Source organism: Panicum hallii, chromosome 1 (assembly GCF_002211085.1).
Source record: "Panicum hallii strain FIL2 chromosome 1, PHallii_v3.1, whole genome shotgun sequence".
In the NCBI taxonomy this organism is placed as follows: Eukaryota; Viridiplantae; Streptophyta; class Magnoliopsida; order Poales; family Poaceae; genus Panicum; species Panicum hallii.
The window spans coordinates 54,028,902-54,150,797 of NC_038042.1; the positions used below are offsets into that span (position 1 = coordinate 54,028,902).

Consider the following 121,896-nt stretch of genomic DNA (forward strand, 5'->3'; position numbering starts at 1 on the left):
ATAAGATGAACGAGGAGGACGCAATAGGGAGATGTTACCAGAGTAGAGCATCATGTGGCTGAAGGCGCCTGAATCCACAACCCACTCAGTAGTGGCTTGCGGGTTCAGAGACACCGTACTGAAGGAGGAGCCCCATGGTGTCCACGGAAGCTGCGTAGGGGCAGGGTGTTGGTGTTGCTGGAGAGGCGCTTGAGGCTGGTACTGCTGCGGTTGAAGCTGCTGCTGCTGCAGGGCACCATAGGACGCCATGGATGGACCAGGGAGCCCGAGCTGCTGAGGCCCAGTGACGCCGTAGGGAGCCATGGCCATGATCAGGGCCTGCTGCTGCGCAGCAGCCGGCTGCTGCATGGCCTGCTGTGGCAGCCCGAAGTAGGCCGTCTGCTGCTGAGATGGTCCGCGAGAACCCTGCTTCGGCGGCGGCCCCGTCCACATGGTGATCTTGCCGGTTCATAGGTTGAACAGGGACGGCCAGGGGGCGCCGGTGTTGCTGGTGCCTGGGTTGCCGCCCTTCCTGCCCTTGCGACGGCGCCGGCGATCAGAGCCAGAGGACCAGGTGCTGGGAGCCGCGGTGGAGGACGCAACACTCGTGGAAGGAGCAGGGCTCTTGGGTGCCGTAGCAACTAGGGCAGTTGAAGGCGCCGGCGAAGACTTGCTGGAGGTGAGCTCTTCAAGAAGCAGGTCGTTCCGGACCTGTTGGAAGGTCGGGAACGGACGGGCGCGCTTGAAGTGAACCTGCAGGTGGGCGAATTTCTCGTTCAAGCCCTGGAGGACATTGAGAACGAGGGTGCGGTCGTGAACGACCTCACCGAGATCTCTAAGAATGTCGGCCATCCCCTTCATCTTGCGGCAGTAGTCGTTCACGGAGAGATCGCCTTGAACGAAGATGCGGAACTCGGCGTCGAGGTGAAGAGCTCGCGTCTCGCGGTTGCCGAGGAACCGATCCTCGATGGCGAGCCACGTGGCGCGCGCCGTGTCGTTGTGTTCGCGCATGCCGTCCATGAGGTCACCGGTGACCGTGCCGAAGATCCAAGACAGCACGACGACGTCCATGCAGCGCCAGGAGGGATGTCCAAGGTACTTCGCGTCGGAGAGGATGTGGCTGGTGAGGGTGTAGCGCTCCAGCGTGAGGAGAACGAGATTGCGCCAGCGATTGTAGTTGGTGGAGAGGGATCCAGAACAATGGGCACGACGGCCTTGATGTTCTGGATGGCCGCGGCCTGGGTGAGGAGGTGGGCGATGGATGCAGCCTCGAAGGCGATGTCGCCGTCGTCGGGGTCGCCGTCCTCCTTGGCAGCAGGGTCGACGGCCTTGTGCTCCAGGTCAGCAGCACGGGCGCGCTCGTGGTCCAGGGCTTCGACGGCGGTGCAAACACGCGCCTGGGCATCGGTAGCAGCCTTGGCCGCGGCGTCGGCGGCGCTTAGGAGGGCATCGCGCTTGGCCTACTCGGCCTGTTCAGCGGCAAGACGATCCTCCTCGCGCTGCTTCGCCGTCCTGGGCGACTCGGGCACCATGGATGACGAGGGCAAGTGGGTGGCGGCGGCGGTAGTAGATGAGATGTGGAAGCGATTAGGTCACGGATCGAGAGTCTCGTGATACCATGATAGCGTAAATAATCACGCGTAAATAGATAGATATATTGATGAACACCAATTACATATATATATATAGACCAGCAGCCAGGGTAATCCTCCTCTAACTTATAGAAACAGAATCAGAGGAGATTACGGGCTGGGCCCACACGTGATCACGCTAGCATCTAGCTATCCATATTTACTAACAATTTGTTTCTAGTCATTCAGTAAACTGAATATTGTTATGTTTTGTACTATGCTATACCAATTGTTACCCTGAAATACTGTTTGTTTTGTTGTAGAAAAATGAATTTTAGTAAACTGAATTTGTGTTGTTTTGAGCATAGTTTTGTCACTTTCCTGAAGGAAAGGACTCTATTCTTACACTGTTGTTTCTTCGTACATGTAGAACATTTGAAGGTTTAGAAAAATGAATTCGAGGGTGGATGATCTAGTTAGGAGGAGGGCGGAAGATGAGGATGAGATTATGCTCTTTGTATTACCTGCAGTGTACCTTTTAAGTAGTAAAATGAAAAGGCTGAAGCTTTTGACGTGTTCAAGGATGCACAAAACAGGTAGATCTTCATGACTGCGGAACCTATTACACGCTTAATATGGCTGAGGAAGGAAATGATATGCTTACTAACATATATTGGTTCAGTCCTTGTGATTAGTAATGACATTTGCTCCTGATGTAACCAGTTTGTTCCTCTTTGCAGCGGAAAGGGAGATGTTAATTCTGTATTGAAGGGTGGTTCTACTTTGGCTTGAGGTGATTGATGTTTCTGAACTTATGAGAAACAAAAATAAATACCTTGTTACAAATGAGCAAACAGCTTCACAGATGCACTACCTTGTGCAGACCTCTGCTCTGTCTGTATGAGCAGAGGTATGCACATGGCTTAGTAATTATTAGTAAGCCTAATTATGATGTCATCACCCATTTCTAGGAAACCACACTTGTAGTACATATCTATAAGTCCATTACTAGCTGAGCAAACTGATGGTTCATATGCAGTAGTAGCAAGCATGCCCTGTTTGTTCTCATCTGTTCTTATCATAGCAAAGTAACAGGATAACCTGCAATTGCATTTAACATGTCTCTTGTCACAATCTTAGAAACTTTGGTTGTCAGAATTTTTGTTGATTATGTAGACTTACTTGCAGGTCAATGTACTAGTCGTCTTGCCATGGTCTCAACATGCGCTAGCTGTATACTTTCATGAATGCATGTCCTGTTTGTTCAAGGCAATCTTGGCTTATTGACATTCATATGCAGAAATTTATATTCAGGTTCCTTTCCTTTTGGCTGATATATATAAGTGTTGCAGCTGTTGGATGCCCCTTTTCCACTATCCACTAATATTTGATCATATGAATATATTAGATGTAAGCTTGTCCCTAATGAGAAATTGTTTAAATGTGCAATCTTTCTCTGACCAAACTCCTAATTGACGCTTACGTATCCTTGCAACTTTGGTCTGAACAGGAAAGTCCAAGGAGGAAGCGGTGACTGATTACATCACCAAGGTGAAGCAGATGCAGATGTATGGATCAATAAATAATAACCATTGTAATCTGTCAGATGGCTCATAGTTCATCTATACATGTAATTGTTCCCATCTCATCAATGTATGGATCGTTTGCTTGCTGTTAATGGCAAAGGGTCATAGTGTTTGCATGCTGTTGACTCTGGCACCGTACAAACGAACTGCCCACTGTTCTTTGCAGTTTCTATTTGTTTGTGATGTTTTCTCGATTGAAAGCTGGTCATGGTCGCTGGATAGGAGCTCAGATTGATATTTAAACAATATCAGATGTTCATTGTTGGTAGTCACACATCTGTTCTTGTTTATCTTTTTTTTTCTTTCTATCAGTCATATTCTTATTGTGTTTTGGAACCTGTGAATCCCTTGCAACTGACAACTTCATTACTGAACAAGAAGTGGAGTCCGGGATTAGGAGGGAATTATACCCTACAGGGATTGGGTGACACGGGAGGAATCCTCCCTAGATTGGTTCCCCTCTAGATCGATGGTTTGAGAGTGCTTTTGGTTGAGCTGTGGCTTTTAAAAAAGTAGCTGTATGCTGTAGTGCTGAAAGCTGCCGTAAGGTGCGGGCCGTGAGAAAGTTGAAAGACGTTTGGTTAGGCTGTTGTCACTTTTAAAAAAAAGTGTTAAGGGAACCCACGTGTCATCCACGGCTCTCCCCACTCAACTCTCTCCCTCTCACTGACGAGCGGACCTCGCTCGTCAGCCCATTCTTCTTCCTCTCACTGGGCAAGGCGCGAAGGAGCGGCGGCGGCCGGGGGCTCGCCCGCCTGGGTGCTGCGGCCGGACTCGCGGCGACAGAAGAGGAGGCGGCGGTGGAGCCTAAGGCGGCGGATCTCGCGGCGGAGGAGCCCGCGGTGGATCGAGGAGCTCGTGGCGGTGGAGGAGCTCACGGTGACGAAGCCCATGGTGGCGGATCTCGCGGCGGAGGAGCTCGTGGCGGCGGATCGAGGAGCTGACGGCGGAGGAGCTCGCTCGCGGCAGCGCCATCACGCCGGCGTGCTCGAGCTCGCTCACGGCAGGGCTCGCGGAGCGGCGGGGTCGCGGGCCCGTGGCGGTGGTGGCGGGGCAGTGGCGCACCGGCGGGGTCACGAGGCAACGGAGCTCGCGGACGGGAAAGGAGGAAGGGAAAGGAAAAACAAACCGGCACTAACATAATGAGTGGCGGTGGATAATTTTTTCGAACTCCCCGCAGCCACAGCCAGGAAAAGCACCTCCAGACCTATTTTTAATTTTAAACTGAGGAAAAATTACTTTTAAACATTAATTCCAACCACAACCAAAACTTTTGGCTGTCTTTTGGCTTTCTTCGAATGCCAGAGCCGGTTGGAAGCCCAACGCTAGATACATGCCAACCATTCGAGCCGCAGCCGATTGGAAGCCCAACGCTGGATACATGCCAACCGAGTTCGAGCCACAGCCACTTCGAGCTAAAAGAAAAAAGGACGCCGCTTCACGTGAGCGGAGTAAGACCCGTCACGCCACAAAAGGCGTGTGGGCACGTTCACGCCCGCGGCGATCCACCTCGGTCGCATGGGCCATGTGACCACCAGCCCGGCGCATACATACTTTATCCGGAAATCGGAAGAACTCCCGTCCCCTTTCCCCTCCGAACTCGGCAACTGGCACCCGCTTGCCATTCCTCTCCCTCCCTTGTTCTTGCCGTCGGATCACACGCGGCAACGCTCGGCGGCAGGCACCCGAGGTCCACTGAATGTACAAAAGCCTTGGAGCCAAGGAATGTACTGGCGACCGGCGCCGCTGGACGCCCGCGCCGCGCCACCGATCGGCGCGAGCACAGCCACACCGCTGTGGTTTGGCCGGTAACTCAACGTGTGGCGTGCAAGCCTGGCGATCTGGAACTTTCGGAGGATGCTCTAGCCGGACGCCGGAACGGCAGCGCGCGACAATTTTTGCTTGGTCGCCGTCCGCTTCACGGCGATCTCCCCAAGGGCGCTTCCCTTTCATGCGCGACGCGTGACAGGAGTGGCCCGAATTGTTCGATCGCTCATGCAGCTCGTACCGCGAGCACAGAAAACCTTACTGGAACTTTTTTTGGGTGATTTCTCTTGAATTGTTTTACTGGTTGGGAATCGAAAAGTAGTCACGGGCAGTCACAAGTTTTTTCTCTGCATTCTGAATATTTGTGCCTCTCCATTTCTGCTGCTGCGGAAGAGCTGTACGTGTCCGGGTGCAATACGTGTGTGCCCACGACCACCAACGGAACGGAGCCACGCGCGTCGCTGCGGTGGGCCAGGGGGCGGCGCGCGCAGGGACACGGAGCCACGTGTGCTGCTGCGTGCATGTACGCAGGCCGGCGCGTATCCGACGCGAACAGCGTCGAGGTCGGAACGCGCCAAGCCAGGCCAGGCCGTGAGGCCGGTGACGCTTTCGGCAGCAGCACAAAGCGCAAGGGGACAAAGGGCGCGCGGCCGCGGTGGGCCGTGCCGAATTGTCGGTCCGATCTGGTATCTCGCCCGCTCGTGCCGGTGCTGGGATCGGCGCTGGCCGGTGCGTTCTTGGCGTCTGAATTTTTTTTTCTGTCTTCAAAACTCGTGCGCCACCGGCAGCAGGGCTGCCCTGCCACCACCGATTCTGAACGGTTTTTCTGCCTGCAGTTCGGACAGTTGTAACAACGTGACAGATTATTTTACCTGCAAAAGAAAACCTGGCAGATTATTTACCGCTGATTCGAATGTGCCTTTTGAATTATAAGCCCCTGCGTCTGTAACGGGTTTGATGGTTAATGGAACCTGCTTTCGGTGTAGAAAAAACTGCAGTCCCTGAGAAGAAAGCAGTAGGAAGGGGGAGGAGAGAAGCAGTTTCCTGGATTTGTTTACCTTTTCCAATGTCTTGACCCCGGGGGAAACCTAATTCGGCGACAGGAAACGGAAAAAACAAACAGAAGAAAACCGGGCCCACCTCTGCCCTTACCTCCTCTCCTCGTCTCCACCACTTTCCCTCTGCGCCCCGGCCCCCACGAAATCTGGAGACCTGGACGCCATTGCTCGCCTTTTTCCGTCGAGCGCAAGGAAACCCGCGCGCACCAGGGGAGGGATTGCCGTGACCAATTCGAAAGGTATCTCCTCGCCGCGCCGCTTCGCCGGCGGCGGGACGGGCCTTCTCCTCGTTCTGCTTTTTTGCAGGGGGGTTCCATTCCGTCCGGGCCGTGAACCTCTCTGATCTGGATTCCTCTTGCAGCGCTGCGGGCGCGGGCGGAATCGGGCCGCGGCGGTGGGGAGATGTCCGCCGGATTCGTCGGGGTCGTCGTGTCCGACCCCTCGCTGCAGGGGCAGTTCACGCAGGTCGAGCTCCGATCGCTCAAGGCCAAGGTGATGTCCGAATCTCTGCGCCCTCCCCTCTGCTGCGCTGGAAACCGCAGTTGTTTCGCGCGTGGTTCGTCAGTTCCGTTCCGGTTGGTTATTTTGTTTTGCCGGTGTCGCAGTTCGTGTCTCTGAAGAGGGATTCCGGCCATGTCACCACGAAGAATCTGCCGGGGCTGATGAAGAAGCTGAGGGGGCTCAATGAGGTGGTCTCCGAGGAGGAGATCGCCGCCTTCCTGTCGGATTCCTACCCCGACAGCGATCAGGAGATTGAGTTCGAGTCCTTCCTCCGGGTACGTGCATCTCGGCGTTTCTCTGAGCTATTGAATTGGAATGTGGACAGCATGACAGGAATCGTCCGCTATTCTCAATTTATTCTAATGGGACTGTGGAATCTGGCTCTATCTCCGCAGGAGTATCTGAATCTGCAGGCGAGGGTGAGTGCCAAGGAAGGTGGTGGCGGTGCTGGTGGCGGGGGCGGCAAGACGTCGTTCCTCAAGTCCACCATCACTACGCTGCTGCACAATCTGAATCAGGCAGAGAAATCGTCGTACGTGGCGCACATCAACACTTATCTCCGCGACGACCCATTTCTGAAGAAGTACTTGCCAATCGACCCGGCTGGAAACCAGTTGTTTGATCTCATCAGGGACGGTGTTCTGCTCTGGTGAGATGGCTCTCTTGTTTTTGGCTTGTAGCAGAGTGCATTCCTTTAACTTGTTAAACAAAAAATTATCCAAAGCTAGACCTTTCTGATGGTTGTTCATTTATGGCTCATTTTCTCAGCAAATTGATCAATGTAGCTGTACCTGGGACCATCGATGAGAGAGCAATAAATAAGAAAAGAGTTCTTAATCCATGGCAGAGAAATGAAAATCATACACTCTGCCTCAATTCTGCCAAGGCCATTGGATGCACTGTTGTCAACATTGGTACACAGGATTTGGTGGAGGGAAGGGTATGTTATCTGTTCCCTCCTTGAATGCTGCAGTTTAATTTATTTTAAAAAGTTAGGTGACGATGTTCACGGAACTATCTGTCCTCCAATTCCTCAATGTGTTGTACCGTGCTTGTTAACTTGGGTACCAAACTTGCAACGTTTACCACTTTGTACCAATCTCTATATTCTTTATATCACCTATTAGCACGTGCTCCCTACATTTTCTTGCCTTTTGCTGATTGCTGCTGTGCTCTTTTCCTATCTGCTTCTCTAGATGCTACAGACATTCAGTCACCTTCTTGCATGGGCTCAATATTACTCTCAGTTCATGTTTTTTATCCAAGCTATTGGAAACGCCATGGCTTACACAAACTTATATTGTTTTGCATGCAGCCTCATTTAGTTCTTGGATTGATATCACAAATCATAAAGGTAAGCATTGAATCAAGCTTTGCATTTTGGGCAATTCAACAGACAGACTATCGTCAGATGTCTGGTTCATTGAATAAAGATTTGTTTGTATTTATCATCAGATTCAACTTTTGGCTGATCTGAACCTCAAGAAGACACCGCAGCTGGTGGAATTGTTTGATGACAGCAAGGTAAATAAATGCAGGCATGTTTTACTTGTTTATTTTTATTTCGGGATGTTTTCTTGAAACAAATTTCATTTTAACCCTTACTGTGCAGGATATAGATGAGGTTTTGAGCTTGTCACCAGAAAAAATGCTACTTCGGTGGATGAACCATCATCTGAAAAAAGCTGGCTACAAGAAAACCGTTAACAATTTCTCTTCAGATGTGAAGGTGCATATGATTAACAAAAATGCCGCCAAAATATCAGTCACTGTTTATTTGTTGATACATGCCACTTGATTATATTGTCACTGCATTTGAGTTATATTGACAAACTAAGGTTATGCGACAGTTGTTAAAGACTACTTTATTCTGTTATACCCTTAGCTGGATGTGGTTACCACCTTAAGCAATATAGGAGTTAGGAACAGTGTGTCAGAATGTGCTCGATCCATCAAAATAGGTTTATTTTTTTTCATGCTCATGTGCTTACTTTTTTCAACCACCATGGTCACACAAGTTAGTTCTGTACAGGATGGTGAAGCCTATGCTTACCTTCTGAAAGCTCTTGCTCCAGAGCATTCCCCTGAAACTACATTGGATACCAAGGATCCGGAGGAGAGGGCAAAACTGGTACTTGAACAAGCTGAGAAGTTGGACTGTAAAAGATACCTGACCCCAAAGGATATCACTGAGGGATCTGCCAATTTAAATCTTGCATTTGTTGCGCAAATATTCCAACATAGGTAAATATGACTAACTTTGGTTTCATAAAACATTCAATATGTGACTTATCTCACCAAAACATTCAACAGATAAACCACTAAGGATTCGGCATTGCCATCTGATCCTCACTTGGATGCTATTGTCCTATGCCGCGCAGGAATGGTCTAACCAGTGACATCAAACAAGTTACGCTCACACAGACAGCAACACGTGATGATGTTCTATTGTCTAGAGAAGAAAGAGCCTTTCGGATGTGGATCAACAGCCTTGGGGTTGAATCATATGTGAACAATGTATTTGAAGATGTTCGCAATGGGTAATAAGATATTTGGTATATTTTTTTTCTCTAAATGAGCTGGTTATTAATGTCCATCCTGATGCAGATGGGTACTTCTTGAAGTACTTGACAAGGTTTCTCCTGGATCTGTCAATTGGAAGCTGGCAACAAAACCTCCAATTAAATTGCCATTTAGAAAACTGGAGAATTGCAATCAAGTTATAAACATTGGGAAGCAGTTAAAGTTTTCTTTAGTAAATCTAGCTGGGAATGATATTGTTCAGGGAAACAAGAAATTGATTGTTGGTGAGTTTGTCCGCGTCTAATTTTTCTAGTGGAACTAATGGAACACACTCTTAATATTCGTTTGTAGCATCATGTAACTTAGGTTTTGGGTGTTGTCTTTCAGCACTTTTGTGGCAATTGATGAGATTCAATATCCTTCAGCTGTTAAACAAACTGAGATTCCACTCCCAAGGGTCCCAAGGAAAAGAAATTACTGATGCTGATATTCTAAATTGGGCCAACAACAAAGTGAAAGCATCAGGAAGAACTTCTCGAATGGAAAGTTTCAAGGTGCTTAAATGTCCATCGATTGAAGTCCTATTTTCTTGTCAGAAAACTCTGGATGCTTAGTTTCCTATTTTTCTCTTCAGGACAAGAGCTTATCAAATGGATTGTTCTTCCTTGAGCTTCTTAGCGCAGTACAGCCAAGGGTTGTGAACTGGAAAGTTGTTACAAAGGGGGAAGCTGGTCTGTTCTCAGCCCATATGCATTCAGTTGACCATTGGACTAATCTTTTGCGTTCTTCACAACTGACGTCAAAACTGAATCATAACTAATCTACAATTTGTTTTTCGATTTGTCAGATGAGGACAAGAAGCTGAATGCTACCTACATCATTAGTGTTGCAAGGAAGCTTGGATGCTCTGTGTTTCTGTTGCCAGAGGACATCATAGAGGTAAACCGCTATTGCTAGTAAATATGAAACTTCCAGTAGTGTTGCCACCAAATATAAATTAAATGCCTAGAAAGCACCACTATTTACTGAAATGTTATGGTATCTGCATCGTGTGCAGTTTTATCTCTCTTCTTAAAACAATGATGCTGATTCTCACTTGCGAATTGTTACTTAGTCATGCCATTACTTTATCATTCTTACGTTCTTGCTGGTTCAACAGGTGAATCAGAAGATGATCCTTGCACTTACTGCTAGCATTATGTATTGGAGCCTACAGAGACAACCTCAGTCACTATCTGAAACGCCAGAACAATCAGACCCATCTAGCATGGCTTCAGATGCAGCCTCTGATGTTGGCTCAGAGGATGGTGCTTCAACAATCGCACCATCCGAGTCTGAAGAGGTGAACTCGCTGTCTGATAGCATATCCAATTTGACAATGGATGATGCTACTTCAAACGCCCCATCTACCGAAAATGGAAACGTCGTGGCAGACTCCTGATGATTATGCATCTGCACTTCTTTTTCCACATAGTGCTGTTTTTTTATACAGGGAATAGTGCTTTCGTGGTTCCCAAAGTCGTCGCTACCAGAAGTGAATTTTTTTACTACTTCTGCTTCCTGTGTATGGTAGCTTGATAGATACAACAAATGCTGATAGATATAGATGCCGTTGGTTCATTGAATTCGCTTCATATATGATACTATAGGGGCGGGGGTTGGGGGGTGGGGGGGTGGGGGGGGGATGGGTATTTTTTTGTGGTGTTGGTATAGACCCATGCAAATCTTAAGTGCTCTTCTGCATCTGGGCGGCCAATTCGTTCATCTGTTCCATGGACTAGTCATTATGTACTACTTGGTGGCCATCATCTCTTGTAATGTCTTGCTATTCTGAACCATACCTGTACATAACATACTTTAAAAAGGTTTTGTCTTTGCCCAGGAGCTTTTGTAAATACTGTTCTTTTTTCATTCTTTGCATGCGATTTGCGCAGTTCAATCTGAGAATTCGATTTGGTTAGACTGTTTGCCTTGTGGGCATTTTTGAAATACAATTCAATACCCGTTTTAATATCATATCCTACGCAGGAGCCAAAATGACTAACTGCATCGATCACGCTTCTTTCACCTGTGATGACGGTTTCCTCATGCGAGCAGCACCAAGTCTTAGTTTTGTGCTCTTCCGCCGGTGAAACACGATAAAGATGACTTCAGTTGTTTTTTTAAAAAAAAAAAGAAAGAAAGAAAGGAAGATGACTTCAGTTGTTAGGCACTAGGCAGTGATCGAATCTTACATCACGTGCTTGCTAATTCTAGATAACTGATAAGTAACTAAGTAAGTACTTACAGGGTTAAGCCTGCCCTTGAACAGGCAGGCTTAGAGACTGCTCCCTGCCATCGCTCAGTACATAGCTCTCTGCTCCCCCTACTGCTACTCAAATTGCACCATTCCCTCTCTCCCCCTCCCTTCCTCAACCGCTCAACCCTCTCCTCTCTCACGGCCCGGGCACCATGCAAGCCAAGCCGGAAGCCATGGCTCCCCCCGTCGTCTCCGCCGCTGCCAGCTCCGCCGCCTATCCATCAACGCCGAATGGCGGAGGGGAGTAGCCGGCCATGGCAACCCGGCGGTGGTCAAGGAGTTCAGCCGGGCCTACACGTATCGGCGTGGCGGCATACAAGGGCAGGCCAGGCATTCGATTCCCTTCGTGCGTTACTCCTAGCTGTAGCTAGCAATTGATCATTCTCTTGCTCTCGATTTTGCTTAGCTTTTGCTTCCGAAACTACATTGTATTATTGCTGCAGAGGGCTGTGAATAATCTCGCAGTTTTTTTCTGATGAGGGTGTTGCCTCGGTTCATCTCTGTATCGTTTCCTTGCTCTGAATCGGAATGGCTGTCTCGTTCTGAGCTGTGACGATTTTTCTTCTCGATGTGTGTTAGCTCTTGCTTCTGCCTTGCAATTGACGTCCAAACACACGTACATTAGATTATTGCCTCTGAGCACATCACCGCCAAACCATGTCAAAATCGGCAATGGAGCTGCCGTACTTCGTTCACATTCGAGACATTGCCTCTGTGTACATCACCGCCAAACCAGTGTCGAAAAACTTCACCTGAGCACCCGACTTGCTTTGGCAAGCGACATTGCAGCAGCCCGCAACCTTCCGTCGCTCGGGATGGCTTCCTCACATTCGCACGGGTACGAGACAAGTGTGGCGTCCCCCTCGCGCCTCTCGCCCGTTCACTGGTCACTGCCCGCCACGCCTGGGGAGCACTGGAACGGCTGGCGCCGGGGCAGCATCACAGCACTTGCCGGCCGCGTCCCACCAAAAACTCCTCGCGGCGCGCACGGCCGCACATGCAGCCGTCGCGGTCTGGCTCCCCCACAAGTCGCGGTCGGCCCGCTGGCGCCGCGCGTGCAGGCAGCGCAGGACCGGCCGGCCTGTCCGCTCCCACACGGCGCCGGCAGCCAGCCTCGGCCTGCGCTGCGAGCGTGTAGCCCGCCGGCCCGCCGGGCCAGCACCTGGTTTTCGGGCGCGGCGCTGGCAACATTTGGCAAGTTCCGCCTCAAGTCATCGCGCGCTGCTGGAGCTCGTCGCTAGATGCCAACGCGAGATGGACGTCCTCGGCTTGGCCGCTTGGGTTAAACAAACACAGGTGCTTGACGAGACGCCTCGAGGCCTCGAGGGGTGGTATCCGATGGCCCTGTCGGATCGGCGCTTCGGCCGTTTCGTGGAGTCGTCGTCGTCTGGCGGTCTGGGTCCGCGCGGTCGTGTCCGCGCGTGCGTGCGTGGTGGAGTGTGCCGTGCGCCCTCTGTTCGGGATCTCGCCAGCAGGGCCCCCAAGATGACGCGTCTCGCGTCGCGCCCGAGACGGCGAGACCGAGAGAGAGGGGAATGGGAAATTTGGCGGTGCCATGGCCTTGGGTATGTGAACGTGTGATGCGAATATGTGATGCGACCGGGCGGTGCAGCCGTGCAGGGTTGACCTTGCTGTCTTCGAGCGGCAGCCGCTGCCGCTGTTGCTCAGGGACAGGCTCAGGCGCTGTTGCCGCTGCTGGAGCTGTGAGGTAGTGTGGTCTCGAGATGGGATCGGACGGCCCGCAATGGTCGGATCTAGAGGCCTTTGTTCTCTTTCAAAATCACAAGGTGCCTGATGTTGTTTTTCTTTACCCAACGGTCGAGGCCAACTTGATGGAGAGGTAGTAGCAGTTCCAGCGGGCCAGCCCTCTAGAAGGAGAACAGGCTGCAATGCCGCGACGACCCATGAGAGGCCCGGTAGATGCTTATGGCCCGGGAAGGCAAAATGCAGAATCTTCGAAATCTATGATCAGCCAGAGAAGGGGGAGCGCTGGCGCCGCCGAAAGAATTTTTTTTAAAAAAGGGATAAAAAAAAAATTCGAAAAAGGGGTGGCCGTTGGGAAAATTTAGGGAAATGGGTGCCTCCCGCCCGCTGAACGGGCGGGACGCGTGGGGCCCGGGACATCCCGCCCACCCAGCGGGCGGGATGTCACCCGAGGGCCTCTTCGCAAATACTTTCTTCGCGAAGAGGTCCCTGGGAGGGCATCCCGCCCAACCAAAGGGCGGGATGCATCCCGCCCTTTGGTCGGGCGGGATGTCCCCCCACCGGCTATTTAAGCCCCAACCTGCCCCAAAAATGCCATTTTATCCAGCAAAAATCAAAAAAAAGAGAAAGAGAGGAGAGGAAGTGAGAAGAGGAAGCGGCGAAGCCCTGTCCACACGTCGATTTTGAGGTATATTCTCATTCTAGCCATATAAGTACTTGAAAATAACTATAATTTAGGAAATATTTGATAGAGTAGTTATATTTTGAATAGTTTTAGTATTTTCATTTGTTTTTAGTATAATTTATAATCTGAATAGTTTAGAATCTGTAAAATATAATCTGAGAGTCGCTGAAATTTAGGATCGTCGTTCGTTGTGTATTAATATGTAGTATAACTAGTTTATTAATGATTGACAGATATGTCTTCCGAGAAGGGTATTTTCAGTATATATTACGGAGAAGGAAATGTGATTTATGGGCCGAATGGGGTAGATTTAAGTGAATTCAACTGTGCGGTCAGAGGAATTACCAGACCGCACGAGAGGACATTTAAACGTTGTTTGCTCATATGTAATATTTGCTGCGTTGAGATTCTATCAGACCTAGATACGTATTTGTAATATTTGCCGCATTGACTGAAGACACAATATTTGGATTCATGTATTTGTAATATTTGTAATGTTTATTATCATATTATTTTATTTTAAATGGCTTCATGTATTGTACTATCGTAATATTTAGATTCTACGTTGCAAACGTTATCGTTTAACTATCTTCGTACGAGTTTTAGATACCGTAATCTTCCTTGGAAAATTGAATTAAAATTTTATGTGCATACATAAGAGTATGGCGAATGAATCTTATATTTGAAAAAATTCTGAATTTCAAATAGTTTCTGAAACAAATAATCTAAGAAAAAATATAACAAAAATGGACCAGGAGCATAAGATTATAGGTTTTAGAACTTTATAGGTTTTAGAACTTTGACTATATATTAGATATTAAATAATATCACATTAGAGAATAACAATAGATTTTAATTATAAAAGGGTTATAATTAGGTTTAGTTAACATTTCAAATTTGAAAAATTCAAGACAAAAGAAGTTAAATTTACATCAAATTTGAGTTTAAAACTTTGCACAAAGGTACCTAGAGTTTATAGAATAGTCATACCAAACTTCATAAACAACAAACCATGAAATCCTAAAGTTAAGCATAAACTTTTCTTAATCTTAGTTTTAAAATAGGGGTAAAAGTATTTTGTTTCAAACTAAACTCCATTAACAAAAGTTATAGAGTTTGAAATCTAGTTTCTAACAAAACTAGTTTTGCTATTTTTGGATTTTTCTGTGAATTGTTACGAATTTTGGAAGCCAGAAAACACACACACATGAAATAACAATGCACCAGGAGGCATCCCGCCCAGTGGCCGGGCGGGAGGCATGCTTCAGGGACCTCTTCGCGAATAAAAAAAGTTTTCTTATTCGCGAAGAGGTCCCTGGAAATTTTTTTTGAGCATCCCGCCCTATGGTTGGGCGGGAGGCTCCTTTCCGCCCTCCCAGCGGGCGGGAGGCACCCATTTTCCTAAATTTATCCAACTGACACCCCTTTTTCGAATTTTATTTTTTTTTATCCCCTTTTTAAAAAAACTCCCCGCCGAAAGGGGCGTTTTCCAGAGTTGGCCCATCTTACCAGTAGACAGAGTCAGTAGTGGACCGTACCTCAAAAAAGAAAAAAAAAGTACTAGTCGACTGCATCATCTACCTTGTACAGCTATTAGCTTATTATTGCAAATGTTCAATGCATGCCAGTCCGTTTCCTAGCTGTTGGCAAGCGTTGCTGATCATGGTTTTACAGGCGCCTCCTATTCGTAGTTTTAAACTAACTCTGCTCGTAACCCGTCTCGACCACCCCTTCCAACCTGAATCGGCAGAGCTGGGCGCCGCCGTTTTATTTCATTTTATTTATTTTTATATAAAAAGGGACTAGCTCAGCTCCTGACCAGCCGGAGAGAAATGCCAGCCTCACCAGTCGCCACGGCTCTCCGCGCGTCACCCGCTGGCGTAACAGCGCTTACGGCATCAGGGCATGCCTGCACGGCTCGCTCGCGCGCCGTGCGTAGCGTAGTGAAAAGGTTTGGCTTATTTTAACTTTGCTTGGATAAGTCGAGGGACAGATCGACTGGGTTGGGATGGAGAGAGCCCCAACAACCGCTTCCGTTAAAAAAAAATAACACACCGTGCCGCACGTGCTCGTGTGAAATTTTTGCCGATCGGAAAGGCGAGAGAGCTGTTGGCTCTGCTGGCTCTGGCTCCCCGCCCCGCCGCCGCGTCATCTCTGCTGGCGTCGCGCCGCTTAGGGCATCGAGCGCGCCCGGGCACGCTGGAGACGGCGGCGTCCCTCGCCGCCGCGCGGCGGCGCGGGACATCACGATCGCGTAAACGAGGAGAAGGGGAACGCGCGCACTGCCTCTCGCGCCGCGCGGCGACCACTTATCTATCTTGCACGGCGCATGTCCAGCACCGTTCACGGCGCCTCCAGGGGTCCTGCTGTCCTGGTCGACAGCACGGCGGCGCGCGGGCGCGGCTGGTGAGAGGTGCTACTCGCGCCCGGCCTGTGTCGACGTCGTCGAAATACAACACGCAGGAGTCGACGTCGACGCTGCCAAGGCGCGCCAAACCTTGGCCGCCCGGAGGTTCCCGTCGCATGTCATGTGAGCGCCTGCAATGAGAGAAACATGTGGATCCTAGCACGCTGCATGAGGAACACACCGTACGCATCTCGCGTCCACACAGGCCACATCTAGCTAGCATGTTTTTGCTAGACACACATACGTTCAGAAGGGGATGGTATAACAGGGCACAGCTTACTCATAATCTTGAAGAAATCGTCAAAAGGTGTAGCACGAAAGAAGTAGATCTAGCCATTTTCCCTCTTCCCTGCCGCCGCTGTCTATGTGCATATATGGTTCTCATTTTTTCTTGTGGCCGGTGAACTCAATCAGCGTACGAAAAACCATTGGCAAACATGTCCACTTCCATCTCTAGCAACAAGGAAACCGCCCGATTTGGACACCCATGCCCCGTCACGCTCACGCTAACACAACGCCAAGCCCATCGCCGTGATGCCCTCGCCCATCCAGCAGCCATCCGTCGCCCACTTGCCGCCTCGCCAGGCCTTGCTCCCACGCTCACCACAGGAGCCAAATCAACTTACCTCTCATGCTCATCGCCAGACACCAGTGATTATTCCCAGCCAAGTCTCAAGCGCAAATCATGAGATAATCTTGTGGCTATAAGTTCAACCTGAAAATTTCAGCTGATGGGAAAGTTGAGCAATTCACTTGTCATTTAAACGATCCCTCAAGTATCTAAAATATATAGGAGCCAGTTGCAATCGTTTTATTTGAGTGTGTGTCCATTAGAGTTCGAACAAGAGATTTCTTACACTGATACTACGGACAATTCATTTATACTTCAACAATTCAACAATCATGTTTCGCTCTCCTCTTAAGATTAGTCTCTGACAAACTTCTTGTATTTCCGTTGATCTTTAATGGAAATGGGGGATGCCCTCGGGTCGAAAGTAATGATCATGTTTCGCGGTGTATCACAAGAAAGGGCCCAGCTGGATAAGGAAATCACCACGAGAGCTCCACCGGATTTGAGGAGCACCAAAGGCGTACGCTAGAGCTACGTGAGTTTGGACTCACTAGCCTTTCAGCTGCTACATACGGGCCTACTGCCTGGCGCTTGACCGTGCTGGATGGCCCTATAAGTCGAGAAGCTAAGCTCTACTGACTACTCGTGTTCTGCAACTACAACGTGCCAGCGCGAAACTACAAACCCAAGTGACAAAGAAAGGCCTGGGATTGTCCAGCACCTCGCCGACAGTGCAGCCATGAAGGTAGAGCGCGACCTCCACATGAGCCGTGGCGACGGCCAGACCAGCTACGCTTCCAACTCCAGGCTTCAGGTCCGTGCTTCCCCATCAGCATCTGTACCTGCAGGATGACTGCATGCATGTTAAGAAAATTGTTCTTCTTCAGGAGAAGTCGATACTGAAGACGAGGCCCGTGCTCCACGAGGCCGTGGCGGCCGCGCGCGCGTCGGCGTCGCTCTCCTCCGCCGGCGCGATAGTCGTCGCGGACCTCGGCTGCTCGTCGGGGCCCAACACGCTCCTCGTCGTCTCCGAGGTGCTCGACGCGGTCGCCGCCGGCCGCCGGGAGGCGGAGCTGCTGGTGACGGGCGGCCAGCAACCGCCGCCGCCGGTGCAGCACGTGCAGTTCTTCCTGAACGACCTCCCCGGGAACGACTTCAACCTCGTCTTCCAGTCCCTGGAGCTGTTCAAGAAGCTGGCCGCAAGGGACAAGGGGGACTCCCTGCCGCCGTACTACGTCGCCGGGCTGCCGGGATCCTTCTACACCAGGCTCTTCCCCGACCGCTCCGTCCACCTCTTCCACTCCTCCTACTGCCTCATGTGGCGATCCAAGGCACGCACAGATTTAACCAATCAACAAGTGGTGAAGTGTGCATGCAATTTTCTTATGTTAGGTTAGGTTAAACGACTTTGCCACCGTCTGAGCAGTTCTGATCGATACAGGTACCTGAGGAGCTCGCGAGAGGCACGGTTCTGAACGAGGGCAACATTTACATCTGGGAGGCCACGCCGCCGTCGGTGGTGAAGCTGTACCGGAAGCAGTTCCAGGAGGACTTCTCGCTGTTCCTCAAGCTGCGTCACAAGGAGCTCGCGTCGAACGGCCAGATGGTGCTGGCGTTCCTGGGCAGGAAGAACCAAGACGTGCTCCGTGGCGAGGTCAGCTACATGTGGGGGCTACTTGCGCAGGCTCTTCAGTCCCTAGTCAAAGAGGTTTGTCGTTCGTGCAACATCAACTGAAGATGATCTAAATGTCTATCGCTCAGCTTCAGTCCATAATTCATGAACTGATGAACCCTATCTAATTTCCAAAAAGGGTTAGAGACCTGATGAACCTGGAATCCTGGACATGATCTGCTTGCTTCTTGATGCATGGCAGCGCCGTGTGGAGAAGGAGAAGCTGGACTCCTTCAACCTGCCGTTCTACGCGCCTTCGGTGGACGAGGTGCGGGACGTGATCAGGCAGAGCGAGGCGTTCGACATCAACCACATCCACCTCTTCGAGTCCAACTGGGATCCCCATGACGACCTGGACGACAGCGACCTCGTGCTCGACAGCGCCCAGAGCGGCGTCAACGTCGCCCAGTCCATCAGGGCTGTGATCGAGCCCCTGGTCGCGCACCATTTCGGCGAGCACATACTCGACGATCTCTTCGAGATTTATGCGCGGAACGTCGCGGCGCACCTCCGGAAAGTGAAGACCAAGTACCCGGTCATCGTCCTGTCCTTGGCGGCGAGGCGCGCGCCGAAGTACCAAGCGAATGGCGATTGCTATTCGCTTTTCGCACACGGCCAGTTTATGTAGAATATCTGAATAGATATGGTGTCAAGCTACTTATACAAAAGTGCAGCTATGGGGTGTGTGTGTGTGTGTGTGTGTGTGTGTGTGTGTGTGTAAAACAATTGCGAGTAACATCCCCAACATCTATCCCTTGTACTATAGCTTTGAGGTCCAACGAATTATGGTAATAAAAAACAAGATCAGAACCTAAGCTAGAAGTCAATAGAAGAAATAATTGAAGTAGTTCAGGGACTGCTAGTGGCAGAGAATAGTTCCTCCACTGCTTCCTTTGGATCTAGCTGGTTCAATTTTACCAAAATGTCGATCTATCCGGTTAAATATGTACCGTAATCTTAAGTGGAATTGAAGCAAATATTTTTCGAATGATTTGGTTCTACGCTTGTACATCTAGGTAATCCTTGTATAGTAATCTTAAGTTTATATTGAAAAGTTCCAAATATTTATGATACCAAATAAGCATCATTAAATTTATCAAGAAATATGTTTTTATAGCATACATATTTGGTATCATAAATTATATTCTTCTCTATAGTTTGGTTCAACTTGGGGCAAAAATAAAATTGCACAATATACCATCATCAGCGCCGTCTTGTGCCCTCAAGGTCCAAATAAACTATAAAACCAAGGAATCCTTCAGCAAAAACAAATGCACAACAGACAATCTTCAGCAACAACGAGGCTATGATAAGTAGCCCAAAGGCTGACGGGAAATCATCAGTCATCGAGTACTATAATCAAAGGACATCAGGCATTCAGGCTCATCGGCTGCCTGCACCTGACGCACTCAAAGTCTGAAACCAAGACGTCTACTGAAACTGCTCCTACTATCACTGGCTCCGCCCCGGGCTCAATCCTCGCTTGCGCACAAAAGCGAATATAATGATTCTGCAACCCCAAATGTCGCCAATGTTTCAGACTTCCTACTTTCTTCAGCCACGGCGTGACAGAATGAAACCATTCCGATCAGATCAGATTAGCATCAGCTTCAAATCTCACACGCCATGAAATTGAATCCCATGAACTTAGCAGTGCTCCTGCCCAGTTCAAACAAAACAAAACAAAACATGAACTTATATATAGAACCTGCGTATCTGTTGCCTCCCTTCGGCTGAGCTTGCACTGCAGATCACATGGAGCACGAGGCCGCTTGGTGTCTCAGCTAGGAATCCGTCACCGTGCACCATTAGCTTTGCCTGTGGAGCGTGAAACCAGGGCCCACACCATCGCTCGCCGGAGATCGAACCGCGTGCGATTGCTTCGCCCTTGCCGACGCCACACCGGAGAAGCGCGGACTCCAGCACCTGGCCCTCTCATGGGCTGGAGCATCAAATCTGAGGTAGCGGGGAATGGGGATTATCCTTGCTGGATTTCAGTTCCGGAGCATCTCCACCCCCGCGTCCGCGGCAGCTGGGTCTCGCCGGAACTCCGCCGCCGCGATTTACCCCTTTTCAATTTACACCTGGTTTGAATCCGGTTATTTGCATTTTAATAATCGCGATCCTTTTTTATGCTTTACCCCCCTGGATATTTTCATTTTACCCCCTGTTTTGGATCGCGATTAGTAATCGCGATCCGATGTTTTACACTTTAACCCCTATAACTTTACAGATTACCCCTCCCGATGCTCGCTCGTTCTCCTCATCCTCCCGCCGCCCGCCCGTTCGCCGCCGGGCGTCGACGGCGCCTCGGGCGCGCCACGAGCAGCTGCCGTTTCCCGATGAAGGAAGTAACACCCTCCTCTAGATGTGCGGACGTCTCGGCCAGTTCTCCTCGTCGTTTCCTACACCGGTGCCAGGGGCTCTCCTCGAGCATATGTTGGGTGCTGGATGGGAAGCGGTGTTGCCGTCGTTGTTGAAGGAGGTCCAACCTGGACAGCTAGGCTTCCTCCTTCCTGCCTACACCCGTGTAATCAGCCGCTCATCTGTGGTTTGCAGTACTTCGCTGCAAGTTTTTTTTCTTTTCTTTTCCCCTCAAAAAAGATTTTGGGTTGTTAGCCACAAGAGTTTTAGTGCCGAGCTTATAGGTGCCAACAATTGGAGAACGAGATCACCTGAACAACACGAACTTAGGGTGATTTTCTGCGATCCATTGATAACTGAAAAGATCTATATACAACTAGAGCTCCTTTATTCTGCTAGCTATGATTTTCAAGTTCTTATATATCTGAATACCTTGTACAACAGCCACTAGGCCCCTTATAGTTCAAGGTATTGGCGAGTAAAAAAATTAAGCAAAAGAGTAAATTTTGTGCATCGAAAAATAACAGAGAGAACAGCAAAGTTTTGGTGCTATGTAAATGAAGAGCTTGAAGACAACCTTGGATGGTCATCATGTGCCTCTTGATGATTGATTTTTAACGGATGAAACTGAATGTTGGTCACGATGCAGTCCTGACAGCAGGCTTACCCATCTCACAAAATTCCAGCTTGTTCTGCTTCCTTAGCTCATCGTTTGCAAGGATCTAAAAAGAACACGATTCTGTCACATTACATGAGATTCAAGCTTGTATGAAATGCACAGCGACACAACAGAACTGTAATCTTTTGTTCGTGGTCTCAATGCGGCGGCCAGACGGGCTAGCGTCAGAAATGTAGTGTTCTCATCAGGTGCAACTATCGTCTGCTTACAGGAAACAAAGATTGCTCACTGGACCTCATAGTTAGTTGCTAATACCCTCGGGCAACATTTTGCGCACAACTTCACGGCCTTACCAGCTAATGATACGAGGGGAGGCATTCTTATTGCTGTCTCAGAAAAATGCTTCGCTCTACAAAACTACCACGCTACGGAATACATGTCGTCAACAGACATCGTCATGAGGGCGGATAACACCACCTGGACTATCACTAGTGTCTATGGGCCACAAGACGATAGGGAGAAATGCTCTTTCCTAAATGAGTTACGGGATTTAAAGTCAAGAGGGAGGGATGATTAGTTAGTGGTGGGGGATTTTAATCTCATCTACCAGGCTGAGGACAAAAGCAATAATCGACTGAACAGGCGCATGGTGACCCGGTTCAAACAAACTTTAGATGAGACCCAATTAATAGAGCTGGATTTGCGTGGTAGGAAGTTTACCTGGAGCAATGAGCAAGATGACCCCACGTTCACTCGAATGGACCGCATTTTTGGTTCACCGGAATGGCACCGTTTATTTCCTAACACCGACCTGCAAGCCTTGGCAACACTAGGCTCGGACCACTCTCCACTCTTGCTTACTGGGGACGTTGCCAGACAAAACTACTCGGATTTTCGTTTTGAGTCATTTTGGGTGAATATGACGGGCTTCATAGAGGTCATCCAGGATGTTTGGGCACAACCAGTCAATACACAGGATGCCATTCTGCGCATGCATGTAAAACTAATCAGAACAGCGAAGGCTCTCAAGACTTGGCGAAGGCAAAACCTGGGTAACTTGCCTTTGAGATTGGCGATCGCGCAGCAGCTGCTACTTCTCCTTGACACGGCTCAAGAACAACGGTTGCTTACACCGGATGAGCTCGAGTTCCGTCGATACCTCAAGGCAAAATCAGTCGGCCTCGCCGCCATTCAGCGTTCACGCGCACGGCAACACTCAAGGCTGACCTGGATCCGCAAAGGGGATGCATGCACCAGACTCTTCATGCTGCATGCAAGTAATAGAAGAAAGAAATTGCTTATCCCGTCTCTAGACACCGTGAGAGGGATAGTAGTCTGTCATCAAAGAAAGGAGGAACTGGTATTCGACCACTTTGTTAACTTGATGGGTAGAACTCAGGAGCGTACCAGGAGCCTAAATTGGACAAACCTGGGATACCAACCCCATGATCCGAGCGAACTAGAAGAACTGTTTGATGAAGTTGAGATCAAGAAGATTATAATGCAGCTGCCGGCTGAGAAATCACCAGGTCCGGATGGATTCATTGGACTTTTCTAAAAAAATGTTGGCCCATCATCAGTAAAGACCTAATAGAAGCACTACAGGCGTTCCACTCACTCAAAACCAGACGGCTTGATCTAATAAACGAAGCCAACATTGTCCTTCTTCCAAAAATGAATGGAGCCACTAGTATCAGCGACTTTCGGCCAATCAGCCTGATTAACAGCCTAGCTAAGATCATTAGAAAATTCTTGCGGAAAGACTAGCTCCAAGACTCCATGAACTGGTTTCTGGCTGTCAAAATGCGTTCATCAAAAAGAGATGCATACACGATAACTTTGTCTATGTTCAAAATGTGATCCAAGCACTACACAAAGCTAAACGTCCTTCTCTGTTCATCAAATTGGATATCTTAAAGGCCTTCAACTCAGTTAGTTGGGTTTTCCTCTTAAAGACGATGCAGGCTCTTGGTTTTGGCCAACGATGGCGTGACTGGATTGCCACCTTGCTGGCCACTTCCACTTCTAGAATTTTGCTTAATGGAGTGCCAAGGAGAAAATTCAAGCATGCCCGTGGATTATGCCAGGGCAACCCATTGTCGCCGATGTTATTCATCCTCGCAATTGACCCACTACACAAATTGATTGAGGTGGCGGCAAGTAGAGGGTTGCTGCATAAGTCCTTCCAAAATTAGCTAAACTACATTGTTCCCTGTACGCGGACAATATGGCCGTATTTGCCAATCCAGACCGTAGAGAGTTAAATAACATCAGCTAAGTGCTCACAATCTTTAAGAATTGCTTGGGGCTCAAAGTAAATTTGAACAAAACTGAGATCTCCCCAATTAGATGTAGCGAGGAGATTGTTTCGGAGGCACTGTTGGATTTTCCTGGAAAAGTGTGTAAATTTCCTGGCAAATATTTGGGCCTTCCCCTACACACGCGGAAGCTTCAGAGAGTGAATGTTCAACCCCTGCTCGATAAAATTGGTGGGCGTCCTCCAGGTTGGAAAGGAAAGATGCTAACCATGGCTGGCCGAGACACACTCGTCAAGTGCGTGCTAATGTCACAGCCAATTTATCACTTGACGGTCTTTCCGGCACAAAAATAGCTCATCAAGCAAATTGACAGGATGCAAAGAAGTTTTCTTTGGAAAGGAGAAGAACCAGAAAAAGTGAGTGGTGGTCACTATCTTATAATCTGACCGATAGTCCGTACACCAAAAGACCTTGGAGGACTTGGAGTACTCGACCTAGAGCGTCTAGCAAGAGCCTTGCATTTTTGTTGGTACTGGTACAAATGGAAAAATGATGGCAGATCGTGGGCAAGTTTGGACATCCTCTGTGACAACATGCACAGGGATCTTTTTAACGCCTCAGCGATTGTCACGATTGGAAGAGGAGACAAGACAAGGTTTTGGCACTCGAGTTGGATCAATGGGGCAGCCCCGAAAAACATAACCCCAAGCCTTTTCTTGAAGGCTAAAAGGAAGAATGTGACCGTGTTTAAAACGCAACGGAGCAACACATGGATTTCACATGTTTGCGCCCTCCAGACCAGCGATGGCATACATGTAACTCTCTGGGAGAAAATTAGGTTGTTGTCACGAGATGGAGCTGAGGATGAGATCACTTGGAGATGGACAATGGAAGGAGAATATACCACAAGCAGCGCTTACCGCATTCAATTTAAGGGCCATTTCAAAAAATTATCAATCTCCCCAATTTGGAGGGCAAAAGCTGAACCAAAATGCAAAATTTTTGCCTGGATCCTCCTCCACAGGAAGATACTCACTACAGATAATTTAGAGATAAGAGGATGGCCACATGACCTATTGTGCAAATTGTGCAACTCTGCACATGAAACACCTACTCATCTTGCAATTACCCTTATAGTTGTGCAGTTTGGACACAGGTGGTCATATGGTTTGGTTTTCAACAAATGCTGCCCAACAACTCCGCAAGCACAATTTATCGATGGTGGAAAAGGTGCTGAAAAGATTTTAGTAAGGAAAAAACCCCACCTTTGATGGTCTAATGATGTATTTTTGGTGGAATATCTGGAAGGAGCGAAATCGACAAATTTTTCAACAAGAGTCCAAGAAAGTTGTAGACCTGGCTTACCTAATCAAAAAAGATATCCGTCGTTTTCAAGCGGCCACCAATCTGAGAAGGAGCTTGGGATCATTGCCCTAATTTGTTGTGGCTTTATAGCATAGTTATTGCTGGAGCTTCTTTTTTTCTTGATGATTTTCCTCCGCACCCGTTTTTCTTGTTCACTGGTAGTCGTCTTAAAGTTTGAAATAACTTCAGTCGTGTGGGGGTTTTAGAGTTGTTTGTTTTTCCTCAAACTTCAAGATTACGCCAAATCTCTCGCCGTTCCTTTAAAAAAATGAAATGCACGGCGAGCAGCTGACAGCGCATGCAAAATAGTAAGTACTACTATGATTTATCTATACTATAAAACCAAACTACCAAAGAATCCTTCAGCAAAAACAAATGCATAACGTACAATCTTCAGCAGCAACGAGGCTACGATAAGTAGCCCAAAGACCGACGGGAAATCATCAGTCATCGAGTTCCATCATCAGAACATAGGGTCCATCGGCCGCTTGCACCTGACGCACTAAAAAAGTCTTAGACCATGACGTCTACTGAAACTGCTCCTACTATCACTGGTCTAGTTCCACCCGGGTTCAATCCTCACTTGCGCAGAGAAGCGAACAAAATGATTCTGCAACCCGTAATGTCGCCATGTAAAGCTGTGATAAATCTCCATGTGCCTGCTCCGAAAAACCGATTGCTACGATCATTGTGGCTGTCGATACATACAGACAGGGGTACCTCCTATTAGTGTGTCCAGCCCGATGGGTGTAAGGTTATCCGTGATCTCGCTCTTGCCCTTTGGGTGACGGGACGTACGGTCCGGACCCGACAGCTGGGATCATAGTCTCCGGACCTCCCCCCGAGCACATATAGGTCTGACGCCCCCACGTGCCTGCGAGGACAAGGTACTCGGGGATGGCCTCCACAGGTCCGGACCCCCCAGGGGGTCCGGTGCCGCCACGTGCCGCCACGGAGGCAATTGCAGGGCCGGCCCTGCCACGTGCCCGTGGCAGAAGGTCCTCCGCGGGACGCCAGCCCACCAACCGCATTAAATGCGGGTGGGTGGGCTGTGCGTGCCCAAGTCAAAGCATGGTCTGCCCAACTGACACACGGTAAGCCCGCTTGTTACCAAAGCGGTGCGTCACTGTGCTCTACGCATGGGCAGACGGCGTGTAGTCACATCACGGCGCTGCGCGCGTGAATAATGATGGCCTGCTGCGGGTGAACTGAGGCGTGCGCTCCAACAGTGCGCGCAGAGGCGACGACGCGGCAGGGTCAGCGCTGCTTCTTCATCTGTCAGAGGATCCTGACCCAACAGTGGCAGCGCGGCTTCCACTGTTGGGTAACACTGATAGCAGACATTGTACCGGCAAGGCGGCACACGGTCATATCTTGGCTGTAGATACGCACATCAACTTCCCGATCGTGAGGACTACAAAGAGGAGCTGGAGACGAAGATCTCCATATTTCTCGTAGAATAGGCTCCTGTTGGCCGGGCCCACCTGTCGGGGCCCGTGCAGTGTAAGCACTCCCCTTGGTCTATAAAAGGGAGAGTGTACTCATTAGGGACACATCTCAATCTCAAGCTCGAGTTCCATCCAGGCTTCCACAATCAATACAACACCTAAATGGTAGGGTATTACGCTCCGGCGGGCCGAACCACTCTAAAATCTTTGTGTCTTCCCTGCATTCATCCGCCCATCGATCAAGCGCTCCTAGGTCTCTCCCAAACTCTTCCTTAACTAGGATTAGGCAGGTGCATTCCGCCACCCGGCTGGAGATTTCCTCCGACATTTGGCGCGCCAGGTAGGGGACTTAGGTTTGGTTTGCGCTTGGTCGAAACTCAAGACTGCAATGTCGCAGGAAAATGGGCATCACGACCTACTCTTGGGCGAGGAAGTGGCGTCATCCATGCCACACGCCACGCGCCGTCCCCCATCCAGGGTGGCAGCGCGTGCTGCTCTGCAGCGTCCTGTGGAGCGGGTCTCCGTGGCCCAATCGGTGCCTACACCTAATGGGCCGCTCACGGTGGCTAGGGAGCTGCTCCGCAACCCGCCAGCGCGCGGCGGCCTCGCCCGACGCGCAGAGGCAATGGCGTGACGGCGTTGATCGCCTCCTCATCCTGGCACAAGTTACCCCAGGCTCAGCGGGGGGATCTACGTCCAGGCTGCGTCGCCGACAGGGCGGCGCATCCGGCTCTGTGCATTCCCCAACGGTGAGGAGTGCATGAACCAAAGAGCTCCGGATCGAGAACTTAGTCCTACGACGAATCCTGAACCAAGAAGGGCTCCACAAGCTCTCCCCTAGCTGGGAGGGCCCCTTCAAGGTGTCGAAGGTGTGCCGACCCGGATCTGTTCGCATAAGCTACGGAGGAGAGCGTGCAACTACCCAATCCATGGAATATCGAACACCTCTGTAAGTTTTATCCTTAAGGGTTTAGCCGAGAATAAATTTTTTCCTTTATAATATGGTAGCACCTCCGTGCGGTCCAGGGCAGTGGAGGTCCGCCCTCGTAAACCCAACCCCTAGCGTACATCGCACAATCTATCGGAAGCAATTTATTAAGGAAAAATCTATTCTGAGCCCGCCTTTGAGGTCTATGCAATTCAGTTTCTTTTCTTGTCTACTGCTTACCCTAACCCCCACGTGGTCCTTTATCCCTGTGCCGTGCTTGAGGCTCGAAAAGAGTTGCTGGGCTGTGTCTCCACCCAGGACCTCTCGTTCACAGGAAGGAAGGGGCCGGTCTTCTGGGACCGGCTTCGGGGAAGCGTACTTGTCCTCAGCGAGGTCCAGAGTTGTGTAGCCACTTAACCTAGTTCCGTACCCTAAGCCTGCACACTCTACCTCTCTAGGATAAGTATCACGGCTTTGGGGAAGCGTACTTGTCCTCAGCGAGGTCCAGAGTTGTGTAGCCGCTTAGCCTGGTTCCGTACCCTAAGCCTGCACACTCTACCTCTCTAGGATAAGTACCGTAGTACTTAGAACCGCGGACCCGGAAGTCCAGACCCCTTCGATCCAAGAGCCTGGGTCCTGGCGCTTTGATTCACTAAGCCCGGTCTTACATCTCAAAGGACTCTTGCCGGCAAGGTCCGGGACCCCGTGAGAACGATCGCTAAGCGTCGATCCTAAATCATGTGCGGGTCTCAATCTTGCGACTACCTACCAGGGGGCCAAGGGACCTCGGTAGTCAGAAAGCACACGACAGAAGGAGAACAAGCAAATGGAAAAACAGCTAAGTTTTTTACAGAAACAGCCAAGTTTTTATTGCTTGTCATCCACAGAATACTACATTACTTATCATGTATACAAAAACAATTTGTATTGCATATCTTTGTATTACATATTGTATACAAAACTTTATATAACTTATAATATGTGCTACTGCTCCTAGTCCTCCGGCGGTTCGGAGGGGCCTTTTTTCCTTCTATAGGTCCGGCTCCACGATAGCGCTCGAAGCGGGCGGCCACGGTCTCCGCGGCCTCTTGTACTCCCTCCCGGGCGGCGGCCTCCGCTTCTGGTGCGGGACCCTCCGGGACTGGAGTTAAGGGGATGGCGGGGTCGTGGCTCCGGAAGCAGGACAGGACTTGGTCTACTACCATCCGAGCAAGCTGTCCACCGGGCGCAACACAAGGATATGGCCCCACCTGCGGGTTCGTTCCTCACCCGAGGTGGGTCCGGGGGTCTCTGTCGGTACATACAGACAGGGGTACCTCCTACTAGGGTGTCCAGCCCGATGGGCGCAATGTTATCCGTGACCTCGCCTTTGCCCTTCGGGTGACGGGACATATGGCCCGGACCCGACAGCTGGGATCGTGGTCTCCGGACCTCCCCCCCGGGCACATATAGGTCCGACGCCCCCACGTGCCCATGAGGACAAGGTACTCGGGGATGGCCTCCACAGGCCCGGACCCCCCAGGGGGTCCGGCGCCGCCACGTGTGGGAGCTAGACCCCCTATGGGCTTGTCTCTCCAACTGGCCTTGGGGGCCCAGACCCCCCAATTTCCTTCGGGAAGGGGTCCGGCGCCGCCACGTTCTGCCACGGAGGCAATTGCAGGGCCGGCCCTGCCACGTGCCAGTGGCAGAAGGCCCTCTGCGGGACGCTAGCCCACCAACGGCATTAAATGCGGGTGGGTGGGCTGTGCGTGCCCAAGTCAAAGCATGGTCTGCCCAACTGATATACGGTAAGCCCGCTTGTTACCAAGGCGGCGCGTTACTGTGCTCTGCGCACGGGTAGACGACGTGTAGTCACAGCACGGCGCCGCGCGCGTGAGTAATGATAGCCTGCTGCGGGTGAGCTGAGGCGTGCGATCCAACAGTGCGCGCAGAGGCGACGGCGCGGCAGGATCAGCGCTGCTTCTTCATCTGTCAGAGGGTCCTAACTCAACAGTGGCAGCGCGGCTTCCACTGTTGGGTAATACTGACAGCAGACACTGTGCCGGCAAGGCGGCACACGGTCATATCTTGGCTGTAGATACGCACATCAACTTCCCGATCATGAGGACTACAAAAGAGGAGCTGGAGACGAAGATCTCCATATCTCTCGTAGAACAGGCTCCTATTGGCCGGGCCCACCTATCGGGGCCTGCGCAGTGTAAGCACTCCCCCTGATCTATAAAAGGGAGAGTGTATTCATTAGGGACACATCTCAATCTCAAGCTCGAGTTCCATCCAGACTTCCACAATCAATACAACATCCAAGTGGACGTAAGGTATTACGCTCAGACGGCCCGACCCACTCTAAAATCTTTGTGTCTTCCCTGCATTCATCCGCCCATCGATCAAGCGCTCTTAGGTCTCCTCCAAACTCTTCCTTAACTAGAATTAGGTGGGTGCATTCCGCCACCCGGCTGGAGATTTCCTCGGACAGTAGCCATCATGCCTTACTGACACTGAACCTCTTGGGCTCCAACCTTCAAAGCTTGGATCAACTAAGCAACTGACAATTGCATCAACTTTCGATCCACATCTCACCAAGTTATGGAGAAAGAAAGAAGATATCTCAACAAGCCTGGCATCTTTCGTATAAATAAGATGCAACGCACCTCCACCAGATGTTGAGATCGATCAGGGCGGCGAGGACGATGCCATGCCGCGCGGCACTTCACACACTTTTCTTGGCCGGCCGGTAGGTTGGACCATGGAATACAAAACCACTCGATAATCACGATTATCGGTGAAATTTATCGTTACCGATGCTAGCTGAAAACGTAAACCGACTGGAATTTCGCTGGATTTCAATGAAAAATTCAAAAATTTAAAAATGTTCATAAAAAATAGAAAACTTATTTTTATAAAAAACTAGACCTTCTCTTGATTCCAGAATATTATCACATGTTGAAAGCAACAATTGTTTGCTTAGGGAAAAAATATTTTTATCTAACTACCCGTTACCATCCACTAACCTGTTAACCCGTTAACTCTTCCACCACGCTGTGGCCTCACGAGGAAGGAGTGATCGTAGTATGTCGCCTATTAGATTTACCGGGGAGACAGATTTCACCCATGCCACACAAGATCAAGATCATGGTCAACCCATGTCACAACGGAGGACGACAAGCAACCGACGTCTATATGATCCTCGGGAAGGTGATAGCTCCAGCTCAGTGAGTTCAACCTTCAGCTATCCACGTCCACCCTTCTACCTATATCCATACCCACAACCATATTCACACCCACCACCATATCCAAGCCACTTCATTCAATTACCAGTACATCTTGGCATGAGCACTAATGGTTAGATTGGTGAATTACAGGTATGTATGTATATATATTACAATTTCATCATTACATCATTATGTATTCCCCTCTTATTTGAGTTCATTTTAATATTTAGGAATATTATTATGGATATCACACGTACCAGTAAGAAGAGACCGAAGAATGATTAAAGTGATATGCCGAATGCCTTCATGTATGGACTATGTGCTTGCTAGTTTGTATGTGGCTTTTATAGACTATGTACTCGTTTCTATACACTATGAGGTTTGTATGAACTATGTACTCTTTTATTTCTGTAAAGTATGAAGTTTGTATGGACTATGCACTCGTTTATTTATATGAACTATGCACTTCGTGGTTTGTATACACGTACAAATTCATGTGCTTTATGCAATTTATAGGCAAAATATGTAAACATGTTTATTTCTTAGGCAATTCTAATATAATATAATACATAACCTAAACAATTAAATGCTATCAAACCTTTATTTTTCTCCACTGCCAAAACATATTTTCAGTAGGCGAAGTGATAAATCGTTCAGTTTGTATCGATTATCGACGATAAATTGTTATTTTTTATTTTTTTGAATTTAGGTCTCTTTGCCGATCAGTTTTAGCGATTTTTTACCAATTTTTAACCGATTATCGTTACCGGAGCTCGCTGGTAACGGTGTCGCCGGTAACCTTGGGTTGGACTAGTTTTTTGGCTCCGCGCGCCGGGGCGAGTCCGGGTGCGGCGTGCGCGGTTGATTCCGCCGAGGGGTGGCGCGCGCTTTTGATCACGTTTCCGGATAGTTCCGGTGGCCCCCCTTTCTCGGTGGGTCGAGCTGTTGATTCTGTCGGCGCTACGGCTCCTAGTTTGGGCTGTGCTGGTTTGATTCGGCTATGCACACAGCACACTCGCCAGTTGCCTTCCACTGCCCGGGTGCCCACTCACTAGTGCAAAGCACTACTTCGTGCTTGGGGAAGACACGCCTCAAATTGCAACGAATTTAGCGTTAAGAGGACTCCGAATCTCTACACTGAACATCAAAGACTCTGGGCAATTATCTTTCAGGTGGTATGTGTAGCTGTTGCTGAAATTTTCTGCTGTTTCTGAAGCTTTGTTCTCTATAAGCCGTGGATGTACAATGAAACTATCAGCAACATTTTGGTCATTGCTTTAGCTCTGTCATATTTTTCGGAAAACTCTGTTCCAGCCATGCACGGATGCACCATTCAAATGCTTGTTCCGTAGCCAGAAGTGGTGTACGCAGAGCAGCGATGAGCGTTTACAGCAGCCACCGAAAGTGGAAAATGCAGGTGCGGAAAGCACATCCTGACCTCAGGAGGCAAAGGAACAGGCGGCGCCGTGGACCACGACTGCGTCACTGTGCACTAGACTATTCCAGATATCGGCCAATGCAAACTGCACAAGCTGCAGAGAGAACTCTCTTTGCTCGCCTGATCCAAAGCTGCGCTCACTCCCAGGTCCCAGGTCCCCATGGGATCCTACCACTACGCCTCCACCTCGCAATTCGTCTTCGCCGCCGTCGATTCCAACCCCAAGCCGGCCCACAAGCCCAAGGCCACCGTGCAAATCCCCATCGCGTCCCCTTCGGAGGAGGGGCCGCCGCCTGACGCGGCGGCGGCGGCCGCCAAGATCCAGGCGGCCTTCCGCGGGCACCAGGTCCGGCGGCACGTCGCGGGCGTGCGCGCGGCCGACGCCGAGGCGACGCGGCTGGAGCGGCTGCTCCGGCGGCAGGAGACCGTGGACGCCGTCCGCGGCGACGAGCGCGAGCGGGCCCGGTTCTCGGAGGCGCTCATGGCCGCGCTGCTGCGCCTCGACGCCGTGCCGGGGCGCTACCCGGCCGTGCGGGACGCGCGGCGCGCCGTGAGCCGCCGCGTCGTCGGCCTGCAGGAGGTGTTCGACGCCGTGGTCGCGGCGCCCGAGGCGCAGACGTGCGGGGTGCCGGCGAGCTTGGAGCAGGTCCTCGAAGGGATCTGGGGCGCCGGAGAGCCGCCGGTGGCGGTGGCGGCGGAGGAGGAAGTGAGGAGGAGCGGGACAAGCTGGGGGAGGTTTCTCGGGGGAGTGTAGCGAGCAGGATTGCTACTCGGTACAAGGAGGTGCCAAGCGTGATACGTACTCATTTGTACATGTATTTTGTGGACGTATAGTATATGCTGCAGTGATCTCCGAACGTGAAAGGAATACATACAACTGTGACCTGGTGATGGTGTGACAGTATATGGCTAAAACTCCAATTTCGGATATCTTCAAGGCTATATCTTCAATGCCAAATGCCATCCCATCCCGAGTTAATTTCGTATCATTTTAATGTAATTGAAAGTGTCATACAGTCGTAGAAGGATATCGATTTTAGCAGAGTAAACTTAGGCTAATTACAATGGGGGTTTCATGTCCATGTTTCCAAGAATGCCACGTCAACTTTGTAGAAGGATGAAACAGCATCTCTCAATAGAGAGTTTCGTCTCACTATTTCATATGCCAACATACTACTTAAATGCTGCAAATAAATAACCAATAGGATTTACTCAATTGTGTGAAGATGAAACAAAACACTCTCAATGGAGGTTTCACACGGTTTCCAAGTTCTTGGAAATGGGTTGACATAGTTTCATCCTCATGAAACTCCATGAAACTCTTACTTCTTAAATGATGTGCCATGTCATTCAAATTGCTGATGTGGCAGGCTAATTAATGCCATAAAACACCCTATGAAACTCTCATTGTGAATAGCCTTATGAACTGGAGTTGGTTTTAATGTAATTTCCTTAATTGATGATTGGACGAGGATAAATGGTATTAAAGCAGGTACGGCACAGACCATGATGATGTACGCAAGCTGGATAATTCCGACAAAGCCCAGGCTGTATCTTTTAGCAGCCCAGCCTGCTTCCGTCATCCACCTGCCCGGCCCAATCTCTTCTGCCTCACGCAGGCCGAGGTCCATCCTGGGACCTCTTGTCCCGTCCGCCACATCCCCGCCGTCCATCCACCCACCAACCCAACCCCGACTCCCACCGCTCATAAATCGGCGAGAGGAAAAAAGAAAAAAGAAAAAGAAGAGATCTCCCCGTGCTCTGCTGCGTTCTACTCCCACCTGCGACTAATCCCCCTCTCCCCTTCGTCTCGTCTCCCCCCGCCCTCCGCTTCGCGCATCTCACCGCCATCCTTTACCTTCCCGCGTCTAATTGAGCGCCAAAGCGGGGGGACATTTGAATTCCCCGCAGCTTCCGCTTCCTGCGCGGCCTCGTACCGTCCGGAGGCGCCGCCGGCCGGGCCCGGCCCTATCCCCTCCCCCCTAGGGTTTCGCGTCCACCTCGGGGATGGGGGACGCCCCCACCGCCGCGGCGGCGGCGCCAGCAGCGTCGCTCGCGGGGAAGCGGCGGCGCGGTGATGACGTCGCAGGCCTGAGGCGGGTGGCGGAGATCGTGATGGTGCTGGCCGCGGCCGGGGAGATGCGGGGCGGGAGGGAGCCCACGGCGGCGGAGCGGGCGCTCGCGGCCGAGGCGCGGGAGAGGCTGGCTGCCGCCGTTGCCGAGGGGTCAGTGCGGCCCAAGGATCTGTTCCCGGGGGAGGCGGTGCGCGCGGTCGTCGAGGATCTCGGGCTCAACCGCGCCAAGGACCCCGCCGCCATGGGGTTCCGCCCGCCGAAGGCATCCATCGCCGATAGGCTCATACTTACTAAGCGCAAGGTTTGCTAACTCTCTCCGCTATCGATCCCTTCCCGCTCTGTTTAATAGCCTTGTGGCGAACTGGTATGAGCTGCGAAAATCTGAACAAGTGGTGATTATTGCGATGTGAGTATGCTCGTGTGACTATTGAACTCTATTAGTTCGTATGACATGACACTACTGCTTGCACGGCATAAGCTATAGCATCTGAATGATATGTTACCGAATAGTTGATTCTGAGGGATTTCTTGGACCACTGCTTGTGTATATGCTTTGTTATGCTTGTCGTATTCTAATTTGACACGTTTTATTTGCTACTGGAGTGTTGCATATATTTACTTTGCATGTATGCACTTGAGCAAATGTTTAGCTTTATGTTACTTGTTGTTGTAGAATTAGCATGTCTCTGTCTTCAGTGTCACCCATTGCTTGCGTCCGTTAAACTTACTATTGGTGTTCATGGATCTCTCTGAAATAATTTATTATTGTGTTGACATGACTTATTTTAGCTTAGGTGGTTTCATATGGGTTTTCGGTTATGAATTATCTCCAATTTTGACTTGAAAATCAATCACTTATCATTATATTACCTAATTATTATGGAATTGTCTAACCAGTTTTGAGATGATGAATTCAATCTGGTTACATATGGTCCGTGTGCAAAAAAACACTATGTATTTACACCATTTGACTATTTCATTTATTTGTTTACATACAGATGGAAGAAGTCAAGGAAGCTCCAGTCCAACCAACAGTTAGCACACCTCAAACGGTCGTCAGTGGAATGTCTGATTTCCATAGTTTTAATGGGGCTTCCAAGTTTGGTGTTGGAGTTCCTAGGAACCCACAAGTTGCAGCTGTAGCTGCTACTGCCCCATTAACCTCGACATCCCCTGTTATCTTGAAGCCACCAGGATCATCTCCTGTCAAACCAGTTGCCAACTCCTCAGGTGTTGCCCTACCCCATATTGGTCCGTCACACCTTAAATTGGACAAAGATGTTAATGGTCCGCTGAATTTAGCACGCAGTGGAGGTATTGCCCAAACTTCCTGCCTGCAGCATCCAGTGTTATTTATTTATCTGCTTTTTTGAGTAAAAATATATACTTCTTACTTTAGCTTATCAAAAATAAGATGCTTACTTGGCACTGGATGCATGTTGACAGCTTTTGGATATTATCTCACATGTAAATCCTTCATCTGCACAAAGTTTAGTGGATTGTTCAGGAACGCACAAAGAACATAACGTAAAATGCAGCAGTTGTACGACAGCCACTGTGGTTAATATAAACTGGTGAAACTATTTTACAGTAGCATTTCTGTCTTTCTTTTTCTGAACACTCTTGCTTTGGGAAATCATGCTTACTTGATCAAACTGTTATTATTACGTTCTCTTTCACATACAAGGGGTAGTTTATTTTATATGTATAATATACCCTGATTATAGAAAGGATGGTTTCATTTTTATCAGCTTTGCTCAGAAACTAATTTGTGCATTCCTTGCTTCTGCAGCCACTGTTGTCCACCCAAACAAGTCTAGTACTCTAGATACATCTGCTAGGCCCAATGTAAATGCTGTACAGAGTTCCAATCAGTTGTTGAAAAACCAGGACACAAAGCCAGTGGCAGTTCAAGCTGCAACAGGTAATACTGTTGTGGGGCATCGTGCTACACAAGGCGTGGCATTTGTTCCCCCAAAACCTACTTTTGTCAACCACAATGAGATTGCAAAGTCTGTTCAACAATTTCTGCACCAACCTACGAACCATCCTAGTTGGACTCCACCGTCAACTGAGTACATGCATTCTCGCTTGGGCTGTCAAATATGCAAAGTTGCTATCACTGATACAGACAGTTTACTTGTTTGTGATGCCTGTGAGAGGGGAGTACACTTGAAATGCCTTCAGCAGTATGGTAATAAGGGTGTTCCTAAAGCTGAGTGGCATTGTTCAGCATGCCTGACACAGAGTAAAGGCAAACCCCTGCCACCAAAGTATGGCAAGGTTACAAGAACTGTTGTTGCATCAAAGGTTGCACCACCTGGTGGTGGAGCACAAGCTTCTTTGCAGGGATCAGCAGGAAACATGGCCGCAAAGGAGAATCACCAAAAGTTGGCTGCAAATGGAAATCTTATGAAGCCAATCTCCACACAAGGTGTCAGCACTATACATAATATAAATGTATTGGCACTAGGTGCCATGGCGGCTGGTTCACAATCACAATTAGCTTCTACCTTGAGACCTCCAATAGTAAATACTGTTAAAGCTGAACCTTCCTCTAATGGAAAGGAAGGAATTGGGCAGCAGGGCAGTAGTACGACACACCCTGATGTGAAATCCCCTCTTAACAAAAGGTTGAGAAGTGGTTCCTCTTTGAACTCTGTGGGTTCAGGAAATGATACCATGAATAGTGAGCAAACCGCAGAAATGTCTGGTGCTGAAGCAAAGATCAAGTCCGAAGCAAACTTTGAGCCCCCTGTGAGCAGGGATGAGGAATTGGTTGATAGTAGTGGAACATCTGTTGAACAAACTAAGATTGTTGCTACTGGAGAAAAGCCCAGGGCACAAGCAACCTTCGAGACTGACAAATTGAAAGATGAGGAGATGACCACCAACACTGGAACATCAACAGATCAAGGAAGAAACTTCGCTACTGAAGAAAAACTCCCCAGTGAAGCAACTTCTGAGGCACTCACAATCAATGATGTGAAAATGACTATCAATACTGGAATACCAGTACAGCAAAGCAACATTGTTACTATTGAAGAAAAGTTCCAGATTGATGCAGCCTCTGATCCACATAGGATCCAAGATATGGAAATGAGTACCAGCAATGGACCACCAGCAGATCAAAGCAGCAATATTGTTTCTGAAGAAATGCCCCAGTCAGAAAAAACCTCTTCAATTGGTGATACAGATGTCACTGCTAATGCTGTAATACCAACAGATCAAACACAGCATTCGAATGGGTCAACTGAAAATGCAGTAAAACAACCTCCCAATGGAGAACCATATAAAGACAAATTAGGTTGTAATATAGTCTCAGATTGTGTTTCTACCCAAAAAATAGCTTCAAATGGCATCTTATACCCTAAGGATGAAACTTCATGTGTTAGTGAAAATGAAGCTGTGGGTTGCAACACAGAATCAAAAGAAGCAAACTAGATCCATTAGCAGGTTGCGTCCAATTTTCCTTTTCAGGTGTGTTTCTAATCAAACCAGTTGTTACAAATCTTTATGCCAGTCAAAATTTAAACTCTCTAGAGTTCTTTGAATCTTTTATTTAGGATTGATAGTGACTCTTAAACTTAACATATTTGAAAATAATGCTTGTAGTTCTGAGCTGTTCCTAACTTATCACCATTAGTCTTTTTGAACTCATGGTACAAGCATACTCAGGAGATCTTCAATGACCCATATTATTGACGTACAAGTTTTTGTGCAAACTCCGAAAACTGAAACCCATATATGCGGGCCTTTCTGAATTAACATTTGTATCTGACCTTATATTTTGTCAGATGGAACTATGCTGAATCTACCATTAATTTTACCAGCGTCATGATCAACTGTGTTCTCTGCATTCTCTTGGATGACATTATACATTTAGCCACCGCCAACCATTTTTCCAGGAGGTATGCCCCTAGCCCCTACCTCAATTTTTTTTAAGATAACCTCTTTTAAAAGTTAGTACCCTTGGAAACATGCTCATGAGGCATTTCTTTCATATTTAGTAGTTTGACCATATTTGCTTTTTTAAAATATTTACGTTCCTGCTGACGTGAGGCTTACTTTTAACTCTGTAGGTATCTACTACCTCCTGGTGTAGCTATAGAAGCCTAGAACACAGGAAACGTGACCCCCCCCCCCCCCCCCCAACCATGATGTTGTACTTTATGTAGATTGATAATCTTGAGTTCCTAACTATTTAATTCCATTTTCCCATTTGTTTGTTCCGTGCTTATCTGTAGTCTTGTAATTAGATAGTAGGGTTTAGCTGAGTGAGGACTGGATTATCATGTCACAATAATGATACTTTTCTTCGCCATCTCCTGGGGTCAGTTACCAATGTGGTACCGTCTACCCTACAAATTATGATCGTTGAGCTGCTAACTGGTCCATTAGCCGTCAAACGTTGTTCCATTCTGTCAGAATGCTAGATATGCAGTCATGCAGATGAGGCGTCATGAGTCATGGCACGGAGCGTAGCGCGGCTGGCTGCCGAGGCGAGCGATTGCAGATGAGCATCGTCGTTTCTCTTTCTTCTGTTGTCTCAACCTGCGATGGTCGCAGCAGCGGCCGGCGGCCCGCGAGCACCAGGCGACGAAGATTTAATTTCGTCATGCAAATTCATGTCCTCTGCCGTGGAGGTCCTCCGCTGCATCTCACCCGTTTTGGAGCCGAAGCCAATCAACGCTTCATCTCAGTTGGGCGACTGTTTTGTGGGGGAAAAAAGTGATTTGTTTTGTGGAAAAATTAAAAGGAAGGCAATAGTCATGCCCATAGGTCCTAACACTTCAAATCCGGCTACTGTCTGACCTGTGATTTCTTATTGAACTGATGATGCACACTCCAGTTTTATATCCCATATAAATCTGGCTGGTGCATACAGGATGATGCCATGAAAATACTTGATCGAACTTCATGCCTGATGCTTATTGCATAGCGCCCCTCTAACTAATAGTAGCTTCTTTGTTCATTAATAGTTGTTGGAGCCCTAGCTTGCTCTAGTTGTGATTTCGAGTTGCCCGTGCTGTCCGGTGCTGAGGCTTAGAGGCATGAAAGAGGAATCTATGAACTCCGGTGTAAATGTTGTCTGCCATCCAGTTACAATTGCTTTCTCTGGTGCTGATTCGTGCTTGTTAACGATGTCTCTCGTGCTTAGAAATACAGGCTTGGAAATCAGAAAAAGTTATACATATGCTCGGAAGCCAGCTGAATATGCTAAAATGAAAAGGACAAAGCACTGATATTAGCACCAAGTTTTCTGCTCTAAATCCTTTCATTCTTTTGCTCTTTTCACAGCATTAGCTGCACCAGGCATCAATTTTCTGCACTCCACTACCTCCTACCATCCCGTCAGCTGGTAATAACAATACAGGGTGAGAAGTAGTCACCACCGTATCTTGCTTGCTTCCTTTATCATCAGCCATAGATTCATTCATGTCTGCTTTACAACACCACCATAGATTCTGTTGCTTCAGTAGAATAAAGAATTTGCTGTCAAAACAACATAATGACCATGAACTAGCATAGAACGAGTTATCAGTATCATTCAGTATTCAGTAATTTAAATGCTATCTTCGTTCAAGAAATGAAAGGTACATATCATATACTAATAATTTGAATATAGCGCCATCGTAATGGTTACGTGTTTTCAAAACCTAGAAGAAAACAAGTAATGAAAAGATACCGATGAAATGCCGATCAGGAATACCTAATAGTTCAATCTGACACACCGCTGAAGCAGATAGCAATATAGAAGTCCCAGATGGAAATAAACATTTACTTCAAAAAATTAATAAGTTTTGCTGGTCTGCTAGCATATGGGTCTAAATCAATACCGCAACATTTCTAGGTATTATCAATTTATATAGTTTTTATGAGCATTTTTTTATCTCAGTTTCATGATGTCATTTCTGGCTTACCATTTTGGAACATTGACCAGAGAAACGCCCACTCGTGGTTTTGTGGATGCACTGAAGTATCAACAATTCAACATGAAATTCGAAGGAAACTGCACAGACAGATTGCGGTTAGATTGAAAAGGCATTCAAACTTCTCTACTCCATCGTTTTGCAGTGATGAACACAAAACTTTGGCACCTTCGACATGCAGGTGCAGAACAAGCTTCAAGTCCCAATTGAGGTGCAGGCAGATACCTGCAAACGGCTGGCTCCACCTCAAGCTGTGAGGTCCCCCATCGCCATGCTCGCCGACCTCCTGCTCGCTCTGGCGAGGCCCTGCCTGCTCTGGTTGCCAGGGCCGAGAGGGAGGAGCAGCTCGCCAAGGCCCCCGCGGACCTGCTCTTCAAGGAGCAGCAGCTCGACGGCAGGACGCATGCCCATCTGCTGGAGGCACAGGAGGAGGACAAAGCGACGGCCCTGGTCGCGGACGCAGATGCGCGTAGGGCTAGGCTTGACCGAACAATGTGGAGGGCGGCGGTGGCGGCGATCGTCGGTGGCCGGGATTCGATCCGTCGGACTTCAAGGGGGGCCTTTGCAAATATTGGATCCGGAAGTTTTCAAAAAAACCGTTAAATCGGATCGCGAGCTATAACCGCTATCCGAATCAAGGGGGTATTTTGTAAATAATTAATCAGATAATCATATAGGTATTTGTAAAACACCCCTGGATCGGATCGAGATCCATAATCGCGATCCAAATCAGGGGGTATTTTGTAAATATTTCATCCACCATTGTTTAAAAGAAAACCCGCAAATGTTCTGGGGCGGCGGCGCGGCGCCGGAGCAGCCGGAGAGCCGAGCCCGCGCCGCCGCCGCCGACCTCTGCTCTGCTAGACCCGTTCCTCCAAGTGACCCGCGCGAGCTTCCTTCGACGTCTGTTATCCTACGCGTTCGCCTCCTGCTCACCGCGCGCGCCACTCACGGCCCGAGCTCCTCCGGAGATGCTGCCAGGGCCGAGGGCGGAGCAGCTCGCCATCGCCAAGACCCGCGCGGACCTGCTCCACAAGGAGGAGGAGATCTCCAGGACCTGTGTCCATCTTCTGGAGACACGGGAGCAGCTCATCGAGGCAAGTGCGAGGTCGCGGGGGGGGGGGGGGGGGGGGGGGGGGGGCGCTGTGGATTACTTCGACTTCCTGATCTTCGTCTTACCGTGTTTGTTTTTTTATCTTGATTTTCTGAGCTCCCTTGGAATCGATCTGTGCTTCTGCTGCAGCCGGCATCTGGCGGCGGCCGCGAAGCGAAAGAGAGATGACGCTGAAGCAGCCGGGGATGAACATGAAGCGAGGCTTAGAGCGACCTTACGTGAAGCTTCCAAGTGATGAGGGTGGACAGGCAGGCCGCGGAGGAAGAGCGGCTGCGGCGGGAGCAAGGCACGGATTGAGCTGCCAGGACTGGATCGCCGGGGCTGATGACGACGCCGACGCCGTGGGTTCTTGACAGGATTGCTGGCCATGTGATCAGTGTTCTGGACGTTTGCCTTTTCAATTTGGGCGATGCTGGCTTGCCTCAGTTGAATGCTAGGAGCCTTTCAACTTCAGCTGCCTAGTGCTTTTGTGCACTAACAACCAGTGTTAAGCTAACCCTTCAGCATCTCAAGCCTGGAACAAGTATATGGTTGATTTTTCTTTCGACAAGCATCAATTTGCCGTCGAATTTTTTACAGAGGGCACTAACAACGCTCACGCTTCAGCATCTCAAACACCATAATATAATAATCATCCGGTTAGAACTACCAGTCATTTAGAATTCTCATTAGCCAAAAAAACTTTGAATTTGATAACAAGCAAATATTCCAAAACAATCAAACAAACATTGCTTCAGCATCTCAAGCCTAAATGAGACATGACTGCTTGACTAAATATACCGTTGTTTTTTACTTTTGACAAGCATGAAGCTGCGTTAGGAAATTTTTGCAGAGGAGCTAACAACACACACAGTTCAGCATGGCGAGCATGCTGACCCCGAGTGGATTGGTGACCATGCTGATTATTCTTGCGCCGAGAGAGCCAGCCAGCCAGCCAGCCAGCTAACCCTTCGATTCAGTCTGCGCCTGCTCCTGCTGCTCCTTCTCTGCTGCCCGGACGAGGAACCGCGCGGCCGTGAACACAGAATACGCCAGCGAAGAAAACCATGAGCTGCAGGAACGGGACGCGCCCCGGAGCCAGCCAGCCAGCCAGCATGTACGCGGACCACACGGCCTTGAGCAGCGCCCTGACGAACGGGCCGCGCGCGTCGGATTCTTGGGGCGGCGCGTCGTCGAGACGCAATCAGCTTCTGGGACGACGGGCTGCGTGACGGCGTCCGGAATGTCGACGGCAACTAACGTGTTCCGGCGGCGGCGTAGCAGCGGCGTCTGGAACGAGCGGGCCGAGTGACGGCAACGGCCGGGATGTCGATGGCGACGTGTTCCGCCGGCGGCGGCGCAGCACCGTCACCTTCAGGGGCCGCACGCGGACTGGCGCCGTCTGTTGGACCGGGGGCGAGCTTGCCGCAACCACCGGAGGGGTTGGGAGCCGAACTGTCCAACGCAGGGTGGTTGCAAATATTTAGGGTCTGTCTGGGACTGCTCTGCTTTATAAATCGCAGCTCAGCTTTATAAACTTCACAGCAGAGCAGTTCAGTTTTGAAGTTGTAGAGTTTTTGAAAGTGTTTGGCTAGCAGACCAACTTCAGCTTCAGAAAAAAAAACTCGGATGGAAAAAGTCCCTTATGCCCTTGAATGATGTATGAGAGGATTTCATTTATGATTTTCCATGTAAACGCCTAGTTAAAAAATAACAGTACATTATAGATAGATAATAAATAGATAATAAAGTACAAATATTCCAAAATAATTCCATTACATATGAAGTCTCAATGATCTACTACTCATACTATATCCAACTTTGAGAAATAGCCGTTGCTAATGCATCACGAAAAATATCCATAGTAGGCGTATTGGGTACTGGAGATGATCCATCCGAGGGCACTACATACTTGTTATACCTTTCCGGTATTGTAGGCTCATAATTTTCATCACGCTCCACACGTTCAAAGTCTAAAACACCACTGTTATGCTCACGTATGAAATTATGGATCACCATAAGTCCTATCAGTATCATCTTTTGCTTCCATAATGGATACATCGGCATTTTATGGAGAATTTGCCACTTCATTTTCAAGACTCCAAATGATCTCTCAATAATACTACGAACTCGTGCATGAATACGATTGAACTTTTTCTTAGCAGACCTTGGTTCTACACCTCTATGCCATTCGGGAAAGTGATACCTCTCACCCTTGTATGGTGCTAGATATCCCGGTCTATTAGGATATCCGGCATCAACAACATAATACTTACCTACAAATAAAAAGTATATGATATGTTTAGATAATAAAGAATTAGAGTTGCAAAATTGAAAATGTAGAAACCAGCCATAAATTACCTACCCTTGGGAGGGTGCGGGAAAAAATCTCGATCCAACTTCATTGCATTATACAACATAGTGGTGTCATGCACAGAACCCGACTGCCCCACAGAAATATAAGTGAATCTCATGTTAAAGTCGCAAATTGTTAGGATATTTTGAGTCGGTATCCCTATTTTTCAATATACCTTACTTGTTCACTAGGGGTAGAGATACCCTAACGTGTGTCCCATCTAGAGCACCAATACAATCTTTGAAGTGTGGAAATGCCCTTCTATCATTTGCTATCTTTTTATGGATGGTACGAAAGTTTGCATCTTTTGGAACAAGAAAATATTTTGCCATTTCCATCAAAGATTCTAGAATCTCAGTAAATTTTCTACTAATAGTTTCACACTTGTTCTTGATTTGTGTCTTTGATAACTCGATTCCGGTCATTTGGTAGAATCTTTCCGACACTTCAGTGTAACCTAAAGTGTTCAAATGTGTATTTGGCCTATTCCCTCTCCTTACTTGTTCAGCGAATAACTCACATACAATGTGATTGTAATCATCCGTCCATTCCATAGAATCACCCTAATCAACAATTATATGGAGTAATATTTTGAAGCATACATGACAAGACAAATTATGTAATTCACTAGCATACATACACTCAGCAGCAATGGAATTGACTAGCAGCCATAGAAGAAATCGAGCGAAGAAATTATACCGATTTCGGAAGACTGGAGATGCGGGCATGACCCCTGCTGCCTCCCGCGCCGCCCCTGCCAGCTCCGCCCCTCCCAGCACCACCCCTGCTGCCTCGCGCGCCGGCCAGGCCCTGGGCCGCGCCGCCCTTGCTGCCGCCCGCGCCCGCGCCACCCGCGACGCCCCTGCCAGCCGCGCCGCCCGCGTCCGCGCCCGCGCACCACGCGCCCGCCGCGCCGTCGCCCGCACCGTGGACCGCGCCCCACGCGCCCGCCGCGCCGCCCGCGTCGTGGCCCGCCGCGCCCGCCGCACCGACCGCGCCGCCCGTGCCGCCCGTGGACATGCCGCCCGCGCTAGGGTTTTGATGGATGGGAGCAGACAGGGGGAGGAAGATGGGGGTGGGGGGCGCGGGTGGGATAGAACGGATAGAAGAAAAACGTTTCAGATGTGTAATAAGTGGTATTGGTCGGTAATTTTCCTCCAACTTAACGAGGGAGTTCAAAACGGCTACTCGTGAAGTACCCTTTTAGCTGCTTCATGGATTTCGTGAAGTTGGAGCCAACTTCACATTTTTTGGTGAAGCTGAGCTGGTGAAGTTGAGGATGTTTGGCTATAGTTTCGCGAAGCGAAGTCGAATTTCGTGAAGTGAAGCAGTCCCAAACAGTCCCTTAATCCACAAGTTTTCAAAAAATTCCTGAATCGGATCGTGATTAATGATCGCGATCCAAATATTTTGTAAATATTTATTTTTACATTTATAAAATATCCTTAAATCGGATCACGATAAATAATCGCGATCCAAATTAGGTGGTATTTTGCAAACATTAAACTCTAAATATTTACACTGAAGAACCCCTGCCTGATCCGTGGGCTCGCCGCGACGGAACAACGAACTCAAAAACCCCAATCTCCCGTCGAGCCGGTCCAAATCCAAACCCCGAACCCCCCGAAAAATCCGGGAATACATCTCGAATCGCCTTCCCTGCTCTGCCTGTTCCTCCGACTCCAATCACCCGCGCGATCCCTCGGCCTGCGATCTCCCGCGGGGATCGAGCAGCGCCGCGGCGGCGGGAAGAGGAAGGAAGGGGACGGAGATGAGGAAGCGGGAGCGGGAGAACCCGTGCGGGATCTGCGGGCACTACCACAAGTTCGAGGAGGGTGAGGTCTGCGGGGTGTGCGGCCACCGCTGGAAGCCGTCGGACGGGGAGGGCACCCCGGCGAGGCACGAGTCCGCCTTCCCCACCGAGGTGCTCAAGGACTTCCTCTTCCTCGGGAGCTACGACAACGCCTCCCGCTCCGAGGTCCTCAAGACGCTCGGCATCTCCCGCATCCTCAATGTACGTAATGCGCCCCCCCCCCCCCCCCCCGGCGCGCGTTTGATTCCTCGTTTGCGATTTTTGATCCCGCGTGGTAAACTTGGAGAATGATTCCCCATGAAAATAAAAATAAACAAGTCGGGGACGGATGGTACTGGCGATATCTAGGGTTTTGTAATCTATGACAACTCATGGTGTATTGATGATATTGTTGATCCATCTGTGGTTTGTCTTCATCCATAGGACAGGCTACACGCTATCCCCAATTTGTACGGTTGTAGCTTGAAAGGTTATTTAGATGCTGTAAAAGTGTGAAGCCTCGGTCGTCTAGGCAGGTTTTTAGCTAGGTTTAGCCTATTGCAAACAAACGGCGAATGTTTTTGTTTCGTGTACTGGTGGTACGGCTATTTTCTAAGGGAATGGTCTGCAGCTTGATTGAAACTCACAGAATAAACTCGATTCGCTTGTGATAATTGGAACAGATAGTTAGCGAATCTTGATGGAATGAGGAGTAGCCTGTGGTGATTATTACTCATAATTGGCTTCTTAACTGACTAAGTGTTCCTATGGAATTTGAAAATTATAGAACCTGATAGTTTAGCTGAGATGGTTGTGCTTATTGAGAGAATTCCAAAGGCACGGTCTATGGAATGCTCTTAAATAGTTTCCATTGCACAGCGATATGTACCATTCTTCGTACCATAAAAGTTGTTTAAGCACATTGCGATAGCTCTCGACATCTAATATTCATAGTAGGATGGATGTGTGCTCCACCTGTTTGCGTTCAGTATGAGTTATGTTGCTGTCATATGGATCATGTGCACATCAATGGCCTTTTCTGCCTAGTTTCTCAATATGATTTTTCCTGTAAATCTGTAGGCTGACATTACTTGGCAGCCAACTTTTAGTATACTCCTGCTATAGACTGTTAAAATCAATGTTTACCCTTGACTGTTGTGCATCCTTCAATGTTGAAGATTAATCGCTGTGTTTATTGATCAACAGACTGTGCCTGATTGCTACAATCTGTACCAGAATTCATTCACATATCACAGTCTACAGCGTGACAGGCCTTTGGATTTTGATGGGGCAATCCAGTTTCTAGGTATTATTCTTTTTACTCTATCAGCATTTTGGTGTGGAATTAAGTGCAGTGAGCCATGGACTACTTTCCCTCTTAGAAATGGCCCTGTGAAAAATATCCTCTGCATCATCCTAACATATTCCATTTCCTCTCTACCCATTGTAGTAATATGCTCATTATACAATTGTTAGAAATTTATTTTTTAATGCTTGCTTCCATTCAACTTGGTTCATGTCTCTGTTAAGATGGAATAAACATTTGTATGTGTACTGTCTTTCTCCAGGATATTTTCTGTTTGTATGTTGCAAAAAATCCTTTTCCCTAGTGCTTCTTTCTGAAGTTTTCACAAATGTACTTTCCTGTAAAAGAAAAGGGGTTGTATTTTACTTCTCATGTACTGAGCTGAGACCTCTTTATTGTCACTAATAGGAAATTGTGATTTCCTTCCCTGCAATTTCAGAACAATGTGAAAGAGATAAATCACGTGTTCTTGTTCATTGCATGTCTGGAAAAAACAGGTACTTGCTTGTGGAGAATTTTTCGTTAGCATTGGCACTGTCAGCAATGTTGTCATTGATTGATAAATACTTCTTTGGAACGTTTGTTAGGTCAGCAGCTATTGTTGCAGCCTTCTTGATGAACTCTAGAGCATGGAGACTTGCTCAGTCTTTACAGTGGGTGAAAGACCGTCGGCCTCAGGTTCAACTGACAGATGGTTAGCTCTATAACCTTTAAAATTTGTTGAGTAATTGAAGATATCGTCTCTCATGCATTTATGATTATATCCTTGGGTCCTTGCTAACCAACAATTCATAGTTTTATTACCTGAAGTAGATATACTACCTTTAATCAATGAGTAGGCACTGGTACACAATGTGGAAGCAATTAATTTCATACTTAGTTTAATCAGAGGTATGCTTTTTATCAAAATTTAGGAGCTAAGTTAATATATCCTGAGTATTGCAAGTTTCACTAGAGGCAATGGGATGACCTCTTACCCTTATTGCTTGTGACATAATTGACACAACAGCCAACAACATAAACTGGTAATCAGTTCCCTTATTAAGAATAGTGTACAGACTACAGAGTTTCTGAGGGGAGTTCTTCTGAGAATTTTGGGAACCATTTGATTGTTATTATTATTCTTATTGAAAAAAGGACCATGAAGGTTGTCAATGGTACCTTGTTTAGCCCACACTTAACCCTCTTATTCTCACAGATGCATTTCCATTTCCACGTAATGCTGTAGATTCAAGATCGATTCAAATATATTATCCTAAGCTAACTGTAACATGTTTCTTTTGTGCAGCTTCTCGGAACGAGCTTCTGGAGTACGAGCAGAAGCTTTTTGGGCTCAGTGCGGAACCCGTGATTCCCACTGAATCATTTGCTTCTCTTGGATTTGGTTACACAAAACCAGCAGATGACACCCAAGCACCTGCGTTCAACCAAATGACCGCGCCATCCATATTCCAGCGAGTCGGCCCGAATGACATTCCTGCCAACTTCGCTTTTGGAGCTGAGAGGACGGTGGGAGTCAATCCTCAAGATAGTGATAACAATGGTGGGACCAACCCAGCTTCAACTGATAACGTGATGGACAGCTCTTAAGATGATTTCACGCTGTTGGATCTCCATGTTGAATAAGTAACCAACCGCTAGGTTACTCACCGGGGAGTTCAGTTTCATAGGGGTATTTTGCCTTTTGTGCACTTGGGAAATGGTTCTGGTAACTGCCCCGTGCTGTAGAGTGACTGGCATTAGTCTAAGTAAATGATGTTTGACAAGCTGGATGGTGGCTCGTATCTCAGTTCCTTCGCGTTCAACTTCTGCAATTCATCCTATTTTGTTTCGTTATGTTGCCATGATCCGTTACGCGTGGCCGGTCCCATACTCGTGAAGTATTGGCTGATCAAGCGGCGACACAAATCTTTGTTTGTCGTCGTGGAATTAGGGATCCATCCTACTCGTGTATCAAATTGTACCAATTCATTTTAGTTTTGTCCTAAGTCAGCTCTTAACTAAGGAAGGAAAAGCTAAAGTGGAGGAGGTAGTAAGGAATTTCTACTGCTACGATAATGCATGACGCACTATGTATCTGGACGCATGGTCGACCGATGTTGGCTTGTAGAGCAAACCCGAGAAGATCCATTCGTACATGGATGACCAGGGAGGGCGTGTTTCGGTGCTTGAACCTTTCTCCCAAATTTCCTCGAGGGATTGCAATCTGCAATCCTGACGCTGACAGTGTACGCGTCAAGACTTCGTACAACTATATATATTCTAAATTATAGATTATTTTGATAAATCTAAATATATAGTTTTTATTATACACCTAGATAAACACTATATTAACTACATATTCAGATTTGAAAAATGATCAACAATTTAGACCGGAGGAAGTACTGCTCAACACAACTTGGCATGATGCGCCCGGTTCATCGCATCTGGACGTGGGAAAGGCGTATAAGTCGAACCTGGACACACTAGCGATCCGGGGGCTCTACCTCCGGCCGCTCATCGAAACATATATTACACCGCCCCGGCCCCCTCGTGCAACTACACGCCAACCACCACGAGTTCGCAAAACGCGAGAGGAACTTGGCTCGCCGGCACACGCGATCGGCCACGGCGGCGGTGCGGCGCGGCGCCACGGCCGAACAATTGGTTCTTGACGCCCCCACCAAGGTCTTGTTCAGCGCGCGCGGCAATCGCCATGGTGACGATGGAGCCCTTGGGTGCGTACAAGAAGGCAACGGCGGCGCTGGACGAGGCGGCGAGGGCTCGGCTACGGGGCCCGTTCACCAGGGACACCGCGCCCTCGCCGGCGCCGTCCCGGCGCGCGGATGCCGACGACGGTCTGATGGATTTGGTGGACGAGTTCTACAACGGATACGGCGAGCACGGCGCCGACGGCGCCGCCGCCAAGGACGCCGTGGCGGCGCGGGCAAAGGAGTGGAAGGAAACGCTGCGCCTCACGCTGGCGGGCGCGGCGGCCGACGCGGCGGCCGCGCGAATCCGCGCCGAGGCGGAGCGCATTGTCCGAGACGCCGGGTCAGCCGTCGTCGTTGGCGGCGGCGGGATGAGGAAGCACCTCGCGGAGCGGCTCCGGGCGAGGGGTTTCAACGCCGGTTAGTGTTCCACTGCTCTTCAGTTTTCAATAGCATAATTGGCACTCTTGTTTCCAACTCTTAGATCATTAACATTTCGCTCGTGCTTGGGCGTACGTGCAGGTCTCTGCAGGTCGTCGTGGGAAAGAACCAGCAGGGTCCCCGCGCCGGGCTCGCACGAGTACGTGGAGGTCACAACGGCGGGCTTCTCGCCGTCGGCGTCGTCTCGCTACATCGTGGAGGTCAACGTCGCAGCCGAGTTCGAGATCGCGAGGCCCAGCGCCCAGTACCAGGACCTCCTCTCGTCCCTGCCGCCGGTGCTCGTGGCGACGCCAGAGGCCATGAGGGAGCTCGCCGCGGCAATGTGCGGCGCGGCGGCGGAGTCCATCCGCGGCGCGGGCATGCACGTGCCGCCGTGGAGGCGCGCGGTGTACGCGCAGGCCAAGTGGTCCGGCCAGTTCGAGAGGGTGGAGGCCGCGGCGGGGCCACGGCCGGAAGCCGGAGCGAGGGCGGCGGCGCGCACCCGGCGGCCCGGCGGGCGGAAGAACTGCGGGATGGAGATGGGGCGCCGGGAGGTGGCCATGGGCAGGGAGGCGTTGGTGAGCGTGAGGCCCTTGTTCCGAGGATTGTGAGTGACATGGGTGGGCGCGGGAGCGAGGATTGTTCAGAGGCCTCTTTGCTTCTCGTAGCAGTATTCTTTTGGGCCATGGAGTGTGCTCAATTGGCACGACCCATGTGGTTGGAGAAAAATTACAAAACCATATTAAAGTTATTGCACATAACTGTACATTTTGGAATTTGGGTTCCTTTGAAATGAAATAGAACCAAGTCGGCTTACAAAGATTGTGCTCTGGCCTATAGTGCAGACAAGAAATGTATTTTACTACAGTAGCTGACTTGGAAACCAATCGTCACGAGCACGCAATTGGACTCTTCTATTCTGGCTCTAGTCTCTGCAGATCTCATCAGTAGTAAGCACCAAACAAAACGTGGGTGCCTGGCTGCCTGCCTGACTGCCGATTAGCTGCTAGTGCCGGCTCCACTGCGAACAAGACATTCCAACCAAGCCTGGTTACCAGGAATGGCCAGGCAAATCACGCTCAAACACGTCAGCTATGTTTGGCCCAGCTCCACCACATGCTGAAGGACTCCACACTGCACCTGGATGGCGTTCGGGCAAATTCCGCAAAGAAACACACACACACACACACAGAGCACGAGACATGGCGCATGTCAGCCTCGCGGCACGCTCGCATCACCGGTTCGAGGAGGGGCGCTGCCGCGCTGGCGTTCGCCGGCCAAAGAGACGACGCGGAGTGCGCGTCGGCGGAGGACTGGGGCGGCCGCGACGACGCGGCGATGGCGCACCAGTCCTGTCGCGGTCACGGCCCGGATCCTGACGCCCTGGCCCCGCGGCTCCAGCAAGATCCCAGACCCGCGCGCTCTGGAAAGAGGCGGGGCGGTAGATAAAGGTCTGCGTCAGGGGAGGAGAGGAGACAAGGTCCCCAGGTGCCGTAACGAATCGTGTGCCACAGCTTTGAGCCTTCTTTTCGGCGAAGAGGATGTCATGGCCTCATGGGGAAAGGAATCAGATTGGTAGGTTGAGTGAGCGAGTTCGTTCATTCATTCGTACCCCGACGAGGAGTTTTACTGAAACTTGCGAGGACCCTACCAAGCGCATACAAGACTGGCCTGATCGAGTCCATCCAAATCGACTGGTTCCACGTTCGATCACAGGCCAATTCGGCTGAACTCAGGGCAGTTGTTGTGTGCACTTGGGTCCCGGTGTTGGCGGCGTACCGAAAGGAGACCATCTGGTCCGCGGTGTCGCGTCGCATCGTGCGTTCGCCCAATAGCTGGGTCTGGTCGTGCCGGTGGGGCGAACCGGCGAAGAAGTGGGGGAGGAAGACCGTATTAGACACGGGGGGCAGCGACTCCGCCTACCGCGAGCCGCGCCACAGGGGGCCGGGAATTTCCACGGGCGATGTGCTCGCCCGCCGGCGCACCCGCTGCCCTTGTCTCGCGCGTCGCGCCGCCGGGGGCGGCGGCCCGATTGGTCCTCCTTGTTTAGGCACCGTCCTTTGGCCCCATCCGAGCCGAGCCAAGGCGCCATGAGCTCCTCCCCCGTGGCGCGCCTCCTCTTGCCACTGCTCCTGTGCGCCGGCGCGCTCGGATTCTTGTCTCGCTGCCATGGCGCCCGCGACGCTGAGGCGCCCCGCTACGTCACCGTCTCCGCCGCCAGCTTCAAGCCGGGGTCGACGTGCAGAGACCCGGACCCAGGTACGCGGATACTGGCAATCTGATCGATCAGGTGCTTCAGTTCGTCATGTGAGCTTCGATTTCAATCCTGCTGATTCGTCGGGTGGAACGGAATTCGGTGAGGTTTCAGTTGCGCCGCGGCGGAACGGCACGTCGGCCGTGCTGCGGCTGACGCACCGGCACGGGCCGTGCGCCCCCGCGCGGGCGTCCTCGCTAGCGGCCCCGTCGGTCGCCGACACGCTGCGCGCGGACCAGCGGCGGGCGGAGTACATACTGAGGAGGGTGTCCGGTGCCGGCGCGCAGCAGCTGGTTGGATCCAAGGCGGCGGCGACGGTGCCGGCGAGCTGGGGCTACGACATCGGCACGCTCAACTACGTGGTGACGGCGAGCCTCGGCACGCCGGGTGTGGCGCAGACGCTTGAGGTGGACACCGGCAGCGACCTGTCGTGGGTGCAGTGCAAGCCGTGCGCGGCGTCGTCGTGCTACAGCCAGAAGGACCCGCTCTTCGACCCCGCCCGGTCGTCGTCGTACGCCGCCGTGCCGTGCGGCGGGTCCGCGTGCGCGGGGCTGGGCCTGTACGCGTCCGGCTGCTCGGCGGCGCAGTGCGGGTACGTGGTCAGCTACGGCGACGGGTCCAACACCAGGGGCGTGTACGGCTCCGACACGCTGACGCTGACGGCGACGGACGCGGTGCAGGGGTTCCTCTTCGGCTGCGGCCACGCGCAGAGCGGGCTGCTCACCGGCATCGACGGACTCCTCGGCCTCGGCCGCCTGCCGGTGTCGCTCGTGGGGCAGACGGCGGGCGCGTACGGCGGGGCCTTCTCCTACTGCCTCCCGACGAAGCCGTCCACCACGGGATACCTTACGCTTGGCGGCGCGGCGAGCGCAGCGGCGCCGGGGTTCGCGACGACGCAGCTGCTGACGTCGCCGGGCGCGCCGACGTACTACATCGTGATGCTGACGGGCATCAGCGTGGGCGGGCAGGCGCTGAGCGTGCCGGCCTCGGCGTTCGCGGGCGGGACGGTGGTGGACACGGGCACGGTGGTCACCCGGCTGCCCCCGGCGGCGTACGCGGCGCTGCGGTCCGCGTTCCGCTCCGGGATGACGGCGTACCCATCGGCGGCGCCGAACGGGATCCTGGACACGTGCTACGACTTATCCGGGTACAGCACCGTGACGCTCCCCAGCGTGGCGCTGGTGCTGAGCAGCGGCGCGACCCTGACGCTGGGCGCGGACGGGATCCTGTCGTTCGGGTGCCTGGCGTTCGCGGCCAGCGGCAGCGACGGCGGCATGGCCATCCTCGGGAACGTGCAGCAGCGCTCGTTCGAGGTGCGCATCGACGGCGACTCCGTCGGGTTCAGGCCCGGCGCCTGCTGATCCTCACCCATTCGCTCATCGATTAACAGCCGGTGCCGGCCGGCGATTAGCTTCTGATTAATTACAATCTAGTACTAGTAGAAACAAGTATGCGTGTACGCACACGAGAGTACACAGATACATACATGACAGCAGTATACATACAGACTTACAGAGTATACATGACAGCATACACGACAGTTGGATGCATGTCGGTGAAACTCGTGTTGGTTGTCGGTGAAAGTAAACGTGTTGGCGCATGACAGGTTCCGATCAATTCGGCGTTGCTTTAGGTGGTCGATGTCTCGGTGCGCAACTTGGCTGTAAGTGACCAAGTTAGTGCAGTGTTAGGAGGGGCGTGTGGACCTAGTTTGTTCGCTTCTTTTTGATAATTGGTAGTGGCGGCTTTCTGTAAGTTAAGATTGGACTTTGGACTTGTGGCGATATGACAGGGGCCAAAGTCATCGTGGACGAGCGGTTTTCCAGTAGAGAAAAATCCTCTAGGGCGTGGAGAAAATTTGGTTTCCAGCAGTAGAGGATGATCGCGTTTGGAGGGCGAAGGGATGTTGTAATTGTTATCAGTTGAAAATCCACGGTCTAAGACGTATTTCTTAGATAAAGGACGGTCTAAGATGTATAGAGATCAGGTAATTTCATATGCGCACACATTAAGCTTGTGTGGAATGGCATATACATCTAGTTAAAGTTAAATAGCCTTACTGTAATAGCTTCTACACATACAAAAGAGTGTTCATATGGTTGGATAGAGCTGATAATTCGTCGCCTCCATGAAAAATAGAACCATTTGGTACTACTACTAGTTGGAAAAATTCAAATGCATTTGTTACAAGGTTTGGGTTTCGAGTTGACACAGTATAACAATTTGCTTTCAAGCCATTTAAAGTTAACATTTCAATTGCTGAATTGAAGCTTGACGGTTGCCAGAGAAAAACAAAGTTGGAAGTTTCGATCTACATCAAGATGAAAGTTTCAAAAATCGAGTCAATTTCAAAACTGTTGAGTCAAAAATAGTTCAATTAGTTACTGAATGGTCACTAATCAGGTATCTTACGAACATTCATCAGATCTAGACGAACATTCATCAGATCTAGACGAGTTCCTCTTTTTTTTTTGAAATTTAGACGGCTTCTTGTAATATATGAGGCGTAGCTCATAAAAAAGGCAGACGTCTGGTACGACTTGATGTGTACCCATATTCATCAGAAAAAATAAACCAACAACTAGTATCATCAATCATTGAGAAAAGCACCATAATATCTTATTAATCTTTATTCATATAGTATCAGGAGAAAATTACAATTATCTTTTGGTTGGTAGTTTGCACACTTGCATCACGTCGCAATCACAAAAATAATCAAAATCGGAGTACTATATTTGAATAGTTGATGGTTTGACCCCACTTCATGTCTGTTACCTCGCAGCCACAAACACCTCGAGAGAGAAGCCTACCTTGCTTCCTCCCCGTAGTGTCAATAATGTTCTTGTGATCGGCGATCATCAGCACGCCCCGGCCTTGAAGCCCACAGCGCCCCCGCCAACGTCGTAGAGCACCTCGAACGTCCGCTGCTGCACGTTGCCGATGATGCCGAGGGAGCTGTCGTCGCTGTTGCCCGCGAACGCGAGGCAGCTGCTCAAGATGATCCCGTCTCCGGCGAGGTCGACGACCGCGCCGCCGGAGAACACAAGTTCGACGGTCGGTATGCTGATGGTGCTCTGGCCGCTGAAGTCGAAGCACGTGTCGAAGATGCCGCTGGGCGGTGCTGACGGGTACTGCTTCATCCCGGCCTTGAACGCCGACGACAGCGCCGAGTAGGCCGTCCGCGGCAAGCGCGTGATGACCGTGCCGGAGTCCATGATCGTCCCGGCGGAGAAGACCGAGGCGGGTATGTTGAGCTGTTTCCCGCCCACCCTGATCGCCTGAAGGCGGACGCCGTAGAACGTGGGCACCTGGCTGCTCCTGAGCATCGGCGTCTTGACGAAGCCGGAAGTTCCAGCGCCGAGCGTGAGGAACCCGGAGGAGCCCGGAGTCGGCGGGAGGCAGTAGGAGAAGGCCTTGCCGAATGTCCCCGCCGTCTGCGACACGAGCGATTGCGCGCCGCCGCCGAGCCCCATGAGCCCGTCGGTTTGGTCGTTGAAGCCCGACTCCACCTGGCTGCACCCGAACTGGAAGTTCCTGACGGTGTTGGAGCCCAGCGCGAGCGTGTCGGAGCTGTAGGTCCCGGTCGTGCTCGAGCCGTCGCCGTAGGTGACAATGTACTGGCACTGGGAGCTCGAGCAGCCGTTCCCCTCCTGGCCGAGCTGCGCGCAGGTGGCAGAGCTGCAAGAGAACGGGGAGTAGGTGCTCGACGAACTGGGGTCGAAGAGCGGGTCTGCCTGGGAGTGGCATTTCGAGCACGGTTTGCACTGCACCCATGGCACGTCGCTGCCGGTGTCGATGAGCATGGTCTGGGTCGCGGCCGGCGAGCCGATGCCTACGGTGATCACGTACTCCAACGTGTTCAGGGACGTGCCCAGCGTGGTCGGCACGGTGGCGTCCGACTGCTCGACATCGCCGGCGACGCCCTTGGCGGCGGAGAACTTCCGTTGGATGTAGGCAGCTCGGAGCTGGTCACGCCGGAGCATCTCCTCCAAGGCTGGCACCTTCTTGGAGGGCACCGGTGAGCATGGGCCGTGCCGGTGGTGCAAAGGCACCGTGACGCCCGACGACGACGGAGTCGCTGAAACAATCAAAGCAGGGGAAACGATCGATTACGACCGTGCACAAGAATAACCAAATGAAATCGCATTGCGTGCACGGACAGTGCAGCACCTTTGGGCTCGGAGCAGACGGAATCTGACTTGAGAGAGCCAATGGACAGAAGCTTGTAGCTGCTATCAACTCCTGCGTGAGCAACGAGAGTGTGGTAGCTGCACAGGAGGAGGAGCAGAAGCTTCGGAACAGAGGCCATGGCGTGCTGCTCCTTGCTACTTGCTAGGTTCAGCTACTGAGATGATGTGAGTTGCAGCTGCAGAATGCCAGGCGGCTTATATAGAGTGAGGAGTGTAGCATGCACGGGGTGCCCCGGCAAACGCAGCCAAGCTTCACGACGGAGACTCGTGGTGGACTGGGCAAGGGTGGCGTGCAGACATGGGGGGACGACCAGATCGGAGACCCAAGACGTGTGGTCTTCTTCTAGCTGATGAATGCCGCCTTGATCAGCGCACAAAAGCGCCAGTTTTGAATTCTTCGCTGTGGTAAGATTGGACATCCTCGGGAAGCAAAGATTAGGTAATAATGTCATCTTTCCTACGAGTTAGGTTTTTTTTCCGAAATATACGCATACTCATTTCTATAAATAAACTTAAGTAATTAACTTACCCCTATCTACGTAAGTGCCTCCTAGAGATTGGTCTTGCAAATATTAAAATTGATGAATTCACCACGGCTGCCGATAGACATGTTGTTTGGCGAAATCACCATAGGTGCAACCGGTGGAATAATAGAGCCGTTAATTGCTGAAATATTCTAGAAAAACATGAGCACAAGTTGAGTATTCGAGTATAGGTGGACAATTTTCACCGCAAGAAACTTAACTAAGTTCACTTCAGGTTACGTACATGTATTGAAAAACTTAATTTATTTTGAACCTACGAACCATTAGGCTTCTTACATATAAAATATGGAATAGATAGCTTGCGACTTTAGAGTTTGAGACAATAATAAAAGGGTTAATTTGTTCTGTGCCATTACAAATATGCAAGTTCGGAGTTCTACCATTAAACTTCATCTATTTCGAATCGTGCCATTACAATTCACGAATACACCAGCTCGTGCTATTTTCTACGGCTGCCGCGCTCTTGGGCCCACGTGTAGGCTCGGGTATTTCCGTATTGCCGCTTCTGCCCCTGGCCGGCGCGGATATTGTGGCAGAACCGTCCGAATTAATCCGGCTCAAATGCACTAACCATCATCCATAAGATGAACCAGTTACCATGCACTTCAAACGCAATAATCCAACAGCCTGTCGGGTAAATGCCGATGCGACCACTTAATATTTCGATCGAAACAAAGCGTACACTTAACTTGCACGAAGGCAAGTCCAGAGATTACAGCATTCTATAGTTTTTATCTCACAAGTGTGACAATTATTTATTACAAACCGAGTTCATCAACCGAGAACTTCAGAGTTTAAACATAAAAACTTTATTTAGAGTTTAAAAGCAGTGGAAAGAAAACACGTTCATCTATCGTCGATTCGGATACCACGATGAAGCCCGTACGTCGTATCACTCGACAGAGTCATTGTTGGCCGGGGACAGATCCCACTCCACGGACCAACCAGATGGCAAAGTACACGGCCAAATCAACCCAGCTATCATATCTTCAAAAGATACATATGAAAATATAGCCACAAGCAAGGCTGGGTATACTAATACTCAACAAGGCTTACCCGACTAGTGGTATGTAAATAACGACTATTAAGCATGCATGGCTCTAGTTCTAGAGTTTTTTTTTACTGAAAAGCAACAAAGAGTAAGTCCTTAATTTCATATTTTAGCTTTCAATTCTAGTTTATTTAACTATTTAACCATTCTAAGTGAGCATCTATCTCTAACCAAACATGGTGGAAAATATTTAATCATCCAACAAGTTTCGTCATAGCCATAATTCCTCTTGTTACTTTATGTGGCAGAAGTATTAAGCAGTCTCAATTACCGCGAGAAACGGATGATTCGAATCGAATTTCTTAACCTTGCAAGGTAAACCTAACACACATGCTTGGAGCACCAAAGGTCATCCCAAGCAACTTTTCCCCTTTGTTTCCGGGTCATGGATCAGGGTCACCTTACTCGCATGTGTATACGCATCTGAATTTCGTTCAAGTAGAGTGAGAGTAAAGTTCACTTGCCGAGCCAATCATGTACTCAGCTTGTCGAGTACCATATTTTCGATATGTGGTTAGTACGTTCAAACGCTTAACCATCACTACCACATACTGCGGCCTTAGCATTTTCCTCTACTCAGACGGGGCCTTAGCCATGAGCATTGTACCATAGCCCCACCCGTCGATCTTATAATTACAGCATATGGTAAATCATTTAACTCCAATAATTCTCGCGAGTGACAGACAATCACTCGACTTTTACCGAACCTATTAGCATGGCAACTATCGTACCTTTCAACTAGTATTCATAGCATGGGTATCTTGGATCATGCATCTAAGGTTTCATTCGACTCCTAAAACTTAATGCACAAATACATAATATAACAACATTGAATAAATTTGAAATATGGGTTATGCTCCGAGGCTTGCTTTCTTGGGCAAAACTAATTAGGGGTTCTTCCGAACTTTGGTTTGGATCTTCAGCAACTTCAGTTAGATTAACTTGAGCTTCGCGCTACTTACTCTCAGACTCGGACACCAGCTCGTAGGTTCCATCGGCGAGAGTAGTCGATTCTATATGAATGCACAAGTATGAGTGGTTTTACCGATACAAGATATAATCATTTCACTAGAAAAGTAGTCATTCAACAAAAGTTAAGTTAAGTAGTTGAGCATTTCATTTTCTTTTCCTTGGGTAGTCATTTATTGAGTACTTATCTGGATTAACTAACTTCATTAAGTGAGCGAGTGGTTTTGCCATGTTGTAAACGGTCATTTTCAACAGTAAGTATGAGTTAAACAAAACTACTCGTAGAAGTAGTTTCTGAGGTTGAGATTTTTATACAGAGCACATTACTTAAGTATAAACTCAATGTAAAAATTTTAGCTATTTTTATTCAGCAGGTTAATCATGAAAAATTATATTAAACAGCTCCTGCTAGGATCAAGATCTATTTGTTCAGAACAAACCATGCAAGAACTGGTGTTCAACTTTTTACTGAACAAACTTACTTGCATGATTATTCTACTGTAAAATTTGTAGATTTTTCCTATGCAAGAATCAGAGGCTAAAATTCTAGTTTAACTGCATCTAGTATATAACAAAAGTACTCGAAACATCTAGTTGTGATTGGATTCAGTGCATGAAATTTTTATGAAAGGCTTTACTCTTAGCACTGAAGCTACCATCCAAAACTCATGAGCAGTTCTTTCTTGAAACTCTTGCAACAACTAAAAGACATTTCAACTTGATTTAAATCTATAGCTAAAAATATGTGGAAACAGTCCAAGATCATTTTACAAAGTTGTAGATCTTAACTTAAGAAGTCCAGAACATCTTAGTTTGTATTTTTAGGATTTTTTTGTGAGTTGTTTTGCATCTTCAAAGTTAATAGATTGATTTTCAAAGTTCTAGTTCTGGTTTACAAATGAGTCCCATAGATGTTTTACAGAAATCTTCTCGGAAAGATTGAAATCGAAACATAAGGGTCCTTTGTGTAGGGAAACAGTGACTGCTGGCCAAATTTCGGCGACTAGGGTCGCCGGCAGTGAGGGGCGAAGGTGGGAGTGGCAAGAAGGGAACAAACTGCACCTGTTTGAGGCCTTGGATGGGGAAGGAGTGGATCGAGGCGGCTTGCCGGCGGTGGCATAGAGCCGGCGGCAGGTGCCGGTCGTGGTGGCAGTGCTCCGTTGAGGAAGAGGGCATGGGGACCAGCCGTGCAACTTCGGGGTGAGGAAGAGGAGGTGGTGGGAGGATTGGTTTGGGCAATGTGGGGGCGGAGTGGCGCGTCCACGCGCGGATGTTTGCTCGCCGGAGTTGGTGTTGGGGCGGCGAGCTTAGGGGCCTCGAGTGGGGCTTTTATAGGCGCGGGAGGGAGGATTGCGGCCTAGGCACGAGCCGCAGGGGAAAGCCCGACCATGGGGGCAAAACCGGGGGCGTAGCTGCCTCGCTGGCGCCAGCAGCAGCGCCCGCGGCAGAAGAAAACCGCCGCGTGGAGGCTTCCTAAGGGGGAGGGCCAGATTTTGTGGGCCAGCGGAAGATCTCCAGGTGCTGGTAGGCCCACTTGGCCGGGCGGGCTCAGCTGCGCCGGGTGCGCCGGCCAGCTGGCCTGCCAGCAATGGGACAGAGCAGTGGGAGGAGAGAGGAGGGAGAAGGTGATGGGACTTATGCGCGAGAAGCAAAAATAGCAGGGGTCTAGATGAAAAAGAGTGAAAACTCATTCTTCCTAAGGTGAATAACAAATATTTGAATACCATTTTTGGTCAACTTTTTAAGATGTACATTTTCTCTTTTATGACTATATTTATTTGAGCAATGTATAAAAAGTTATTTTGAAATTCCAAAAACTAGTATTTAAATGACACGTCATTTTATGTGAATTTTTGCACTTTTAGCCCTTGAGTTCAACTAGACTTTTGTTGCTCTTATTATGTCAGATGTGCCATTAATTTTTTAGAGTCAGATGTGATCAACTTTGAAAGTTATAACGATTTATTTGCAAAGGTTCATATGTATATGCATATATTCAGCTACACATATTCATTTGCTTGAAAGGTAGATTTTGATAAGTTGTTTTATACTTTTCTTACGCTTTTAGGCCTGATTTCATGTTATGGATCTTTATTTAGTCTTTTAGACACCTAGGGTGTCACAGATACACGCCCGACTCGGCTGCACCTAACCAGCCAGCCTCCATTCCTCCCCCTTCCCCCGAACCCTAGATCCACAAATCAGCCGACGACGGCGAAAGGAGGCGGAGGTCACCCGCTGGGCATCTGCATGAGGTGCTTCGTTGAGCTAAGGCCTTCGACGACATGTATGGTTCACGGCATCTAGAGATGGACGACGACAAGGAGAGGTACGCATTCTCGATCCATGTATGTGACTGCATGTGGTTGCGAATCACCTTGGATTAATGTCTTGGCGTAGGTTTGAATTGAAGTTTTCCGCGCAAGGATTTGCTATCATTGATTTGCTTAGCTTTAGTTTTTGCGGTTCTGTGTTGGTGGTGGGAATGAGTTGTTCGCGCTAGAGATTAAGGTCCAAGGATTTGTGACGACAGACTCGAATGGTAGAAAAACTTTCACCGAAGGCACAGTGATGCGATGGGAAATGGAGATAGGCTCTTTTTCTCTAAATTTGCTGATGTTAAGCTTAGTGAAAGAGGTGAAATAGGGTTCTATGACAAGAGAATGGGAGAGGATGCCAAGATTAGATAATGAGATTCAGATGATTGACATGTTTGAAATGTACAAGACCGAGATGAGCTGCACGATAGTGGTAGGAATCTTTGATAAATTAGTTGTGGAGAGCCGAATAGAACATGAGCTTAATGATCTAACATCTTTGTGTATGATACCTCCACTTGATGATCCACCTCTTGATGTACCCACTAGTACACAGCTTGATCCTAACACAGCTACCAGACAGTCTGGACCTAACATAACTAGCACAGAGTATGAATGTGCTGGAGTGTCTGCATCTTATGTTCCTGCAGCTAAAGAGGCAGATGCTTCAATGCCTGACCCATTTGACCATGAGGAGGAGTACGTTGGTGTTGATGATGAACACATTTATATGCCAACACCTCCTGCTCCACCTCCTACACAAGATGGGCCTACGCGGCCCACACATCCCACACAGCCAGCTGACAATGACAGTCCTCCTCCATATGCTAATCCTGAGTTAGAGGTGAATGATGCAGATCCAGAGGAGCTTCATGTGCTTCATGACCCTGAACATCCAAATATTGTGAAGGTGCTTTATTTTCTGACATCGTAGCATTCAGAAAAGCAGTGAGGCATTATGCCATTGTAAAAGGTTTTGAGTTTGCTGACCTGAAGACAGACCCAACAAGGTTCATTGCCAAGTGTGCACATAAGGGCTGCCCATGGCGCATCCATGCTTCTAGGGTACAAGGTAAAAGAGCAATTCAGGTATAATTGTTAGTTGGCTTCTTTGTTTGTTGTCTACTACCCTTTTTTGTTGTTGTGCAAAGCCTGATAAGATATATGTTCATGTGCAGATCAAAGTGCTACCTGGCAGAGCATAATTGCCCAACAACCAAGCTTGTGGAAGGCAAGATGGCTACATAGGACTAGGTTGCAGACAAGCTGTCTGACTGGTGAAGAAGAACCCTCACAAGGGGACAAAAGATGCAAAGGAAAAGTTAGAGTCAGACTATGAAATAAAGTTGAAGTATTCCAAAGCCTGGTCAGGTATCAAGGTTGCCCTTGAGAAAATTCATGGTAAATATGAAGAAATTTTGTTGAAATAGATGTAGAGAAGATAGGAAAAAAGATGTGTTTCAAGAGAATATTTGTTGCATTGAGGCCCTGTATAGATAGGTTTTTAGCTAGTTGTAGACCATACATCGGAGTGGATGTATCTAGTTTGAAAGGCAAGTACACTGGATAGTTGGTCAGTGCCACCTCAGTAGATGGACACAATTGGTTATACTATGTTGCTTTTGGCATTTTTCACTCTGAGACAGAAGATAATTGGGTGTGGTTCATGCAGCAGTTGCAAAGGGCTATAGGCTCCCCACCTAGTTTAGTCATATCAACTGATGCATGCAAAGGTTAGGAAACTGTTGTTGGTGTTGTGTTCCCTAAAGCAGAACATAGGAAATGCATGAGATACCTGTATGGAAATTTCCTCAAGCATTACCAAAGTGATGTTTTCACTGAGCACCTATATCCAGCAGCAAGAGCTTACACTGAATGGTTGTTTAAATGGCATATTGGGAAGATATATGAAGTTGCCCCATATGCTATTGAGTACCTTGAAGAACATCACAACAGTTGTGGTACAGATGTGGGTTTTCAGAAGTAAGCAAATGTGATTACCTGACAAATAATATTTTAGAGAGTTTTAATAGCCAGATTAGACACTTAAAGGGCTTGTTGCTTCATGAGTTAGTTGATGGGTTAAGGGAGCTCATAATGGAGAAGAGGTAGCTTAGAAAGCAATAGCAAATAAGATGGCAGATGGGATACTGCCAAATATGCTAAAGGAGCTGAATCAAGTGAGCAGCAACCTCAGTGTTGTCGAGGTTGCAAGAAGTGATGATGACTGTGCAGAGGTTACTCTAGTGGATGCCTACGACAACACTAGAAGGCACTCAGTTGACTTGAAGAATCATAAATGCTCTCGCAGAGTTTGGAAGGTAACTGGAAAACCATGTCATCATGCACTGGCCTGGATCTTGTCTAATAGAGGTGTAGAGATCTCTGGATTTGTACATGACTACTACTTTGTGGCTAAGTTCAAGGCAGCATATGAAGGCAAAGTCACTACAATGCCAGATAGGTCCCAATGGCCTATAGTTGCTCTGGGTTTCAAAGTATGGCCACCACTGCAGAAAAAAGCAGCAGGCCGGCCAGAAGTCCAGAGAATCAGAGGAACTCTTGAAAAAGGACCCAAAAGGAAGGTTAGATGCGGTAGATGCAAAGGATATGGACATTTTGCCAAGTCTTGCAAGCTTGTAGAACCAGCAGAAGATGTTGCAGAAACGCCAAGCAAGAGGTATGGCATTCATGATAAACTTCTTGAATATTTCATAACATTGTAGCTGATACATAGATGTTTGATATTTTTTTGTAAGAAGAGGCAGCCAGAAGATGAAGGCATTTCTACTCAACAAAAGAAGAAGAAGGAGACACCAAAGAAGAGGCCACCTAAGAAAAAGAAGACTCCTAAGAAGAAAAAAGACACCTAAGAAGAAGAAGCAGGCTCAAGCAGCAGCAGCTCCACCTCCTACAGCAGTTAGAAGCCTGAGAGATTGGTTGGGCATGTTGTTCATGTTCTATGAAAGGCTGTGAACCTTGTGTAATAATGCCAACCTGCTGATATCTATGCTTTTGTAGTTCAACCTGATGTGAACTTGATGTGTTAAGGGTACTCTAAACCTGCTGGGTTAAGGATATTATGAACCAGTTGTTGATGCTATTGTGAACCAATTGTTAATGAATTTTTTAATGCTATTCTGATCCACTTGTTAAGTGGTATTTGTGAACCTGTTCTCAAGTAACAATTGCATATCAAATCACAAGATATAATGTTGCCAGAAAATGAACATTTCATTGTTGCCACAAGATACAATGATAGGATTCAGGTTTTGCTTGCAAAATATAGCCACAACTAGAACAATTACAACACCCACAACTGCTAAAACTGCATTGTTCGCTATAAACACTTTTCCCTGGCACAATTGTTGCTTCAGCTCTACAATATGTTGCATCAGATATCCTATCTGTTGTTTGACGTCCCATATTTGCTGCTTCATCTCCATCAACTGCTGTTTTAGCTCTTCAGATTCAACTGCTCCATCTCTGGCAACTTCATGTGCTTCGGCCATTTGGAGTTCCTTCATCCTCCTTCCTCGAGAAAACTTCACATAGTCAGCTTCCCACCAGCAGTAACCACAAGTTTCATCATCGTGATACAAATTAGAAAGAAGGGTTTGTACAAGATCAACCTGAAATCAAACTCAAGCTGTCTTTGCTAACAATTCAAATCAAACTAACCGGGAAGTTGTTAGGACACTTGTAGAAGATCCTCCCGTAAGATTCAGTTTTCTTGCTTCGAAGCTGAACAACCGGAATCTGATATTTCGGGCAATCGATCAACGGAAGTGGTTCACCTTCAGCCCTGTTCCAGCTTCTGCTAACCAAGGACGATGCAGACCTCATCGGACTGCCGACAGGACTGAACCCCGACATGTCCCCGTCACCCGATGCATATGCCCGGCGGGCGACCTCCGCCTCCTCTCGCTGCCGTCGGCCGATTTGGGGATCTAGGGTTCCGGGGAAGGGGGAGGAATGGAGGCCAGCTGGTTAGGTGCAGCCGGAGTCAGACGTGTATCCGCGCCGGCCAAGGGTAAAAGCAGCAATACGGAAATACCCAAGCCTGCACATGGGCCCAAGAGCGCGGCAGCCGTAGAAAATGGCACGAGGTGGTGTATTCGTGAATTCTAATGGCACCATTCGAAATAGATGAAGTTTAATGGTAGACCTTTGAACTTGCATATTTGTAACGGCACAGAACAAATTAACCCATAATAAAAAATACTAGTAATACGCCAACTTTGGTATTTTATTTTGTAATAATGTGACGCAAGATTTTATTTGCTTATTCGCGGCGGTTGAGGTATCCAACATCCATCATGAAATGATGAAGTCTCTGGTTATCATCGACGTCGATATAGTAATTAATCATGAATTAGCTTGACAATGATCTTTTTTTTCTTTTTGAAGTCGCTGTGCTTCAAATGGGGCTTTCAAGTGAGAACAGGTACGTGTTAGGGCTGCGAACTTGGGCGCTTCCGCTAGCTGGCGTATGTGTAGAATTGTTTGTAAACTACATTAGCATGCACATTCCATCGTTTTCTCTCTCTTGTCCCGTTGCGTCATGGCATTCTTCCGAATTTCCGATCCCCCTTGAGGTCGCAGCTCGTAGAAAGACCCGGCCGGTTCGGCGCACGTCACGTCGCTCGCTCGCTCGCCATCCTAGTCGTAGAATTTCTTGGCGTCACGCTCGCTAACAATGGATGAGTCTCCTGCTGTGTCCTTTCAAACGAAAAGTCTCTGATAAAACTCCTTAATTATCCGCTCAAAAGAACTCCTTAATTATTAACAGACATCCACACGTTAAGACCAAGCAAGGAAGCAGGCTCCAATGGTTTGTTTATAGATTAAATAAACTAGAGGTAGGCTGCGTATAATCATTGCTTATATAGATAGGAAAGAAAAGTGGGTCAGGACGTCAGGTCAATGTGTGTCAACCATGGCTAGCTAGCTGGATGCATTGGATGCTTGCGTTGTAGCTGCACGGAATCTCTCTATCTTGCGTTGGATGCATCTCTGCAACTGGCCCCGTCTGTCGTTAATGTTATGCGACTGGTAATCCTCTTGTCTGTTGGCGTTCTCCCGATGATGACCCGATCCCTTCGTTCGCTTCTCGGCATGGGGGGCCGCGGCCTGGAAACGCGATGGAATTTGCTTGCGCCGGCGCACGTCGTACTATCAGCCATCGTGTGGCTCGGCTCTGCAGGATGAGCCCAAATAGTCTGTTCCCACCCTACCACCACACAGCGGTGTTCGTTATCATTTCCTCCCGCGCGCTGTGTGCGAGCGTGATGCCCGTAGTGCCGTGGGAAAACGGTCGCTGTTTCCGTGGAAAACGAGTGCGCACCGAGCTTTCGCCTGCCCTGGCCGCAGCTGGGGTGTACGTATGTGTTCGGCGGCTGTTGTCGGGATCCCGGGGATTCCGTTCCTTCCTTCCGCAGCGGAGCGTCCATTTCCGCAGCAGCGACGGGCGTCGTCGTCGATCGGGGAGCGGATGCAGATTCCTTCTCCGGCGGTTTAGTTCTGAATCGTGATTGATCGACGAGCATCTTCTCCGTCTCATCCACTACGCCACTACGGCCTACGGGGCCGGGTACGGCCTGTGTGTACGCAGTTTTCAGGAGGTGGGCTGGCTTCTCCGGGCATGGAGCGTGCGTGCCGTCTCCGTAACAGCAGAAGCAGCCGAGTGCAGAAGCTGACCGCCCTGGGGATCGAGCATCTTAACCATCCACGCTCGCAACCCTGGTACTTGGAATCCTAGATCAAGACACGAGAAATGGCACAAGGGTCCTCCTGCCAGCATATCTAAGCAAATACATCTTGAAGCGTTTCTTTATCTTGCATCTTGAAGATTCTACTGCACAAGCAGTTTTTCTCGTGTGGCCACACTGGAGCACATTTATGCTGCTTCACAGCAAAAGAAATGAGACCAGGCTGTACTACAGCTTACAATTTACAAGCAGTACGAGGGTAAAAAGTACCGCCTTCTTACTCTACACATCCATACTGAACCCCTCTCCCGTGTCAGGCAGGGTACCACATGAAACCGGCAGAAGAAATCTTCGCAAAGTTTGTCAGGCTTTGCCCGTGCAGCTTCCCTTAAGATTACAGTAAATGGCATCTAAACGATACAGGTTAAACTGCCTGTATGGTAACTGTATCAGTGTATCTGCATTTCGTAGAGATGTCTTGAAGTAATCACTTGCTTCTGTGGTATCATTGGGCACTGTCGTTTTTCAGTGCCCACTTGCTATAGGAGGAGGGGGGCGTCTTCTTTTCTCTTATGTATGCTATTCAGTTTACAGTTTCCTCCCTTGACAATCGAATGAATAATCATATCATCATAGTTGTATTATTAACAAGCCATTCTTTGGTATATGGTCTTCCAGTTCTCGATCTCCTCCCTTGACAAGCAAATGAAATTAACTGTATTAGCATAGATGAGCAGCAGTACTAACTAACCTATACTAGTAGGTCAAGGAAAGTTCAATAAAACAAAGAAAATGCAAGGATTGAGAGAAAGGATATAAGCTTAGGACTAACCGCAAGCAGCAACCAATAGAATCATAATGTAGAAGGGCAATTGGCTTGCGCCTTCCTGTAGGTCTATGGCCAACACCACACTTAACTACAGGCAGCTGCTTTATCCCTCTGGCCTCCATAAGATTTTTCGCAGTGGTCAAATCAGTATCTGGAAAGCATGTTAACAATCCTCGTTCACTCCCCCGATACTGAAAACCTCGAGTAACACATGACGAAATGGAGGATGAGTTCTGCAAAATAACCCTTGAGTTAATACATTTTTCCAACCAGAAAAGTGTGAAAAATGTTTGTTTATCTTTAGAAGCTAGGATGAATGCAAATGTAATAGACATGACATCAAAATTTGAATCACATTTTTACCGATTCCTTAAAAGACGTGGTTAGCTTAAGCCAAGAAAAAATGGCACACACTAATTTGTTACTTGTTAGCACAGGCGTATTTATGTCGTACTCATTAATAATTTGTTACTGAGTTGTTCTCATTGAAAAAAGTAACATAGCTCATTATTTAGATTGCCAATGTTGGACCAAATCTGTGTGCTAAGGCTTTTATGTAGTAAAAAAAAATCCATTCTTTCTTAATGAAGAGCAGTGATCCTGCCATATTTTTAAAACATGCGGCAGTATTTTTTATGGGAAGGAAGAAGTTTCTTTCACCATGTAAACATACATCAGTCTTGGGGTAGTCTCCATCAATGAAGCTTTCCTCATGTAATTCAAATCCTATGCGCCGAATATCCCCTAATGTAATAATTCCTTCAAGGTAATCTTCAGGGTCCACAACAAGGGCACAATTTTGCTGATTATCATGCAATAGCTTAAAAGCTTCTGTTACTGTTGCAGATGGTAACACTTTGACATAAATCTTTGACATGGCCTGGGAGACCTGATTAAAAAAGTATAGACAAAAACATAAACAATAGCACAACAAACTTGCATTTCTCAAGCATTATAAAATAAGTCAATTAAACATGTTATATATGATATCAAGAACTGGATATGGGTAAAAGTTGCCAGAATAGAGGTTGACAAACCTTCAAATCATCCAGAAGCATTTCTTCATTATAAGTTCCATAATTATTAATATCACTTTGTATAATACTGAGTTCGAGGTCATCCGCACCATCAGCTCGCTTCGAGCTGCCATTTCTATCTTCTGATGAAATTGAAGAATACCCTCGTCTTGGTGTTCTAAAACCAGAAGGCTCATTGTCATTTGGTTGGTTTACTACAGAAGGAACCCATATTGCCAACCCAACTGCTCCCTGTTAGAAGATTGCCAGGAAATAGAATGTGTATTAGTTCAAACATGTAATAGGAGATGAAAATGGCCGGTATGTCCGCTGCATAAAAATGGTAATAGAAATAACTAGAGAAATTTATGATTATACATTGTGTAATGAAAATATAGAAAGACCAAATTAACGGTTAACACTTACCATGAGAGGAAGCAAAATCCTGTAATCCTTCGTCAGCTCAAAGAGAAGCAACACTGAAGTCAATGGGACTGAACAGACTGAAGCTAGTGTAGCAGCCATTCCAACCTACATTTCAGAAAATCAGTGTTCGTGCACATTTACTTGTAGAATAAGGAAAGTGGGTTGCAAAACTTACCAGAGCATAGGCCTGTGGCTGTGCAACAGCAGCATTACCAGGTATAGCTGAATTTATTAAATAAGCAGCTGAGCCTCCAAATACAGCTCCAACAGCAGCCCCAATCATCAGGCTTGGAGCATATAGCCCTCCCACGAGGCCAGATCCCTTGCAGAGGGCGGTTGCAACTACCTTTGCAGCTGCGAGTTGAGTTAACAACCAGATACCAGGAGCAGAAGCACTTTTCCCAGTATGCAATATTTCTTCAACATTTGTGAAACCCCAGTATAAAATCCCTGGATATTTCAGAGCTATGAGGCCTGCCCCCAGCCCACCCAAAGCAGGGTACACTATAATAGGAAAATCACACTTTTCCTTTATGCGCCCAAATAACCTTGAAAACCACGCTACCAGTCGGTCAAATACCACACTGACTGCGCCACAGAGCATTCCTAAGATGAGATACAGGGGTAGCTCTGCAGACAGGTTGAAGATATAAAAAAAATTACGACAACCATAAAAGGACACATTTTCACATTCAAATGACAAAAATAGGAGGGCCAATATCACAGGATATTGAGATTTCTGAATGGAACTTGAAAGATTTACAGAAAAGGTCAATCCAGGAACTTATGAGAAAATCAGTTCTATGTTATACCCATAACCTAAAAAAATGAAGCCGTGTATTTGGGCTTGATGAATTGACAACAGAAAAAAAAGGAATTTGCAAGGGGTGCCCCACAGCTTGATAAAAAAAGGGGTAACTACTAAAAGTACTGTAAGAAAGGATCAGAGCAGCTACCTGCAGCAGATTTTAGCTCATATGCTGGCACTATAAAAGCTGGTCTTGCTCCAAGCAAAACATTTGATACAGTAGATGATATAACAGATGCCAATATTATCATTGCAGTTGTAAATGGAGGCGAATTTTCTGCTTTAAGGGGCCTCAATACAGTTTCAATGGCAAAGAAGCACCCAGCAACAGCTGCATTGAAGCCTGAAAAGCCACACACCAGGAGCAGTCTGTTAGCAAAACTGTATCACGAAAAAGAGTGAAATAACAGATTGGAAGTCAAAACTGCGTAAGGCTATTGAACAGCATTGTGACTGCTAGTCATTAGCTATTCTATTTAGGGGGTTTCTTGTTATAATGATTGCAACTCTATGTTTACTCTATTCAATATAGTTGTTGAATAACCAAAGGCCATTTTTTTAAGAAAATGAAAGTTGGCATGTCAATAGCATCTAACTCTTTTCGCATATCCAACACAACCAGGTCTTAGATGACATTGGCATTTTGTAACCCGTCATTGAATGAAACTATACCTGATGCGATGCCAGCAGCAGCACCAGCAGCAACGAGGGCAATGCGTCTTTCCCGGTTATTCTCCATCATTTCTGAGCATGCATTTGCGCATGACTTGCCAATATCCACACTAGGACCTTCAGGCCCCAGAGAACAGCCAGTCCCTAGAGTAACAGCAGCCTGGATAGCCTTTACGGTTGGGAAGATTGCTCCAAGAAAGTTGATTCCTTGCCTCTGCCCTGATTTCACAAGTTTTAGCTGCTCAAATATCTCGAGCAACCCATGCATCATTCCTACAACCACACCTCCAGTCACCGGGATCAGTAATATCCTGTGCCAAGTATCAGCTAGCCTCTGCAGGCGGAGCCATGCTGCACCTTCGTTGGGAGTACCAGCCCATGCCCATTCATGGATGACATGAACCTAGCAAAGCCATTAAGGCAGCTGTATATGGAATCAGTTCTTCAAGATGCAATCACAAAACATCGGCTATTTTCAAAACGAAGTGTTCGCGTCAGAGATAATTACACATTAGCATAATGTGGTACTCCATTTTCAAACCGAGCAGGTTTTAAACAAATTTTCTTGTGTTTGGACATCCATCACTTCAGTCCCCATAACAGTCACTTAGTTCCACATTAGTTTGTTTTACTACTAAAGTGCAAAAACAAGTAACCTTATCTAGGGAGATGCACGAAATTGTTAGTTGGGCAGACATAAATGGAATCAAATTTGCAGCATGTGGTGAATATGATCCAGTAGCTTTTTGCATAGCAGTTACACATTCCAAAAGTAGGCTACTTAATGTTACACCAAACGACTCCGCAACCAAAACCAACTTACTTGCACTACTACTACTGCAACGTCCAACCATCCCAATAACTAGAAAGCATTGACTCACCCCGCGGTTGAACGCCGCGACGCAGATGCCGGTGGCGAGGCCGAGGAGGCAGCCGATGAGCAGCAGCGCCCACTCGGGCGGCGCGCCGTCCCCGAGCTCGTCGTCCTCCCCTGCCTCCGGCCTCTCCCGCTGCCGCTGCGACGGCTCCTCGGTTAGCACGGGGCGGTCGAGCTGCTGGTAATGCTGCTGGTGCGGGCGGCGGCCGGGCCCGGATCCGCGCGCGGACATGCGGCGCTCGAGGTGGCGCAGGAGGCCGCGCACGCCGCCAGCGCGCCTCGGGGAGGCGGTGACGGTGGCCTCGTCGGCCTCGACGTCGGCGTGGTGCTGCTGCTGCTGGTGGTGCCCCGCCGCCCCGCCGCGCGGCGAGGGGCCGGATGGCGACAGCGGCGCGCCGGCCGGTTGGGATCTGAGGAGCGAGGCGTGGTCGTCGTCGCAGGCGGACATGGTGACGCCGCGCCACGCAGCCGGGGGTGTGTCTGTCAGGGGAGCGCACGCCGCATCGAGATCTGGAGTGGCGGATGCGAGCCGGGGAGGCAAAGCGGAGAGGTTGACGAGCGCGGAGGCGTGCGTGCTCAGATGGCGGTTCTTACACGGGGGAGGGCGGCGACGCCGACGCGGGAAGGCAGCGGGGTGAGGAGGCCACGAGGGCGAGACTGCGAGCGCGAGCACAAGCACGGCAGAGTGGCAGTGGCAGAGAAACAGAGACAGGCAGGGGGGGCCCGGCCGACCGACCGACGGGCCGCGCGGACCTGCGACCCGCGCGCCTGCCGTCCAAAGTCCAACGGCAAGCGCCGCTGTCTGCTGCAGCTGCGTGCGTGTGTGAATCTGATCTGACGATGCGAGTGAGATCCCCAGCGAGGAACGGACCGGATCTTGCATGCCGTGCCGGCATGGCACCAGCACCACACCTCTGTGCAGCAGCTGCGCCCTGAAGCTGTGAAGCTTTTTTTGGTGTAGCACCAGTATTTCATTGTTGGGAAAACAACTCTAATTTACTTTCGAAAAAAAAAAGAAACTCTGTTGGTGTACCCATGTGTGCGGATCTGTGGCGAGGATCCGCAAGGATATCCAGGTTGCGCTATTTTTTTTATCGTGATGGTAACTGGTTGTGGGAGCATCGCGTTCGTGGGAAGAGGAACGTGATGGTGGTGGTTAACTGGTTATCAATGTTTGACCGAAGCAACGTTAAAAAAAAAAAGCCCGCACCGCGAGTTGATTGCTGGAGACTGGGCGTGGACAGCTTCTAGGGAGAACGTGGTAGCTACGAGTCTACGACGTAGTAGTCTAATTTCTCGCCCCGGGCACCAAAATGTTTCTTCCATTTTTTTTTTTCTTGGGCAGCTATGGTATCTAATGGTGGGTGTGAGGCGATCCACGGATATTGCAAAACTAAAAAGTTAGGTAATTAAACCATGCTAAAGTGAACCAAATAGTTCGAATAATCAAAATTTAAAAGCTAGATGCCTAAAGAAACATACATAGCTGGGGTGATTCAAATAGTTCCAACTTCAAAATTCAAACTGTCTGCACAAATATTGATCTGACTGGACAAACGAGCAATTTATTCAGACAGCGGGCCAAGGCCGAAGCGCCTTTGCTAACCTATGCTCGGCTTATTCTTCCTTTGAATAGGGCCCAAGTGGTTGGTTTGACTCCGTAGGTCCCAGATACGGTTAGGCATCACAAGAGGCGACGGTTCCACCACCCATCACCTCAAAAGATTAATCAAAAGTGGTTTTTAGATAGGCCGCAAGCCCAATAATACATCATCCATGAACTGTCTCGGCACGTTGCCTTCTAAATAGGGGAGTTGTACATGCGTGGAGAAGAAAACAAGGATGTTGACACCAGTCGTGTGTATGCAAATCCGAAATTAAAAAATTATAAATATATTGAACCGAGCATCTAAATTAAATTTAGATTACACCATTATCTTTCATATAACAAGATTTTCAAAACAAGACCACACTTAACTATATTTGCATGATATTTTTAAAAACATTTTGTTTAATACTAAATAATTAATTGTGGAGACTGGGAACAAAAATTTAAACAACACGAATAAATAATTATTTTTATGAACAATAAAATTAAACACAATGCATAAATAATAATGTACAATAAATAAAATATTAAACATCACGAATAAAATATTAAACATCACGAACATTTAATTGTATAGGCTAAATAATGGAAAATAAATATCACGAACAAAAGAGTCAACATGTCGGAACAATTTAATCTATAAAGCGAACAAATAATTTGACATTGGGAACAAATTAGTTACATGCAGATAAATAACTTTACATGAGGAACAACCGGAAAAAAATATTCTTATAACTATATATACACGTGTTAACACAAACTCATTTTTTGCTCCTGCCTATATGAAAAGGAAATAGAATAAAAGGGAAGAAATGGAAAGTAATGGAAAGAAAAAAATTCTAACTCTTTTAACGTGTGCACTTGAATGTGTTCAAAGTAGTATGTAAATTGCAACTCAAATTCTAACTCTTTTAACGTGTGCACTTGAATGTGTCTATAGTAGTATGTAAATTGCAACTCGCTTCCATCTGTAGCATGATAGAAATATATAGAAAGAAATAAAGAAATAACAGTGGATAAATGCTAATGGAGGGAATAGGTGAAACGGATATTTCTGTGATCTGCCCATAACTATAAACAAATAGTCTATTACTAGTGCTCTCACCGTATCCATTTAACAAAATAATATCTTATAATATATAAGTAAATGGATATATTTATTTATTATAAGTAAAGAAAAAAATAAAATTAAACAAAGAATAAAAATAATAGGACCGGTAGAAAAATAATAGAATAAGAAATAAAAGAATAAAATAAAATTTATCAAATTGGGAGTAGGGGCACAACAGAAGAGAACATAAGAAAAAATATTAAATATTATTGTATTTATATTAATCACAAAATTTAATCCGTAGAAAAAATAGAAAATGATGGAAGAAAACAAGAATAAAGAATGAAAAGAAAGATAAATTATACTTATATACTAGAGAAGAAAGATAAATTATGCGCTAGCCAATGCCGAAGAGTATCTGCTCAGCTGACTGTTAGCTTCTAGGCTTCTACCTGCTGCTATGCGCTGCATGCATGCAGCAGCACCCCTACGCCTGCAAAGCTGTAGACCACTCCATTTTATCTTATGACTGTGACAGCATGGCAATAGTATATTTTTTTTAGAAGTGCATAGCAATAGTATATCTAATCACCAGGATCTTAGGCCTATAGGGGCAGCTGAAATATTATTGGGCCGAAAAAGTAACAGAATAGCCCACCAGCGGACGCACGGTCCTTCAGGCGATGGATCCAATATTCGTAGGATAAACGATGTATAGTCTCCCCGTAGGCCCCCGGTCGCACGGATATGGTGGCTGTAGGTCAGTTGGCCCAGTTAGTTTTGGCCTTTGTGTAGATGTAATAGCCCATATACTCTAAAGAAGTAATAGCCCAAATGGCGACAAGATTGGGCCAAAAATTCCTGCATACCTGACTGGCCCAAACTTTGAACGTCTCATGGACTCAAATACGGCTCAAAACCGAGGCGGATCGATTTTTCTCTTCAAAAACAGAGCTGGTTGTATTGCTCAAATACGGCTCAAAACCGAGGCAGATCGATTTTTTTCTCTCTTCAAAAACAGAGCTGGTTGTATTTCCTCACTTTTGCACTTTTTCCAAACGAAAAAAAAGGAAAAAGAACTGAAGAAGACTACTTGGATTTGGAGATAAGATTGCATCGGTTCATCTCTTAGATTTCTTCGTACACACCACCATTCTTCTCCATTTGCACCATGCCGAAACATCTCAGGCTCTCAGCACGACACCTACACGCACCTCATCGAACTCAGGACGACGTCCTCATCCGCGGTCGAATGGAGAAGCTCGTCGCCTTTATCATCATCGCACATTCGCCCGTACCTACCAGCCGGGGGGCATTCACAATTTCAGGTTCCTTCCCAAAAGGAGCAGCGTATAGATAATCAAGTGCAGGTTTCCTTTGCCTGAACCCATAAAGCCTCGCCGCACCATGTATGCATCGCGCCACCTAAACTCCCCGGCGGCGACCCTCTCCCTCGACGCCACGTACGAGCGCGCACCATTTTCTTCTTCGCCTTTGATGGGCGGGCACGAATTTTAGCTAGGCGCCGATCGAGCTGCTGCTGCCGCCGCCGATGGATCGGTGAGGCCGCGCGCGGCGGAACAAGAACAGCTCACGTGGTTGGTGAGATGGACGCCTCCGTTGCTGGTGCTCGTGTCGCCGGTTGGTGCGTGCTGCTTCGGATCATTCCCCTATCGTTTCCAGGCAGCAGCGTGTTCCGGTGCTGCTGCTGGTGGTGATGCCCCATCAGAGGCGTCACGCTGAAGCTTCCGAGGAAAAAGATTCCACAGCCGGCTAATCAGATGCAGATGCCGCCTAGCTAGATTCTCTTTTACTTCCTTCTTCGATGACTGAAACTTGAAGCTCGATTATTAGTGCTGCAGGAACATGATAATATGATGGGATGATACGATAGCAGGTCACTTTCTCCTTTTCCTCTGATCTGAAGAGAGAGTGAGGCTGCACTAGGTTTAGTAACCGCAGCCCTAACCAAGTGGCTATCTATACATGCGGTAGTGCCAAGCCTACATGTAGATGCTGGCTCTGGCTCAAGCCACTACTCATTTTCTTTTCTTTTTTTTTCCCTCCCGCACGCATGTGGTAGGACTTCTGCTGATGAAATTAAGCGAGGACAAATTGTGGGTTCTAAAACAGCATCCACCGATCCACCACCAAGAGCTAGCTAGTTCATATCATCTGCCATTTGGTAACCACCGGCCGATCGGTCCACCATTTGTCAAAGCTAGTACGACTGATGTCGCCAGCCATTTATACCCGACGGGAGTTCTGTTTAGATTGACAGGTGCGCTTAACCGCCGGCTTAATTGGGCCTGGTTAGCAGAAGCCGGCTCCATAATTGTGCACCTACCTTGGCTTCGGGTTGCAGAAAAGCAGCTGCCTCTTCGATCTGCTTCGTTACCTTACCATCTCGCTGCGTACATCAGAGAGCAACAGCCCTAGCTCTGAGAGCAACAATTCCAGTACAAAGTACTCGCATCAGAAGCTTTCAGGCAGGAAAAAAAACAAATAGAATTTTGAAAGGAGATTCATGCCTTGATCAAATCCCTGTAGAGCCTTATCAGAACAAGAAAAAAAACAGTTATAGAAGCAGTGGTAGTGATCAGGTGGTTGGAGTGGATTAAAACCGCCGAGAGTGAAAGGCTACCGTACCGCTGGGATTCCCAAGCAGGAAGGGCGCTCCGTCGGGATCCCTATAAAAAGGCCGCGAGGTGGCCGGGCTCAGGAGTGCTATAGAGCTGAGCCACAGGCCACAGCCAGACACCCCCGAGGAGGAGGAGAGGAAGCTGCTTTTCAGATAAGATGGAGATAATGGCGTCGCTGCTTCGACTTGCTGCCCTCTCGCTACTCCTCGCAGTGGCCACTCCAGTCAGGGACATCACCGATGCGTGCTCGTCTCAAGTCAAGGGTACTGCTCCTGGCCTCCGTTAACTATTCATGTTTTGCTTGCCGTCAGTCAGGTCTGGTATGTTTCTGCATGTAACGACTGATCGATCGGGCTTGTGAAGCTTTACTGACCTTAGACATCCCTGTTTTGTTCTCTCTCTTTCGAAGCAAAAAATCATCGCCGGCACTAGAATTACAATCTCTACGCGGAACTGAAACTACGATGGCAAAAAAATATCGTGGTTCTAGCTCATCTCTTTTCGTGTAAAAAAACACAGTTTTCTTTTTGAAGCACGGATGCTGAACCTGTTGCCGTGTCCACGACAGGCATAAAGTGGGTAATAACTAATAACTGAATGAAAGTTGACAGCTAGGACGGTAGCCAAAGGGCTCGCAACCGAGATCGAATCTTCTCAGCACTCGCAGGAAAATTGGTATCGGCAACAGTAGAATAGTATGTTAGGTACACCGCACGTACGATCCATAGATTACGGGTACTTTCACGGTTCCATATCCACCTGCTCGATCGAAAGCGTCCAGCTAGGTGCGTGTACTTTCTGACGGCCAATTGGTGGTCACCCTTTGTCCTGCTGCTGATAGTCTCTGTCCTCTGGCTGGGGTCGGGTTTATTCTCTGTTTTGACTCGAAACAGTGGAGGAGACGACGCGCCGTACGCCGATTTGCTGACACCGTTCGTTGTTTGTGTCTGCCGACATGCTCACAACCACACAGGCAGGCACTGCACGCATCTTTGGCAATTTGCCACTCTTAACTTAATCCTGACGAGGTGAAATCTCGGCAAAGTTCAGGTTCAGTGCACGCGTCTGCTTCTTCTCTCCCCCGTGAAACCAATCAACCGCTCTCCCCCGATTCCCACCGCCAACCACCACCGTATCTATCACGGCCGCGAAGCCAAGGATGGCCGCGGGAATGGGCGGCCAGCCAATGCGCTCCGCGCCAGGGGCGCCGCCGCCGGGCAGGCATGGTTTTCAATGCCGATCGCGGCGGAGATGCCGTCCTCCTTTCCTCGCGCACGAGCCCGTGGCTGCCGGAAATGTACTGCGCGCGTAGCCGCCCCTGGGGTTGCGGTGGTCCTGCTTCCTTTTTTGCAAAAACTCCTTGACTGCAAGTGAGTGAGAATAGCCACTAATGGGCCCTCCGATCGTCCAGTGTGGCAGTGCAGTACACAGTCTTAATCCTCTCCTTTTGGGAAAACTATCTTTTGGTGGCGTTCTCTGTTTTTTTTCCTTGCAAAAAAAATATATAGAGGGAGAGCAATATGATTGTAAGGTTTGTGCTTGACTACTTGGGCGCAAAAGTCACATAAGGCGTGCTCAAACGGATGGTCCATTGTGACAAGCCGACAACCACTCCAGTTATCCTGTTGGTGGCCATTTAGCATGACGTTTTCTTTTTCTTTTTTTTTTCTGTTAGGACCTCATTAATACCTTGTTAACTACCAACTAAACATTTTTCATTGGCTCCGTTCCCTTTTCTTTTTCTCGTGTCGCATGTTCGTTAGTGAAAATCACACACTGATTTAAACAGAGGTGGGAATGAAATCTTCAGTGGCCATGAGTACCTACCAACTTGACTGTTCTTAGCAGGTGGCTAGAGCTAATATGTTTTCTATGAATCGAGCATGTGTTCAACCTTAACACTTGATTGCCCAATCTGCCTCCAAGATACTACTAGTACATGCATGTGTGGGAATGTATTAGGACAAGCTTGATGCGTCTCATTAGTCATGAGGTAGGCGCCGTACGTACTGTTCGCAACTTCATGCCCATAATAGCTTCTTCTCTGCCAACTACTAGCTCCTACCTCTATCACGTCTTGGATGGAATTAATACGATTACAACCAGCTGATGGGTACGCTCTAAGGCGGCCCTTCTCGTGATCACCAAGAGCTGTAGGTGTACGTACATGGTACATGCATACACCCTCTATGGCTGTATCACGTCATGTGATCGCCGCCAGCAAAGCCGTCCCAACCTGTAAAATAAAAGGATTATTTACTTTTTTAAAAAAACATTCTTGCATGTGTTTGTTCGGTCATCTTTTGAAGAAAAAAAAAGTGTTTGTTCGACCATGTGATCCTGAACTCCTTGGGAATGAGAGTTAGCCTGGCCAGCAGTTCGTTCCAGATCTGACTGACTGCTCTGCATGTTCCAAGACAAACTAAAACAACACTACTGCTAGTCCAAGTTCACCGCAACACTAGTACAAATCTATTTTTTAAAAATAAGAAATAGCATGGCAATGCGTAACTGTACGATTGCATTCGCCTTAAATTTGTATTGGCCACGTTGCAACGTTTGGTAAGACGTCCATACGCTGTGCATCACTATCTAATCATAGCACTACTAAAAAACTGTACGACAGCAACTGGTGCGGTAGGCTTAGTGCATGGCGTACGTGCTCGGTGTCGTCGTGGCGGCGATAATGCTGCCTTCCTTTTTCTTGGTGTGCATGATGCAGCACAAAAAAAAAACGTTACAATTTCTTCTTTTTTTGTCACGGTCGCAGTAATTTTTCACGCACTGACGGAGGTAAAAAAAAAATACTACTTGCAGCTGCAGACTTCCCGCACCTGAACGGCTCCGGGCTCCACCTCGCGCTGCACCACCCGCGGAGCCCCTGCTCGCCGGCGCCGCTGCCCGCCGACCTCCCCTTCTCCGCGGTGCTCACCCACGACGACGCGCGCATCGCATCGCTCGCCGCGCGCCTCGCCAAGACGCCGTCCTCGCGGCCCACCGCGCTGGACGAGTCGTCGTCGTCCGCGGCGCCCGACGAGTCCCTCGCGTCCGTGCCGCTGGGCCCGGGCACCTCGGTGGGCGTGGGCAACTACGTCACCCGCATGGGCCTCGGCACGCCGGCCAAGTCGTACGTGATGGTCGTGGACACGGGCTCCTCGCTCACGTGGCTCCAGTGCTCCCCCTGCGTGGTGTCGTGCCACCGCCAGTCCGGCCCCGTGTTCAACCCCAAGGCGTCCAGCTCCTACGCCTCCGTCTCCTGCTCTGAGCCGCAGTGCGGCGACCTCACCTCCGCCACGCTCAACCCCGCCGCCTGCTCCAAATCCAACGTCTGCGTCTACCAGGCCAGCTACGGCGACAGCTCCTTCTCCGTCGGGTACCTGAGCAAGGAGACCGTGTCCTTGGGCTCCAGCAGCATGCCCAACTTCTACTACGGGTGCGGCCAGGACAACGAGGGGCTCTTCGGGCACTCGGCGGGGCTCATCGGCCTGGCGCGCAACAAGCTGTCGCTGCTGTACCAGCTCGCGCCGAGCCTGGGCTACTCCTTCTCCTACTGCCTGCCGACGTCGTCGTCGTCCGGGTACCTGTCCATCGGCTCCTACAACTCGGGGCAGTACTCGTACACGCCCATGGCATCGAGCTCGCTGGACGACTCGCTCTACTTCATCAAGCTGACCGGGATCACCGTCGCGGGCAGGCCGCTCTCCGTGTCGTCGTCGGCCTACTCGAGCCTGCCGACGATCATCGACTCCGGCACGGTGATCACGCGCCTGCCCACGGGGGTGTACTCGGCGCTGAGCAAGGCCGTGGCGGCGGCCATGAAGGGGACGCCCCGCGCGTCGGCCTTCTCCATCCTCGACACGTGCTTCCAGGGCCAGGCCTCGCAGGTGCGCGCGCCGGCGGTCAACATGGCCTTCGCCGGCGGCGCGGTCCTGAAGCTGGCCGCGCGGAACCTGCTCGTGGACGTGGACAGCGCCACGACGTGCCTGGCGTTCGCGCCCGCCCGGAGCGCCGCCATCATCGGGAACACGCAGCAGCAGACGTTCAGCGTCGTCTACGACGTCAAGAGCAACAAGATCGGGTTCGCCGCCGGCGGGTGCAGCTGAGAACGAAGCTATACGCGCGTGCACACGGACCGGTCGACTTGGTAGCCCATCACTTCGACGAGGCAAGGTACAGGAAAGCTGGTAAATTAAAGAAGAAAGTGTTGCTCAAGCACCTAGCTTGGTGTGCATCGTCGTTACATAAAAGAAACACAAAAACATTATAGGAGTAGCAGGCTATTTATTATCTTAGCTTGTTCATCAGGCCAGATCTGTGAAAAGTGAAAACACAGCAATCGAAAAGAAGATTAAAATTCACATAGCCAACAGATAGCATGGAGCCACTCTCATGTGATTCTTTGGCAAGTACAACTGGTCAAAAGTTTACTTTCTGCAGGTAAACTAAAGGACTGTATATTTCTGAGTTCCTCCTTTCAACTTCCAAGGATTATTCCTCCCTTGTACACAGTGGAAAATATTGTAACTGGAAGATATGATATGTATGCATTTTACTTATGTGAAAGATGATTTTCATTACTGCATTAACGAAATGAAAATATCTTTCTCTGGCTTTATTACCTTGCAATCATCATTATTATTACTATTATTATAGATCAATAAAGAGAGTATGAACGGACATGGGCCCAACAAGTGGTTTGCAAAGTTGCACAGTGGAGTAGTACAACTATATAGTAGGAGAATAAAGAGAGAAGCTTTAGTTGCTCGAATGTTTGGGTCTCCAATAATTGTAGCACAGGAAAGCGGTGCCGCCGCGTAGTCTTTTTGCCAGTGCTTTTCCGTCATGCTTATGCACCGAAAAGATGTCCAACGCGACATTCTTTTACGCCGAAGCATGTTCATCGATCGGTTGCCTTTTGAGATCCGATCAGCGGACGACAGACTTGCACCTGCGCAGCCGAGACGACACACGTAGGAACCTTTTCCCTAGGACACTGATGGCCCCTTCCTTTGAACACCTCGATTCTCAGATGATGTTCGTGTTGCAAGCGAACGGGCCTGAGCGCACAGTCGTTCTGGCAGGCAGGCGAGGCCTCCTAGCCCTGCCAACGGTGGCCGATGAGCCGTCCACGTACTCAGCGATTCAGCTTGTGCAGTAGCGTCTGGCCGGTGCGCTCCTGGTGGGCGCGGTGGCCCCATTGCCATTGGGGGGACGACGGGGTCGGACGGCCGGCGCGGGAACGTAGCGCGAACGGACGGGGCGCGCGTGCCGGCCGGCTCGGCGCCGCGGGCCCCGGCGCGCCGCTCCTCCCACCGGCACAACGCCTGCTGCGCTAGCGACCAGGGGGCCTCGCGTGATCCGCTCAGCGAGGTGCGCGCGACGTCGTCGCCGCGCCGGCCGGGGGCTCATGATATCTTTTGGGGGATGACGGGGTGATGGTACTACCCTGCGAGTCTCGTCGGCGCGGGCAGGTTCGGTACTCCGTCGGCGTCCGCTGGTCCCGCGCACGACACGGCGGTCAGTTTCTTCCCCACCCCACCGTCGGACCCGCCGGGGGAATCGGATCGGGCGTAGCTGTGCCGAAAGGAGTCGTATTGAAGGCCGCCCACCCAGCTCACCTCGCAGGTTGAGACCGGCGGATTCGTTTCGTCCGTAGCTGGCTACGGCTTTGGGTACGGCGGTACGGGGTGCTTGCCAATATCCATCCTGATGTACGGTTGCCGATTTGTGCGGGAGGACGATGGGATCATGTGCCGGAAACCAGCAACGGTCGCTGCAGCTATCATCGTGTCTCGGCCAGCTCGGGTGGCCCCCTTCGCGCGGAGAGAAACGGCGTGCGCAGCAGCAGCTGCAGCGTACACGATGCCGGCGAGGCGAAGAAACTTGCAGGCCGCGCCGGCGCGGCGGAGTGGAGGACCCGCTCTATGATGTCGGTGGACGGACGTGGGGCCTTGCTATGGCCTATTGGTGTTGCGTGAATTGTGGGCCGAAATTGCTAGAGGTGTGTATTCGTGGTGCTAATCAGGCCCATACAGTCCATTTTCAGCTGCGCCCGTGCTTTCCCCCATAGTTTGCCTCACGCTGTCACGCATGGATGCAGTCTGAGCAGTCACTGAACTATACTATAGGACTTTTCTTTCGCGTTTTGCGCCTGCCTTTTCCGTATCTTTTCCTAAGTTTGGTTGTAGGAATCCTTGTCAGGAAGTCACCACGCCTACTCACCGCAAACTGCCCTTCCAGCTGTAAGCAACCGGTGTGCTAGCTTCACCCTTTTCCCTAAACAGATACTGCTAAAGTAGAAACTTGAAAAGCTTAGTACACAAGATTGACCTATAATTGGAACTCTAGAAAAGGTTAACCTATAGCGGTGGTTATCTCCAACTTTTTTTATTTGGACGGCTCCACGCTTTCAAAGCTGGAAAACAGGTTCAGGACGTCGCCTTCGAAGATAACTGCGTCTCCATCGAAAGGTTTCTGTGGCACAATGCATCACAGATCCTGATCCTCCTCGCCAAAGCAAAGCACCCAAATAAGAAAAGTGGGGTACGATTCAGAACACCAAGCGACTGATTAAGCGCCCACAAGCTCATCGATGTCTACTGTCATCATTCGTACAATCATTTTTCTAAACCATCCAAACAACGACGTACAAATCTCTCCGTAACTGAACACTAGTTGTTGAGCTACGAATGATAAGGTAGTAGCAAGCATAGAATGGCCTGAAGATGAAAGACTCATCACCTGCGTGTCCAGCACTCCAGCTCCAGCAGCATCCATTGCACAACTTTTAGGCAAGGGCGTCCTGCAGCTGCAGGCCCTGCCCCCCATCAAGTCCGAAGAGACGCCACCCTTCTCAAGAGACGACGGCACAGCTGGGAAACGCCGCGAGACGACGGGCGGCGCTCCTTCTTCTCTGACGAAGACGCCGGCTCACCCGGTGACGCCGCCGAGGCGTGCTCCCGGGTCTTGGCCCGCGCGATCTCCTCGTACACTAGCCTCTTCCTCTTGTAGAGGTACGCGGCCTCCCTGTTGATGGCGGCGCCATCCATGACCGGCTCGTGCAGAAGCGAGACCACGACCAGGAGGATCCTGTCCACCGACCACGCAGACGTCCACAAGTTCTTGTCAGTCAGGAAGTCGAGGCAAACCAGCCCGGTCCTCGGATCCACGTTCGGGTGGTACACCTGAAATCGCAAGCGCGGAGCAGCACAAGGACATGGAAAGGATGCGCGCGTCAGCCCAAAAAACCGAAGATAATTCGACGATCAGAAATTCAGAATTCAGACAGGGAGGAGATCACCTTGGTCGCGAACGTGACCTTGGGAGCCTTGAAGGGGTAGTCGCGCGGGAAGTCGACGCGGACGGTGAAGACTCCCCCGTCGTAGGGGCTTCCCTCGGGGCCGACGACGACGACCTGCCAGCGGAGGCGGTCCGTCGCGTCGGCGCCGGGGACGCACCACTCCGGCGGGTCGGCCCAGAGCCCCTCGAGCTCCTTCTCGAGCCGCGTCGTCCGGGGGCGAGACTTGTCTGGCCGCGCTCCGGTGGCCGCTCCCCGGAGAGCGCCGCCGCCGGGAACCATGGTGGCCGCCTCTGCCTCTAGCTGCAGGGCTGGTGAGTGGTGATGCAGCGAGCGATCAGCAGCCTGGAGATCGATGATTCCGGTGATGGATAGTCGCCTCTACCAACAGAGATCAGTAACGTGGAATTAATGGAACGAACTTGTGGGTTGGAGTAGGCATTATATAGATGGAGGATTTAGGAATGGATCGAGATGGCTTGTGAGTTCTTGCTAGCTCCCACTGCGTACGTGGTGGCATGCCGTGAGCCCGTGACTGGCCGAGGAGCCTCCATTGATCGACAAGTAGTTGCGTGAGGTATACCAATTACCATACGTGATACCCCAATACGCCACTATGGGATGGAAATGGAACAGGCATGCGTCCCGAATAAAGAAATGTAGATGGATTCGAACTCCAAAGCACGCACCGAAATAGCAGTTAAATCAATGGGATCTATTTGATCTGAGAGAAATGTTCAATCATGCATAGAAATGCTCCCACTGATCAAGATGGATGTGGCTTGTGACAGAACGTAACAACCTCCAGATTAGCTAAAGCTACGCGGTAGAATTCAGAAAAGTGAGGAATCTACACATGAAGAATTGCATCTAACTAGGTAGGCATGGACAGCATGATCTCATACACACTCATAAACAAAACAAAAATTAACAAAAATATCCCATGTCAACTGAACAATCTGTGCCGTGCCAAGAGTGGAAATAAATTTAACAAAACCAAAGTGCCAAAATGGAGATCAATTTAGTACGCAGAGGACCAGTAACACTGAAACCTCACGTCATTCTCGAAATAGATTTCGTCTAGAACTATATAATGTAAATAACCGGCCATGTATAACTGACCACTAACATACATAAAAAAGATAGCACATATACATTTTTAACATGAAAACGATGACCACTAGTGCTTGCTTAACATAAACGTGGAAAAGGCCAGAGTCACAAGTCTCAACATCCAAATATGACAAGATAACGGGAGGAGTGATAGCGAGCTATCATGACAACTCCTCGTACAGATCAGAAGTAAGCACACCCTGACTTGAATCTACAGCTGAATTAGGCTACAATCTCCACGATTTCTCGAAGCATCAGGAGCTAATACGAGACACAATTATGAAGTAGCCATCGTCTCCTCCTCAACTTCAATTCATTCCTCTTGTGCTAATTAACCCGCGTTACGGCCTTGACGGTAGATGGCAACGCGACGGGCCGGCGGCCCTGAAGAAACGCTACTGTCCTCCTCCACAGGAGGCTCCGTCCCTTCTCACGTCGCGATGCGGCGACCTTGTGGCGGCGCTCCGACGACGCAGCAGCAGCAGCAGCAGCGCGGAGCCTTTGAGCCTCCCGGCGCCTCTCTTCCTTCTCTAGCTCGGCGTTGTGCGCGGCGATGGCGTCGCAGTAGCCCTCCCAGTTCTCGTCCCCCTTCTCCGGGTAGCAGAAGGCAAGCTTGGCAGGAGGCGACCGGCGTGGAGGCGTAACTCCGGGTCCACGCCCTGGCCGTCCTCTCGTACAGCTTGACGTCTCTCTTGTACTGACGGGCGCTATGGCCGTTGATCGGACGGTTGAGCATGGGGTCGTAGAGGACGGAGACGATTGAGAGGAGGAGCTTCTCGATCGTCAGAACCGGGCTCCATTTCTTCTGGAAGATGTTCAGGACCATGCGCCCCTCCGAGTCGATGTTCGGGTGGTACACCTGCGCGCGGATGGCACAACTGATCATTGACGCATCTCGATTGTGTTAGCTCTTAGTGATCGACTAAGCGCTAGATGGCTCGGTGATTAGCTAAACAAGATAGTATCTGGGACTAGCCGAGAGTGAAAACAGAGAGAGATAGTGATATGGCGTACCTCCGGTCAATGAGCCGGAGTCGCCATTGCTGACCATGACGGGATGAAGCCGAGCCGTAGTCGAGGTCGAGGATGAGAGTGCGGCGGTGATGCAGTGCGGCGGCGGCAGAGCTTCCCGTCGCTTCAGCGCCCCTTAGATCGGATCGGGCTAGGGTTTTAGGTGGAGCTACAGGCAACGCGGTGAACCTCGTCACGCGTGCCCCGGCCCCCACCTTTTCCTTTTTATTTTGGCGCTGCGCGACGGGGGCCCACATGCCATTGGCTTGGCTGTGCGCCCCCGATCAGGGCGCGTAACGGGCTCCGGATCGGTCGTTGGACGGATCTGGGGATAAAATCAAACTAACATTCTCCCCTTTGATCTCAACTCACTTACTCACTTCTTACGTTCGATTTCATTCAGGTCAGTGCATTGAGCATGCCTCATCTCAACAGTTACTGTTGGATTAACAGCCACAACACACTTTTCTGTTTGAAATAGAACCTTACTTTTAGGCCCTTACTGTCCCAAGAATCATAGGATTTCCCGTAAACCCATGCCGGCTAAGTGTTCTCTGAACACATTGGGTGGTAAGCCTTTTGTGAGCGGATCCGCCAACATCTTCTTTGTGCTCAAATACTCAAGATTGATTGTATGATCCTGGATTTGCTCTTTAACAACATAAAACTTTATATCAATGTGTTTGGCAGCTCCACTTGACTTGTTGTTGTGAGCGTAAAATACTGTAGGCTCATTGTCGCAGTACATCTTTAGTGGTTTTTCTATGCTGTCAACCACTCTTAATCCGGGTATGAATTTCTTTAGCCATTTAACCTGCCCCGATGCCTCGTAACAAGTTATAAATTCTGCATACATCGTAGATGATGCAGTGACTGTCTGTTTTGAGCTTTTCCACGATATAGCTCCACCTGCGAGAGTGAACACATAGCCTGACGTGGATTTTCTGTCATCCTTATCTCCCGCAAAGTCTGAGTCTGAATAACCCTCTATCACTAGGGATTCAGATCTCCTGTATGTTAGTATGAGATCTTTCGTTCCTTGCACATAACGCAAGGCTTTCTTAACCATTTTTCAGTGTTCTATCCCTGGATTACTCTGGAATCTGCCAAGTACCCCGGTGACAAATGCTAAGTCAGGGCGCGTACATACTTGAGCATACTGCAGGCTTCCGACAGCTGAAGCATATGGTACCGCTTTCATCTGATCGATTTCATACTAATTTCTGGGACACTGAAATTTCCCATAACTATCGCTCTTGACTATAGGAGCAAGTGTTGGCTTACTCACATGCATACCGTACTTCTTTAATACCTTTTCTAGGTATGCTTTCTACGATAATCCTAAAACCCCCTTGCTTCTTTCTCGGTGAATCTCAATTCCTAAAACAAACGAGGCTTCACCTAAATCTTTTATATCGAACCTTGAGGAATCTAGCACTTAGTCGATCACTAAGAGCTAACAGATTGAACTTTTAAAAAGGCGGGGTGAAATGGAGGGAAATTTGTCATGTTCAGGGCGTCCGTGGGAACAAACATGAGAATGCTGGATTCATGCAGGCAATTCTGGATCGATCGGACAAAAAAATTCAAGCAGCTAAGCCTCCTACCTTGGTCTTGAAGGTGATCTTGGGGGGTTTGTAGGGATGATCGCCGGTGAAATGGACGTCAACGGGGAACGCCCCGCCGGCGTAGGGGCTGCCGGCGGGGCCGTCGATGACGACCTCCCAGTGGAGGAGGTCCGTTACCGGCGACGCGCCGGGCCGGCAGAACGCCGGTGGGTCGACCCACACCCGGTGCAGCTCCTTCCGGATCCGCCGCTCGCACGGCTCCTCCTCCTCCTTGGTCGGCGACGACGGCGAGGCGCCCATCGGGGCCCCGCTGCAGCTGCGCTCCGAAACCCTATTTGCTCTCCGCTCCGGTGGAAAGGCTGCGCGGGAGTGTAACGAACTGCTAGTAGTGCTCGCGAGAGAGATCGAGCTGCGAAGGACGTGGATGACCGCGTCTGCGTGGAGGCCGCGGGGGATCCATTTATAGCTGGCGTCTCTGACTGAAATGTGGGGTCACCTTCCTGGCTACCGATGACTCGCGTAATCGCGTTGGCAGTTCAGTTCAGAGCGTGTGGCGTCGTGGGCTTTTCGGGCCGAGCATCGTCGAGCTTTCAGCCATTTGTTGTTTGTTATCTGCTGAAGTTTAGGCTGCAGTTGCTAATGCGAATTGGGCACCATGCGGGTGGCTGATGAGTCCTCAACTAGGTCCATAGAAAGTCCAAGAAAGGTTAGAGCAAGCGCGACCGGTATGGTTTGACAAAGGGACTACGGCAGAATACATTCGCCTCCTAAAGGTTGGAAACGGTAACGCGACGGCCCATCCCTGAAGAAACGCCACCGCCCGGTTCCACGTCACACGGGGCAACGCGATCCTCCTGTCACGTGCAGGCGACGACGCGGCCAACATCTCTTCCTCCTGGCGGCGCCGCCTCTTTTCCGCCTCGTAGCGGCGCAGCCACTCTTCCGCTTCCGCCGCCTCGTCGGCCTCCCACCAGTCCAGCCACCGCCGCTCGTCTTTCTCGACCGGCGGGTAGTAGGAGACGATGGGCGTGGAGGAGTACTCCCAGGTCCACGCCATGGCCATCTGCTCGTAGAGCTCGAGGTCGCTCTCGTACACATCGCTGGCCTCGTCGTTGGTCGGGTGGTCGTCGAGCATGGGGTCGCGGAGGACGGATACAATGAGGAGGAGGAGCTTGCGGACGGTCATCGCCGCGCTCCAGTTCTCGTAGCGGAAGATGTCCAGCGTCATCTCCCCTTCCGAGTTGATGTTCGGGTGGTACACCTGATCGAGGACGATGGATGGCACAATAAGAGACCACGATCGAATCGATTGAATCAAAGCGAAAAAAAATACGATAAACTAATCCCAAAAATTGCTAGAGTACGAGCACCAGCTACCAATGCAACGGCATACCTTGGTTCTGAAGGTGATCTTTGGGGCCTCAGGGGATATGTAGTGCGGCCGAAGTCGACGTCTACGGGGAACGTACGTCCCGCCGGCGTAGGGGCTGCCGTCGGGGCCGTCGATGGCCACCTCCCAGTGGAGGAGGTACGTCACCGGCGACGCGCCGGGCCGGCAGAACGCCGGCGGGTCGACCCATATCTGGCGGAGCTCCCTCCGGATCCGTTCTCTGTACGGCTCCGATCTCATGATCCTCCCTCCCTCCCTGGTGTGCTCTGATCAGTCGCCGTGTCGCGGGTGCTGCGCCTGTGGAGAAACCCTATTCGTTCAGGCGAAGGCTGCGTTGGTACTCTTGATACAGACGTGCTAGCGGCTAGCGCTGGAGAGATCGCGTCCCGAGGTCCACGGCATCCGACCCGCGAGTAACGCTATTTAGCGGGCTATAACACTAAGTGGTAGGATTAAAGAAATGTTATTAGCACCGTTATAGTCCGTCATTACCCGCTCTACGTATTCGGTGTTTGATTGACTTGTGGAGAGCCTCCCTCCATGCTTCTATTTGACAGTTCTATTTCATCTTGGTATAATGATTAGGAAGAAAGACTTTGCTTATCATCTCATTAATTATAACTCCTCAATTTTGATGTTATCTATACATGCACCAAACTTCTTTCTAGAAAAGTTACTCTACACAGGAATCGAACAACCATTTCTACTATTTTCGAGATGTCAACTCAAATAGAACTATTAAAAGAAAAATAATTCACAGTTTTGAAAATAGGACTATTAAAAGACAGTGGAGGGAGTAACAAATTCAATCGCATCCCAGCATACATGTTTCACGAAATTCATTTCTTCACTCGGGCACCTCAGAGCGAGGCAACGAGGGCAGAGTACAGCTCCAACCGAAGCTTCACATCCGAGGCAATGACTTGTACAGCCAAGCCAACAGGACCCGGTTCACCGGAATCTAACATATGACCTGCACGGCCGCACCACATCCTCATGAAGGCTACCTATATAGTTATCTGCTGTACATTTTTTATATATATACACATCGAGCAGGGTACAACATTTATTAATTCAATTATCAGGTCAACTTAGAGTTCCGATTTAAGGATAACCACCTGGACTTTATGCTGACAGCAACCAGCGCAGCCGCGGTACATCAGGCCCCAACACCCGTTTGGTTGGTTCCCACGTCAAAACAGGGAGTCAAGGTACGCGTAGTTGTACAGGCGGCCGAACTGAAGCAGGCTGCCGTACACCCTGTCCCAGACCCCGACGAAAAGCATGTCGGTGTCGGGGCTGAAGGACGTGCCAGATATCTCGCCAAAGAAGTCCAGCTCTTGCCTTCTGTTGTAGTCACTCTTCACGTCGTAGATGTGCACAAAGTCAGCTGGTTCAGCCATCGACATGAACTGCCCATCCGAGGTGAAGCGGATCGACCGGATGGCGCCGAGGTTACCCCTCAGAACATGGACGGCTTTTGAGAGGTTCCTCGTGTCCCAGATCCGGCATGTCTTGTCTTGGTTACCAGTAGCAAACGTTCGCCCATCAGGGCTCCAAGCCGATGCAAATGAGTAGTCCCGATGACCTTTTATGGAATGAAGAGTCTGCAAGCGAACCAGAGAAAATGGTGAACTCACTCAATCGCGTATCCCTACCAACAATTTAATGTGAAGGATCTGTTGATCTGAGCTTAGTTAGCATCCTCATGGTGACTGAATACCTTTCCAGAGCTGGCATCAATAAGTAAACCATCAGGATCATCCCCCACAATAACAACCACCTTTCTGTCAGGACTCAATGAAGTATGCTGCATCAACAAAATATACATAGTAAGAACAGATACAGTAATAGAAGTATGGAAACATTCCACTGAATTTGACCTACTACCTATCATGTTCATATTGATCTTGGACCAATTCGTTCTCGTAGCGACAAGAAAGAGGAAAGTAAAGGATTCCATGGTTGCTATGTGAAGTGCCTTGAAGGGTGCCAGCGGGGCAATGCCATTCTTTATTTTATTAATCATTATATCTAGAATATAAGAAGCTATTAGCAGATATCAACATATAATTGGTCTATGGACTAAATTCAAGGTGGACCAATTGGAGTTATGGTTGGAGAAAAGCAGCACTTCAAGACTGGGATGGGCCTCAGGAAAGCAGACAGACCCTCTTTCTCATCTTCTGTTCTACTTAGTAGGTGATGTACTTCAAGGGCGTTGGAGAGAGCAGCAAATCAGAGGCTAATCCAAGGGCTCCTAACTAGTCCAGCTGGCATTGTGTTGATGCAATGTGCAGATAACACGCTCACTTTCTCATCTGCTGGGGTAGAGGAACTGAGAAAGGTTAAATGCATCTTATCTTGCTTTGAGCAGCTATCAGGGATGAGAATTGATTTTCATAGAAGTGAAGTCATAGCCATGAACTTGGGACCTGATCAAGTGCACCTAATTTCTCCTGGGGTGTCCAGTGGGCAGTGGGGAGCTTGCCTATGAAGTATCTCTGTGTGCCTCTTCATTTTTTCGAACTTAGGAGGGAAAAAACAATTCAAAAAGAAAATTTAGCACACAGGGAAGACATCAAATTTTTCATGGCACTGAGGGAATTTGCTCAATATGATTCTGATTTTTGAATCTCTAGCTAACTATTGGCTTCGTGCCAAGAAACATGCTGTGCTGAATATGATCAGTTATGCTGTCATTGGAGTTCGTGGAAGCTAAAAAACAAACTTTTGCTTCCAGAATGGCAGGTGCTCAGGTTTGCAAACAGCTGTGGCGGCCCATGATACCAATGTTCAGCGGGTGAACTGCATGATAACAATGAAACTTCGGACCTTTTTGCCCTCGAAGGGACTGTTCCCTTCCTCCATCAAACAACCATGAGCTGCTTCCAGGCACACATTTCACCACCGGGCTCTAATCAATGGAACCCGGAGCCTCGGAGCAGAAGCTGTCAGATGGGCAATGTTCCGTGTCCCTGTGCATGTTTCCTTAGGCCGCGTCAACTGCACAGCTAGTGTTCTGGGCTGGTTGGACACCTGATGAGTGACACTGATAGTCCATCACCAGGGTAAGTCACAGAACAGCTCCCTGGCAACCACCTCGTCTATGCCGTGGTGACACTGACCTCCACAGCCAGAAGGGGACTCCTTCATCAGCCTCCTGGTTCAGGCGCTGTTGCTGGGTGAGTGGCTCCTGGCAGAGCAAACAGATTTGTGGTCCCCATGGCTTGCTGCCAGGCGCAAACCAGTGTGATGCTTGCCAAGGTCTTGCTGAGTACCAGGTTTAGGTTGCTGACACTGACCTCCACAGCCAGAAGGGGAGTTTCTATGAGGTGGCATCAATGGTACCAACAAAGCAGCAGGTTTCTTGTGGCCTCTCAAATGATAACAGACCCCCCACCCCCAATTTCACCTTTCCCAGCCTAAACAGAAAATTCAGAAAAAAAAAACACTGTAATGGAAGTGGATGGAGTGGTATATTTCTAAACGGCGCGACCTTTCAATGGCACATCAAAGCATACCATGTCAGTTCAATGGTATATTTCTAAAACCGGCAACTTTGGATGTCGTTAAACCAGTTATTCCAATAAATAAAAATTGTAAATATCAGTGTTGATAACATGTGAGCAAAAAGGGATGTCTGATTCAACTGTAGTGATGCAACCAATGTGTTGTTCCAAACTAAGCAGAAGGTAAAAGAAACCAAAGTAACTTACATTCACTGGCCATTCGAACTGAAAATATTTGCAGAGTTGGAATCTCTCCATGTCATAGTCTCTCACACCAGAGTCGTTATTTGATGCTATGAAGTGAACGGCACCGCTGGGGGTGTAAAATCAGAACTCACATGAATACATACGTTCATAGGTAGAATCTTTAGTAGCACAGATAGGAAGTTACCTAGAGGTATTGAATATCTCAACCGCATTGGTAATAGCGTTGTCATCATAAGTTGTTCGGCAGCAAAAACTAATTCCTTCCCGATCAAGGTGCTGCAATGCACATCGACAGAAGATAATTAGTTGAACAAAAGATCGTTATTTAGAACAAATAAACAGATTAACCATATGAACACAAGCACAAGAGCCATCAGTTTATTATTTGGTAGTAAAAAGAGTGGGAGTCATTGGATAGTTCATTTTTATATATATCAAAAATCAGCTATTATACTGGCCTCATATTTGACCATAACATTCCAATTTCCATGAGAGAAACTCCAGTGATACGAATAAGTAGTGCACTACGACCTTTAAGTGAGCCATGAGCATCTAGTAAAAGAGTGAATTGATACATACTGAATAAGTGAATAGCAAAATAATGTGACCATGTCAAAGCTAGTACAGTGCCATTAGCTCATACATCAACATTTTCAAAAGAACTTGAATCATTTTGCATAACTTACTTTGCAGATTAGCTCTCCTTGAAAACCACCAGCTACCAGCAAATTGTCCTTGACCGCCAAGGTACTAACTTGAGTCTGAGAAAAACCCTCTGATAAACTTCCCGAGCGTTTCTGTACAAAGATGGTCATTAATAATATAAGTTGAATGGCAAGAGAGACCTTAAGTCCGATACAGAAAAAGAAAATACAACAACGTATCATACCTCCCTTGGTGCCACATGTCCTTCGACATTCATCAGTTCAGTATTGATGCCACTCAATGCTGACCAGTGACGAATTGAATAATGTGACGTAAAGTAGACATCATGCTTAGATGTAGCCCACACCAAATTTCTCAGCTGCAGGCACAAAATCAGACACATTGGTTTCTCTCAACATTTACGCACTAAAACCACATAAGATAGGATGGATATTGATAAGGAGTTCAACACCAATTGCAAGAGGTCAGCTCAAACACAGTGGAACCTTTGTTTAGTTTTGAGAGGAGAGCATAGGCAGAACCACATAATCAGACCATGCAGATAGCCCCAGGTCCCTGAATATATTGATTTTTTTTTACCTCAGTAGAACATCTCCAGATAGCAGATATAGAGATGAATTAATGAAAAAGGTAACACGATTCTTTACAGAGTTAACAGGGGTACCTTGCGCCCTTTAGAAAGGAATAAGTGTCACTATTGAAGTATCCATGCAAACTTTAAGTAAATTTTCATGTTTCATTAAGTTTTGGGTGTCTCATCATACAACCAAGAAAACCAACTAAGCCACAATTTGACAAAATCTAGCAACTTCTCATAATATGTTAGTATTCAACACTCAGCAAATTTATTATAACAGCAAATGAGAAATAGTACATTGACAAGTCTCAAGTTGTTTTTTTATGAAATTCTAGAACACCCACTCATGAGGAAACATCCAGAAATTTGTACCACCTATCAACACGATATCTAACAATTGCACCATATACTTACCCTTTAGCATATCTCAAAGGCCAAAAATGAAAGAAAAGGGAGTTAGCTCACCTGAAAATGTAGAATAGTTGATTTTACTGATCTAGTATTTTGTTTGAACTCATAATACATGCCACCTTTCTCTGTTGGTTTGCAATCCTGTTCCATGACAAGTGTCAACCACATGAGACAGGATATTTTACAGGGTTGAACCTCCTAAAAGATTAGAAGGCACACCTTCATTGCTTCTTCACCAGAATTAGGCACATTCTCATAATTTTTGTACTGTTCTAATCTGGTCTGCCTGTATTTTTGACGAGTTACAGCTAGCCTCTCCCAGTTTATTCCTTGCATGTCTTTTCCTTTTCTTGCGTCTGCTGATGAAGTATCTGGGATATCAGCATTCTGAACAGAAAAAATAAAAATGACAACCATTAGAGCATTCAAGTGATTAGTGAAGCAACTGGACAAATGTTAAAGTTGAACACAAATCATATGCTATGCGAAGGATTGTTTAGATTAAATTAAGTGTAAACTGTAGATGATCAATTGTGTTGCAACACATAATATTGTGACTGATCAAACGCTACCCTTACAAGTAGTACGTGGGCTATTTAAAGAATACGAGAAAGCAACACTATTAGTTACAATATACGTTTCTAGTTGTCAGCCACATAACATTCTACTCACCCAATAAGAAGCGTGCATCACAAAAGGCGACAAAATAAAAGGGAAACGTACCGAGCGGACATAATCATCATCATCATCCGAATCAGAGTCCCTAAACCCTCTCTCTTGATGCTCATCGACCATGTCATCAACAGGATCATCCATGTCGTAATCATAATCATCCTCCATCTCTTCAGCGTGGTCGTCGTGATAGTTGGACATTGATCCTCTCATAGGAGAGATGCAACTCTTCCCTGCAAACCGAAACACGCACCACCATGAGCAACCATGTCCTCACGGAAATCAATTGCATATTTGCATATCATACGAGCGAGCATCTCTACAACCTCCTCCTAACCCAATCCACTCCACAGTACTTTGACTACTTTCCAATCACAACAATCAATATGCGCTCTTCCAAGTTTCTGTTAGCACGTAACCCGGGGCGGACCCCGATAAATTTATGCAAATAAATCGAACTTGGTAGGTATAATTAACAGGGGCGGACCCAGCATAGGACATGGGACCCGATAATTTTTGCAAACTAAATCGAAGTTAGTAACTGGATTCAGATCCGAACACAAATAGTTTTGTTAGGGTTTGGGGTGCTCCGTCTCGCACAGCAGAAGGAAAGAGAAGGGGCGGACATACCTGGAGGATGCGCTCGTCGCCGGCAAAGGGCTGGGCGAAGACGTGACAAATGGCGCCGCCGCTCGCCCAGCCGTCGCCGCCAGGAAAGGAAGAGCAAGGGAGGAGAGAGTCCGAGAGAAGGGAAAAGTTTAAGAAACAGAGGGAGGAGATGAACCTGAGGCCCTGAGCCCTGAGCGGGTGGGCTGTCACTGAGCCGACCTCGAGCGAGCCTGCCACGGAGCATCCCGAGCCGAGGTCGATCTGAGGCCGAGATGTCCTTAACATTGAGATAAAAATTATAAATTTTGACTAAATGGGAAAAGAAAATTTCAAAGACATATATCATAAGTGGGGAGTTATAACAACAACAAAAATCTAGCAGCCACATCATAAGAAAAAAGATCATCACCATTTAAAAATATACTGTGTCACCTTTGCAGGTAAATATGCAACTTGTGGAGTGTATATAATTTCTTAGTACTAACTTAGTAACATGGATCAGCACAAAAATAGACTAAAATGAATATGGAGTTGAATTCAAAGGCGTACAAGAAGTGGGGAAATTATATCAACATAAAAGCTAGTAGTAACATATAAGCAAAAATTGCCTATGAAATAGAACTCGTTTTCTGTTTCGTAGGCAAGATCTTTAGTAATAATGATAAGCGAGAAGATGAGTTATATTTTACAGGCGAGACCTTTAGACTTAAAAAGGTATTCCAAGGTGACTGTGGTTTAACAATGCAATGAGACAACAACAATGCTATCTGTGGAATAGGAACCATGAGCGGGTAAGTATATGAAATGACTCGACATTCTCGAGTTAGAAAATGTGCCAGCCAACAGTGGAGGCTCCATAGCAAAAGCACCAATTAAAATAGACGAGGATGGAGAGGCAATGGAACGAGCCAGGCTTATTTTCTTTTTGAAAAAAAAATCTTGAAACTCTATTGGATGCATTTAGTAGGTCCTAACTCGCAAGATTAATAACTAGTTACATGAGGCAAGCCCCACCCAATAAATTCTAAATAAATATGATTCATCCAAACATCTAGGCTTAAAGGTAAATCTTATTATAAATCTCTTTTTAAACCCATAAGCTCTTTAAGAATGCTTATGATGCTTATTTTCTATGGGCCCCACTTGAAAAATAGTACTTTTCAACCTCTACCCCTCCACAACCTATGCAATCAACCCCATTAAAAATATTAATGAGAAGCACAAAAGTCATTTGCTACTACAGAGCAACCACACACCTATTTGTATTTATTATAAGCCTCTTCATATGAAAGGTTCATGGATTTACAATAAACCTCGAGTAACCAAATATGCCCTAGGACTTCGGACAACAACAACTAAATTTGCCCAGAAAAAAATCCTCGCCGTTGAATTGGGTAATTACTTAAGCTCTTTAAATTATTGCGAGAAATCTATTACACATAAAAAAATCATGCATGAGTAGTTCCGTAAATAACTAGTAGACGATGCCGACGTGTCGTGGTTCCGTTGCACTATATCATGAGAGATTATTAATGGATTGCGTTCCCAACTGCTATTAGAGAGACAGAGACCTTCCGCCCAACACCACCAAGCAGCCGCTACTCCACTTTCTTGATCCGAACTGGAAAGGCAACACAGTCCGACTCTAAACCGTACTGTCCCATACAAGTAAACCCAGATTCCACGTCCAAATGCCTACGCCGATCCGAGAAAAGGTAGAGTCGAATGCGTGTCCTGGATCATCAGCGAACGGCGAAAATTCGAGCAATTTTCTGCAAAGCTCATTCACTCGTTCTGGAACCTTCCTGAGACTCTGTGATAACATGGCTACTAGACGGGGGATGCAGTGGACAAGCATCAGGATTTGCAGAACAGAGCAGCGTGACCGGCAGCGAGTCCTCGTGGCCAATGACATTCACACACGAACCGGCCCAGGGATAAGGATTCCAGCACATTTCGGGCCCAGCACCGCTTAACCTAAAATGCCTTTTTATCCCCCCGATCGGCCGCTAGGAAAACACGGAAAGATTACGCTGTCGCGACCGTCGGTGGTGGAGAACCTCCGCATTTCTCGTCGCCGTTTCCCTGTCAAACATAGTTCCCGGAGAATGGCAACTCACGAATCTTGTTTTCTGAAATAAGATGGCAACGAATTGTTAGTCCGACGAGGAACGCGGCGAACCGGCAGCCGGAGGAGCGGAGCTGGAACCCTGCACAGGGGAGCCACGTTCTCTTCCTCCTCCCTTTTCGCCTTCTGTTTCTCCTTTCCTTCCTTACGGTTCTGGGTTCTCCTATTGCCGCGTCCGGCGGGCGCACTGGGGTTAGACGTTAGAGTCCAGACGGAGCATGTACTTGCAGTAAACCGGAGTCTTAATAGATTTATGTCGATCCGAGAGAAAAGCAGAGTGAAAAGTGTGCTCATGGTCAAAAAATGGTCTAGCACCTGCAGAAAAGGGGTACAGACATACAGGCAATTTTCAGAACACAGAGCCCTGAAAAACTATAGAAGAATGGTAGCAGTTTTCTGTAAAATTCTTTGATTCTGAATGTTTCCTGAAACTTTGTGACCACATGCCTAGATGGAGATGTAATCATGTAAGTAATTGACAAGCATCAGGATTTTCTCAGGAATGTCCGTATGGCCGATAACATTGACACACGAATCAGTCAAGGATAAAGGATCCCAGGACATTTCGGGCCCAAGCATTGCTGAACTGAAAGCAAAAAATATATGCTTTTATCTCTTGATCTGTTGATGCAAGAACACCCGGAAGGATTACGCTGTTGTGACTGTCCGTTGAAAACGACCGCATTTCTCGGCACCATTTTCTTGTCAAACAGAATAGTTCATACTTCTTGTAGAGTCACTTTCTGACAATATAAGATGGCAACAATAGTTTCCAAGTTACAAGCACAACATTTTGCAGAGGAACATAAGCTGGTGAACCATTGATTCCGCTCCTCAACCCAACAAAAATAGGCCACTATCATATGAATGATAATTGATATGTATGCATCATAATGTAATGTAACAGTGACAATACAATGATATCGCTGAGTTAAGTTGAGTTGAGTTGAGTTTGAGCTAAACACTGACATCGACAAGTCGAATTCCAGAGAATACACAATAAGTCATAAATTACATTAGAAGAGATTTTACACACGAAAGGAAGAATCTGGCAGCCAACCCACCAGGAGCACCATAAGGTGCAATGCAATGATCAAACTCAAAGCCTCATCAGTTGAAACACCCGATCTTTTGGGGAAATGAATGGAGTTATCATTCAGTGGAACAACGACACTACTACCACACTCATGACAGTAATCCATCCAAGCAAGCTGTGTTGAGCGTGTTGGCCACCATTTGCAGTGGAAATGTCTCTTTGAGGGACATCTGCGCATGAAAGCCCCAACTTGCCTTCCTTGCACTCGCTGGAGAACAGGCCTGGTGGGTACTTGCCGTAGAGATTGATGTAGGTGAACATTGTCGACGCACAGCTGTTGCTTTCATCATTGAGGTACATATAAAATGGGCAGGCGAATTCCTTGAGAGCGGAACAGCATTGGCTGGCAGGAAATTTTGGCCCTTTGCATCTGCTTGTGATGATTGTGTAGTTTTGGAACTCAAAGCTCACAGGGCAATCTGATAAGCATAGAAAGTAATCAATTTAAAAAATATGCCACATGTAGATACCAAAAGTACAGGACATGATCTTCTTCTTCTGAAAACGAAAGCATGGAGCGTGACTTGATGTTACTAGGTACTCAATATCAACAATGTATGTGTATTACTCATTGCTTTAATGTTACAAAAGTATGCAATTATTGCCTGCCTCGAAGAATTTGATCCATCTGCAGATTATTGCTAGGACCAAGCAACCTAACTGAGTTTCAGTTCCTTGCAGAAATTGCTCTTTCACACTAGCTAATTTATTACCCCTAATTTCTCAATACGGTGCATCATGCCCTATTCTTTCGAGGTGATTCTGTCAACAAGAATATGAGATACTCCCCGATTACCAAGTCAGCAGGCATGCGCATGTAGCTCTACCAACCCCAAAACAAGTGGCGAATGGCACCGGTCAGCTGCACGCTGTGATTTTCCAGGCCACCTGCTTTAGATGCAAATGCAGGGTAGTGCCCCTTAATTTAATTAATTTGGGGTTCGTTGTCCAGAGTTGTTGTATGTATGATTTGCTACCATCCTTTTCATTTTCGACAGCACAGCACCATTAACCTTGAACTGCCAAGAGTCTGTTTCCCCTTTGCATCTATCGAATGAAGTTGCAAGGCTGAAAACTCGGTGTATTCAGTTTTCTGTTTGCTCCCTTCAAATGCTTCACAGCAAGGATGGATTTTCCTTTTCAGCTTAAAACACCGAAGCCCTGAGAGGTTCGGTATGCAACCGGGTGTCGCAGTGTGTGACCTGGATGACGACTTAACTGCCAATCACTTACGCCTAAGATTTCCTGAGCTAGTTTCTCCAACCCAGGTTGCCTTGTGCAGTAAATGGGGAGGAGGGTTAGCGCTAGGTCAGGTAATCCAACCTCAATTTCCGACCAAACCCCATCTCGAATTAACCACGGATTAAAGGGGTGGAAGAATTGAGCAAGAAAGAGAAGGAAACATACCCTTCTTGGCCTGCAACAAGCTCCTCCCCGTGGATCCGGCGGTCACCTGGAACACGCCGTCTGCACACCAAGCACGAGCAAAAGTTAGTAGTTACAAACGGAAAAAAGCAAAATTGGCAGCAAGAAGCACCAACACGCACTCACCGGACAAGAAAGGCTCGGCGGCAGAGGCGACCCCGGCCAGGGCGGCGGCCGCCGAGAGGAGGTAGAGGAGCAGGAATCCGCGGTCCACCGCCATGGCCCACGCGTCCTCCCACCACCGGAAGCAAGCAAGAACTCGCTGCCACCGCCGGCGACCCTGAGACTTATCAGCGGGACTGCTCGAGGGTAGCGGCCTTGAGGATGTGGAGCTCGGGAGCTTGTCCGAACTTGGCCGACGTCGATGGAGGTGGAACCCGGGATGTCGAGGCCGCACTACGCCTTCGCTTGTGGCGTTTGGCAAGCTAATGGAGGTGCTGTTGCTCATACGCGTGCGCCTGAAATGAGAGGCTTCCTCGACGCGTCTCGGCCGTAACTTGACCATGGGGTCGCTTTCTTCTCGTGCTAGGCTGCTAGCTGGTTGCCACTTGCCCGTTATAGCTGCAACGGATTTCTAATCAAATTTACCAAAACTTCTAACATCCAACGATTTATTTACATATATATAATTGCAGCCTCTCTCACAACCCGCTCTGCGGGAGCCCATGCAAATTTGGAGCCTATTTGTTTCAAAATATTGGCATGCTAAAATATGAGCAGGTTCATAAATTTTGGCACTTGTTTGGTTAAAGATCGAAAAATAGCCACCTAACCATGTACTATTTTAAACTTGCCAAGATTTTAGTAAAAAAAAATTGGCATGCCCATATTTTGGCATGCTCATATCTTGGCATCCAACCAAGCAGACCCTTGGTCCGGGCCCAGTAATGGTGCGGTCATTGGATTACCATCGACTGATGAATATGAGGTGTGTTAAATTAGTGTCATGTGGCGAGGAAATTGAGAAACCTGTAGTCATTATTTGACAAGATGGCAACAAATAGTCTCTAAGTTGCAAGCATAGCATTTTGCAGAGGGACGTAAGCATAAGCTGGTGAATGATCAATTTCTTTCATCTAACCCAAAAAAATGATCAAAGATATAATCATACGCATGAATGAATGGTATGGATTCGATTTAATTTAATGTAACGGTCACAATACAATGGTACAGTGAGTTGAGTTTCAACACTCTAATTCGGTATCGACAGATGGAACCCCATAGAATATGCAGTCTTTCATAAATTACATTAAGAAATATTTTACAAAAAAGAAAGACACTCTTGAGACCCACCCACAATTTTACTATTTTAGCATCATAAGGAGCAGAGAATGAACTTGAGCCTCTACAAAAAACACCATCTTTGGCGAAATCCAAGGCATCATCATTCAATGGAACAACAATGCTACTAATCCACACACAAGGGTAGCCAAAACAAGCGAGCTGCTTTGGGCTCGTTGGCTACCATTGGCAGTGGTGGCCCTCTGGGCATCTGTGCAGGCAAGCCCCTTCTTGCCCTCACGGCACATGTTGGCAAACAGGCCTGGGGGGTACTTGCCATAGAGGTTGATGTAGCTGAACATTGCGGATGCACAGTCGCTGCTGTCGTCATTGATGTAATCAAGGAATGGGCACGCGAATTCCTTGAAGGCACCACAGCATTGGTCGGCAGGAAATTTTGGCCCTTTGCACTTGCTTGTGATGATTGTATAGTTTTGGAACTCAAAGTTCATGGCGCAATCTGACATGTGTAGGTAAAAATAAATAAAAAATTAAAACCAAGTACTAAAGTATGGAACATGACTAGCAGTGTGTCAGGGGCAGAATACATTAGATGATGAGATGGGCTCATCTTACTCAGAACTCAATGCCAACAATATATATGTATTGCTAATTGCATTGAGGTCATAAAAATATGCAATCAGGAGTTCAGGACCTGCCTTGAAGAACTTGGTCCTTTTGCAAATTATTGCTAGGACCAACATAGCCATCTGGAGGAAAGCTATGTCATGTAGAATTTTATGATGGCGTTTCTCGGGAGTCATTTGTACAAGAAAAGGTGTTCCTGCTTCACCATCACAGGGCACAAGCTTGGTGATATGCTTCATTCATTTCAGGACCTCTTATTGGTATTATGGTAAGGACTGGGGATGAATATACATGGATATAAATTTAGATTGTCTAAGGAAAGCATCCTAGTATCAAGCATCAGCAAGTTCAGGTAATAATGTTTTGACTACTCCTGAATCCTAGTGTCTGGGATTTTTTTTCACAAAAAGAAAGAACTCCTGGCAAATACTCCCGAGTAACGGGATCATAAATTCAATGGGTAGCTTTCCTTTTGTTCTCCAAGTCAAGAAGCCCCACACCCTTTATGAACGATATAACCATGGACCTTTTGCACCAGAGAGAGATTGATCCCCGGTGTCTAAATGTGGTGTATATCCTGTTCTTTTCAAGGTGATACTAAACACTGAGATGCCTCCTGCAACAGTGCAACCAAGTTGGCAAGCCTGCATGTTGCTCTCACTGGAGAAAGTGGCATATGGCACTGAGCAGCATGCAGGTAACATTCTAGACCAAGATCAATGCGCCCCCTGCCCCTTCAGACCATCACCATCAGTTGCATTTGCTAAGGCCGTGCGGCATCCTCTTAAATTAATTAATTTGTGTTGCTGTCCAGAGTTGTTCTATGTATGATTTACTCTCATTTTTTTTCGCAGAAGTGCCATTCACTAATTAGTTGTCAGATGCCCATTCTTCCCAATGCTGTGTACCAAGTATAGTTGCGCGACTGATAAGATGAAGCCCTTCGGTTTTTTGCTTGCTTCCCTGCAAATGCTTCATAGTATGATGTTTTCCCCTTTTCAGCTTAACTGGATAACGCCATTGCCCATAAGGTGGCAACCTAGCAAGAGCTACCTAGATGCTGCTTCAATTGCCAGTTACTTGTGCCTAAGATCTCCTGAACTAGTTTGTACTAACGAATGCTGATTTGCTTTGCGCAGGAAATGGTGAGGTCGTGAGGATTAGCGCGGACAGCAAATAATCTAAACACCGCATCTAACGGCGCCGCTCCCAGTTTCAGATCGAACCCCTCCTACCTCACCCCCAGGCACCTTGACTCGAATCAATCACGCGTTGAGGGATGGAAGATGAGCAAGAAACGCATGGGAACGTACTCTTCTTGGCCTGCAGCAAGCTCCTGCCCGTAGATCCGGCGCTCGCCTGGAACACGCCATCTGCTAGCCAAGCATTTGCACAAAACCAACCCATCAGGAGATGCAGCTACGCAACGGAAAAGCCAGAGGGTCGGCAAGAAACAGCTGAGCAGGAACACGCTCGCGCTCACCGGACACGAAAGGGCCAGCGGCGGAGGCCACCCCGGCAAGGGCGGCGGCCGAGAGGAGCAGCAGGAGAAGCGCGCGGCCCGCAGCCATCGCGGCGCCTGTTTTCCCACCGCAAGCGGGAACTCGCGGCCGCCGACGCTTTTGTCCGCCGGAGGGTGGCGGCTTCGGAGGAGATGGAAGCTCGGGAGCGCGCTGGATCTAGGCCGACGGCGACGAAGGCGGTGGAGGTGGGACGCGGGATGTAGAGGCCGCCCACATGCGCGCCACGACGTCCGCGCTGGTCGTGCTTGCAAGCTCGAGCCCAGGGTGTTACTGCTCCAACTAAATTAGTGTCGCGCCGCGGGGTGGTGGAGCTGAGCTTGGAAGGGGCCAGACCGCCAGAGACAGCGGAGAGACGGGACTGGGGGCCCGGGCAGGGACGCGGTTTGTTCGGTGGGTTTTCCCTCTGTTTCGCTCTGTCTGACGGCGAGTCGGTGACGCTGGGAGTTGGGGCTAGCTGCGCTGGAGAGGGACGGCGAAGCCACGGCGAGAGGAAGGGCTACCTGCTACTGTATGGGGTAGATAGCTGAAGAGGTCAGCGAAAGAGGCAAGCCGAGAGCTTCTATTCACATTGAGCCGAGCGGATTACTCTATAATGATGCTGTAACCGGTCTGCAAGAAGAGCATATAATAAAGCTCTTTTTCCTAGTCAAAAGAGATGAAGGCAACGCAGGGCAATTTGCAATTGCGAAGCGTTAAACATTTAATCTTATGTTAGAGTGCCAATCAATGGGACACTGATATCACCCTGGGTCAGAGGGCAAGACCAAATTACACAAATTCTCACATCATCGACAGGTTCAGATGCTTCGTGGTTGGACTTTCCCGCGACCATTTCCTCGCGGACATGTGCGCTCTCGCGCGCTCACGGCTCACGGCTCACCAATCCTCGTCCTCGCTGCCCAGGTCTCCTCTTCTGCCAGAATACGGCGTCTCCCATCTGGCATCCGGCTGTAGTCTACCTGTCAGCTCAGTTCGTTGCATCTTCGTCTGCCAGCCAGCTCATGATGCGGACGAACATCATTCCTCGACATGCTGACGGTGTAAAAATGCAAACTTGCAAAAACCTGACCATCGGACGTGACGGAAATAGGTTCGGACGTGTTCACCGCTTAATTCCGGTGAACACCGCCATGTCGAACCAGATGTATTAAAGTGTGATAGATGTATGGAGTAATCAACCAAAAAATGGATTGAATTATGAGTGAAACTGGACGGTGTCTGGGCACTTTCCAGGATGCTGTTTTTGACTATTTCCTCAGTGTACAGGTCGACAACTATCTGTTGTTATTGAGGCTTAAGATGCCATCGCTATTTGCTCATCTCTGTAGACCAGGCCAGCCATGTACAAAGCAATGTTGTTTGATTCTGTCGGGTATCAGATATTAGTAAGTCGCCAACTTGTTTTCTTGTTTCTGTACATTGCAATTAGGTGTATTATGTACAAAATTTCCTCCTCTGCACCAAAAAAATGCCAACAAAGAAAGATTAGTCTAGACAAATAAAATTATTATATTCTGCAGGATGGTTCCAGAACCATATATTTTATATGCTATAATTCAGGCAGAAAAAATGTGAACCATGCATGAGTACACATGATGTGGTTGTGTCACTTTCAGACATTAGTGCTCTATCAAAGTCTAATTAAACTGCATCATACGGATTTGAAGAAAAACAATGTGGACATAATGAAAGTACATAATTATGTTATACTTACCCTAAGATCAGACTCCTTCACAGCTTCCAAAGTCTCAACCATCTGCATTTGTTTGATAACTGTTGCATGCAATACCTGCAGGCACAGACCAAAAAAAGGATCACCTAAGTACATGTTCATTTGAAATATGAGAACAAAGGAAAATAAGTTATCAGCCAAGTCAAGAGCAAATAATAAACAGGTATCTGATGAATAATAGCAAAAACCTACCCTCACTACACACTGGTAGTCTGGAACAATAGCAGGACATAAGATACATACACAAAGGAAAACTCGAGATAATCAGAACATGTGTTTCCAAGAGGTGTTAATAAAATACAAACTTCTGGATTCCCACAACTTTGTCCTAAAGATATATCCAGTAGGACCAGATGAAAGATGACCCAACAAGGACTAAAGCTTACATCAGCATGGTCCCTGCAGTTCGCTTTGTACTATGAGCAGCAATGTTTCAGCTATGTCAAATTTTAGCATCCAAACTGGCAAATTTTTAGTAAATTTGTATAAGCAACTGTCCTATACAAGTTCAATTAACAACGTCCAAAGTTATGCCTGAGACTGAGCAAGATTTTGTTTGTGATAAAAATTGTGCTATAAAGGTATGATGGAGCTATAGAGGTTTACCTTCTTTGTCTTCTCCAGATCAAACTCAATGGACTTTATCCTGTCAAAAGAATCTTGTATGGCCTGATCCTTGTCCTGTGGAAGCTCTGGAGGCTTTTTGCTCAGCTGATTAAACACTGACTCAAGTCGATCAAGACGCTCCAGACAAGGGTTCACACGATCTTCCCTAATTATCTGAAGATCTGCCTGATTACTGGGCACAGTTGCAGTATGTGGACGGACATTTTCCAAGTGTTGTCGCCGGCGAATGAAAAACCGCAAAAGAGAGAGTACTTTAATAAATACAGCAACAACTGTTCTTGATAAATGTTTCAAGACCCCATCATCAGCATTGCCCACAGCCACACCATCGTTCAGGGCACGCCGACCTGCTGGTTTGAACGCACAACTTTAAGCATCAGACAGACTGTTTATCAACTGTGATACAACTGATTTGAAGAAATCATAGTGTATAATAAAGTTTTTATATAGCTTGACCCAATCATGTAGATTTTGAATGGATACCTGGCGCAGGCAAAGCCCCATTTACTAAGGAACGTTGTTCTGTATTGAACTGTCTAGCTTCATTTCCAGCAGGATTGTATCTTTGGTTGGATCTTGCTACTTTATCCGCCATATGAGACGTGCCATCAGAACCACTGTAAGTTGTAGATCCTGATTCCCTCGCCTACAAGGTAAATATTCAGAGATGAACTAACAACAAAGTTATAAAACATGCTAATACAGAGGCATGTGTCGAAAGGAATTTCTTTTGCCAGTCTAAATGTGCAAACTAAAAGCTACATAGTTCGAGGTAAACACAAGAAAACAGCCCGATGTTAAAATAAAGGGTGCAGAACTGAGCAAGACTTTACTTCCTCACGAACTGGCGCCAAACTAGGATATTCAACATCTTCAGGAGCCACAGGGGATCCAAGATCGTCGACATCTGAACCTGATTCAGCATTTGATGTGTCACTAATTCGTTCTGGTAACTGAAAGAAGCAGGAGAACCACATTCAACGTCAAAATTGGAGAACAGAATGGCTTATTGAGCAATATGAGACTTCAAGATCGGTAAACTTGCCTTGAGAGCACGCAATCTTACAGAACCTGTAATTGTTTCTTCTATATCAGATACTTGCCCAATTTCCCTCAATGACTCCATGCTATGTACAAGCTACAATAGAAAATAAGGTCATTAACAGCAGTGATAGATAAGTTAAAACTATTGCTGTACCGTAAGAACTAGCAGACTACGATACAGTAAGAGGGCATCAGATGATTCCTGAATTTACCTTCATGATTGAAGGATCGCTCCAGGGGCCTTTGTTGGACCTCAGGCACCCTCCATGGTTAGGACATGTGCACGATCCACCAAAGTATTCAGGCAATTGGCTGAAGATAAAATTTGTTTAAGCTTTGCATAGAGCTCACCAATAAAACAAATCTTTAAAGAAGCAATGACCAACCTTGCATCAATAGCTTCAAGAAGTCTGCTTTGATATTTTGTTCCTAGAACCTGAAATCAAAGTCTTGGTATCAAGGCACACAAAGATGAAAACATGGATAGTGAACTACAAATGGTTGCAAAATCAGTACATGGATTTTAGATGATGTCTTGGGGTCAAGAAGACCCTTCACAGTGCTCCATATCAGCTTGAAACCAGGTCCAGCATTTACGATAAACATTTGATGCAGTGTCTGCATAATTTTGTGACATGCTTGTAATCAGAATGGTTTCAAACAAGATATATTTAATCATCTCATTATTAAGGCTAACCTCAGGATAATAGTCACCATCTATTTTTTGCATGCAACGCACCAGATCCCTCGCAATCTTGCTAAAATTCTTCCAGCCCTATATCACAGAGAACATAAAAAAAGAAAATAGTGTGATCTTAAAGATGAGTTTTAAACAATTGTACATACAGCACAACGATGCTAAACAAGAAAAGATAATTGACCAGAAATATAATAGATTCAGATATGCCAAACGGAAAAGGAATGAAGTAGCTGAGGTAATGAATTAATGCAGTTCTGTCGGCATCAGCAGTACAAAGGAACTTAACCTGCAGCTCTACTGATGGTTCTTTTTTTGATAGGTGGATTTATACCCCAGGCATTTGAAAATGTCAACCAAATATTAGAAGCAAATCTACTGCAGCTTTTTTCTTCTCAAAAAAGAGTAGGTTTGATACTATAGACATATACGCTATGGAGATTGAAAAACCTACAAAAGTTGGTCATTTTTCAATCCAGGGTCAATTTGCTCAAAAGTCACATCAAATTACAGGGAGGTTTATCACAATTGCTGTATTTGTAAAACAACATGACCAAGGATTGCATGTTTGTCTGAGCAACTATCTTGTCAGAAGTCAGAACTGTAACTGAAGGGGGGAAAAGAACTATTCTGAATCCCCTGATTTCTGAACTAGAGATATATCATGCAAGAATAACAAATAAGTCGAAAAAATAAGATTAAGAAAGTGAATCTACTAGGATTGTATTGCAAAGGAAAGCAGGGAATGCTGTTCTTTTTCAATTTAATTGCATGTGTCTCTTTCAAGAATCATGACAATTAATGAGGTTAACAGAACAGTTTAGGCAACGAACATACCACACCATGGACATCCAATATTGTAGTTGTGGTATCTATGTGCCTTTTGGCAGCAATTGAGCATGCAGGAAATTTCTCACGGAAAGCTCTCTCAAACTCTTGCACATGATACTTAATGTATCGCTCCACTGATGTAATTTGTACAAGCTTGTTGGGTTCTACTTTCCCAAGCAACTCAATGTATACAGGCCTTCCTTCCTTGTCAATCCCATGATAACCATGGGGATAGTATTGCAGGACCTCCTCTAGCTCGTGAAATTCAAAATCCTTCAAGGAGTAGAGTTAGCTGACATTAATATGCATCACATAGTATTGCAGAATCATATGCTGGACAATCTTAGAAAACATACAGCTATGCATCAAAATATCTGCAAAGTTTCATATAATTCTGAGATCAAAATTTCTACAATGAACAGCATCCTACTTCAAAAATTGTGTCTGTCCCAAACTCCTTTCTCCACTGCAGCATGTCTGCCCACATCTGTACTGCCTTCTCAAAGTCGAACTTCCTCGCTTTTAAAAATCTGCACCACAGATTGGTCACACGATCACTACCTGGTATGTCACAACTGAAACCAACATTATGAGCATATTTCCACAGATATCAACCTAAGCATCATATGGTAATCGTCATGCTTGACTGGCAACAAGCTCCTAGCAAATAAAATCTCCCGAAACGAGCTCACCGCCTGCTCTTCCTCAGCGTCCCTGACATCTTCTATCGCTATCCTTGGTACTCTGCAGTCCACTTTCCTCTTCCCCCTCTTCTTCAGCGAGTGTGTCAGCCTTGTCGATGCATGCAACGCTTTCTTCCTCAGTGACCGCATTTTCGTGTGCCTCGGCTCGTCCTCGGAGATCTCGACATCTGCTCTGTCCCTCCTCTCATCATTACTGATTAATATCTCGATGACATCCGCATTCCCCTCTGCAACAGAGCATGGCAAACCCCAGAACATTAGCTGCATTCCATGATGGATTCATTAAAACTACATGCGTATAGCAACGAGCACTTGGCCATTCGCCCGTACCTGACATTCTCTACAAAAGCAGCTCAAACGGTCAGACCCTCCCTCTTCGTATTACTCTGCCCGATCACTGATTCCGTGTATACAGAAGATACAGTGGCACGAACCCCCACACTGCCATAAACAGTACAGATATACAGGTTAGAATTCACAGAGGTGTCTTCGCAGTGCGTTTCTCAGGTACAAAGCCAGCGGCGGACTAAACGAGGGCTGTGCGGATTCAGTGGAACACGCAAATAAAATTGGAAAATATAAAGCGAACCACCTATACATCAGTACGAACTCCACCGCGCTGCAAACAAGCAGCCAACTGGATGGATTGGGGGCAACGACGAATATTCGACTTCCAGAGCTCAGAACGAACAAAAAGGGCGAGAGATTCTGCGGAGAAAACGAGCGATCGGGGTGCCTAGGATCACTCAGGTTCACATGGATCGGATCTCCAGTCCACGCCGGTGGCGTCCCGGGGGGCCGGGGACGACGCCGACGCCGGCGGGGGGGAGGAAGAGAGGCGCAGGGGCGGTCCACGGAGGGGGTACCTGGATCTGGATCGCGGCGTCGGATGGCGGTGGCGCGCCTAAAAAGCTCGCGTCCGCGGCCGCGGCGAGGTCGAGCCGCTGCCCTGGGATCACGGCGAGAGGAGGCAGGGGCAGCAGCACGAACGAAGCGTTTGGTGTGATCGGAGCGGGGCCTCCGCTTGCCTCCCTTCCCTCGGCGCCCCTGTCTCCTGACGCTTACGCTTCCGTTGCTTCGTTTCCGCCTACTCCTCCCTCCCTATTACTTCCTGCCTTGCCGCTAGTGCTCGGGTACTGGGCGGCGGCGTTCTTTTTCCCAGTTCTTGTTGCTCCGGGGCCAGGAGTCAGCGGCGCTGCCGTGGTGTCGTCGTGTACGCCAGAGGGGGGGCGCGCGCGCGTCGCGATTGACTCGCTCCCTCCGCTCGGCGCGCCCGCGCCCGCGTTGCGTGACTGCTTTCGCAGCCAGCGGGCGCCGACGCTCACGTGCAGGGTCACCGCGGGCGCTGAGCGTGGGCCCCACGTGTCGGTTGAGGAGACTGGCACCCACTCTTAACGATGTCAGAAATGCTAATGTTTTTCATTTAGCATATACTCCTTGATTAGGAGTATTAATCAGGTGAGAATTTTGCTCTATGCGCGGAAGATAGTATAATCAGTTCAGGATGTGTTTGGTTGGCTGTGGTTTTTGAAAAAGCTGCTATAAGATGTGGGCTGTAGAAAAGCTGCTGTGAAAAAGCTGTTGTGGAAAAAGCACAACACCGTTTGATTAGAGCAGCTGTGAGCTGTGGGAATGGGTGAAATACCTGTAATACCCCTAAAAATTTATGAGACTGTATATAAACCGAAATACTCGTACAAACATAATATGTTCACTATTTCGCATGTGAATGTATCTTTTGGAAAAAATATTAAATTTTCTAAGTTTTTTATCCATATAGGCGGCGTCAGGGCAGTAGCCGGGCCGGGCGGCATCGGACAGCGCTGGGCGGCGCGGCGTCGGGGCGGGCGGCGTCGGGGCGGGTGGTGTCGGGGCGGCAGCCGGGCCGAGCGGCGTCGGGCGGTGTCGGGCGGGGAGCGGGGGACGGCAGGCGGGGCGAGATGGGGACACTAGAGTGGATGGGGACGGGAGGTAGATAGAACAGACCGTTTTTTCATAATTAGTGGCAGTTGAGTAATTTTTACATAAAAGCCACTGAAAGTAAGGGGATGTACTTTTGCATTTGTACTAAGGTGAAAGCTACTTTTGAGAAAAACATCTGGACCGTTTAAATTTTTTAGTTGGCTTATAACTTTTGCAAAAACAAAAGCAGGTGCAAATCCCAGGTAAAGGGACACTCAATTACCGCTGCCTTGATATTCGCCCAGGGACAGGCCTCCTTTATACATTGGGACAGGCCTCCTTTATACATTGGTTTACTTAAACCTTATTCTAGCCTAACTACTTTTAAATCTTTGTTTGGATGGCCTACCAAATTTGTGTATAAGTAAATTCAGTTTCCCCGTGCAACCTACGCTCTGACTTTCAACAAAATCGGGCCACGAAGTACTCGATAGAGAGTGGCACAATGAAGAATGCAGGGGGCGGAGCTACGTGCAACCGTCTGCATCAGCTGACATCGACGGCTCGACTGTAAGTTCTGCTCATATATTTATTACGTGATCTAACATACAGTACACAGGGCCTATTTAGTTCTCGTAGATGTAAACGAAAAAAACTTTTTGCAAAGAAATCTTACTAATTTGAAGTACTAAATGAACTCTATTTACAAAACTTTTTGCACAGATGGGTTGTAAATCGCGAGACGAATCTAATGATGCTAATTAATCCATGATTAAGCAATAATTAGCGGATGGTTACCGTAGCATCACTGTTGTAAATATGGATTAAGTAGGCTCATTAGATTCGTCTCGTGATTTACAGCCCATCCATGCAAAAAGTTTTATAAATAGACTTCATTTAGTACTTCAAATTAGTAAGATTTCTTCAAAAATTTTGCGTTTACGGCTTTTTTCGTCTACAGGTTACGAACTAAACACGCCCAAATGCGATTGATATCGGCAAAACAGCAGCTAGACGCGTCACTATCTAATCTGCCATTCATGTAAATTGCCCACCACAGCCTATAGAATAAACACATTTTATTTATTGCTCTACGGTGCAGTCTAATCTAGCAACATTTTATTTTTATTTTTCCATCATCATCTTCTCGATTCTCACCTTGCGTTGCGCAGAAGGAACCTGCACGGTGACTAGCCGACAATGGCACCGTGGCAACCGGCAAGTCCTCCACTGAATCTTGTTCTTGTTCTTTCTATCTACACTACAGTGGAGAGGTACTTTCGGCAAACTTTTTTCGATATATAGATATACGCTATGTTTAGATATGTATTAAAACTTATATATTTAAATTTACAAGGTAGCATACAATTTAGGCCGGAAAGAATATAAAGACAATACATCGTAATTGAATTGGTGAAGCCGATCCTACGCTGACATTCTATACTGAGATTGGCTTTGCCATTGGAAGAATGTTACTCTGCAGCTGCCGCATGCATCACCGGTTACGTAAGTCACTTGCAACATACTAACAAACAGCTTAAAACCTGCTTTCCCCCAAAAAAATACCCACTAAAACCTGCGTGTTTTTTAGGGGGGACTAAAACCTGGGTGGTAAAAGGCACTTTATCATGGCCAATGCAAACAAACAAGTTAAGCCCAAAATGGCCCATCTGAGAATTGCAGCCCAGGTTAAAATTGACGGCCCGTGCAAACTACTGGCGGATCCGTAAAATCAGCCCAGTTAAAGCTCGCGAACCAGTGCAGGTAGCGCGACGTGTCGTGGGACTTCGAGTTGGATGCTCTACTGCCTCGTGCTCGGCGTCGGCGCTGCTCACGCAGACGAGCGCCTCCTCGTCGGCTTCGCCGCCGGCCCCTCCGGTGCTGTGCCAGGTGCGTACGGATCGATTTCTCCTTAGTCTCTTCACGACTTTCGATTTGGGATTGTCGGTTGCCCTCTCTCTCCCTGCCCTACTGCGGTCGCAAATTGTTGGGTTTTGCTTCACCGTCGGGAACCTCGCGCCGGCAAAAGGGACACAGCAAGCCAGGGCTAACCAGACCGGAGGCCTCGAGGCAGCGCCGCCCTCCTTTTCCTGGCCCTCTACTGGTAACGGGGCTAGCGTAGGGTGGAGATCCAGTCGGTGCTGGTCTCTGTTGTTAATGGCTGGAGAGGGAGGTGCCTAGATCTGGTGCTGATTTCTGGATCTGGAACGTTGCTGTTGTTGTCCTGCTAACTCAATCCAATAGACCGTCCCTGTTAGGTTTTCGTATTTAGGGCGTAACTTGTAACCGTGTAATTATTTGCAAAAATCCTGTAGGTTGAACTGAACCCCATGCCGTTAAGGCTTCCCCTGCAGCCTGGTTCCCATCCTGACTCCGAGGATGGTTTTGGCGAGCAAACATCTTGTGCAATTAGTTAATTTTGTATGCAGACTATTTCAGCTGATATACGTGTAATTTCTATGTAGCCAATATCTTCATGGTGTCATGCCCTCTAAGTCGTGAACATGAATCTTGAAAGCCTGGCTAAGAAGAGTTTGCTTTGTTGGGTCGGATTGGCTGTAGGTTGCTGCTATTTCATTATAAAACTTGTCTCTGTAAATAGAAGCCATGATGTCTTGTGTTTTTCTGTTTAACTTTGGTGCTGCGCATTTACTATGTGTGCATGTCTATGTGGAGATACTGAGCATGGATGATGATGTTCTTTTGCTTCAGGTTATTGACAAAGTTTGTCCTGAATTGCCTATCATGGTGAAAGGCTGGGTATTCTCTACTCTGTTAGTGGTGTTTCTAGTGTTTGCTGCACCATGCGGGGCATTCTACTTGCCAGGTAGTTACATGCACACATATCGGCAAAGCGAGGAAATTGGGGCGAAGGTGAACTCCCTCACTTCCATTGAGACAGAACTGCCCTTCAGCTACTACAGCCTCCCATATTGTCGTCCTAAAGATGGCATTAAGAAGAGTGCTGAAAACTTGGGGGAGCTTCTGATGGGTGATCAAATTGATAATTCCCCATACCGTTTCCGTGTAAATATCAATGAATCTCTGTATCTGTGTACCACAAACCCACTTGATGAGGCTGATGTGAAGCTCCTCAAGCAGCGAAGCCGTGATCTGTACCAGGTGAACATGATTCTTGACAATCTTCCTGTGAGGAGGTTCACTGAGCAGAATGGAATGACCATTCAATGGACGGGATATCCAGTTGGTTATATTCCAGAAGGCACCAATGATGTCTATATCATCAATCACCTGAAATTTAAGGTCTTGGTCCATAAGTATGAAGGAGGCAAAGTAAAGGTAGTTGGGACTGGGGAAGGAATGGAAGTGATCTCAGAGATGGACAGTGATGCCAACTCTGGCTTTGAGATTGTGGGATTTGAGGTGGTTCCATGCAGTGTGAAGCGTGATCCTGAAGCCATGTCGAAGCTTAAGATGTATGATAAAGTCGATCCTGTGAACTGCCCTGTGGAGTTGGAGAAATCTCAATTGATCAAGGAGAAAGAGCAGATTACTTTTACATATGAGGTTGAATTTGTAAACAGTGATATCAGATGGCCATCACGGTGGGATGCCTACCTGAAGATGGAGGGTTCGAAGATTCACTGGTTCTCAATCATGAACTCATTGATGGTAATTCTGTTCTTGGCTGGCATTGTATTTGTTATATTCTTGCGGACGGTGAGGAGGGACCTGACTAGGTATGAAGAGTTGGATAAAGAGGCCCAAGCTCAGATGAATGAGGAGCTCTCTGGTTGGAAGCTTGTCGTTGGAGATGTCTTCAGAGAGCCAATCTCATCAAAGCTGCTCTGTGTCATGATCGGAGATGGGGTTCAGATTCTGGGCATGGCAATTGTCACCATTTTCTTTGCTGCGTTTGGCTTCATGTCTCCTGCATCAAGAGGAATGCTGTTGACAGGGATGATAGTCCTTTATATGTTACTTGGAATTGTGGCTGGATATGCTGCCGTCAGGCTTTGGAGGACTTTAAAAGGAACATCTGAGGGATGGAGGTCTGTTTCCTGGTCAACCGCTTGTTTCTTCCCCGGCATTGTCTTCATTGTCCTCACCGTGTTAAACTTCATGCTGTGGACAAGAAATAGTACTGGAGCCCTTCCCATCTCACTTTTCTTTGGTCTTTTGTCCTTATGGTTCTGTGTCTCCGTGCCACTTACCCTTTTAGGTGGTTTCTTTGGCACAAGGGCTGAGCCAATAGAATTCCCTGTTCGAACAAATCAGATACCAAGAGAAATCCCTGCAAAGAAGTACTCATGGCTCTTCATACTTGGTGCTGGAACTCTACCATTTGGAACACTCTTCATAGAGCTGTTCTTCATTCTTTCTAGTATTTGGCTAGGAAGGTTCTATTATGTGTTCGGATTCCTCCTTGTTGTGCTCCTTTTGCTGGTTGTGGTCTGTGCTGAGGTATCAGTTGTTCTTACCTACATGCATCTCTGTGCGGAGGATTGGAGGTGGTGGTGGAAAGCTTTCTTTGCCTCCGGAACAGTGGCCCTTTATGTTTTCCTTTACTCTATCAACTACTTGGTGTTTGATCTCAGAAGCTTGAGTGGGCCAGTTTCTGCTATGCTCTACATTGGATACTCTTTCATCGTCTCTTTTGCCATTATGCTAGCTACTGGTACCGTTGGGTTCCTAACATCGTTCTCTTTTGTCCACTACCTTTTCTCATCAGTCAAAATTGATTGAAGACCTTATATTGTGGAATCTCCAAGGATGTCTCTACTCAAAATGACCTGCAAGCTCAAATGGTTTGATCATTTCATCTTGAGGCCTTTTGCAGACTTGTGCTGTTTGTAATGTAGCTTATCACTGAGACTATTGTACCTGTTATGAACAGTATATTTCAGCATATACGCTTTTAAGCTTGTTGCTCCCTTATTTGCTAGTACCTCCATTCTCATATGTTTGACGTTGGTTAGTTCAGAATTAAACTAATGGCAAACATTCAAGAATGAAGGGCAAATGCTCTCGAAAAAGGTCCTGACTGTACCAATACCATTGGTGGCTTGTCAAGTGGTTGCTCTGCAAGGTAGGTTTGCAACTGGGAAACTATTTTCCTGTGTTTCCCGTGCACACCAATTTCATAGAGCACTATATGTTTGATAATTAAGCATGCCTTTTTTTACTTGATCCTTTATGAATGAAAGCGATATTATTTTTTTTTAAAAAATAGGTGTAGACTATTATTTCAAGTTGCGCAGTTTTATCTTTCATTAGATTTGTTTCTATCAGGTTACTTTCCCTTAGTTATGTTGATTCTGAAATCAGTGACACGCATCATTATGATATTTTTGGAATGCACTTTAATTTACTCTGTGTGTTTTCAAATATCAAATGAAAATTTCCAGGTTCTATTCTCACATTTCTCTTGTTTAACTGTATAAATGCTTATAAGTTACTCAAAGTGATGTGACATATATGTGTGTGTTGGTACAGTAATGGAATGATCTGCAGATGTTACCACATTTTGCTTGGTAGATGATACTAGAATATCTCATTTCAACCTTTGCTACTTAGCTGTGAAACTGAAACTTCTCAACTCTCGGCATGCCAAGCCGAGCACCCATGTTTTGTTAGGCGAACATGTTACAATGTGAGGTCCTTGGTGCTACTTGAGCCCATTTTCATGGGTTGCCAGTCAAATTTATAAGTTAGGCGACTTAAGCCCTCTTTCTTTATCATGCACTTCTGACAAGTGTCTTGGACGGCAGCTGAAATGTCATTTTGAAGGTTGCTTTATTCAGTGATTAGTTATGTTTTCTTTGTTTCTGGAAGGAAGTCCCATTCTCGGCTGCTGCTTTTCTTATTGCTCAATAATTCTTCACTTGGCGTTGTGCTGTTCTTCTCACCCTCAACTCATAACAACCAGACAGGCAAGATGTACCGGAAACCTAATGCTGAAGTTGACTGCCGTGATTCCGTCTTCTACCGTTCTACGATCTACATGCCAACCCCTTCTGCTGCGTGGAAATATTTTACGTGGCAGTTCAGAGGGGCATGTGCCTGCAATGCATCTTTGCTTTCGACGCACAGGTCCTCTTGATTTCTTCCCTTGGCAGACGTGACCTGGCTGTTCATGTGAAAGGTGCTCGCAGGCAGTTGTGTCCTCTCGAAGGAACGTGCCCCTTTCCGTGCTCATGCAAGTCGCCATGGTTCCCTTGTTTATTCCCAACTTTTCCCCTCCCGGATCGTTCGCCGGTTCACGTCGCGGGTGCTCCGACCGATCCCCACTCCACCGACCCCTTTTTCCACCAAACGTGGTTTCCTTGCTAAGAAACGCGGGGGGATCTATCTAATGAGCGGCAGGCATGGAGGGAGGGTGTGCGTGTGATCGTGATCGAGAAGCCTTTTTGCTGGCCCCGGAAAGGGAGTGGTGGCCAAGCAAGGCATCCGCGGTCGCGGTCACGGCGGCAGGTTGGGGATCCATCGCCATTGCCGCCTGGCCGGACCGGGGAAAGGACGCGCCTGCTACCTCTGAAGTTCATCGGATCTCCATTGGCGGGGTTGTGTTTGGGTTTGGTGTCCGGTTGTCTCCTTGTTTCGAAGTCAATTCGTGCATGATTGGAATGGAGTGGAGCAGCATCTGCGGGGGCACGATGCGCCCATGCATGGTGTGTGCGATGGGGGCAGGGGACTGACTATGGGGCTCATGTCGTCTACGCTGACAGCCTCGAATGTGGCTGCGCAAAAGCATTGTCGATCTCCATGGTCCATTTGAGCCGTCGATTAACCAGCTAATTTTGGCCTGGTTTGAGCCGTCGATGCTGCTGCCAAAGTGCCAACAGGTAGGCAGGCGCCACGATTTCAACGCACTGTATGCTCCTATATCAATAGGTAGGCTACCAGCTGCTCCGACGAAAATAGGATGAACCTCGTCTCAAAGAAAAGAGGAAAATGACGGACGGTCCGGTCCTGGATGGCCCACATGGCATTGTCCCAGTGTTAGGCTCCCTACCAACCTGCTGCCGAACCAGCCCAGGTCAAACAACGATCAAATAGTCCGCTAAAAAATTCGCCCTACACGTGGTGAGCGAGTCGCGGAGGCCCAGTAGGAAGCACGGATCCCCACAACGTGGACCAGCGCCGAAACCCTCCACTCACACACCGACGAAATGGCCCACGACCTAACAGGCAAAAAGAAGTCTAAGCTGCACGCAACGAAGGGGGAAGAAGAGGGCGGGTATAAAATTTGGCGGGTTCGTGCCGCGTCTCCCCCCGCTCCTCGATTCCGCCGGCGAAGCGTTTACTTCTTCTTCTTCCTCCTCCGCGATCTCGAGGAGAGCGCGAGCGGGGAGGGGGGCGCGCCCATGTTTTGACCTCGCCTGCGTCGTCCCGGCCGCGATCCAGATCTGGGGTGAGCTCCCTTCCCTCGCCTGATCTCCGCGCCTTCCTTCGTGCTTGCCCCGCATCTCCTCGCGCCTCGGCCCAGATCCAGGCGTCTCGTTCGCTAGGACCTGTATTCATTTCATCGGTCGTTGGTAAGGGAACACTAGTTCGCTTAGATGCAGGCTCGTTTTGTTTCCCGCAGAATCGTTTCTTTGTTATGACTCTTGCGCCCTGCAATACGAGTACTTGATTCTGGGATGGATGCTCCAATGTCCGATCCGCGCGGTTTTGCTGCGGATTCGTTTGCTGCGTTTAGATCCCTTACATTTGAATTGACCGCTGTCTCCACCATTATCCATGCGGTGGACTGTTGATACCAGTTTATTTCCAGAAGTTTATGGGGTTTCAACTGAACCCCGTGTCACATGTTAATTCCATCCTTGAGTTTTATCTTTCTTATGCTGTATGTTGATATCTCCACGGCGAAAAGGGGCACTGAAGGGAAAAAAATATGGCCATTCTTAGGAATTGAATTGATTTGTTATTTTATACACTCGCTTGCAGGCCGTGAGGTTCTTGATTGACCGATCTCAAGAATTATCGCTGCGATGGTAGCCAGGATGCCGTCGTCCAGATGGATCTCGGCCTCCCTGCTCGTCCTGCTCCTGAGCCTGCACCCGGCTGTCCACGCCTTCTACCTCCCCGGCACCTTCATGCACACCTACTCCCCCGGAGAGGCGATCTCGGCCAAGGTCAACTCGCTCACCTCCATCGAGACTGAGCTGCCCTTCAGCTACTACAGCCTGCCATACTGCAAGCCTCCGGAAGGCGTCAAGAAGAGTGCTGAGAACCTTGGTGAGATCCTCATGGGTGACCAGATCGACAACTCGCCATACCGCTTCCGCGTCAATGTCAATGAATCTGTATACCTCTGCACCACGGACCCGCTCACCAAGGAGCAGGCTGAGCTGCTCAAGAAGAGGGCACGGAATCTGTACCAGGTCAACATGATCCTGGACAATTTACCAGTCATGAGGTTCACCGAGCAGAACGGAGTGACAATCCAGTGGACTGGGTTCCCAGTTGGTTACAACCCGACAGGGAGCAATGAGGATTATATCATTAACCACCTCAAGTTCAGAGTCCTGGTCCATCAATACCAGGCGCAGGGTGATGTGGTGGTCACAAGTGAGGATGGTGTTGCAATGGTTGAGTCTGACCGCAAGAGCGGGTTCCAGATTGTTGGATTTGAGGTCGTGCCTTGCAGTGTGAGGCGTGATCCTGAGGCCATGTCTAAGCTCAAGATGTACGACAAGGTTGACTCTGTGAATTGCCCATTGGAGCTTGAGAAATCTCAGGCGATCCATGAGAATGATCGGATTACATTTACCTATGAGGTTGAGTATGTCAAGAGCAACATCAAGTGGCCATCAAGGTGGGATGCTTACCTGAAGATGGATGGTGCCAAGGTGCACTGGTTCTCGATCATGAACTCAATGATGGTCGTCTTCTTCCTGGCTGGCATTGTGTTTGTCATATTCTTGAGGACTGTCCGCAGAGATCTGACAAGGTATGAGGAGATGGACAAGGAAGCACAAGCTCAGATGAATGAGGAGCTCTCAGGATGGAAACTTGTTGTCGGTGACGTCTTCAGAGAGCCCTGCTGCTCAAAGCTGTTGTGTGTTATGGTTGCTGATGGTATCCAGATCACCGGTATGGCAGTTGTTACAATTGTGTTTGCTGCTCTGGGATTCCTCTCACCTGCTTCCAGGGGAATGCTCCTGACTGGAATGATCATTCTCTACCTCTTCCTTGGTATCATTGCTGGATATGTTGGTGTCCGTGTTTGGAGGACTATCAAAGGAACCTCAGAAGGGTGGAAATCTGTTGCCTGGCTGACTTCCTGCTTCTTCCCTGGCATTGTTTTCATCATCCTCACTGTGCTGAACTCCATTCTGTGGGGCAAGAAGAGCACTGGCGCTCTACCCATCTCATTGTTCTTCACCCTCCTGGCCCTGTGGTTCTGCATCTCTGTGCCACTCACACTTATTGGAGGCTTGCTAGGCACACGTGCAGCAAGCATTGATTACCCTGTCCGCACCAACCAGATTCCACGGGAGATCCCTGAGCGCAAGTTCCCCTCATGGCTGCTTGTGCTCGGTGCAGGAACTTTACCCTTCGGTACTCTTTTCATTGAGCTCTTCTTCATCCTCTCCAGCATTTGGTTGGGAAGATTCTACTATGTCTTTGGCTTCCTGTTCATTGTCCTCTTCCTGCTGGTCATAGTCTGTGGTGAGGTTTCTCTTGTCCTAACCTACATGCACCTATGCGTTGAGGACTGGAAATGGTGGTGGAAGGCCTTCTTTGCTTCAGGTTCTGTAGCATTCTACGTTTTCCTCTACTCGATCAACTACTTGGTGTTCGACCTCAGGAGCCTGAGTGGACCAGTCTCTGCAACACTCTACCTTGGCTACTCCCTGATCATGGCTCTTGCAATCATGCTCTCCACTGGTGCCATTGGCTTCCTGCTCTCATTCTACTTTGTCCACTACCTCTTCTCATCTGTTAAGATTGACTAGAGGTGCGCCTGCTCCCTCCTGCTGCAATAGAGTCACCTGGTCATGGTGACAGTTACCCCTTAGAAACACTACACAATAATATCAAACGGAAAAAAATTGGATACATGGCAACGCCCATGGCTTTTGGCCCTGATTAATTCAATCATTTAGGATAGCACAGTTACTCGAGTTGAAGCTTATTTCTTAGACATGTTTGTAAGGTTTCAGCTATGTTTTATCACCTTTTGTAATACTATTCAGTTTTGCTTGCTCTGGGCATTTGTGAGCAGCCTTTGGTGTTGGAACACTCGGGATCTATTCAATATGAAACAAGCTTATTCGTTTACAATTTGTTCAGATTCTGAGAAGGCTATGCTGCAAGTCTATAATGTACTTTGATTCCGAGTAGTTGTGAAGCCTGTAGCCTGTTGATGGTAGAACTGATACTGCTTTGTTTCAAAAAAATTTTGTTAATTCTACTGAATATTGAGTCAAGATTATATATGCTACTGGAATTTGACATTACTCTGCTGCACAATGCTGAGTCGTTCAGCGGTTCCTTGTTGCTACAAATGTTCCCAAGCGGCTATTTACTCGATATGCATGCTGGTACTAAACTTGTATAACCAGGCCATTAGTTGACCTGTACTGTTGTCTGCTGAATTCCATTGGCAGTTGCAGAACTTCATCTCTGTTGTGATCAAGGACTGAATTTTTGGAGAACCATTCACATGCTGCTCATCATGTCGAGCAATGGATGTTTGGTAATAGTGACCTCGATCCGTGCTCAGTCGT

General features: G+C 48.2%; 21 protein-coding genes and 2 long non-coding RNA genes across 32 annotated transcripts; 12 read left to right on the top strand and 11 right to left on the bottom strand.

Annotated features, from left to right (window-relative positions):
• Positions 1–2,859: 2,859 nt before the first annotated feature.
• LOC112879360 lies at positions 2,860–3,235 on the top strand. Its single transcript, XR_003226038.1, has 2 exons — positions 2,860–2,960; positions 3,061–3,235. It is a non-coding gene; the product is annotated as an uncharacterized LOC112879360 (long non-coding RNA).
• Positions 3,236–5,975: 2,740 nt separating this feature from the next.
• On the top strand, positions 5,976–10,880 carry LOC112873247 (fimbrin-4-like). The gene is made up of 15 exons (XM_025936250.1): positions 5,976–6,200; positions 6,323–6,453; positions 6,567–6,737; positions 6,858–7,111; positions 7,231–7,402; positions 7,778–7,816; positions 7,918–7,986; positions 8,075–8,191; positions 8,495–8,706; positions 8,844–9,002; positions 9,070–9,269; positions 9,373–9,539; positions 9,620–9,716; positions 9,833–9,924; positions 10,145–10,880. Exons 2-15 carry the CDS (start codon positions 6,364–6,366, stop codon positions 10,424–10,426), a joined length of 2,121 nt encoding a protein of 706 aa, XP_025792035.1. The 5' UTR covers positions 5,976–6,200; positions 6,323–6,363; the 3' UTR covers positions 10,427–10,880.
• A 6,335-nt stretch (positions 10,881–17,215) lies between these two features.
• LOC112902977 (anthranilate O-methyltransferase 2-like) lies at positions 17,216–19,253 on the top strand. Of its 2 annotated transcripts, none has more exons than XM_025972215.1 (4): positions 17,216–17,465; positions 17,539–18,012; positions 18,093–18,359; positions 18,526–19,253. In XM_025972215.1, exons 1-4 carry the CDS (start codon positions 17,391–17,393, stop codon positions 18,949–18,951), a joined length of 1,242 nt encoding a protein of 413 aa, XP_025828000.1. In that variant the 5' UTR covers positions 17,216–17,390; the 3' UTR covers positions 18,952–19,253. The 2 variants fall into 2 exon arrangements, with proteins under 2 accessions (XP_025828000.1, XP_025828065.1); XM_025972280.1 differs by having other exon boundaries at positions 17,234–17,465; positions 17,539–17,982.
• A 12,604-nt stretch (positions 19,254–31,857) lies between these two features.
• On the top strand, positions 31,858–32,910 carry LOC112903002 (BAG family molecular chaperone regulator 5, mitochondrial). The gene has a single exon (XM_025972211.1). The coding sequence runs from the start codon at positions 32,113–32,115 to the stop codon at positions 32,704–32,706; it is 594 nt and encodes a 197-aa protein (XP_025827996.1). The 5' UTR covers positions 31,858–32,112; the 3' UTR covers positions 32,707–32,910.
• Positions 32,911–33,701: 791 nt separating this feature from the next.
• Positions 33,702–38,351, top strand: LOC112888997 (PHD finger protein At3g20280-like). 3 transcript variants are annotated; one of them, XM_025955451.1, is made up of 5 exons: positions 33,702–34,328; positions 35,026–35,341; positions 35,820–37,507; positions 37,825–37,938; positions 38,110–38,351. In XM_025955451.1, the coding sequence occupies exons 1-3, from the start codon at positions 33,960–33,962 to the stop codon at positions 37,469–37,471; spliced, it is 2,337 nt and encodes a 778-aa protein (XP_025811236.1). In that variant the 5' UTR covers positions 33,702–33,959; the 3' UTR covers positions 37,472–37,507; positions 37,825–37,938; positions 38,110–38,351. The 3 variants fall into 3 exon arrangements, with proteins under 3 accessions (XP_025811236.1, XP_025811245.1, XP_025811249.1); XM_025955460.1 differs by having other exon boundaries at positions 37,861–37,938; XM_025955464.1 differs by having other exon boundaries at positions 35,026–35,257.
• A 925-nt stretch (positions 38,352–39,276) lies between these two features.
• On the bottom strand, positions 39,277–40,265 carry LOC112889022. Its single transcript, XR_003227992.1, has 3 exons — positions 40,129–40,265; positions 39,952–40,040; positions 39,277–39,473 (listed from the first exon to the last, which is right to left on the bottom strand). It is a non-coding gene; the product is annotated as an uncharacterized LOC112889022 (long non-coding RNA).
• Positions 40,266–40,344: 79 nt separating this feature from the next.
• LOC112889013 lies at positions 40,345–41,602 on the top strand. Its single transcript, XM_025955473.1, has 2 exons — positions 40,345–41,057; positions 41,204–41,602. The coding sequence occupies exons 1-2, from the start codon at positions 40,745–40,747 to the stop codon at positions 41,425–41,427; spliced, it is 537 nt and encodes a 178-aa protein (XP_025811258.1). The 5' UTR covers positions 40,345–40,744; the 3' UTR covers positions 41,428–41,602.
• A 414-nt stretch (positions 41,603–42,016) lies between these two features.
• LOC112898636 (paraneoplastic antigen Ma6E-like) lies at positions 42,017–44,429 on the bottom strand. Its single transcript, XM_025966976.1, has 5 exons — positions 44,109–44,429; positions 43,419–43,497; positions 43,260–43,329; positions 42,975–43,037; positions 42,017–42,125 (listed from the first exon to the last, which is right to left on the bottom strand). The coding sequence occupies exons 1-5, from the start codon at positions 44,427–44,429 to the stop codon at positions 42,017–42,019; spliced, it is 642 nt and encodes a 213-aa protein (XP_025822761.1).
• A 511-nt stretch (positions 44,430–44,940) lies between these two features.
• Positions 44,941–48,338, top strand: LOC112893357 (protein-tyrosine-phosphatase IBR5-like). Of its 2 annotated transcripts, none has more exons than XM_025960643.1 (5): positions 44,941–45,423; positions 46,408–46,507; positions 46,947–47,004; positions 47,095–47,201; positions 47,796–48,338. In XM_025960643.1, exons 1-5 carry the CDS (start codon positions 45,181–45,183, stop codon positions 48,095–48,097), a joined length of 810 nt encoding a protein of 269 aa, XP_025816428.1. In that variant the 5' UTR covers positions 44,941–45,180; the 3' UTR covers positions 48,098–48,338. The 2 variants fall into 2 exon arrangements, with proteins under 2 accessions (XP_025816428.1, XP_025816437.1); XM_025960652.1 differs by having other exon boundaries at positions 46,438–46,507.
• A 689-nt stretch (positions 48,339–49,027) lies between these two features.
• Positions 49,028–50,426, top strand: LOC112875390. The gene is made up of 2 exons (XM_025939231.1): positions 49,028–49,617; positions 49,720–50,426. Exons 1-2 carry the CDS (start codon positions 49,203–49,205, stop codon positions 50,226–50,228), a joined length of 924 nt encoding a protein of 307 aa, XP_025795016.1. The 5' UTR covers positions 49,028–49,202; the 3' UTR covers positions 50,229–50,426.
• Positions 50,427–51,218: 792 nt separating this feature from the next.
• On the top strand, positions 51,219–53,432 carry LOC112894481 (aspartyl protease family protein At5g10770-like). 2 transcript variants are annotated; one of them, XM_025962322.1, is made up of 2 exons: positions 51,219–51,876; positions 51,979–53,432. In XM_025962322.1, the coding sequence occupies exons 1-2, from the start codon at positions 51,787–51,789 to the stop codon at positions 53,230–53,232; spliced, it is 1,344 nt and encodes a 447-aa protein (XP_025818107.1). In that variant the 5' UTR covers positions 51,219–51,786; the 3' UTR covers positions 53,233–53,432. The 2 variants fall into 2 exon arrangements, with proteins under 2 accessions (XP_025818107.1, XP_025818034.1); XM_025962249.1 differs by having other exon boundaries at positions 51,225–51,876; positions 51,986–53,432.
• A 1,151-nt stretch (positions 53,433–54,583) lies between these two features.
• Positions 54,584–56,240, bottom strand: LOC112880465 (aspartyl protease family protein At5g10770-like). Its single transcript, XM_025945135.1, has 2 exons — positions 56,042–56,240; positions 54,584–55,949 (listed from the first exon to the last, which is right to left on the bottom strand). The coding sequence occupies exons 1-2, from the start codon at positions 56,178–56,180 to the stop codon at positions 54,730–54,732; spliced, it is 1,359 nt and encodes a 452-aa protein (XP_025800920.1). The 5' UTR covers positions 56,181–56,240; the 3' UTR covers positions 54,584–54,729.
• Positions 56,241–66,758: 10,518 nt separating this feature from the next.
• LOC112879040 (chloride channel protein CLC-f-like) lies at positions 66,759–71,972 on the bottom strand. 3 transcript variants are annotated; one of them, XM_025943363.1, is made up of 10 exons: positions 71,652–71,964; positions 71,288–71,615; positions 70,407–70,809; positions 69,883–70,077; positions 69,102–69,556; positions 68,927–69,031; positions 68,522–68,752; positions 68,158–68,373; positions 67,488–67,717; positions 66,759–67,348 (listed from the first exon to the last, which is right to left on the bottom strand). In XM_025943363.1, exons 1-10 carry the CDS (start codon positions 71,729–71,731, stop codon positions 67,300–67,302), a joined length of 2,292 nt encoding a protein of 763 aa, XP_025799148.1. In that variant the 5' UTR covers positions 71,732–71,964; the 3' UTR covers positions 66,759–67,299. The 3 variants fall into 3 exon arrangements, 2 of the variants coding, with proteins under 2 accessions (XP_025799148.1, XP_025799147.1); XR_003225925.1 differs by having other exon boundaries at positions 68,145–68,373; positions 71,288–71,972; XM_025943362.1 differs by having other exon boundaries at positions 71,288–71,965.
• Positions 71,973–76,654: 4,682 nt separating this feature from the next.
• On the top strand, positions 76,655–81,200 carry LOC112892752 (aspartyl protease family protein At5g10770-like). The gene is made up of 2 exons (XM_025959876.1): positions 76,655–76,848; positions 79,403–81,200. Exons 1-2 carry the CDS (start codon positions 76,743–76,745, stop codon positions 80,686–80,688), a joined length of 1,392 nt encoding a protein of 463 aa, XP_025815661.1. The 5' UTR covers positions 76,655–76,742; the 3' UTR covers positions 80,689–81,200.
• A 1,949-nt stretch (positions 81,201–83,149) lies between these two features.
• Positions 83,150–84,497, bottom strand: LOC112875040 (ubiquitin-conjugating enzyme E2 28-like). Its single transcript, XM_025938725.1, has 2 exons — positions 83,886–84,497; positions 83,150–83,769 (listed from the first exon to the last, which is right to left on the bottom strand). The coding sequence occupies exons 1-2, from the start codon at positions 84,162–84,164 to the stop codon at positions 83,413–83,415; spliced, it is 636 nt and encodes a 211-aa protein (XP_025794510.1). The 5' UTR covers positions 84,165–84,497; the 3' UTR covers positions 83,150–83,412.
• Positions 84,498–84,648: 151 nt separating this feature from the next.
• On the bottom strand, positions 84,649–87,874 carry LOC112898652 (ubiquitin-conjugating enzyme E2 11-like). The gene is made up of 3 exons (XM_025966977.1): positions 87,614–87,874; positions 85,609–85,854; positions 84,649–84,732 (listed from the first exon to the last, which is right to left on the bottom strand). The coding sequence occupies exons 1-3, from the start codon at positions 87,872–87,874 to the stop codon at positions 84,649–84,651; spliced, it is 591 nt and encodes a 196-aa protein (XP_025822762.1).
• Positions 87,875–88,250: 376 nt separating this feature from the next.
• On the bottom strand, positions 88,251–89,204 carry LOC112898669 (ubiquitin-conjugating enzyme E2 11-like). The gene is made up of 3 exons (XM_025966978.1): positions 88,968–89,204; positions 88,357–88,835; positions 88,251–88,254 (listed from the first exon to the last, which is right to left on the bottom strand). Exons 1-3 carry the CDS (start codon positions 89,202–89,204, stop codon positions 88,251–88,253), a joined length of 720 nt encoding a protein of 239 aa, XP_025822763.1.
• Positions 89,205–89,733: 529 nt separating this feature from the next.
• LOC112889259 (uncharacterized WD repeat-containing protein C2A9.03-like) lies at positions 89,734–95,825 on the bottom strand. The gene is made up of 10 exons (XM_025955806.1): positions 95,640–95,825; positions 95,061–95,242; positions 94,557–94,724; positions 94,392–94,478; positions 93,573–93,707; positions 93,370–93,480; positions 92,868–92,959; positions 92,684–92,789; positions 90,688–90,774; positions 89,734–90,571 (listed from the first exon to the last, which is right to left on the bottom strand). Exons 2-10 carry the CDS (start codon positions 95,220–95,222, stop codon positions 90,158–90,160), a joined length of 1,362 nt encoding a protein of 453 aa, XP_025811591.1. The 5' UTR covers positions 95,223–95,242; positions 95,640–95,825; the 3' UTR covers positions 89,734–90,157.
• A 2,785-nt stretch (positions 95,826–98,610) lies between these two features.
• LOC112888840 (GPI-anchored protein LLG1-like) lies at positions 98,611–100,751 on the bottom strand. The gene is made up of 3 exons (XM_025955198.1): positions 100,394–100,751; positions 100,250–100,309; positions 98,611–99,261 (listed from the first exon to the last, which is right to left on the bottom strand). The coding sequence occupies exons 1-3, from the start codon at positions 100,713–100,715 to the stop codon at positions 98,903–98,905; spliced, it is 741 nt and encodes a 246-aa protein (XP_025810983.1). The 5' UTR covers positions 100,716–100,751; the 3' UTR covers positions 98,611–98,902.
• A 630-nt stretch (positions 100,752–101,381) lies between these two features.
• Positions 101,382–104,048, bottom strand: LOC112888843 (GPI-anchored protein LLG1-like). The gene is made up of 3 exons (XM_025955205.1): positions 103,620–104,048; positions 103,450–103,509; positions 101,382–102,008 (listed from the first exon to the last, which is right to left on the bottom strand). Exons 1-3 carry the CDS (start codon positions 103,705–103,707, stop codon positions 101,656–101,658), a joined length of 501 nt encoding a protein of 166 aa, XP_025810990.1. The 5' UTR covers positions 103,708–104,048; the 3' UTR covers positions 101,382–101,655.
• A 267-nt stretch (positions 104,049–104,315) lies between these two features.
• On the bottom strand, positions 104,316–110,504 carry LOC112888827 (phosphatidylinositol/phosphatidylcholine transfer protein SFH9-like). Of its 3 annotated transcripts, none has more exons than XM_025955188.1 (15): positions 110,161–110,504; positions 109,625–109,735; positions 109,283–109,521; positions 109,021–109,120; positions 108,597–108,863; positions 107,760–107,837; positions 107,579–107,680; positions 107,449–107,498; positions 107,275–107,374; positions 107,064–107,156; positions 106,852–106,971; positions 106,502–106,664; positions 105,998–106,368; positions 105,374–105,448; positions 104,316–105,114 (listed from the first exon to the last, which is right to left on the bottom strand). In XM_025955188.1, exons 3-15 carry the CDS (start codon positions 109,309–109,311, stop codon positions 105,094–105,096), a joined length of 1,569 nt encoding a protein of 522 aa, XP_025810973.1. In that variant the 5' UTR covers positions 109,312–109,521; positions 109,625–109,735; positions 110,161–110,504; the 3' UTR covers positions 104,316–105,093. The 3 variants fall into 3 exon arrangements, with proteins under 3 accessions (XP_025810973.1, XP_025810963.1, XP_025810956.1); XM_025955178.1 differs by having other exon boundaries at positions 105,998–106,365; positions 109,206–109,521; XM_025955171.1 differs by having other exon boundaries at positions 109,206–109,521; positions 110,161–110,503.
• Positions 110,505–112,960: 2,456 nt separating this feature from the next.
• LOC112888819 (transmembrane 9 superfamily member 12-like) lies at positions 112,961–116,102 on the top strand. Its single transcript, XM_025955160.1, has 2 exons — positions 112,961–113,086; positions 113,909–116,102. The coding sequence occupies exon 2, from the start codon at positions 113,942–113,944 to the stop codon at positions 115,901–115,903; it is 1,962 nt and encodes a 653-aa protein (XP_025810945.1). The 5' UTR covers positions 112,961–113,086; positions 113,909–113,941; the 3' UTR covers positions 115,904–116,102.
• A 2,249-nt stretch (positions 116,103–118,351) lies between these two features.
• Positions 118,352–121,603, top strand: LOC112891273 (transmembrane 9 superfamily member 12-like). The gene is made up of 2 exons (XM_025958170.1): positions 118,352–118,571; positions 119,108–121,603. Exon 2 carries the CDS (start codon positions 119,152–119,154, stop codon positions 121,120–121,122), a length of 1,971 nt encoding a protein of 656 aa, XP_025813955.1. The 5' UTR covers positions 118,352–118,571; positions 119,108–119,151; the 3' UTR covers positions 121,123–121,603.
• The last annotated feature ends 293 nt before the right edge of the window (positions 121,604–121,896 follow it).

Excerpts from the sequence above, each read along its gene's own strand:
- LOC112873247 (XM_025936250.1), top strand. The coding sequence starts at position 6,364 with ATGTCCGCCGGATTCGTCGGGGTCGTCGTGTCCGACCCCTCGCTGCAG. Across the intron at positions 7,403-7,777 it reads AGGATTTGGTGGAGGGAAGG|CCTCATTTAGTTCTTGGATT; the intron begins GTATGTTATCTG and ends TTTTGCATGCAG. Across the intron at positions 7,817-7,917 it reads TGATATCACAAATCATAAAG|ATTCAACTTTTGGCTGATCT; the intron begins GTAAGCATTGAA and ends ATTTATCATCAG.
- LOC112902977 (XM_025972215.1), top strand. The coding sequence starts at position 17,391 with ATGAAGGTAGAGCGCGACCTCCACATGAGCCGTGGCGACGGCCAGACC. Across the intron at positions 17,466-17,538 it reads CTTCCAACTCCAGGCTTCAG|GAGAAGTCGATACTGAAGAC; the intron begins GTCCGTGCTTCC and ends GTTCTTCTTCAG. Across the intron at positions 18,013-18,092 it reads ATTTAACCAATCAACAAGTG|GTACCTGAGGAGCTCGCGAG; the intron begins GTGAAGTGTGCA and ends TGATCGATACAG.
- LOC112903002 (XM_025972211.1), top strand. The coding sequence starts at position 32,113 with ATGGGATCCTACCACTACGCCTCCACCTCGCAATTCGTCTTCGCCGCC.
- LOC112888997 (XM_025955451.1), top strand. The coding sequence starts at position 33,960 with ATGGGGGACGCCCCCACCGCCGCGGCGGCGGCGCCAGCAGCGTCGCTC. Across the intron at positions 34,329-35,025 it reads TCATACTTACTAAGCGCAAG|ATGGAAGAAGTCAAGGAAGC; the intron begins GTTTGCTAACTC and ends GTTTACATACAG. Across the intron at positions 35,342-35,819 it reads GAATTTAGCACGCAGTGGAG|CCACTGTTGTCCACCCAAAC; the intron begins GTATTGCCCAAA and ends TTGCTTCTGCAG.
- LOC112889013 (XM_025955473.1), top strand. The coding sequence starts at position 40,745 with ATGTTCTGGGGCGGCGGCGCGGCGCCGGAGCAGCCGGAGAGCCGAGCC. Across the intron at positions 41,058-41,203 it reads CACGGGAGCAGCTCATCGAG|CCGGCATCTGGCGGCGGCCG; the intron begins GCAAGTGCGAGG and ends CTTCTGCTGCAG.
- LOC112898636 (XM_025966976.1), bottom strand. The coding sequence starts at position 44,429 with ATGTCCACGGGCGGCACGGGCGGCGCGGTCGGTGCGGCGGGCGCGGCG. Across the intron at positions 43,330-43,418 it reads TTTCCCGCACCCTCCCAAGG|GTAAGTATTATGTTGTTGAT; the intron begins GTAGGTAATTTA and ends TTTTATTTGTAG. Across the intron at positions 43,038-43,259 it reads GCACCATACAAGGGTGAGAG|TGGTGTTTTAGACTTTGAAC; the intron begins GTATCACTTTCC and ends TGAGCATAACAG.
- LOC112893357 (XM_025960643.1), top strand. The coding sequence starts at position 45,181 with ATGAGGAAGCGGGAGCGGGAGAACCCGTGCGGGATCTGCGGGCACTAC. Across the intron at positions 46,508-46,946 it reads TGGGGCAATCCAGTTTCTAG|AACAATGTGAAAGAGATAAA; the intron begins GTATTATTCTTT and ends CTGCAATTTCAG. Across the intron at positions 47,005-47,094 it reads TGCATGTCTGGAAAAAACAG|GTCAGCAGCTATTGTTGCAG; the intron begins GTACTTGCTTGT and ends AACGTTTGTTAG.
- LOC112875390 (XM_025939231.1), top strand. The coding sequence starts at position 49,203 with ATGGTGACGATGGAGCCCTTGGGTGCGTACAAGAAGGCAACGGCGGCG. Across the intron at positions 49,618-49,719 it reads GGCGAGGGGTTTCAACGCCG|GTCTCTGCAGGTCGTCGTGG; the intron begins GTTAGTGTTCCA and ends GCGTACGTGCAG.
- LOC112894481 (XM_025962249.1), top strand. The coding sequence starts at position 51,708 with ATGAGCTCCTCCCCCGTGGCGCGCCTCCTCTTGCCACTGCTCCTGTGC. Across the intron at positions 51,877-51,985 it reads GTGCAGAGACCCGGACCCAG|TTGCGCCGCGGCGGAACGGC; the intron begins GTACGCGGATAC and ends GTGAGGTTTCAG.
- LOC112880465 (XM_025945135.1), bottom strand. The coding sequence starts at position 56,180 with ATGGCCTCTGTTCCGAAGCTTCTGCTCCTCCTCCTGTGCAGCTACCAC. Across the intron at positions 55,950-56,041 it reads CGTCTGCTCCGAGCCCAAAG|CGACTCCGTCGTCGTCGGGC; the intron begins GTGCTGCACTGT and ends TGATTGTTTCAG.
- LOC112879040 (XM_025943362.1), bottom strand. The coding sequence starts at position 71,731 with ATGTCCGCCTGCGACGACGACCACGCCTCGCTCCTCAGATCCCAACCG. Across the intron at positions 68,374-68,521 it reads TGCTTCTGGATGATTTGAAG|GTCTCCCAGGCCATGTCAAA; the intron begins GTTTGTCAACCT and ends TTTTTTAATCAG. Across the intron at positions 67,718-68,157 it reads GAGACTACCCCAAGACTGAT|AACTCATCCTCCATTTCGTC; the intron begins GTATGTTTACAT and ends GTTATTTTGCAG.
- LOC112892752 (XM_025959876.1), top strand. The coding sequence starts at position 76,743 with ATGGAGATAATGGCGTCGCTGCTTCGACTTGCTGCCCTCTCGCTACTC. Across the intron at positions 76,849-79,402 it reads GTGCTCGTCTCAAGTCAAGG|CTGCAGACTTCCCGCACCTG; the intron begins GTACTGCTCCTG and ends TACTACTTGCAG.
- LOC112875040 (XM_025938725.1), bottom strand. The coding sequence starts at position 84,164 with ATGGTTCCCGGCGGCGGCGCTCTCCGGGGAGCGGCCACCGGAGCGCGG. Across the intron at positions 83,770-83,885 it reads AGGTCACGTTCGCGACCAAG|GTGTACCACCCGAACGTGGA; the intron begins GTGATCTCCTCC and ends TTGCGATTTCAG.
- LOC112898652 (XM_025966977.1), bottom strand. The coding sequence starts at position 87,874 with ATGGGCGCCTCGCCGTCGTCGCCGACCAAGGAGGAGGAGGAGCCGTGC. Across the intron at positions 85,855-87,613 it reads AGATCACCTTCAAGACCAAG|GTGTACCACCCGAACATCGA; the intron begins GTAGGAGGCTTA and ends ATCCGCGCGCAG. Across the intron at positions 84,733-85,608 it reads CGCCGGTCGCCTCCTGCCAA|ATTCCTCACTTTTCTGAATT; the intron begins GCTTGCCTTCTG and ends CTTCATGTGTAG.
- LOC112898669 (XM_025966978.1), bottom strand. The coding sequence starts at position 89,204 with ATGAGATCGGAGCCGTACAGAGAACGGATCCGGAGGGAGCTCCGCCAG. Across the intron at positions 88,836-88,967 it reads AGATCACCTTCAGAACCAAG|GTGTACCACCCGAACATCAA; the intron begins GTATGCCGTTGC and ends GTCCTCGATCAG.
- LOC112889259 (XM_025955806.1), bottom strand. The coding sequence starts at position 95,222 with ATGAGAGGATCAATGTCCAACTATCACGACGACCACGCTGAAGAGATG. Across the intron at positions 94,479-94,556 it reads CTGGTGAAGAAGCAATGAAG|GATTGCAAACCAACAGAGAA; the intron begins GTGTGCCTTCTA and ends GTCATGGAACAG. Across the intron at positions 93,708-94,391 it reads CAACTATTCTACATTTTCAG|CTGAGAAATTTGGTGTGGGC; the intron begins GTGAGCTAACTC and ends TTGTGCCTGCAG.
- LOC112888840 (XM_025955198.1), bottom strand. The coding sequence starts at position 100,715 with ATGAGCAACAGCACCTCCATTAGCTTGCCAAACGCCACAAGCGAAGGC. Across the intron at positions 100,310-100,393 it reads CGCCGAGCCTTTCTTGTCCG|ACGGCGTGTTCCAGGTGACC; the intron begins GTGAGTGCGTGT and ends CTTGGTGTGCAG. Across the intron at positions 99,262-100,249 it reads CTTGTTGCAGGCCAAGAAGG|ATTGCCCTGTGAGCTTTGAG; the intron begins GTATGTTTCCTT and ends TATGCTTATCAG.
- LOC112888843 (XM_025955205.1), bottom strand. The coding sequence starts at position 103,707 with ATGGCTGCGGGCCGCGCGCTTCTCCTGCTGCTCCTCTCGGCCGCCGCC. Across the intron at positions 103,510-103,619 it reads CGCTGGCCCTTTCGTGTCCG|ATGGCGTGTTCCAGGCGAGC; the intron begins GTGAGCGCGAGC and ends CTTGGCTAGCAG. Across the intron at positions 102,009-103,449 it reads CTTGCTGCAGGCCAAGAAGA|ATTGCGCCATGAACTTTGAG; the intron begins GTACGTTCCCAT and ends TACACATGTCAG.
- LOC112888827 (XM_025955171.1), bottom strand. Across the intron at positions 107,838-108,596 it reads TATTGGATGTCCATGGTGTG|GGCTGGAAGAATTTTAGCAA; the intron begins GTATGTTCGTTG and ends TCTGTGATATAG. Across the intron at positions 107,375-107,448 it reads CTTGAAGCTATTGATGCAAG|CCAATTGCCTGAATACTTTG; the intron begins GTTGGTCATTGC and ends TTTTATCTTCAG.
- LOC112888819 (XM_025955160.1), top strand. The coding sequence starts at position 113,942 with ATGGTGAAAGGCTGGGTATTCTCTACTCTGTTAGTGGTGTTTCTAGTG.
- LOC112891273 (XM_025958170.1), top strand. The coding sequence starts at position 119,152 with ATGGTAGCCAGGATGCCGTCGTCCAGATGGATCTCGGCCTCCCTGCTC.